The sequence below is a fragment of the Kogia breviceps genome, chromosome 12, assembly GCF_026419965.1.
Source record: "Kogia breviceps isolate mKogBre1 chromosome 12, mKogBre1 haplotype 1, whole genome shotgun sequence".
NCBI classification, from domain to species: Eukaryota; Metazoa; Chordata; class Mammalia; order Artiodactyla; family Physeteridae; genus Kogia; species Kogia breviceps.
Window position 1 is genome coordinate 39,642,962 of NC_081321.1, and position 119,681 is coordinate 39,762,642.

The 119,681-nt window shown below is 47.7% G+C and overlaps 5 protein-coding genes across 11 annotated transcripts; 4 read left to right on the forward strand and 1 right to left on the reverse strand.

The window, feature by feature from the left end:
* The first annotated feature begins 21,355 nt into the window (after nt 1–21,355).
* Nucleotides 21,356–45,473, forward strand: ASIC1 (acid sensing ion channel subunit 1). Of its 2 annotated transcripts, XM_059082783.2 has the most exons (13): nt 21,406–21,489; nt 22,289–22,666; nt 23,246–23,441; nt 37,011–37,352; nt 39,839–39,989; nt 40,622–40,749; nt 41,061–41,211; nt 41,583–41,639; nt 42,105–42,258; nt 42,660–42,751; nt 42,949–43,028; nt 43,117–43,221; nt 43,380–44,711. In XM_059082783.2, the coding sequence occupies exons 2-13, from the start codon at nt 22,305–22,307 to the stop codon at nt 43,482–43,484; spliced, it is 1,923 nt and encodes a 640-aa protein (XP_058938766.1). In that variant the 5' UTR covers nt 21,406–21,489; nt 22,289–22,304; the 3' UTR covers nt 43,485–44,711. The 2 variants fall into 2 exon arrangements, with proteins under 2 accessions (XP_058938768.1, XP_058938766.1); XM_059082785.2 differs by lacking the exon at nt 37,011–37,352 and having other exon boundaries at nt 21,356–21,489; nt 43,380–45,473.
* An 803-nt stretch (nt 45,474–46,276) lies between these two features.
* On the forward strand, nt 46,277–58,282 carry SMARCD1 (SWI/SNF related, matrix associated, actin dependent regulator of chromatin, subfamily d, member 1). Of its 2 annotated transcripts, XR_010835807.1 has the most exons (14): nt 46,373–46,596; nt 47,275–47,462; nt 47,733–47,775; nt 47,872–47,994; nt 48,478–48,600; nt 49,663–49,779; nt 51,070–51,171; nt 51,774–51,935; nt 52,016–52,113; nt 53,345–53,480; nt 55,092–55,214; nt 56,337–56,438; nt 56,570–57,190; nt 57,686–58,282. XR_010835807.1 is itself a non-coding variant. In XM_059082804.2 (13 exons), the coding sequence occupies exons 1-13, from the start codon at nt 46,420–46,422 to the stop codon at nt 56,621–56,623; spliced, it is 1,548 nt and encodes a 515-aa protein (XP_058938787.1). In that variant the 5' UTR covers nt 46,277–46,419; the 3' UTR covers nt 56,624–58,282. The 2 variants fall into 2 exon arrangements, 1 of the variants encoding a protein (XP_058938787.1); XM_059082804.2 differs by having other exon boundaries at nt 46,277–46,596; nt 56,570–58,282.
* Nucleotides 58,283–59,782: 1,500 nt separating this feature from the next.
* On the forward strand, nt 59,783–68,134 carry GPD1 (glycerol-3-phosphate dehydrogenase 1). Its single transcript, XM_059082823.2, has 9 exons — nt 59,783–60,546; nt 61,087–61,273; nt 61,803–61,980; nt 62,820–62,960; nt 63,564–63,702; nt 63,942–64,054; nt 64,745–64,978; nt 65,203–65,309; nt 66,261–68,134. The coding sequence occupies exons 2-9, from the start codon at nt 61,233–61,235 to the stop codon at nt 66,355–66,357; spliced, it is 1,050 nt and encodes a 349-aa protein (XP_058938806.1). The 5' UTR covers nt 59,783–60,546; nt 61,087–61,232; the 3' UTR covers nt 66,358–68,134.
* Nucleotides 68,135–69,027: 893 nt separating this feature from the next.
* COX14 (cytochrome c oxidase assembly factor COX14) lies at nt 69,028–72,650 on the forward strand. Of its 2 annotated transcripts, none has more exons than XM_067009264.1 (2): nt 69,028–69,110; nt 72,241–72,650. In XM_067009264.1, the coding sequence occupies exon 2, from the start codon at nt 72,249–72,251 to the stop codon at nt 72,420–72,422; it is 174 nt and encodes a 57-aa protein (XP_066865365.1). In that variant the 5' UTR covers nt 69,028–69,110; nt 72,241–72,248; the 3' UTR covers nt 72,423–72,650. The 2 variants fall into 2 exon arrangements, with proteins under 2 accessions (XP_066865365.1, XP_066865366.1); XM_067009265.1 differs by lacking the exon at nt 69,028–69,110 and adding an exon at nt 71,506–71,589 and having other exon boundaries at nt 72,241–72,518.
* Nucleotides 72,651–85,043: 12,393 nt separating this feature from the next.
* CERS5 (ceramide synthase 5) lies at nt 85,044–119,162 on the reverse strand. 4 transcript variants are annotated; one of them, XM_059082811.2, is made up of 11 exons: nt 118,773–119,138; nt 95,785–95,890; nt 95,043–95,173; nt 94,284–94,341; nt 92,133–92,183; nt 91,351–91,443; nt 89,638–89,766; nt 89,430–89,536; nt 88,472–88,628; nt 87,519–87,627; nt 85,044–85,926 (listed from the first exon to the last, which is right to left on the reverse strand). In XM_059082811.2, exons 1-11 carry the CDS (start codon nt 118,967–118,969, stop codon nt 85,919–85,921), a joined length of 1,146 nt encoding a protein of 381 aa, XP_058938794.1. In that variant the 5' UTR covers nt 118,970–119,138; the 3' UTR covers nt 85,044–85,918. The 4 variants fall into 4 exon arrangements, with proteins under 4 accessions (XP_058938794.1, XP_058938795.2, XP_066865364.1 ...); XM_059082812.2 differs by lacking the exon at nt 87,519–87,627 and having other exon boundaries at nt 118,773–119,162; XM_067009263.1 differs by lacking the exon at nt 95,043–95,173 and having other exon boundaries at nt 118,773–119,152.
* Between the last annotated feature and the right edge of the window lie 519 nt (nt 119,163–119,681).

Genomic DNA, 119,681 nt, shown 5'->3' on the forward strand with positions numbered 1-119,681 from the left:
CAAATCCACAGTGAGAAACAGATTTTACATCACAACCACGTAGTACAGAACTCTGCTTATCCTTACTCCATGAATGTATTCTGAACTATTTTTTTCCTATTCTCTTACCACCACCCCTGCCATGTTGGTTGTCCCTACCTCATTGAATTTATTAATGATTAGCTACCTGCAACTTGAAAAAAATACTGGCTAATGCATGCAAGAAGCAGTGTGGTTTAAAGGGAAGATCACAGGTTTTATAACCAGAAAACTTGACTCCACTTAAACAAATACTGTGAAGCACTTTTGTGCCTCCGCATACTACTGAACCAGCTGCATCATCACTTTTTAACCCTCTGTACTTCACTTCCTCCGACTATAAAACAGAAATAACAGTATCAACCCTATCCCACAGGCTTATTCCTAGATCAAACAGGAGAGTATGTGGAACACTATCAAAGTTTACACTTTGTAAACTGTAATAACGATTTTTCTTATTATTAGGAAAGAGATGAAGAAATATCAGCTGTACATATATTATCCCATTTAATCCTTCTCACAACCGTTCAAGGTCAGGAGCACTCATTTAGTTGATTGATTAGCCTGTGCCTCCTTACACCTATAATACAGTTAAACATATACAAGAACAGAATATGTGTAAAGTGCTTTAGAAGCACAGATGAAGAAGCAATTAATCCTATCAGAGGAGTGGGAGTGTTAGAAAAGCCTACAGAGACTTGTTATCTGAGCTTGGACTTGAAGTATGAATAGGAATTTACCTGATAGAAAGGGGAGGCAATTCCTGCCAATGTGACCTCTCAGAAATGAGTCACATGTATATATAATAAATACACAAGCAAAGGATTTGTGAAGGTTTAGTGCTGTGAAGGAATATTTACCTTAACATGCAGGTAACTTTGGGGGTTCAGTGGGTGTGACACTTCTTGTGCAGCTTGGGCCTGAGGAGGGGAAGAAGCTAGCAAAGAATGACCAGACTAGGAAAGGATGGGACTTTATCTTGTAATTGACACAATGACAAGACAATGGGGCCTGGGTTGACTCCGACTATGTTTGCATTTTACATAGGTCTTACCCCCAAATGGCATGGAGGATTGTCTGGAGACGGGAAAATCTGAAGGTAGAAAGACTCTTGCTTCGTTGTTAGGGAGAGGACCTGAGCTGAATTAGGCCAGTGGCAGCGGGGATGGAAAGGAGGGGACGGGTGGGAAAGACATTCATGAAATGAAATTAATTTATTAAATGATTGGATCTAGGGGTTGAGGGAGAGAAGGGGGTGTAAAATGACTTAGCTTTCTCCCTCTCCCTTTCACCCCTTATCCAATTACTTAGTGCAGCTCTTAAGTATCTCTTGTATGTACCCACTTTACTTCTTCCTACCTTCACAACCCTAATCCAATTCAGTGGTCCAAGCCATCAGTGAATCTGTTTACCCCTCACTTGCATTCTTTACACCCTGAATGATCTTTTTTTTAACTTTAATTTTTTAATATTTATTTGTTTGTTTGGTTGCATGGATCGTAGTTGTGGGATGTATGTGGGATCTAGTTCCCTGACCAGGGATTGAACCGGAGCCCCCTGCATTGGGAGCAAGGAGTCTTACCCACTGTGCCACCAGGGAAGTCCCCTGAATGATCTTTTAAAAATGCAATTCTAATCATGCCTCTCTTTTGTTTAAAACCATTAATGACTTCAACTTCCTCCTTAATAAAGACCAAAATCCTTAATAAGGCTCTCCTAACCTGGCCCTGGCTTGCCCCTAGAGCTGCACTTCCTGACTCTCTGGCGTTTGCAGTTCCTCTTCCCCACCCTTACAGCCTCTTTACCTGACTTAATTCTACTCAGCCTTTCGGGCAGCTGAGATGTTTTCTGCCTTGCTCAGGGAGGTCTCTGAGGCCTAGAGCCATGCTTTTGCTTCAAGCTTCCCCATCATCCTCTTCCTCCCCTGTCACACACGTCAGCTCATCTGTTTCATCTTCCTGGTTCTTCTAGTCACCAGCTATATGGCCTTTCAGAAGTCATCTGTGCCTTTGCTCACTCGTCTATAAATCATAATAATACCTATTTCATAGAGTTGTTGAGAGGAATAAGTGAGATATCCATGTAAAGCAATTGGCACACAGGACTTCCCTGGTGGTGCAGTGGTTAAGAATCTGCCTGCCAATGCAGGGGACATGGGTTCGAGCCCTGGTCCAGGAAGATCCCACATGCCACGGAGCAACTAAGCCCGTGAACCACAACTACTGAGCCTGCGCTCTAGAGGCCGCGAGCCACAACTACTAAGCCCACGCACCACAACTGTTGAAGCCCATGCGCCTTGAGCCTGTGCTCCACCACAAGAAAAGCCTGACCACAATGAGAAGCCCAAGCGCCGCAAGGAAGAGTAGCCCACACTCCCAGCAATTAGAGAAAGCCGGCGGGCGGCAACAAAGACCCAAATGCAGCCAAAAATAGGTTTAAAAAAAAAAGTTCGCACAGCTCCTGGCACAGAGTAAGTGCTCCGTAAATATTCCTGATTTTCCCTACTAGACTGTAAACTTCCAGAGAACAGAGATGGTACTCCTCTCATTTACCGCTATAATCTCTTGCTTTTGCAACTCCAATAAATAGTCCTTTGGGTGAGCGGAGGTGAGTTCAATAGGATGGTGGAAGCATTCCACTCCATCACCCAAATTCTGTCCCAAATGATGGATAAGGGTTGGTGACACTGCCCCCACCCAATTCCTCCCTCCACCCAAAGCACCACCACACCCCTCCCATTCCACTCAACCCCCTTTCCTGCTGCACCAGCCCGGTGAGAAGAAAGCACAGGAAAGGTGAGGCGGGGAGGGCGGGGGCGGGGCGGGGGTCTTAAACCTCTTTCTTCCCAAACTATAGTTGTCTGGGTAGAGAGGCATCCTGGGGCTGCACCTGTAACGGAAAAAGCATGAGAACTGATACCAGAAAGCACGGATTCGATTCCAGCTCGGCCACCTAATAGACGAAAGATGTTGGCTGGATTTTTAATCCCTCGCATTGGTAGAGCCCCACGCACCGGATGGTTCGGAGGGGCCAGCGAGATAACGATTGTAAACGGGCCTCTGTCGGCTGGAACGCGCCGTCGGAGGATGCATTAGCACCGCTGCGCCCGCCCTCGCCGCCGCACGAGGCAGAACCCTCACCCCACTCCGGCGCGCGGGAGCAGCTAATGGGATTTATGCTAATGCGAGGACACAGATGACCGGCCGAGCGCGCCGCCCCGCCGCCACCCGCGACCCACCTCTCGCCCGGCGGGCCGCCTGCCCAGAAATCGAGACCGGGGAACGGGCACCGTCGGTCGCTGGGCAGTGGGGGGCCTGACGGGGCGGGGCGAGACTGGGCCCGTGGAGGCGGGCCGTCTAGTCGCCGCCCAGTGTTTGTCTTCATCCTCTCTCCCCCTCTCGGTTTTTATATCCCAGTTCCTTCTCATTTGCTCTCCATCTCTAGAGGTCTTACTCCCTACCTCCATTCGAGAATTACTGTACCCTCCGTCAGTTACACCAGGACGTCTGGAGCACTTCCGCGTTCCAGGCAGTGCGCTCAGCACCGGCATGGGGTGGGGTACAAGAGGCGCAGAGTGCGGAGGTGGGGACTGTGTTCTGGGGGTTCGGGGGAAGCAAGCCCATTTCTGGCTGGGAATCAGGGAGGAAGAGGCGTCTGAGCCGAGCTTTGAGGAGTAGATAGGATCCCAACAGGGAGGGGAGTGGGAAGTGAAGTAGTCAGAAGGGTTAAGAGAAAAATGGAGGAGACTTCCCTGGTAGCGCCGTGGTTGGGAGTCCGCCTGCCAATGCCCAATGCAGGGGACACAGGTTCGAGCCCTGGTCCAGGAGGGTCCCACGTGTCCCGGAGCAACTAAGCCAGTGGGCCACGACTACTGGCCCTGAGCTCTGGAGCCCAGTGAGCCACAGTACTGAGTCTGCGTGCCACAGCTACCGAAGCTCGCGCGCCTGGAGCCCGTTCCCGAAGAGAGGCCCGCCTCGCTGCAGCTGGAAAGGACCTGTGGGCAGTAGCGAAGACCCAAGGCAGCCAAAAATAAATAAACAAATATTTATTTAAAATAAATAAAACAGGAAAACTGACATGAGACCCAGCAATTTCATTTAAAAAAGAAAGAAAAAAGGAAATGGAGAAGTAAATCCAGCATGGCCGAAGTGCAAGGATCTTGAAGGGGGGTGGTAAAGACTGGAGGGAATTTTGAAATCACAGTATAAGAGACCTTGAATACCAAGACGAATAAATTAAGATTAATTCTCTAGGCATTGAAGGTTTTTGAGCAAATGGCAGGCGAGTACTTCTTCCTGTTCTCTAAGAGAAGCAGCAAAGCATAGTGGTAAAACGCATGGGCTCTGGAGTTATACTGACCCTGGTTCAAGGTCTATCTCTGTCACTTATGACTTGTGTGATGGGCAACTTGACTTATCTGTGCCTCCATTTCCCTATCTATTAAATGGGGATGATAATTATAGTCTAAAGGGCTGTTGGGAAGAATAAATGAGACAGTGTTTGCAAAACTCTTAGCACAGTGCCTGGCACATAGTAAGTGCCCCATAAGTATTAGTTATTATTACTCTGTGTCTCCCTGTCTTCTCTGTTTCTTTCCTCCCTCTCATTGAAAAAACAGCAACAAACAAATAATCTTCCCAAATCCGTGGTTTCCCTGCCCCGTGCCTAGGAATCACCCTCTCACAATGAATAAAGCGTTGAATTAAATCAGACTCTAGTAGAACCAAGTCCCCTTCAGAAACACACCTGTGCCTCTCCCAAGTGCCCAGTCTCAGCAGAGCCTTGCTTGGGGGAGGAGGTGTGGTTATCAAGGTCCTGAACTCATCTCTACTAGATTCCAGGCTCCTTGAAAGTCGAGACCACAGCTCATCCACCCTTACCTCGTTCCACTTCTAACAACGCGCCTGACGTTCCCTCCTCTAGACCAGTGGTTCTCAAGCATGCATCAGAATCCCCTCAAGGGTTCTTGTTAAAACAGATTGCTGAGCCCCACTGTTAGAGTTTCTGGTCATTAGGTCTTTGGTGGGGCCCGAGAGTTTGCATCTTTAACACATTTCCAGGTGATGCTGATGTTAGTTAGTGATGTGGGTACCACACTTTGAGAACCACTGCTCTAGAATAGCTGTTGAATGGCTACCTCCAAGAAAATAAAGTAGCTTCACCACCCCTTTCCTATGTCCAGCTGGTCATGAGCATCCAAAACATGGATCCAAGGCCTAAAATCATGAAGGGTGAGACTCAGGAATTTTCTAAAAACTTCCCAAGTGGTTCTGACGTGCAAACAGGTTTGAGTTCCACCAGCCTTGTATTGCCCCCCTGCACTCTCCCCCAACTGACACTCCTGTAGTCCCCTCCTCATTGTGTCCACCTCAGCTAACCCTAACCCAGCAAGGGCTATTGCCTGCCTGCACTTTACTCAGAAGACCCTCAGCTACTCACGTTCAAGGTGGCCGGAACTGTAGGGAGGCAGGCTGCGAAGAGGAAAGTAGCTGGTTCTGAAAAAAGACCAGAGATTTATGTAAATTGTAACAAGTAGCACTTACTACTAACTCTTAACCCTAAAAGTTAAGTCAAGAACCAGTGATCGGAGTTAGGCCTGAAATCAAATCTGGGCTGTCTCCCTCTCTGCTCAACTTCTGCTGTCTCCCATGTTAAATGAGAATAACAGAACCAACTTCACAGGATCGATTTGAGGATTAAAAAGGAGATTATGGATGCAAAGTTCCCTTCCTCAGTTGTTGCTATTTATTCAGAATTTTCACACACATGTCATTAGATTCTCAACAGTCCTGTGAAGCAAGAAAGGCATTACTCCCACCGGGAGGGGAAGGTTCAACTGCTAGTTCCCTCCCATATTACAGATGAGAAAGCTGAGTCTCAGAGAAGTTAAATGACTTGCCCGGAGTCTGTGCAGTTTGGGTAAATAGGGGAAAGGCTGGAAGCAGAGCGGGCTGCTCCTCTCCACTTACTCTCTGTTTGTTCCTTTGCCATCTCCTTCCCGTGCGCCCCTTTTACAGCTCCTCTAGGTGTGTTTTACAGGAGCTGAAGGAAGGAAGTGGGGGCGGGGTTCTCTTTGCACCTCTAGGGTATGGTCCTGCTCTCCCGCCCACCACCCAGCCCTCTGCCTGGAACCTCCTCCCTATCTCGGCCCCTATAGGACTGATACTGGCAGTCTCTGGCAAATATCTACCCTGAATTCAAATTCTGGTGCAACCCCTCATGAGCTGTGTGAATTTAAACAGATCTCTTCCCCTCTCCAGGCCTGTCTTCTCATCTGTGACATGAGGAGTGGTTTAAATCCATGGTTCCCAAATTTAGAGGCCTTGGAGTGATCACAGGAGATTTAGCTCCTGGCTCGATAGACTGTGAGTAACCCATCTGTGTGTAATTAACTGACTGTGTGTAACTGTGTGATTGCTGGGGATGAATAAAATACAAATGAGCTTTAATGATGAGATCCAGAGCTCAGTCATTATGTGTTTTCTCAATCAACAGTTATCAAAAATACAACTACTGGAATTCCCTATCAGACCAGTGGTTAGGACTCAGCACTTTCACTGCCGAGGGCCTGGGTTCAGTCCCTGGTCAGGGAACTAAGATCTTGCAAGCTGCGTGGAACGGCCAAAAAAAAATAAATGCAACTACTAACATGTCAGGGCCTTGGAAATGTTTTGGAATGAAAAAGTTTGGTAATCCTTTGGAGGCCCTTGGAGCTTCCATGCTACAAAGCTACAAAAAGAGAATGGGCTTTCCGCCACCAGGGGGCGCTGCAGCCTGGTGCTATATGGAAACTGAGGGCCGCGCGTGAGAGGGTGGTTCCAAACTGCGAGGTGGTGTGGCCTTGGGTCTAGAGACCACAACTGAGACCTGTTACACATAAGGCTCTGTAAAGGAGATGTACCTCCAGAGCTGGGGGAGGTAAGGGACCCAGAGGGGACTCAGCACAGTGCATACACCTAAGTCCCATCTGGTTGGACCTTGAGCTCCAGTTCCTGGCCTGGCACATAGAAAAATTCTCACATTTCACCTCAGCTATCTTCAGGCAAGGGAAGGGACTGAGGAAAGAAAAGGTACCAAACACGGCACGGATGGCCATCCCGAGTGAGTGGTCTTGGCACCAACCTCAGACGTGTGGGGAACAGGTGGAGATCTGTGGAGGCAGGGAATGCTTTCTGAAGGTGGAGTTGGGGGCAATCAGAGAGGAGCAGGAAGGTCAGTTCAGGCAGAGATTCTGTCTAAGAAAGGAATCATTATGAGAAGACCTTTGCTGAGATGTAGGCCTGCCTCGCCTGGCAATAGGAAGCAGCAGCTCACAGCCAGAGGGGAGGACAGGAGAGGCTGGCACCCTCCTCCACTGTCACCCTCCCACCCACCCCACCCCACACCTGCTGAACCCTGGGCAGAGTTCTGACCCAGCTCAGGCTCTCCAACCAGGAATTTCTACCTGGCAAGGGCCGGAGAACCTTGAAGAGAGAAGTAGGTTCCCACACAATATACCCCTGAGGCTGAGGCCCTGTCACACTCATAAACTGTCAGGATCCAGAAAAGTTTCCAGCTCAACCTGAAGGTGCACACAGACACACAGGTGCTCACCTTGACAAACTCTACCCTGCCCTGGGACAGACACACACACACACACACACACACACACACACACACACACACACACACAAGCTCAGGAAGGACCCAGAGCCAGAGCACCGCCTCACTCCCCTCTCTTCTCCTCCCTGGCCGAGCTCCGCTCACCTGCTGTTCCCTTGTCGTGGACGCCAGTGGGCTTGGTGCAGCAGATTACTTCCCACAGTCACTCAGCCCTACCTGACCCCTTTCCCCCTCTGCCTAGGCTCTGGACACCAGCCCTGACCCCCAGGCTGAGTGTCTCTCGAGCACTACTCCTCCTGCCCTCCCACACCTCTGGCCCTCCCAGGATGCCTTTTTGAGGTTGCCAAGCTTGAGTGCCCATCTAAGTAGAGAAGACCAGAAGGAGAAGCAGCCAGAGGAGCACAGGAATTCACACTGGTGAGGCTTCTTGGGCAGCAGGGTGGACAGGGTGGACTGGCCACTCTGGAGAGGGTGGGCACACCCTGCCTTGCCTCATCTCAACAGGACCATCTCCCAACCTTAGAATTTTGGCTCCAACACACACACACACACACACACACACACACACACACACACACACACACACACCAGGCCTGACTGCTCTGCAGAAGTCTATTTCCCTGGGGCTCTAGGCCCTGTTTCTTCATTGCCCACCAAGCCCTTCCCATCTGCTTTCCCAGGGGAACCCTCAGTTATGGGTCTCCCGGCAGAGATCTCCAAATTTTCTAGTCTCTTTCAGCCTTCGGGAGATAAGGCGTATCAAATGTGCGATCACTGCAGCTGCCCCATTACAACCCAGCCCCTACACTTCCCACCTCAGTGCCTCCCTCCTGCCTCACGAAGCCTTCAAGGCTGGGAGGGAGGTCAGAATGGAGCCCATCCTGGTGAAATGAGAAAAGATTAGAGCAATACATTTACTGTCAATGGCAATAAGGCTGCCTGAACAGGGGAGGAGGAATATTTGATTTCAGGCTCTCTGGGGTCTCGATGGAGAAGCACTGGCAGCCTGCAGCCCCAGGCCTGATGGAATGGGGAGGGCTGGTCCCAGCCACAGCCAAATAGGGACCCTGGTGCCCCAGCCCTCCTGTCTCCGTATCAACCCCATCCTCCACAGTCACCTGCTGGGTTCCAGTTCCCTCCTCTCCCCTCCCATCATTTCTCCCTTTCCACTGCCAAACTTGTTTCCCTGCAGCAGTTCTTCTACCGGTGCAGGGTGATGGAGCAGAGAGAACACTGCCCTAGGGGCTGGAAAGGAGGCCTGGGCTCTAACCCCCCTACTGCGTCCAAGCGGAGAGACTTCCTGCAAGTCGCTGAGCATCTCTGAGTCTGGGAACATAGTGGGCTGGGGTCAACATGGCATTTGACATCCTGAGGTCACTCAGCCATCCATTGCTTCAGTGGTCTTGGGCAACATCACTTAACGTCTCCGAGCTCCCATTATCTATAAAGTGGGGGTGAAGCAAATAACAAGACCTAACTATTTCCGAGGGCAGCGGTGATATGAAAGCTGTAAACAATTGTGAGGGTTGCAATGTCTTGTTTACATGGAATTCGTGGTATGTTCCCTGGCTGAAGAATGGGACTGAGCTTCAACCAGAAGCTCCAGATGGTTCCTTCCAGCCCTAGGATCCTGGCTCTGGGCCCTGCCCTCCCCAGTGAGTGGAGGGTGTAATCTCTCTGGGAAGGCACATCAGGCGATTTCTCGGTCAAACAGGTCTGAGCGGAGGAGTACACTGTCCTAGACCAGTCCTGAAAGACATTCTGGAGGGGAAGATTTTAGAAGCAGCCGGTCAATAGTATCTCTTTCCTAGCTCCTCCTAGCCTTGTGTCCACATGTGAATGGCGCCCCCTGGAGTTGGGCAGTGTGGCATGTCTGCCTAGATGGGAGTGAGACAACTGCGGCCCAGCCTCCGGGTGATGGACAATGTGGGAGGCAGGGAGGCTAGGGGATGGACTTAACATTCATGTCTAGGCTGCCTGGAAACACATGCAGTGTTTTTCATTTGATACGTGGTCTACACAGTAGCCTCAGAGGCAGGTATAATTGACACGGAGGTTGTATAACTTGCCCATTGGTATCTGCTGGAAGGAACTGTGACTCATGTCTGCTGGCTCCCATCACTCCACACTGCCTCCCGCTGGAGCAGAAGACTCGCCGTGGCTGAGCTGGGAAACTGGGCAGATTTTTAAGAGAATGGCACTTCTTAACCAACTTAGCACAGAGACTGCCTTGGAAAGTGTAGAGCCTTGCTCAAGTGCGCTAGACCTCCATGTGCTTCTTTTCTGGTTCCAACCTCATTTCCCACCCCACCTCCTCTGCGTGGTCCTCCCCTCTGGCCAGATCTCTTCACTTCATTTTCCACCTGACACATCAAGCTGATTCCTCTCTCCCCCTCCCCCTCTACCCATCCAGATCTCACCAATCCTTTGAAGCCTAGATTAGGGGCCTCCTCCTCCTTGAAGCCTTTCCTACCACCAAAAGTGGCAATAAGCATAGACTTCCTCAACTTACTAGTCACTTTTTATGAATGTGTCTTGACTCCCCAAGAGAGTCCCCGACGGATTCTCCGAGGGCACAGACTATGTGTCCTACCTCTTTGTAATCTTGGGGCTTGCCTAGACTCTGGTACATATTGGGTGTTAAAAAGACTTTTGTAGCTGAAGGTGATGATTGTGGTGATGGTGCTTATGACAGAATTCACATCTGAGTTTCAAGTAGAGGTGGGGGGGACTTCCCTGGTGGCGCAGTGGTTAAGAATACGTCTGCCAGTGCAGGGGACACAAGTTCAAGCCCTGGTCCGGGAAGATCCCGCATGCTGCGGAGCAGCTAAACCCGTGCACCACAACTACTGAGTCTGCACTCCAGAGCCCTCGAGCCACAACTACTGAAGCCCACGTGCCTAGAGCCTGTGCTCCACAACAAGAGAAGCCACCGCAATGAGAAGCCGGCGCACCGCAACGAAGAGTAGACCCCGCTCGCCGCAACTAGAGAAAGCCCGCGTGCAGAAACGAAGACCCAATGCAGCCAAAAATAAATAAATAAATTTTTAAAAATAATAATAAAGTAGAGGTGGGGATAATGGTGACAGTGATAATGACTGTGATGGCAGTCATGGTGGTGAGTTTGAAAGCGTGGTGGTGTTGGTAGTGACGGTGGGGATATTGATGTGAGTTTGAAGATGATGGTAGTGATGGTGACAGTGGCTGTACTAATTATCTATCGCTGCATAGCAAATTCCTCACAAAACTTAACAGTTCAAACAACACACATTTATTATCTAATAGGTTCTGTGGATCAGGAATCCGGGCATGGCTTAGCCGGGTACCTCTGGTTCCAAGTCTCTCACAAGACTGCAACCAAGGTGTTAGCATGGGTTGCAATCTCATCTATAATCTCCACCGGCAGAGAATCTGCTTCCAAGCTCACTCATGATTGTTGGCAGGATTCAGTTCCTCTTGGGCTCTTGGATCTTGCCGGGTGTTGGCCTGAGGCCTCCCTCGGTTCCTTGCCATGTGGGCCTCTCCACAGGGCAGCTGGCTTTCCTCAGTGCAAGAGGGAAGCCACATCTTTTTGTAGCCTCATCTTGAAATAACCTTCCATCACCCCTGCTGAGTCCTATTCACTAGAAGTGAGTCATTAAATACAGCCCACACTTGAGGGGTTAGGATTACACAAGGGCATGAACCCTAGGAGGCAGGGGTCACTGGGAGTCACCTTAGAGGCTGCTTACCATGATGGCTACAGTGGTGATGATGATCGTGGAGGAGGAGAGTTGGAGAGTGGTGGTACTGATGATGCAGAACACGATTGGATCAGGATGGTAAGGTATCTGAGAGTGAAAGTATTGGTGTCCAGTCCATATCAGAGTTGAAAAGTAGTTCCTCCAAACTAGATCTGAGCAGAGGGGTCCAGCTGACTAGAGCCAGTTATACAAGACCCCTCTCCTCCACCACACTGCAGACGATTCCAGGTCGAGGTTCCATGTCCATTCCCCTAGAGTCCTCCTTCCCCATTACTTTCTTTGCCAATCACCCCACCCTAGGCTGATGTTCTTCTTTAGGCAATTAATGAGCTAAGTAATTGCCAAATGGAGAGCAATAACCGCTAGCAACCGAAGGGAGGAGGGAAAAGAGAGTGGTCAGAGTCCCAAGGGAGACAGAGAGGTGCTGCCAGTTTGGGGACTGGGCTGTGGTTCTTTCAAGTTGGATAAAGCATCCACCGCATCCTGTACTGAATCCTCACGTCCTTGGTCTCCAGTTCCACATCCCCATAGGACACAACCCACCACCACCACCACTTTATCTTCCCTCTCTCAATCCTTCACATAGGCTTTAGGCCACAGCTTCCCTGAGCCCAGGGCAGCCCATCCCCTGCCTCCATCTCCTGCCTCTAATCTTTCCCTACTTCTGACTACCTGCTGTTTCTTAAAATCCCCACAACATCACTCCTGTTCTTTAATAAGCACAGAAGGAGCTCACCTTTTTTTTTTTTTTCTTGGCCTCACCACGTGGTGAGGCTTGAGGGATCTTAGTTCCCCGACCAGGGATCAAACCTGGGGCCCTGGCAGTGAGAGCACAGAGTTCTAACCATTGGACTACCAGGGGATTCCCAGAGCTCACCTTTTCTGATGCTTCATACCTTCAACGACCACCACCAAGCCCCCTAATCCAATGCCAATGCCAGGGCTTTCAGGTCTGGCAAGGCAAAATAAACCTTACTTCTCTGGAAAAGTGTCTTTAGGCAGCCAGGTGATATTGGGTGTCATGGGGCCAAGTCCTCCTCCAGTAGGATCACCAAGTTGAGTGACAGGGATAAAATATATTAGCTTGGGAGTCAGGAGACCGGGACTCTAATCCCAGCTTCGTCACACACTAATCATGCCACTTGGGCTTTCTGGCCTCAGTGTCCTCATCTGTTTCATGGTGGTAGTTGAAGGTGAGGGGTGGATCAGATGACCTCTAAAGACCCTGTCGGTTCTAAACTTTGATTCTGATTCCCATGAGAAGGGCGGAGGGTGAATGGATGGTGACAGCTATGCTGGAAAGCCTAGGGCCACATGGCTGAAAAGTAGTTTCAGTTTGCGGAGGCTCATCAAACCTGGTCACAGTGGAGAACCTTCATCCTGTGCATTGTAGGAACCCAAGGCAACCCCAACCTTCCTTTTCTGCATCTTCCCAGACTCCCCACCCCCAAGTGTACACCCTCTGCATTGCCAGCTTCCCCTCTGGTCCCTCTTCAGTACATCCAGGTAGTAGCCATCTGCCAATCCTTTCTATAACTCACCTCTTTTGTTTCCTTTCCCCCTCCAGACACACCTGTACTCTCCCCACCCTTTTTTTTTTTTCTTTTCTTTTTGCGGTACACGGGCTTCTCACTGTTGTGGCCTCTCCCGTTGCGGAGCACAGGCTCCGGACGCGCAGGCTCAGCGGCCATGGCTCACGGGCGCAGTCGCTCCGCGGCATGTGGGACCTTCCCGGACCGGGGCACGAACCCACGTCCCCTGCATCGGCAGGCAGACTCTCAACCACTGCGCCACCAGGGAAGCTCCTTATTCAGTCCTTTGCCTCTTCTCTCCTGGACCTCCGTAAAACACCTCCCACCCCCTTGGTCTATATGACATCTCTCTCTCCTGGTTCTTCCCTTTGACCAATCTTTCTCAGTTCCCTTTGTCTTTCAGCCTCCTTTCCTGCCTCCCCTCCTCCTGTTCACCCCTTAAACTTGTGTGAATTCCCTAAGGCTTTGTCCTTAGCCATCTCATAAGGGTACCACAATAACAAAAGCAAAAACAACTAGGATTTAATGGTGCTTATACTGTTTAAAAGGGCCTTCACATGTATTTTCGTTTGATTCTCTGAGGAAAGCCATTCTCTCCCATTTAATAGGAGTCAGTTTTGCCTTCACAGAGTGTCTGAAAACTGTCCTTTCTTTGATATTCTCTTTGCCACTGCCCTAATTCAAGCCCTTAATGCCTCTTCTTACACCCTCGCTTCAGCACCTAGCTGACAATAGTGTAGGTCTCAGCAGCCGGTGAGAAGGAAAGGATGTAGTTCCAGTTAACCAATTGACCAAGGGCTTTAGACTTAACTGAACCAGACCAGGCCCCACTCAGAACACAGTGGGCTGTACTGTAAAGATAAGGCAGTCAGAACCAGAATCATTTTGGGGAAGAGATTAGGGTCACACACGAAAATTCAAAATCTATGATTGGCCCAAGCGTAAAGAGGAAAGTTCCTGATGCAACAAGCAAAGGGCTGCATAATGAAGTCTAGGAGAATGTCCCTGGAAGCCCCACCTCGCCAGGACCTTTGTGCCCGGTCCCAGATCCTCTCTAATCGACCCAATCTGTGGTCTCAGCCTGCTGGAGCAGGTAAACCTTGACTCTCTAGTTTAAGTCAGGAAAATCCTACCCCAGGAAGGGAAAAGAATAAGAATAAAGAAAACAATCTCAGAAATATTGAACAAAGAAATTTAAATGCATGATATTGTTTTTGTAATGGCTTTTTGGGGCAATTGTTGTAATACTCTTTTTTTTTTTGTCTGCTTTTAAAGATGTTTAAAGCTTTTAGGAAAACTTGATTTATGAAGAGTTTGATTTCATTTGCAATCAAGGTTTAAATATTTGGGGAAATATAATTTGCCAAACTTATAAGTTTTGGATATATTGGTTGTATAAGTAGTAGGAGAATATTTAGGGGAATGTTAATAATTGAATAAAGATTAACAAATTGGACATCAAAGTAGAAAAAATAATGAGTATTCCTCTCCATGCCCCTAAGTGCCTAAGATATTAAAGAATTTATCATCTTAAACTTCTCATCTGTGATTTCTGCTGTCTTCAATTAATTCCCATTCTACAGCAGACACCTCTGTGACCCCATTTCCTCATCTATAAAATGGGGTGGTATTATTACCTACTAAGAGAGTGGTTGTGAGGATTTAATGAGAGAATTCCTTCCATAGCACTTAGAACAACACCCAGTACACAAACTCAATAATGTTGGCTGTCTTTATCTGTCCCCAATACCACTTTGATCATGCCACCTCCTGCTCAAAACACTTTAGTTGCTCCCCAGTCACCCCAGACAAATGCAAGCTCCTCCACATGATGTCAGGAACCTCTATGTCCTTACCTCTCCCTGCTTTGCTATTCCCCCTCACCTAACAGACAGACAAAGTTTTCATCTCTCTGCTTCACCCTGGTCCCTATCATCATTTCTTCCACACTGTTCCTATTCCTGAAATGCCGTGCCTCCCTCCCATGCCATCACAGCCAATTCAGACTCCTACCCATCCTTCAAAACCCATCTCAAATGCTACATCTCTCAAGACACTTTCCTGGTCATCATCAACTCTCTCCCTGCCTGGAGCACTTTATTTATTGTTTCCTGGTAAACATCACATTGTGTCATGCATCAGAGTCAATTACCTATGTGTCCGGTCATCCCAGTTGGGCCAGAAGCTCCTTGAAAGCAAGATCCACTTCTAGTTGATCTTGGGGAACACATGGCTGCCCTGCCCAGGTCCTGGTGTGTAATAGGTGCTCAACTAACAGGTGGTGGATTCCTCTAGTTCTGGGTAGTTGTGTCAGCTAAGCAGAAGCGGCAGGGACCGGCAGGCTCCCTAGACCAGTGTCCCCACCCTCACTGGCCTGCATGGACCTTGGGGGACAGGAAAAGGAGGCAGTCAGCAGTCTTCATGGGCCAGGGCCCATGGGGCAGATGGAAAGGTGGCAGAGCCAGATTCCAGGAGCATGTGGAGCTGTGTCTGCTTAGTTCATCAGCATTTCCCCAGACATTCAGCCCCTCAGTCAGTCAACATTTTTTTTAGACTCCTCTGTGCCAGGCCCTGTGTGAGATGTGCCAGAGCCAAGACGGTTGCCACTTCCTGAAGCGGTACGCCCATGTGACCGAGCTCCTGTGTGTACACATACATGTGCCCATGTGTGCACCACACGTGGCCTGAGTCCTTGCTCCTGACCAACCCAGCGTCTGTGAGCCCAGGCTGAGGGCCGCTTTCCCCCTGTTTCCAAACAACCCCCCTTTCAGCGCCAGCGCCTACCTCCTCCCCGTGTTGGGGCTGCCGCTGATGATGAAATCTGGCTTGCAGCACCCTCTTCCCCCCCTTCCTGCAGGCCTGGGAGAGGATTAAGCCGCTGGAGTCTGAAATCGCAAAGATCCCAGCTCCTGCTCCCCAGCACCTCCACACGCCCCCTCCCCTCCCCGCCCATGCAAAACCAGAAAATTAATCTCCCCCTCTGCCTGTGATATGGCGGGCTGCATTACAAGCTGGGCGTCGAGATAAAGCGAGGAGCTGCGGGACGGCGGACCAGTGCTGGGGCCCCGGGTGGGGCCGGCCTGGGAGATAAGGGCCTCCCAGCCCCATGAATTATTCACCAGAACTGCCTCCTCTGGCTCGCAGGGTGCCCTGGGCGCTGAGATTGCGCCTTCCAGAGACGCCTGGTTAAGGTGGGAGGAGGGTAGGGGGCAAGAGGGGAGAGAGGAAGACTGTTGTCAGCTGGGGACAGCTCAGAGACACAAGCGCCCTGCAGGACCAACTGAGGCAGAGAGAGGGAGGTGTCTCCAGCCTAGGGAACCCCCAGACCCAGCCATGACCCCCAAGAGTGCTCCTCATTTATGCAACTCACTAAACACTATTGAGCAGCTGCAACGGCCAGGCTCGGGCCAGGTCCTGGCATCCCAGAGCTGGAGATGCAGTCCCTGCCCTCAAGGTGCCCAGGATCCAAAGCACCTACTGAGTGTGGACAGAGCACAGTCCATGGCCGATAGCCTGGTCCACAATCCTTCCCCTTCCCCTCTTCTGGAGGTCAAAATAGCCTCTGCCCACTATGGGGGAGCACGCTGCCTTGGGAAGATGGTGTCAGGGGAGGACAGAGGACAGACCTGCTCCCAGGGCAGCCAGAGCCCACAAAACAGAGAGTAGGCAACTGGAGCAGGAGGGAACTGGAGATCAGGGCTGGGTAAAGGACTAACCAGGGAAGTTTCCTGGAAGAAGAAAACCCCAGGTCCTCTGTGGGTCTTTTGTTTCTCCTTTGTTCACTCTTCTCAAAGGCCCAGAATTTTAAAGCAGCGAGGGATTTTAGCAGTCTCTTCCTTATTTCCAGTTCTCTATTTCTCCATCCCGTTACCTTTAATCTCTGTCTTAATCTCTCTCCTACTCCTCCTCCCTCCCCACATCTGCCCTTTTAATCTCTGCCTTGACCCCAGTTTCTCTCCCTGTTTCTTGCTCTCTGCCTTTCTCTGTCTCCTAATCTATGTTTTCTCTTTAATCATCCCTTCCTTCTGAAGCCATGACTCCCCAGATGACATGATGACACACAATTTGGGACATGTGATGGGAGAAAGGTGGCCATCTGCCGGACCCCCAGGGAGGAAGGGAGGAAAAAGAAGTATCCATCGTGGTCCTGGATGTGCAGATGAACTGCCAAGACCCTGAGAGAGAGGCAACAGTATCAGTATGGGGAGAGAGCCCCCAAAGGTGTACTTGTACAGGAAAGAGACTGGGCTACCCAGAGAACTGGGTGTGAGAGGTGCTGGGAGTGGGTGAGGATCAGAGGAGACCCCTTCCCGACTGCAGTGGCGGGACCCAGCGTAGCAGGCAACCTTGAACCCACTGATTCCTGTAGCAGATATGGCGCCCAGTGAACAAAGCACTACGTTCTGAGACCCATATTATGTTGGAGAGAGAGGGGTGATGTGGGGAGAGGGGGAAGGCGTGGAGAATGAAGAGGGGCCAGAATGAGAGGAGAACATGGAGAGGAGAAAAGGGTGAGCCCCCCAAAGATGGAGAAAGCAGTGATTTGGTGGGGGGAAGGGAGGAAAAGCTAAGTGGGGCAGGGGAGAGATTAGCAAGAGGAATGGGGAAGAAGGGAGGACAGAATAGGATAGGCCGGGGGTGGAGGGTAGGGTAAAGGCAAGGGTAGCAGAGAAATGAGGGAGGAGGTGAGTTGACCATCTGGACCAGTGTGAGAAGATGAGGGTCAAGGGGCAAAGTGGAGTCCGGAGGGGTGGGGGAGAGGTGTGTCGATGGGTCTCATCAGCCTCAGGTCCACAGTCCCTTCCCACTGTCTGCTAATTAACTCCTTAACTGTCTCTGCATTTGCTGAGCTCACAGATGAAGTGGCTGCAGACAGATGGGGATATGCGTGATTTCAAGCACGGGGAGCAGAGAAGAGCTGCCTAGGAGTCCCAGGGGACCTTGCCCCCCCCTTTGCCCTCCCCCTTCTCCCCCTGTCTCTGAGAGGCTGGAGGGTGCTTCTGCACCTAGAGCAGATGGGGCCATCTGCAAGGGAAGTGTCCATGGGGAATTTGCCCCATCAGCCTTTCAGGGATGAAAATAATACTTGCCACTATTGATGAAACACCTACTGTTTATCAGGCAGACATTTTTCATCACTGTGGGCATTAACCAGATTTTATGGTTTGTGGAGAAAGGGAGGCTCAGACAGGTTAAGGAACTTGCCCAGGATCACACAGTGCTGGTGTGACAGAGGTGGGATTTGAATCCAGGTCAGCATGATGCCAAAGCCCTGGGTTGGTCCTAGCCAGATGCCTCATGCAGTGGAGGGCGGGATATTTCCAGGCCTATTTCTCTCTCAGCCCCGGGAGAGAAAGGGTACTGAGGTCTAGGGACTGCAGTGACCAGAGAGGAGGGAAGTGTGGACAAGAAGCTGGGAGGAGGCTGAAAGAGCTAGGATCTGTCAAGGCCTGAATAAGAGGTAGGTGGGCCCAGAGAAGCAGAAAGAAGCAATGTGACACTAATCACAGCCCTTGGACCCCTCAAGTGTCATCTTACCAAAGCCAGCTTCCCCTTTTCCTCATCCCTGTGCTGCAAACCCCTGTCAGTATGACTTGCCCCTCTGCCCCTTGATGCTGTCCCATCCCTCAATTTCACTCAGTTTCTGCTAGACTAGATTCAGGTGGATGTCAGCATGTTCATCTCTCTTCTGACACTGAGAGACTTTGGCCCATGTCTCCGGGGCCAATCCTGGGGCTGGACACAGGAAAAGCCTCAGTGGAGGTTTGCCGAAATGTACAGGGCAGGGATGGGGGGATGTGTGCAGGGGTCCATCTCACCTCAAATGAAGAGGAAACAATAGCAAAAGGGACTCAAGTTGTACACAAGAAAGAACTTCTAAAGCTGGGGCCTGACACACAAGGAATCATAACTGAAGCCTTGATTGAGACCCGTGGATTCTGAAGATCAAGCTTTCTCAAGACTGACTGGTATATATTACAGGTCTTTAAAAGTTGGGAAATCTGGGCCCCACCTCTGGAGATTCTGATTTAATTGGTCTGAAGCAGGGCCACAGCAGCAGCAGCTGAAGAAGCTCCACAGGTGATTCAAATGAGCAGCCTGGGCTGAGAACCACTGTCAGATTCTGCCCTGACTTGGCTGCCCTGGTGGTTTTACCACTGGATTCAAACACGAATGCTAATAATGATAGTTATTACTTATTGAGGATTTACTAAGTACAAGCTAATGTTCTAAGCAGTTTCTATGCATTAGCTCATGTAATTATCAGAAACTCCTGTGAAATAAATATTATCCCCATCTTACAGATGAGGAAACTGAGTTCAGAGAGGTCAAGGGACCTGCCCATGCTAATGAATGGCAGGACCAGGTCTGGAATCTGAGATTGCCTGATTCACTCTTATCTTCCCCCAGACTCCTCCTGAGGCTGCTCCTTGGCCTCAATCAGTCCTTGCCTGCCTCCACCTCATCTCATCACCTTCCTTCCTCCCCCGCTGCTCCCTCAGTAACATTCCAGGTGACTGAAGCAATTTGCAGCCATTTGAAGAAGCTCCATGTGTCATTCAGCCTGCAAGGGTGGGGAGTTAGGGGAATTACAGATGCTCCAAAATGGTCCACCCCTCCTCCCGAGGACACTTGGAATTCAGGAATCAGACTCTGCCCAGTGCTTCCTCAGGTCCCTGCTTGGGGCCCTCCCAGGCTGAAATCCCACTCCCAAATGCCCCTTTTGGTTGATTCTAAGTACCTGGGAGGGTGCTGCCACCCAGTGGCTACCCAGGGACATGGCAGCCCTCCGGAAAGGCCTGGTGCTGCTGGACAGCTCCCCAATTCAAGAGGAGAACCTAAGGTCCTCCCTTCCTTTTGGTCGCGCCTTGCCCAGGTACTTAGTTAATGGATCCTACTCTCCCTCCTCTGCAGCCCTAAGCCAACTCTCCCTCGAGGGATCTCCAGTTCCCTTCCCTGGCTTCCCATGTGCCCCGTGGCCCCAACCCCTCACAACTTCTCTTCCAACTTCTTTCTACTGTTCCAGCCCCTTCTCATTACAGGTTCTCATTCTAACTTAAAACCCTGGGAACACACCTCTCACCTTCCTCTCCCTGAGCTGCACCAGCCCGCAAGTGGAGCGAAGGAGTGGTTAGAGATAGAATTCTGGTTCCCCCCAACCCCCTCCTCATCATCTGACACCGTCAGACCTCAACAGTCTGCCAAGAGCCCTTAATGAGCATCAGCAAATTAACAACTTTCCTTTGATTGCTCCTTCTCTGTTAATTGGATAGGGAGGGCCCCCCAAGACCTCTTAGAGAGGAGGAGGAGGAGGAGAGAGGTGTGAGCTAGAGGAGAAGCACCCCTACCCCCCAGGCCTGGTCTCAGTGCCTCAGAATTCAGCTCCATCCCTGAGTACAGCTCCCCCTTCCACCCCTTCCTCATCCTGACCACCTCCCCCCAACCCTACACCCTCCCACAGCCCCGCATTCCCTTCCCTTTTCTTGTTTCTTGACTTCAGTCCAATTTCCCTTGACCTCTGGCTGTTTCTCCCTCCTTCTCTCTGCTCCTTCTTTAGAGGTTTGGCAGTGAGGAGCTGCAAACCTGCCCTCCCCAAGGCAAGGCCAAGGCTACAAGGATGGGGTTTGGGTGGCCAAGGCTGCATGTTTGTTTATATATGTACATGTGTGTACAGTGTCACATGTAGGTGGGGAGCAGGGATAAGAGCAGGTGAATACTTGTAAGCTCTTGAGCTCCTGCCCTGTGGGCCAGGCTTCTGGGGTGTGTGGGTGTCTGTGGGGGATGCGTGTGGCTGTGGGTGGCGTGGTGTGGCTCTGGTCTGTATATGTGTATGTGTCTCCACACGGGCAAGTGCTTGAATCAGTCAAGTGTGACTCGGAGCTTGCCTGTGTGTGTGCGTGTGTGCGTGTGTGCGCGCGCGCGCGCACGCGCGCGTGCCACCAGAGGAAGCAGCAGCAAGAGGCAGGAGCATCGATCCAAAGGAGACAGCGCAGGGAGGGGGACGCTGGGGGCAGACACCTTCCCCCCCGCGTGCGCGCGCACACACACACACACCACACACAGTCACACACAAGCCATAGGGCCTCGCAGGCAAGGGGACGGCTCCGGAACCGGAGGGAGGCAGCGCCGCCAAGAGCGGCGGGGAGGAGGGGGCGAGGCAGCGGGGGGAGCCCTCGATCCCGTTCCCCGGTCCGGGGGCCCCGCGCGCACACCGGCCCAGAGACAGCCTCGCAGACACTCGTAGGCGCGCACGCGCACCCTCTCCCCTCCCCCTCTGCCTCCCCTCCCGCCGCCTCCCGGCCGGACGATGGATCCCTGCAGATCCCGGGGCTGAGAGCACCGCACACCGCGCACCACGCCAAGCCCGGGCCGACCGAGCCGAGGCGAGCGAGGGAGCGCGCGCGGCGGGCGTACGGAGCCGAGCCGAGCGAAGCCGGGAGGGCCGCTCCCTGCAGGGCTCTGCGCGGCGTGCCGCGGCGGCCGCCGGCTCCCGCTCCGGGCCATGAGCCCCTCCGAGGCTCGCCGCTGAGCCCGCGTCCGGCCCCGCGCCCCAGGACCCGCCGCCGGTTGCCGGGTTCCCGAAGCCCCCTCAGGTGGGTCTCCGATCCCCCCTCCTTTGGCTGCGGGACTCCCCAGCGCCCCGAAGCCGGGACTTTCCTCCCCTCTAGCTTTCCCCAGCTCCTGGGGCGGCTCAGTGGCTGGGGAGGGGGGCGGGGGCCGAGCAGGGGATCTGGCTGTATCGAGAAGCTAGAACGGGGTGGGGGGGGCGTCCGGGGCGGGGACAGCTCGCTGTCAGAGGGAACCGCGCCCCCATCTCTGTGCAGCCACCTCGGGTTGCCCTCTGCCCCCACCCCACCCCCACCCCAAACATGCACACATACAGCCAGACGCCGGGCAGGTGAGGACTCAGGTGGGCCCCTCCCCACCTCCCTGGGGGGTTTCTGGCCCAGGTCTAGCTCATGGGGGTGAAAGCCCAGTCCTGGGGACACCCTTGACTGGGAACTCTTGACCCCGGGTTCAGCCCATTTGGGGGAGTTTTCGTCTCCAGGATGGGTGGACATTGCCGTCCCAGAGTGACCCCACATCTGGAGGAAACTCCTGTGCCTGCCTGTGGGAGCACTGGGACTTCCCTCTCATCCTCGGGTGACTGCATCTGGGGTCTCCCCTGGCCTGGGAGTCTTCCCTAGGAGAGCATTCTCTTGGCCTAGGCTGACTCCCAAACCCCTGCATTTGGAGGAACCCTCTTTTGAGAGTGTGTCCCCCAGCCAGCCACTTCTGGGCCTGCACACCAGAGACAGTGACCTCTGGAGATGGGGATGGACACATCTGGAGGGATGCTGTGTGTACTCTCATCCCAGGACCATGACAGACTCCCTCACCCCCTTCCCCCAGGATCCCCTCGGCCAGGATGGAACTGAAGGCTGAGGAGGAAGAGGTGGGTGGCGTCCAGCCGGTGAGCATCCAGGCCTTCGCCAGCAGCTCCACGTTGCACGGCCTGGCCCACATCTTCTCCTACGAGCGGCTGTCTCTGAAGCGGGCGCTCTGGGCCCTCTGCTTCCTGGGCTCACTGGCTGTGCTACTGTGTGTGTGCACCGAGCGCGTGCAGTACTACTTCCACTACCACCACGTCACCAAGCTCGACGAGGTGGCTGCCTCCCAGCTCACCTTCCCTGCTGTCACACTGTGCAACCTCAACGAGTTCCGCTTTAGCCAAGTCTCCAAGAACGACCTGTACCACGCTGGGGAGCTGCTGGCTCTGCTCAACAACAGGTGGGAGGTTCCCACCCATCCCAGCCGCCAGACCCCCTGTCAGGGTGCTTCCTCTCTAAGCCACCATACAGCCCATACCACCCTGCCCTCCAGCCTCCCAAACCTGCCACTCACAGCAAAGAGATCGGGGTACTGCCAAGCACTCAATTAGGGGCACCCAATCTCTGATCTCAGCTGTGAGACATGGCCACACTCCCTGGAGTCATCTTTGCCCACCCTCCTGCCACTATGTCTCGATATTCTCCTCCCTTGGGGGATCCGGGCATACCATCTTTAAAGGGTAGAAACTATGGTATAAAAGCCATAGTTCCTGCCCTGATCTCTCTGCCCACCCATGCTTACCCATGTGCTCAGATGCCCAGCCCCTGGGCAGCCACTGCCATCCTCTGCCTTCTCAGACCCCACGGGGCAGATCCCCTAGACACGCCCAGCTCTCCTTTCATGCCTCTGTCCAGGGCTGGATGCTGCCCTCCCCACAAGCTTGGGCATGGGGCACCGGAGGCCAGATGGAGGCAGGAACTGAAGGTCCTGCCGATCCATGCACTGCTCACACCCCCACCACACCCCACCCTGCTCCAGGTATGAGATACCAGACACACAGATGGCAGACGAAAAGCAGCTGGAGATACTGCAGGACAAGGCCAACTTCCGCAGCTTCAAGCCCAAGCCCTTCAACATGCGCGAGTTCTACGACCGTGCGGGGCACGACATTCGAGACATGCTGCTCTCCTGCCACTTCCGGGGGGAGGTCTGCAGCGCTGAGGACTTCAAGGTGGTGAGTGAGCCCCCTGGCTGGTGTGGGACGTGAGTCAGCCAGCCCCCAGAGGAGGAGGAGGCTAGGAATGGGCGGGCCTCTGGGGAGGAAGTTGTGTGTCCCCAGGGTTCGCTTCTGGCAGGGGGGTACTTTGTTCAGCTCAGGGACGCATTTGCTCTTTGTGAGGGCCTCGACTTCAGCCTTGTGTCCATGATGGCAGGCAAGAGAGCCTATAGTGTGTGTGTGCGCTCACACACACACACACACACAGCCTGGCAGGTTCCCTGATCCCATCAAGCTTACCTTCTGGGTCACAGGTGTCAGAGCTGGGGGTGGTGATGGGTAAGCTGCAGCCTTGTTACTCAAAATGAGGTCCGAGGACCATCATCTGGGACCTTGAAAGAAATGTAGGATTTTGCCACCCCACTTCCCAGACCTACTGAATCAGAACCTGCAGTTTAACAAAATCCTCAAGTAGTTTGAATTAAAGTCTGAGAAGCACAATGAAACATGGTAAATAAGGGAAGTTTTCTCTTAAAAAACTGGACAGGTAATTCTCTCTATGCCACCCGTCCCCTACCCCAGCCATTTACACACACACACACACACACACACACACACACACTGTCTGATTGGGTTCCCCCCTTGCCAACCCACAGAGTCAGGGTCTGAGGAAGAAGAGATGACTTGGGGTACACAGTCATGGCTGAACTGGAGACTGCTTCTTAAAATGGAAATGGCCCACAGATACTCATACCCTCCACACACAGATGGGGCTGCCTCAAAGCCAGCACCCCAGGGAGGGTTAGGGGAACTGACCGGCATCTCATGTGCCAGGTGATCATGGGCAAGTCATACAGGTTCCTGGGGGGTTAGAAACAGGCAGGGACTGTGGAAAGGGGCCAGAGGACCTGGAGCCATGTATGCAAAAGTATACCAAATGTGAGGGTGATGCTTGGAACTCTTCCAAATGCTTTCTAGACTGTCCTTCAATCCCCTGGATGAATAGTCATATTATCTCTGTTTAACAAGCTGAGACACAGAGGTAGAATGAGTTGCCCGAGCTTACAGAGCTGGTTAGTGACAAACTCAGGATTAGAACTCATGCCTCATTCAGTCCCAACGCAGTGTGCTCTTTGCATTAATATTGCTGACCCTGGAGTCATCATGTCCACTTCCAGTTCTGGCAATTGCTCTTGAAAACCCAGGCTCCCCTAGGACTCTGTTTCTGTCCATGCCTGCCCCCAGTTCTCCACTCTCAGATCCTCCCCTTTCCTCCCACACTTGCTTGCTGCCTCCATAGCATTATGGGAGCATGAACTGCATTTGTTTGTGTAGAAAGGTTGGAACCATAGTTATGCTTGTTTTTTCCTGCTGAAGTTACACATGACTTCCCAATCTCTTTAAGCCTTTATCTGAGACCAGTTTCATGGGCCTCTGTCAATACTGCTGGACAAAGTTTACATGACCACAGTCCTTGCTGAGCCAAGCTCATAGGGAGCTTAGCATGATGCAAGAACCATTTCCTTCCCACTTTTCCTTCCTCAAAACAGGAGGGCTCCCAGGCTCACCAACTATATTCCCAAGGGTAATAGAACTGTAGTTGAAGGTGGAAGTGAAAGCCAGAGCACTCCTCCTCTGCAACATACCCCCCACACAAGCAAAAGGAACAACCATCAAGGAAGATAGAGAAAACCCATTAGACTGAATGGTTTGTAGTGTTTGGATGAGGAAGGGAATTGATTGGCTCGACCTGGGAAGGTACTAAGGAACAAAGTGGAGTTCATAGAAAGTATACGGTTGAGGCTCCATCTGTCCCTCATGTCCAGAAAGATTCCAAGTGGTGATGCTAAGATATGTTTGGTTCATGGAAATGGAGACCCTGAAATGTGATTGGTCCATGTTGTCTGAGGGGACAACCCTACACAGTCAGATGGCGATGTGATTGGTTCACAAAGTTCTGGAGCAGTGTGAGTTTCTCTTGCTGGGGGAGAAATACAGGGCTAGGATCCCACAGGCCCAACACTGGCACTTCTTGGTTCTGGGTTGTCAGGGACCAGGTTTTTGCTGTCCCTGAGCCCATGTCAAAGGCCTGACCCTGAATGTAGCTGGACCCAAACCTCTCAGACCTTCCTCTGCCCTCTCAGGTTGACCTCAACAGCCCCTTTCTCCTCTGCCCGTAAGAGATGTCCCTACACAGACGGGAGTCTCCTTGTGAGTCCATGTCTGACATCCCCCTGGTGGAGAAGAGCGCTGGCACTCTCCTCCAGCCCCCTGGCCCTAAGGGGCACAGATAGCCCTGTGGAGCCTGATGCTCCACCTTCTCCCTCCTCTCCCTAGTCCCATAGTTAACATCTGCCTCTCCATCCTTGCTGGTCTCTGCTAGGACACGAGGCGTGTGTCTAGCCCCTGGACAGATGAGGCACTGACAGAAAACATCTCTCTCTCAGGTCAGAGCTTAGGGGAGACCATCTTGGCATCTTCTGCTGCCTTGAGAGCAGAGGTTCTTAACCGGGGGTCCGAGTCCAGCTCAAAGTGTTTGCAAAATAGAGTGTGCATAGGCACATGTGGACCCTTTGGTGGGTTCCAAGCGCGACCATCATCCAACAATAGGAATCTTGCTCCTGGAGGACAGTGCAGGGGGCATAGGAAGGGCATCCTTTGGTCCCTTAGACACCTCAGCTCCATGGTGGGGCTCTGCAGCGACAAGCATTCCCCCCAGATGTGCTTCTGAATCCAGCTGAACCTCAGGGGATGAACGTGGTCCAAGAGGTGTTTGGCCAGGTCCATCCCCCAGCTGTGGCTGAGACAGCTTGGGAAAGTGGGGGGAACCTGGGCTAAATCTGGGAGAAACTGGTTTGAAAACCCTTTGGGACTGAAGAGGCAGAGGGCAATGGAAAGGGTGTCCCCCCCCACCAGCAGCCCAATTGGGTAGGCCTCAGTAGCTCTCTCCTGAGCTACCAAAAGAGCTACCAAAGACCCACCCACAGGCCCCCTCTTCCCTCCTCTTTTCCTTCTCGGTGGGGTGCTTCGTTGCCAGGGCAACAGGGTCTGAGGCTCCACTCTCCCACCCCGCTTTGAGGCCAGCCAGGCCAAGGCAGGATAGGGGTTCCATGGAGGGGGCCCGGGGGTGCAGCTGTCCGCCGAAGCCTGGGTAGGGGTGGGGCGTTGGGGGGGGTGAGCACAGTCGCAGCTGGTGCCAGCCTCCAGCTGCACCTTATCTGTCCCTGGCAGTAGGAGCTCCGATGCGGCTGGAATGCTGAACAGCACCGAGGGGAGGGGGCTGGCAGATGGTGGCCTAGTCTGCCCTATGCCACCCCCCTCTCCCAGCTGAGTCCCAGAGCCTTTGCCTGGGGGAGAGAAGTGGGAATTCATTTCTGAACCCTGGAAGAGATGGAAGGGGAGGGCAGAGAATGGAAATCCTGGGGGTGGGTAGGCAGTGGGGATAGTATTCTCTCAAGAGAGGGGGGAATTGGGGGACAAGGGATAGGAGGACAAGAGTCCAGGGGACCCTGGAGTGGGGGCAATCTCCCAGAGGAGAGGTGGGCAAAGAACTCCCCCCCAAGGTTCTGGAGGTGGACAGGAATCTTCTGGAGCACCTGGAGGAGGTGAGATGCTGATAGAAAAGAAGGGTGATCCTGAGACCCAGAAGTTGGAGGGAGAGGTCATCTTAAACAAGAAGAGCCAGGGATGGCAGGTCCCAGGGAGAGCCAGGACTATAGCAGTGGGAGCTTCCTCATCCCCAGGGCCGGCTCTGCCCCTTCAATGACACCCCTCATCACACCACCCCACAGCAGCTCAGACCTGGAGCCCCTGCGGAGGGCCCGACCTCACTACCTGGGTCTGTCCCGTCCAGCTAGGCAGGGAGTGGAGGGACTGCTGAAGGAAAGGGCTGCCCACGCTGCTACACACAGGGAAGAAAGGAGGCTTTGGGGCTACGCCACCCAGAAGCCCGGTGGTCTTGTGTGGGGTTGTGGTGGGGCGTGGACGGGGGAGCATGCAGGGAGTGCAGAGGGATAGGAGAGGCTGGAGTGGAGAGGTTAGCTTGGGAAGAGGGGCACCCTGCCCTAGCCACTCTTGGACACCTCCTCCAGCCTTGCCCTTGCCTTCTCTCCCTCCCTCAGAAGTGCCTGAGGTTGGAAGGAGGAGACTGGAGTAGAGGCAGTTGCAAGAATCCAGGGGACCCTGCATTGGGGTCTCTCTCTCTCTCTCTCTCTCACACACACACACACACACACCCCTCCCTCAGGTGACTCAGTTTCCTCTCTCACCTCCTCCCTCTCATCCCCTATCCCTCGCCATTTCTGACTCTGCCCCCCTCCCAGACTGCTATCAGCTAAGAGGCTGCTCGCAGTTAATTGATCTCCAGCTGTTGGCTAAAGTAATAGGGAGCTGATGTAAGTAAGCAGCTCTGGGGACAGAGCCGGAAGCGGAGGGGTGGGGAGAGCACTGCTTCGAAGGCTTGGGCTCTCTCCTGCGCCAGCCTGTGGAGAACTCCGTGGTAGGGCTGCCGCTGCAACCGGTGCGCATCCAGGAAGCAGAGGGGAGGCCTGCAGAGAGGTCTGAACGTTTCTGCTGTGGGTGGAGGTGCATTGGGAACATGCTTCAACTTTGTGGAAGGCAGTTTCAACTCCTGGGGGATGGTGAGGGAGACTGAAGAGTAGGCACGGGGGGCTGGGGGCGGGAGTGTCGAGCTCCACTTGATTCCTTCTGGTCACCGACAGAGGCCCTTGGAAGTGCCAAGCCTCGTGCTGGGCACCAGGGGGCGGCGGTGAACAGGAGGAGCCGGTCCCTGCCCTCAGGGAGCTTCGAGCCACGCGAGGTACTCCCGGGAGGCTCGGAGTGCAGGGTGGCACTAAGGGAAGCCGAAGGGCTTCGGAGCAGAGAATCACGTGCCAGGGATGAGAGGACCCTCCACATCTAGGTGGGGTCCTTCCAATCTCCCCAGCCCAGCTCAGCTATTCAGAAACGCCAGTTCTGGGAATTCCCTGGAGGTCCAGTGGTTAGGACTTCACGCTGTCACTGCCGAGGACCCGGGTTCAATCCTTGCTTGGGGAACTAAGATCCCGCAGGCCGTGCGGTGCAGCCTAAAAGAAAGAAAGAGAAACTTCAGTTCTACAGAATGTGTGGTGTCTCCCCCCAGCCCAGCCTCTCCCAGCTGATGACCGGTCTAGTTCTCTCCAGCAAAGGTCATGGTCTTTGGTCAGGTTCCCGAGGCACAAGCCTTCCCTTACTGTATGTCTGTACCCTGTATGTCTGTACCCTCTCACTGAGAACCTTCTGGTCAGAACTCTGGCGTGGGGATTCTGGGAGGCAAAGCAGGGAAGGAGATAGCTCGAAGGAGAATGGAGCCTGGTTTGGGTGGAGGATGCGTCTGGGACTCCTGGGTTCTATTTTGGGCATAGTTTCATCTGGCTCCATTTCTCAGCTTCTAGGCTCAATTTCCTGTGAGCAAAGGGGGCTGTAAATGGATTGTTAAATTATTCTTTGCCAAGGGGCAGCCTCTCCTTCAGCCTCTGGGCCACTCTGGCTAAGCCTCCCGCTGGCCCATGTGTAGGATGGGTGTGCAGTACCGTTTCCTGGACACATGCATCAGACATCTTCCTTGTGGAAAATATTAAAACAAACATGAAACTGCTGTGTCGTCACCTTGAGGGAAAGTTCCCTTAAGAAGCTCTCAGGACAGAGACTCTCACTCCAGGCTCTCCAAGGCCACTCCTGAGGGAGAGGGAGGGCAAGTTGTGATTTTTCTGAGCTCCTATGAATTCTTGGAAAGAAAACCCTTTCCCACTCCTCTCATCTGCACCCCCTCGATGTGGCTGGCAGTCCTGGAGGCCTGGGAGGTTGGGCTGTTTAGCTGAGTATCGAGTGTCTCTGATTGGTGTGTCGGCTCTTCGCGCCCGGCTGGGAACATCCCTCAGGGAGAGACTGCTGCAGTGGCCTTGACCATGGAGAGCAACCAACGCAGGCTTCCTCACCACACACTGCACGTGTGCCCCAGGTGTGCAAGCCCGCGTGTGCACCTCCCTGTGCATGTCTGAGAGTGGGAGAACGCGGACGTGGACTAGGGTGTGACGTGGACAGGGATGGACGTGCACAGGGGCACACGCAGCTCTCTTCATGCGTCTGCAGGAGAGAGCTCATGTGCCCACGAACCTCTGGCCCCATACAGAGCACACAGCCGCCAAATTAATCTTCTCTTTCTGGCACTCTTTGCAGTTTACAAATTCCCTTTACTTTAGCTCCTGTGATCCTCATAATTCTGGGAGGCAGGAAGATGTTAATATCTTCATTTGAAAGGCGAGGAAACTGAGGCTCGGAGGCATTACATGACTTGCCTGAGGCCACACAGCCAGTAAATGACAGAGTGGGTGCCTTGACCTCAGATCTTCTAAGCCCGGGTTCTTCGTGCGTGACCATATAGGAGCAGGGATGTGTGGTGGAGGAGGGTGCCTGGCTCCCCAGCTGTGCATGCTCTGTAAAGAGGTGGTGTGATGTGGCAGGAAGGGTAAATAAAAGGATGCAAAAGAGAAGAACCCCAGCCTCCGTTTGAGTACACCATCTTGGAACTTCTCTGCCTCTTCATTGCACCATTTAGCCAAGTCCCAACCTTAGATGGACCCACCACTGGCTTCCTCAGCCACACTGTACCAGAGGAAGTCACATGGCTTGGAATCACACTGTGTTCATGATCAACAAGCCAGTGCTGCCCTGGCAACCCCACTGTGTTTTCCCGTCAACTTGCTCTCCCCAGTGATTACTGTAAATTTTTCTATGCCTCTCAAACCACCACCCTTCCTAGCCCCCCTCTCACCCTCAGCAGATGACCTCACCTCCCACTTTACAGAGAAGATAGAAGCCTCAGACAAGATCTCCCCGCTCCTCTGGGTACCTGCCCCCAAAGGGGAACATCCATCTTCTCTAGGCTGAAATCTCAACCTATTCTTACCATCTGATCTCCTTCTATCTTTACGGGAATTTTACCTTAAAGATTCTGCCTCTCCCTCCTTTGTAGTCCGTCTTTCCCTCTCCAGTGGAACCTTCCGATTGACATTGAAACGTGCTTAAGAGTCTCCCATCTTAAAATGTATAGCTATAGGGACTTCCCTGGTGGCGCAGCAGTTAAGAACCCACCTGCCCTGCCGGCCTGGACCGACTGCGCGGAGGCACTTGGCCATGTGGAAATGCCTGATTTTGTTCCCTGCACGCAGAGGAGACACAGCTATTGAAATCTTACTGGGTAAATTCCCAGGTACTGTGAAGTTCATAGATAAGAATCAGCCCAAGTCAGCTTTAAGGGATTTACTGTGACATTGAGAAGAAAAGACTGGGCTTCTTAAAAAAAAAAAAAAAAAAAAAAGAACCCGCCTGCCAATGCAGGGGACACGGGTTCGAGCCCTGCTTCAGGAAGATCCCACATGCCACGGAGCAACTAAGCCCGCACGCCACAACTACTGAGCCTGTGCTCTAGAGCCTGCGAGCCACAACTACTGAAGCCCACGCGCCTAGAGCCCGTGCTCTGCAACAAGAGAAGCCACTGCAATGAGAAGCCTGCACGCCACAATGAAGAGTAGGCCCCTCTCGCCGCAACTAGAGGAAGCCCGCACGCAGCAAGGAAGACCCAACGCAGCCAAAGATAAATAAATAAAATAAATAAAAATTTTAAAAATGTATAGCTATAATGACAGCTAATATTTATTGAGCACTTACCATGTACCAGGCTTTAGGTTAAGATAAAACCCAATACACAAACGTCTCTCAACTCCACAGCCCCCTCCAGCTCCCACAGTATCTGTTTCTTTTCACAGACAAAATTCTTAAAATTGATGTATAGATTCCACTGTCTCCATTTTTTTCTCATCTCCATCTCACTCTCTAATCCACTCGGGCTGCCTTCCTCCCCTGGCCCCAGCACTCCACCAAAATGGTTCTTGCGACGGCTGCTAGTGACCTCCACATTTCCAAAACCCACAACCATTTTTTATCCTTGACGTCTCAAAATCATTCAAAATGGTTGACCACCACCTCTGTTTTGCACTATTCTCTTTCCTAACAACGGTACTCTCCTGATTTTCCTCCTTTGTCTAGCCACTCCTGCCTCTGTGCCAGTTCATGCTATTCCACTTGGCCATCAAATGTTGGCACTGCTCAAGTCTCAATCCCAGGCTTTCCTCTTCTCTTAAATTGTGGGGCTATGATTTAATGGAACAGCTTGATGAATTTTTCATTAGTATATTTTTACATTGGTGTTATCTTACAATGTAATATTTTACATATTACATCGGTATGTATTTACACTGGTATAAAATTGTAAAACATTTCTGGTGTCCTGGAAAGTTCCTTCAGGCCCTTTCCTAGTCAACACTACCCCACAAGAATTAACCACATTCAGGCTTCTGTCAGTAGAGATAAGTTTCACCGGTTCTTGAACTTCCTAGACTATATGTATCCTCCATGCAGTGTATACATGTCTGTGTCTGTCTTTTTTTGCTCATGACTATGTCTGTGAGATTCAGTCTCGTTTTATATAGCAGTAGTTAGTTCTTTTTCAATGCTGTGTAGTAGTGCCTTGTGTAAATAGAGCACAATTTGTTTATCCATTCTACTCTTGCTAGACACTTGGGTTGTTACTAGTTTGGGGCTATTATAAATAAATCTACTATGAACATCCCTGTTCATGTCTTTGGGTTGCCATATGCACTCATTTCTCTTGGGTATATAACTAGGAGCTGTGGTTAAGTCATAGGTTAGGATTCTGTTTAGCTTGGGTGGATACTGCCATATCAGGCCATTTTTCTTTCTATCTCTTCTAAAAAAACTTTATATTCTATTCCTGAGCAGTCTCATCTTCACTCGTGATTTCAATTACCATCTACACACCGACAACTGCCAAATGTATGTCTCAGCCCGGCTCTCTCCTCTTAGCATCAGTTCAGTGGCCAATTTCCCACTTAACATCTCCACTTGGATCTCCCCAAGGCTCTAAGAAACCAGCATGTGCCAAACCAAATTCATCATCTTAGCTCCCAAACTAGTCCTGTACTTGTGTTCCTGATCCAGTGAGCCATTCACCCACTTATGCAAACTAGAAACCATCCCTGACACTCCATCTCCCTCGCCTCCCTTACCAGGTCTGCCAGTGTTGACTCCCAAACATCTCCACTCCATCCCCCTGTTCCAGGCCACCCCACTGCTCCATGTCTCACCTAGACCGCTGCAGTGGCTTCCTAACAGGACTTCTAGAATCCCTCGGGCTCCTCCAGAGTGGTCTCTTCAAAACACTGCTCTGATCACTTGAAATCCTTCCATGGGGAATGGGACCAGAATCCTTACCAAGCCTTCAAGGCCCTAAGGGCCTGCCCTCCAGCTATATCCTCCTCTTCTCAGCTCTCTCCTCTCGGAGCCTTTGCACTGACTCTGTTCTCTGGAATACCGCCCGCCCCCCAACACATACACACACAGACCTTTACCTATCACTCCTCCCTATTCTTTAGATTGCAATTCAAACATCACTTTCTCAGAGAAACCTTCCTCAGTTTCCAGTCTGGTTCAGATCCCCCAGTCATTCACCTCCATGGAACCATATTATTTTTTTCATAGCACTTATCATAGTTTGCAATTAAATATTTATTTTTGTGATTAACAAAAACTCTCCCCCATTAGATAATAAGCTCCACAAGGGACCCAGTCCCTTATCTGTTCTCCACGTGTCCTCAGCACATGGACACTCAGGAAATATTTGATGGGTAAATGAAAGAATGGAGAAGAAGGAAGGGATTTAGAGAGGGATGACCTACTTCCAGCAAGCCTACTACTTGCTCTCCACAAGACTTGAACAGGTCATCGTGCCTCAGTTTCCTCATTTGTCAAATGGGGTGAAATTACTCAAACCTGCTTATTTTGCTGGGTTGTATAAGAATCCCCTGAGGCATCAGTTGAAAAGCAGGAGACATTCCACAGATGTGAGGGGTGACCGGAGTTCAGAAAGAGATGTGGAGAAAGTCAGAAAGCACCGGGTGGCCACACACAGCTTAAGAGATGTACTGGGTAGGGAGTGATGTGGGGAGGGGTCGCATCTCTGGATAGAGGGTTCAAAATTGAGTGTTGTTCTGCGAGCGTGTCTGCCTGGGTACTTCTCCTCTGTGTACGCTCGGGGGTCTGTGTGTGCTGCTTGATCCTTTCCTCACCTCCCCGCTACTGTGAAAAATGTGGATTTGTCTACTAGATCGAGATGAGGAGGAGAGAATGTTAGAGGATGGAGGAGGGAGGAAGAGCCAGTTGGGTGTGTGTGTGTGTGTGTGTGTGTGTGTGTGTGTGTGTGTGTCTTCGTTGCCCACAAGAGGGCTGTGTGTCTGTGTGTAGTGCTGTGTAGGTGTGCAGTGTAGGTCTTTGTGTTCGTGTGGGGGAAGAAGTGTCCAGCCACACCAGATTTGCTGTCCTCTGAAGCTGCTCCGTGTGTGTACACCCTACTCTCTGGTGAAGCACCGGGAGCTTCCCAGCCTTAGTTTCTTCCCTCTGGAAGTCCAATCTACTTCCTCTTCCAGAAAGGCTGCAGGATGGGAATGATGCCCTCTAGTGGCTGTGGGGGACGCATGCTGCAGCTTTCCCAGCCCAAGCCTCAACCTAGGCTGGCCCACCTCCAACCCGAGTCTGGAACTCACCTCTGAAACGCATCCTGGGGACGCGCAAAGCCCTCCAAGAGCTGAGGTCCCGTAGGCAGGAAGAAAATGCACACGGGACAGGAAACAGAAGAAGAAACCACGAATTCATACAGGAGAAGCCTGAGGACAGCAACTGAAGGTGGGAGGTCTCTCCTCATCTCTGCAGTGATTTATCTCTGGTTCCTGTTTCTCCACGCGGCCCCTGGGTCCTGCTCTTTCATTCTCACAGTCCCTGTCCTTAAGGAGCTACTGATCGGCCTTCCCTGGTGGCGCAGTGGTTGAGAGTCTGCCTGCCGATGCATGAGACATGGGTTCGTGCCCCGGTCCGGGAGGATCCCACATGCCACGGAGCGGCTGGGCCCGTGAGCCATGGCCGCTGAGCCTGCGCATCCGGAGCCTGTGCTGATCACTACTCATGCTGGAAGGGATTTGAGCAGAACTGGACCCTTCAGTCTGTTCCCTGAATGGGCACTAACTATGCCTTGTGGAGTCAGGGAAGCCTTCTCGGAGGAGGTAACCTGTGAGTAGGGTCTTGAAAAATGAGTAGAAATTCTCCAGGTGGAGTCCAGGGAAGGCATGGAACTGTGGATGAGCCTCCTGTGTCTGTGGAACGGGAGAAGGACATGGTGGCTGGATGCTGGACCCTGGGCTAGGTGGGGTGGAGGGGTGGAGAGGTGAGGCTGGAGGGTGACTTTCCAAGGCCGTGTAGGTCCAGGGTGGCGGGGGTTGAATTTTACCAAGAGGCACTGGGGAGTGAGAGAAGGTCTTTATGCGGAAGGGTGGTCGGAATTACATTGCACGGACTAAAGGTGGGGAGAAACTGCAGGGGGGCAGGGAGTTAGGGAGACCAGCTGAGAGGCGGTTGTTTAGGTAGAAGAGTGGGAGAGCAGTCTGAGGGCAATGGCATAAGGATGGAGAGGGACCAGATCTCAAAGGCTGCTTTCTTCCGGGGCCTCTGTGTCCCTGGCAGCAAAGCTGAGGCCAGAGGTCCCACATCAGTGAGTTCTGCTAGAACCTGGCACCCTGCCTGCCATCCCCAACACACTCCAGGCTCTCTGCATGCAAACGGAGGTGGGAAGACATGTGGGAGCAGGGAGGGGCGAGGGAAAGGGGGGCAGGAGCCTGGGGCTGTGAGATGGTTAAGGAATGGAAAGGCCCAAGTAGACTTGTCTGACCCCCAATGGTCCTCCTCTGGCTCTGTGGAGGAAGGGTTAATAGTTTCCCCCCCTCCCTCCCCTCCTCTCCTCCCCTCAGGTCACCTTCTAGGCCCTGGAGACTTGGCTGGTGGCTCAAGTTCCTCAACCAGTGGCCCTGAGTAATCAGAGCACACAGAGGGGCCAGGGGCCTGGGGGCGGGCACTGATCAACTGGGAGCAAGAGGGACCTCAGAGACTGAGGGGCTGGGGGTATCTGTGAGGCTGAGGGTTTGGGGGTACCCCAGGTCATTCCCAACACTCTCCACCTGACCCAGGACCCCGTCCCGGTTCTGAGCTCAGTTTCTTCCACCCACCAGAAGAGAATCCCTCCACCTGCTCTCCTGGACTGTTAGGGGGTGGGTAGCTGGGAGGGGGAGCGGTGATCTGCCAGGAAGCTTTTCAGCTGCAAGAGACAGGGTCCCTCCCCCCAGTGCCAGGAACTGGCCATAAGTGAGTCTGTGGTCAGTGAGAGACCTCTGCTAATGGAACCTGGGCTGCCCCCCCCAAGCCATAGAAGGGAGTGCAGCTCAGCGTGGTGGTGGTGGGGTGCTGACTGAAGTAGAGTAGGGGTGGGGTCAGGGGAGGGAGGGGAGGATCCGTGGCATCAGGGATGGCTGGAGGGAAACCGGAGGTCAAGGGAGAGAGTAGGGGCTCGGGGCAGCCAGGGGTTCAGGAAGTAACTGAAAGTAAATTGTGGTCAGCTCAGTGATCAGAAGGGAACTGAGGATCAGAGGAATAATTAGAGGGAACTGCAGTGTAAGGGTGTATGGGGAGAACCGGGGGGCTCCATAAAATAATCGGGGAGATTCCAAGTCAGGGGGAATTAGAGAAGAATTAGAGGTTAATTAGGGGTGCCGAGAGAGTGTGAGGCTCAGATAACTCAGAAGAATGACTGGACCAGGTGGGAATGAGGGCAGAGGACTCAGAATTGGGGTGGGAAGGCGAGGGCAGGTGGCCTGGAGGGTGAGAGGGAGCCTGAGGGGGTGTGTCTTGGGGGATGGGCAGAGACCCTTGCCGGCCCAGGTCATGGCAGTGAGAGCAGAGGACTCTGCTAGGTCCCATCTCCCCTGGAGCACCCGGGCTTTTCCAGCATTTCCACTCTGTCCTCGACCCTGTCTGTCCTGCTGGAGTTGGTGATGGGAAAGGAGCTGCGGCCCCGCTCCTCTCCATCGGCCTCCCTTTCCCACAGCCATCAATTATTCATCGGCTCAGACAGCCACCTCCCTGACAGGGCAGGCTGGTCCTCCTCTCCTCTCTAAGCCCCTCCCCACCTCAGCCACACTGCCACAGAGGCCCTGGCAAGGGAGGACGGCCAGCCAGGCAGCAGAGACCTGGCAAGAGGACTGCCGGACCCTGCCTAGGATCACGTCTCCTCCCCCGTCCTCCTGCCCACCTGCTGGTGCCAGGAAGCCCCTGGAGAAGATGCCCATCCAGATCTTCTGCTCTGTGTCATTCTCCTCTGGAGAGGAGGCCCCAGGGCCCTTGGGAGACGTTTGGGGTCCCCACCAGCGGCAACAGCGGGACAACTCAGAATCAGAAGAGGAGGGAGAAGAGAAAGAAAAGGAGGCAGAGAAGGGGGCCACAGAGGGGGACTTACCGACGGACTTGGTGGCCTTTGCCAGCAGCTGCACCCTTCACGGAGCCAGCCACATCTTTGTGGAAGGGGGTCCAGGGCCACGGCAGGCCCTGTGGGCGGCAGCCTTTATCCTGGCACTGGGTGCCTTCTTGTGCCAGGTCGGGGATCGAGTTGCCTATTACCTCAGCTACCCACATGTGACTCTGCTAGATGAAGTGGCCACGACGGAGCTGGCCTTCCCGGCGGTCACCCTCTGCAACACCAACACCGTGCGGCTGTCCCAGCTCAGCTACCCCGACTTGCTCTACCTGGCCCCCATGCTGGGGCTGGATGAAAGCGATGACCCCGGGGTGCCCCTCGCCCCACCGGGGCCCGAGGCTTTCTCTGGGGAGCCCTTTAACCTGCACCGCTTCTACAATCGCTCCTGCCACCGGCTGGAGGACATGCTGCTCTATTGCTCCTACTGCGGGGGCCCCTGTGGCCCTCACAACTTCTCAGTGGTGAGTGGGTGCCCAACAGTGTCTGCCATGGCTCACCGTGACCGTCACCTCCTGGGGCTGGTAACCATCCTGCCTCCCCCCACCTCACCTGGACCACCCACCCTCTGTGAGAGAGGCCTGGCCAGAGCTTGCCTGGGAGCCCCAGGGTCTGCAGCTGGGCTCTATTTCCAGGGCTGTGCCAGTACTGCCCTCCCTGTTAGACTCTTGAAACACATAGTTGGTAATTAGTTGCTTCCCTGAGGCCCCTGGTGTCTCCCTGAATATCCTCCAGCATGCCCAGCCCTTTCCCAGACCTCTCTGCGATCCAGCAGGGTCAGCACCTTAATCTATCACCGAGGTCAACCTTTGATCTGGTGGTGGGTGCCTATGCTTGGCCTTAACAATGTTGACTATCACCCCTGGACTGGAGCTGGGGCAGGTGCCCCCTGGTCTCTGGAGGTGCAAGAGAAGGGTGTGGAAGGGAGGCAGAGGGCTGTGGATATCCCCCCTCCACCCCAGCATGCTTGTCAGCAGCATCCTCACGTGGTCTTCTTGTGCTCCTCCTACAGTGTGTGTGTGTGTGTGTGTGTGTGTGTGTGTGTGTGTGTGTGTGTGTGTGTGTGTGTGGTGAGGGAGAATAACAGGACTCCTCTAAATCCTCCCCACTCCCCCTCCAGCTCTAAGTGGCCAGGGACCCTCTTCCCAGGGGAAGCCCTCGCTAGGAGACCCTAGGGCCTTCCCCTGCTGAGGGACTAAGCGGCACCCCAACCTTTCCCCAGTTCAGCTTCCAGTTCCGTCTGTCCCAACAGGTCCGCTTCTGTCCCCTACGAGTGCCAGATGCCAGGCCTTCCCATACACCCGTCTCTCAGTCCCCCACCTTTTCCCTAGTGCAGGGGAAGGTGGATGTCATCATATCAGTGCATCTTGGACTACTACAGACAGACAGGAACCTGGAGGTTTTGGCCACTGGGCCTTGGACAGGCCAGGAGGTAGAGGAGCATGGACCAAGGAAGGGGTCAACCTGGCTTTCTCGGGATCTAAGGCTAGAGCAGGCACTTCTCAGGCAGCACCACCAGGTGGCAGCACAGCTCACAGGTCAGCAGCACAGCCCTCTGAGCCAGCTCAAGGTTGCAGCTCCCAGCTGGCCTCAGCCAGCAGGAGTCCCTCATATCCCCAGGCGGGGGGGGGTGTGTAGGCAGGGGTGTGTGTCCAGCCTGGACCCTGTGGCTGAAAGCCACAAAGCCTGGTAGTGGAGCTGGGGGATTAGGAGTTCTCTCTCTACCTCTCTGGACTTCACCCACAAAATGGGGGATAGCACTGGTTTTCTTTTCCAGAGGGGGAAGGAGGAGGTTGTTCTAGGAAGGGGGAAGGGGGCAAAGACTCTATTGACTAGTAACCCTTACTGCCTCCCTGTTCCAGCCTAGCCTGACACTCTGTCCCTCTCTTTCTCTGGGCTGTGTCTGTATTCACCTCATGACTTGCTTGGTGGACTCTGTCACCATCTCTCAGGAGTAAAAGCACACTCACCCCATTTGTGGGAACCTGGAGGCATCCTGGGAAGCTGTGGGGAAAGGGCCATAAAGAATAGGTTCACTTTTCTCTCCATGGCTGTGTACTCAGGGCTGCTCTGTGGCATGGAGTCGGGGGGCTACCCCCAGAGCTGAGATGCCTTCTGCAGCCCTCACAGTACTGCACGAGCATTGACGAACATGCCAGGTCCTGGATGTTCAGGTTCTGGTGATAAGGGAACAGTGATGGACATAAGGGGCTAATGGCAGAGGAAACTATAAAGCATAGCTTGGTCTTGGGGAAGGGCAGGATTTCAGTTGCCCGGGGCGAAATCCAGGAGAAGAGAAGAAAAGTCTCAGAAGGTCCTGGGCCTGAGGAGAGGGTCCCAAGGAGGGACCAAGCAGTGAGGGGCTCCAGATGATGGAGGTGTGTATGTTAGGGTCCCAGCGGGCAAAAGGTTAACACTTGGATAGTTTAGTGGAAAAGACTAACAGAGGGACTGTTTATAGAGTTGTGGGCAGAGTTAAGGAAACCAATGAGGGGGCCTGAGGCACCTAGAAATAGTGGGAAATTGTCATATTCAAGCTAAGGGAACACCAAGAGGCAACCGAGCTATGCAGGGAGCCCTCTTGGCTGAATCTGTGGTCACGAAGGGTCTAAGCCACCTTGAGAACACTTGCAGATAAATACCCTGGTTTCTCCCTCCTTCCGTCCTCTGATCCCTTACCGATACCTCCCATTGGTCAAGCCCAACCCGAAGCCCATCCAGGTGGCAAAGGAGCACAGGCAGTGCACCCCACAGGGATCAGCCTTCCAGGGCACACAGCAGGGCAAAGAAGGACAGAATGGGTGAGAAGGAGGACAAATGGAGAGCGGGCTGCTCAGGAGGGGTCATTCCTGAAGGGTTGAAACTCCACCAGTTGGAGGGTCTGGAGACAGTGCCTGATGGGCAGAGGGTACCGGCAGGACTCTCAGGCTCTCCGCTCTGCTCCCACCAGGTCTTCACACGGTATGGAAAGTGCTACACGTTCAACTCTGGCCGAGATGGACGTCCCAGGCTGAAGACCATGAAGGGTGGGACAGGCAATGGGCTGGAGATCATGCTGGACATTCAGCAGGACGAGTACCTGCCCGTGTGGGGGGAGACCGGTATGTTGCCTCTCTCGGGGGGGGGGCCCTCCCTGTGGCTCCGGGCCTCCGCCTCCGTTGGGGGGGCTCCTGGGCTCTACTGTGGGCCTGAGGCAGGTCGTGGGCTCTCCTCACTTCCTCCCAGCACCTCACCATCTCCACCTCCACTCTACCTGACTGCCACACTCACATTCCCCTGGCTCCCCCTTCCTGGCTCACTCTCCAAGGTAACCAGCCATCCCTTTCCATCTGTGGCCACCACTCCCTCTATAAATAACTCCGTCTCTTTTTGGGCTGCCTGACGTCTGTCTGGTCTCAGGGGCCTTGGGACAGAGAGACGTGGGGGAGAAGGGAGAAAAGGAGGGGGAGAGATGGAGAGCCTCTGAGACAGTGAGAAATAATTTGAAACACCGAGATGCGTAACTGAAGCCAGGTAAGAAAAGAAGTATGTAGGATTCAGGGGTCATCAGGGAAGCATGGGGCTGGTGAACCCAGAAGGAGGCTGGGGATGGGCCAGGGGCCCTTGGACTAACTATCCTCCCCCAGTCTCAGTGTATGTTGTGGTTATCTCAGGAGAGGTAGGATGCGCCCAGCTCTGAAGGAGGTTAGGGAGTAAGAAGCCCTCCCAACACACACCCCTCTCATTCCCCTAGATGAGACGTCCTTCGAAGCGGGCATCAAAGTGCAGATCCACAGTCAGGATGAACCTCCCTTCATCGACCAGCTGGGCTTTGGTGTAGCCCCAGGGTTCCAGACCTTTGTGGCCTGTCAAGAGCAGAGGGTGAGAGGGCCACAGGAGGCCGGTCCCAGGGTGGGTGGTTGGAGGCTCATGATGGAGGTGGAGTGCTGGGCAACCAATAATGGGAGGGACGGGGGAGCTAGGGACGGGGGAGCTAGGGCCTGGGTAGCCATCTGACTAGTCAGAAGCATGAATGATCTAATGAGTGGGATGCTCCGTAAACTCGGAGACCCTCAGAGGCTGCACAGGGAGAGGGGGCAGGACACCTGAGTTCTGCATCGTGTCGGACAAGTCCATCAAGGTGACTCGGGGAGAAGTCCCCACACCCCCCAGCTCCCCGGCTCTCCCAGCAGCTCATCTACCTGCCCCCGCCCTGGGGCACCTGCAAAGCTGTTACCATGGACTTGGATTTCTTCGACTCCTACAGCATTACCGCCTGCCGCATCGACTGTGAGACCCGCTACCTGGTGGAGAACTGTAACTGCCGCATGGTGCACATGCCAGGTCAGGCCCCAGAGTTCCAAACACGGTCCTGGGCCCCTCAGCCTGCACTGCCCCTCACCATCTCCCCATGCATGTTAACCTCCTGCCAACATGCAAGCAAGACCAGCTGGCTTCTCTCCACCCGAGTTCCAGCCCCAGTCCATACCCATATGGCTCTTGCCTCTCTGACCTCAATTCCTGCCTGGACCCATGGGGATGGGTCAGAAGGGTCCAGGGGGTATGGACTTTGGGGTAGGTCACTTCCAGGACAGACTGGGGGCTGACTATTCCTACCCTCCCCCCCCCAGCTTCCAGCTTTTAGGCCTTTGGTACCACCAGTGTCACAAGACCCCTTTAATCTCCATCCTGTACCACTCTTTTCTCCTCTCCAGGGGATGCCCCATACTGCACTCCAGAGCAGTACAAGGAATGTGCAGATCCTGCCCTGGGTGAGCGCCCCCATCCCAGGGAAGTCTGCGGGAGGGAAGGAGGAGCTTCCAGCCATATGCATAGGGGTTTCAGAGCAAGCTTCCAGAAGCTTCAAATCACTCCTGGATCAGGCTTCACCTGAACTCTCCTGTGTCTGACTTTAGCTAGGCCAGGAATAGCATCTCTCGAGGCCCCTGGGCAAAATGAACAGGGGTCATCTGGGAGGGGTGGCCTTCACCTGCTCTCATCAGCACCTCAGCTGGTTGACCCTGGAGGGCCCTGAGGGAATGAGCTTTGGATTAAGAAATATCCATGGAGAGGCTGGGTAAGGATCAGCACAGGTGGGCACAGGGCCAAAGTGAAGGACAAGTCAGAAAAAGAGAAGGGGGCTCAGGCCTCCTTTGGGCAGGGCCAGGATGTGCGTGTCAGGAAGGTGCTGGCAGAAGGGCATCACTCAACTGGCACCTCTCACCTGGCTGGCACAGACTTCCTGGTGGAGAAGGACCAGGAGTACTGTGTGTGTGAAATGCCCTGCAACTTGACTCGCTATGGCAAGGAGCTGTCCATGGTCAAGATCCCCAGCAAAGCATCAGCCAAGTACCTGGCCAAGAAGTTCAACAAGTCTGAGCAGTACATAGGGTAAGGGCTCTGACTGTGAAGGGTAATGGGCGGGCTCTGATGGGGGTTGGCAGACAGGAGGAAACTGAGATAACATGGGGAAGGCAACCAAAGAGTCTGAGGTGGGCATGGAGGGAAGATCAAGCCAGAACAAGCAGGGGAAGCACCCCTTTCTCTTTCCTCCTCTCTGCATCCTCATTGCTGTAACTGGGATCACCTCACAATTGCTGGTGCGTGGAGCGTCTTTTCAGTTACACCATCACATTTAATCCTCACTCTAAAAGGCAGGTATCCACATCAGCATCTTGTTTTATAGATATTGGAGACTGAGATTCAGAGAGGATAACTTGCGAAGGTCACCCAGCTAGTAAGGGACAGAGATGTGACTTGATCCGAGGTCTCCTCTCCCAACCCCTTTGCAGGGAGAACATCCTGGTGCTGGACATTTTCTTTGAAGTCCTCAACTATGAGACCATTGAGCAGAAGAAGGCCTATGAGATTGCAGGACTCCTGGGTGAGCTGCTGATGGCACCTGTCCCCTTCCCATGCCATGGGCATGGTGTGACACGCTACCACCTGAAGCAGGCTGCTCACCTCCGTCCCACAAGGCCTCCTCCCCTGCCAGCCCCAGGGGCCTTCCCCTGTCCCAATGAGCTCTGCCGCTCCCATTGTGTCCTGACCCCACTGACCTCCCTGTGGGCACCCCTGCAGGTGACATTGGAGGCCAGATGGGTCTGTTCATCGGGGCCAGCATCCTCACTGTGCTGGAGCTCTTCGACTACGCCTACGAGGTAAGTGGGGGCGGGGCGCCTGCACGGGGCCACGGGAGGGGCGGGGTTCAAGCCCGCCTACCCGCCCACTTCCCCTCTTCCCTCCCAGGTGATAAAACACAAGCTGTGCAGACGAGGCAAGTGCCAGAAGGAGGCCAAACGGAGCAGCGCGGACAAGGGTGTGGCCCTCAGCCTGGATGACGTCAAAAGACACGTGAGGGAGCGAGAGAGGGGCGCCCTCCCGCCCCATCCCTTCCCCGACCACCCCAGGACCACCCTCCTTGCCACCTTTTCTCCTTTGCCTCCCCCATGCCCCAGCGGCACGTGTGGCCCTTACGGATAACCAGTGCCTGTCCTGTGCCGTTCCCCCAGAACCCGTGTGAGAGCCTCCGGGGCCATCCTGCCGGGATGACGTATGCTGCCAACATCCTACCTCACCATCCGGCCCGAGGCACTTTTGAGGACTTTACCTGCTGAGCCCTGCAGGCCGCTGTACCAAAGGCCTAGATGGGGAGGGCTAGGAGAGCAAAGGGGCCCCCAGCTGCCCCGCCCTCGGGACTCAGTTCCCCCTCCAATGCAGCCCCCCCACTCCTGGGCGGTCCTTTCCTCTTGTCTTCTGTGGTGAGGAAGGAGTCTTGACCGTAGAGTCCTCTCCCTGCCTCTATCCCATTCTTTTTTTTTTTTTTTTTTTTTTTTTAACAAAACTAATCTAAAACAGAAACTAAAAAGAGAGAACAGGGCGAGTGACCTCAGGCTGCCCCTCTCTGCTCCATGCTGCCTCCCACAGCTCCCAGCCTGAATTCTGTCTGTCTGGCTGGCTGTCATCTGAGTGTCCACCTACATTTTGCTGCCACCAGTCACCAAAGCCCCCTCCCAGTGGGGGGTGGAGGGGATCCTCGGGGTCTGGAATTTGGCCCCAAACCAGAGAATGTACCTTGAAAGGGGAGGGCTAGTAGGGGGGGCTTCCCCAGCCTTAAGAGACCCTCTCAGCCCAGTGACCGCCCCCAACCCCAAGTCTCCAGGCAGGAACCCGAGTCGTGTCTGTTCCCTCCCCACCAACTCACACAGTGTGAACTCTCTAGGGAGGCAGGGGTGGGGAATCCCCTGAAGTGGCACTGGGGACAAGATGTGGCCCTGGTGCTGTAGGCCACATCCTGATTCCTACAAGTTCACCCCCACCCCAGAGCTGCTGGAGAGAAATCCCAAGAGGCGGCCCTCCTCTGCCATCCCATAAAAGATCCAGCTGGTTGGCTTCCAGCTCAGGGAGAGGGGCACTGGTGCCTAACCTCACTGGTCCCTCTCCCAGGGGCCCCTGCAGAGGGCCACATCCATAAATTTTCTTATGGAACTCTCCCAAGTCCTCTCCCGAAACGTCATTTGCTTCTCTCAACAACTTCATCTGCATTTTCTATTTCTATATGATACAGACTCTATATTGCTATATCTCTGTATATACTTTCCCCTGACTCTGTCTCTACTTCATCCCCTCTTGTCTCTAAGAACCACTCTCCCACACCAAGTCCCCCTTCTGTGTTTCCACCCCCTCCCTGGTCTCTGAATGCCTTCACCTGTATAAAGAGTTGGACTCTCCCCTGGTGTCTGTACTGTGTACACACATCCCTCTAAGAAGCACAAGGAGATGACACGCGCATTGTAACCTTCGCACTGTCTCGGTGGCGACATAAAGGAAGCTGTGAATTACAAGCTCTGCCTCTTTCTGGCCTCACCCTCTCTCCCCAACCTGGGTACCCTTTGCCCTCCCTGCAGCCTTAACATTCCCACCCCTGCTTCACCCACCCCAATGTCCTTTGCCTAGCTGACTGTGGCCTCCCCATGGATGGGGGTTGCTACAGAGAGAGCCCCTACCCATGGGATTGAGATCTGCAGAGACAGAGGGAGCTGTGGGTTGATGACTTCTGCAGCTGAAGCAGCGGGGTGCTGACAGGCAGAGGCTGAGGTCTTCAGTCAGTGGCCTTTGCCTCCTTCTGGATGCCCAGGCCTCTTTGCTCACCTAATACCCAAGCCCACCACTTATATTTTCTGGTAAGGTACAGTTTGGTAGTGGGAAGAAAGAGACAGGCCTAGAGGGGAAGTTGAAAGCTCTGCCGTTCTGTCCCTCCCTTCCTACCTTAAAGAGAAACCAGCGAGGTAGAGTACCTGCCATGCCCCCTCCACCAGGCATTCCTCCCAGGCCAGAGCCCTGCCCCTTCACAGGCCTTCTCTGCCCAGCTGTCTCAGTCTCCAACCCCAGAACAAGACCTGTGGCAGGTCACCTGTGCATTGGCCTGCAGTTGGAGAGTGAGGTTTTAGGATCTTTGGGAACTCTTGGCTCCTAGGAGTTCCTTAGAGATCAGACTTCTCCAGAGGGAAGCAGGACCAAGGCCAAAGGGTGTGCTCCGGATGGAGAACAGCAGGCAGGGCTATGGGTGACGCATGCCTCTGGTCTAATAAACTGGGTTTTAACTATCTCCTCTTCAGTGTCATTCTTCTCTTATTTGAATAGTATTTAGGCTTTGCCACTAAGTGCTTAGAGCTGAGCTTGGCTTGGGGCCAAACAATCAGGGCAGGAGTAAGGAGGCGGGAGCAGGGATACTCTGGTCTTCCTGGGATGCGACAGGCTGACCATCACACCAGGAATGGTTTGAAACACTGTGCAGGGAAAGAGGAAGAGGTCAAAGGCAACAAAGATCCCAAAGAGAAGTTCTAACACAAAGGATTCTTTGGAGAGGGTCAGGGTCAAACTTCAAAATAAATTTAAAATCTAGAAGCAGGTTAGGTTAAAGGTCACGGGGAAAGTTGGGTTTAAGTTCGAACGTGAGGTAGTTATTGAGGCACTTTATCTATGGAATGAGCCCCGGACTATCAACCAGAAGATCTGGATTCTATGTTTCGACTTCTACTGCTAACTTGTTTGCTGACTTTGCCAAGTTATTTACTCTGAGTTCACCTCTCCTGTTTGTAAAATGGAGTAAACAGTGGGTACTCCTCTTCAGCGCGCTGGGCTTAGAGCAGGAAGAGAAGGAAAGGAAAAACAGCGCTTTGTAAAGTTAAACGCATTGCGCCAAGATGAAGCAGTTACTCCATCACTCTGAGCTGTAATCCCCCTTTCCAGGTCTTTGTCTTCCTCCGTCGGCCTGGGGGCGCCCGCTCGCAGGGCCTCTCTATCCCAGAGCTACTCTCTATGGTTTTCCCTCCCGGACCGTGAAGTCTGGAGGGAGTGGTCACACGCCTTTTCCGCTTGTTTCCCGCCCCCCCCCCCGTCTAGCCCACAGTCTCGCTGCCCCGAGCCTCCCGTGCCGGCGGGCCGGCCGGGCGGACGGGCGGGCGCGCGGGGGGCGCGGGGGGCGTGCGGGGGGCGGGGGGAGTTCCGGTTCCGGTTCTTTGTGCAGCTGCAGCAGCGGCTCCGGGAAAGATGGCGGCCCGGGCGGGTTTTCAGTCTGTGGCTCCGAGCGGCGGCGCCGGAGCCTCAGGAGGGGCGGGCGCGGCGGCTGCCCTGGGTCCAGGCGGGACTCCGGGGCCTCCGGTGCGAATGGGTCCGGCGCCGGGTCAAGGGCTGTACCGCTCCCCGATGCCCGGAGCGGCCTATCCGGTGAGTGCGGCAGGAGGAGGGGCGCGCGGGCCGGGGGCGGGGCCGTGCGGGGGCCTGGGAGTGACAGGGGTGGGGGGGAGGAGTAGGAGGGACTCGCTTGGGAGGGATTCGGGCCGTGAGTCGGGGTGCAGGGAGGCAGTGAGGGGAAGGGAGGGGAGGCAGTTAGCATCCTCATCTGCTCCTAGGGGCATTGTTTCCTTGGGGAGTCAGGGTGTACAACCAGGGTGGACGAAGAAGTGGGGCGAAGCATGAGCCTGTAAGAGCTTGTGTGCAAAAGGGCCTAGGCAGCTCCAGCGCCCAGAGAAACACGGATGGTGTAGCTGGCAAATTGAGGTCAGCTTCTGAGTAGACAGTAGCTGGCAGTACTCTCTGAGCAAATGTGGAATTAGAGAAGATGTCCAATGCGCCGGATACAAAATAGACTGGGGAGAATTTAAGTGTAATCTAGCTGTCTTAGCTTTGGGGCTATATTTTCCTGTGGGGTCACGACTGGAGCAGAGGAAGCTCCATTTATCTAGATTTCACAGAGATAGAGGGCTCTCCTCCCACCCCACCATTGTGCTCCACCCCACCCCTCTGCCTTGTTTCATTCAAAGAACTCAGGCCTCCCCACTTTCCCTTTCTTGGTGGGGCTTGCAGGGGAAGCGATGACATCTCTGGGTCCTCTCCCCTGTGTAGAGACCAGGTATGCTACCAGGCAGCCGAATGACACCTCAGGGACCTTCCATGGGACCCCCTGGCTATGGGGGGAACCCTTCAGTCCGACCTGGCCTGGCCCAGTCAGGGATGGACCAATCCCGCAAGAGACCTGCGCCTCAGCAGATCCAGCAGGTCCAGCAGCAGGCGGTCCAAAATCGGAACCACAAGTAAGATGACCCCAGGGCAGAGGGAGGGAGGGAGGAAGGAGGCCTGTGAGGATGCAGGTGGTGGGAGTCCCTCAACCAAGAAGTGTTGGTGCTGTGTCAGCAGACGGTGCTCATTCTTGAAAATGCTTTGCGTGTTTTGGCGATGGGGGTGTCTGACTTGAGACAGGCTTTGCAGTTCCTTCATTTCACTATAAACGGAGGTGCGGACAGCCTGTCTTCATGTTCTGGCTAGTTCCATCCCATCCTAATAAGAGTGTTTATTCCAAACAGTGCAAAGAAAAAGAAGATGGCTGACAAAATTCTACCTCAAAGGGTGAGTCCAGGCTATATAGATCTTCTTGAGGGTGTGGTGAGCTTGAGAATAGAGATGGTCAGTTCTAGATCCCAATGATATCTTTCTGCTCTTAAGATTCGTGAACTGGTACCAGAATCCCAGGCCTATATGGATCTCTTGGCTTTTGAAAGGAAACTGGACCAGACTATCATGAGGAAACGGCTAGATATCCAGGAGGCCTTGAAACGTCCCATCAAGGTAACGCAGGAGAGTGCTAGGCAGAGAGCCAAAGGAGAGGACGCGGGAACCTTCAGCAGGCTTGGGATGAGAAATCAAAGGCATAGCATAGCTCTCCTTGGCATTTAAATTACATCTCTCCCTTCCGCCTACAAACTGAGAATTACATTAGAAGCATAAGAACAGAACAGCGAAGGGGGAGGGGCCTTTGATATTTCTTGCACCAGAAATATACCCTGTTGGTGTTTTTGTTACAACTGTTCTGCCACCTTGGAAACCTGGCACCTTGCATGACTCTGTTCATCTGACATCCTGGTGAATGCACTTGCACTCAGGCCAGTGGCCTGTACTCCTCTTCTAGGTAGATTCTCCATCCACCCACCCCAAGGACTGGGTAGACAGTAAGCCAGTCTGTTAGGAGTCATTTTCAGGTTTGGGGAGACCCTTGTCTTCAACATCAAACCACTGAAGCCCCACTATCAATCCTGTTTCTGCCTTCCTCAGCAAAAACGGAAGCTGCGAATTTTCATTTCTAACACTTTCAATCCGGCTAAGTCAGATGCCGAGGATGGAGAAGGGACAGTGGCTTCCTGGGAGCTTCGGGTAGAAGGACGGCTCCTGGAGGATGTGAGTTCAAGGTCCACTGTGGTCGGCATTTCGGGTGGGAGCTGCTGGGAACAAGCAGTATTGTCTGGTTGGCGGGAAGCCTGACTGGTGCTTACAGCTCCTGTTGGGAACAACAGGGAGAGGGTCACTGTGTTCCCTGTACTAAAAGACAATGGTTCTTTGTTTCTGGCTCCCACAGCTTGGCCCCCTCTGTGGTGTCATATCAAGAACCTTATTGTCGTGGGATTTGATTTGTTTTTTACCTCCTTCCTGATGCTGCTAGCCTTTGGACTTGACAGTATCTACAGATTTTTCAGTTAGGTTTTTTTTTTTTTTAAACCAAGTGAGTTTGCACTTAGCATTTGGGCCATGCTTTCCTCTCGAGTCCTTGAGTTCCTCGATCTCCACTGTGGCATTTCCATCTTCCCAGCCTCCATTGGAGACATTTCACAGTTTACATGGGATAGATTTCTCTGACAGGCTCTTTGTTGCTTCATGGGAACATCAGCTGACAGGTGATAGCCCCCAAACTTCCCACCCCAGAAGCTCCTTGGAGAAGCTCACCTGCCATTCCTTTATACTCTCTGGCTCTCTGTTTTTAGCTGTTCACGGGTGAGCCAGTATGAATGCATTTTTCAGGTGAACCAGGGCTCAGTGTCAGAGCCTCCTTTTTCTCTATGTAGATCTGGTCCATCTACCAGTGGTGTCATGTCATCCAAATAAAGCTGTTTTTGTTCTGGCTTTTTATTACCTGTGATTCATTTCCCCTCTAGAGTCAGACTTCTCTGTTCAGACTTGCTTTATTATGTGCAGAGATTTGGCTTAACTTGCCCCATTTCCCTTGGGGAAATGAGGTGGGTAAGTCAGTCACCCTATATGTGTTATCGGCTGCTTCTTCAGGGTTCTGTTGCTACTGTGACTTGTTCAGTATCCACAGACACCTACCTTGCCATCTCCTAAGAGGTTCTCAGAAGACATTTTTGAGTTTTTTTTCCCATTGCTTTTGTGGGTTCCTTTTTTATGGGACTTTGTTTTGGGGAATTTCTTCTGGCCTTTTCTAACATGACCTCTCCTCTCCTCTAGTCAGCCTTGTCCAAATATGATGCCACCAAACAAAAGAGGAAGTTCTCTTCTTTTTTTAAGTCCTTGGTGATTGAACTGGACAAAGACCTGTATGGGCCAGATAACCATCTGGTGGAAGTGAGTAGTTCTGTCCTCTAGGCTTTGCTTTGACTTTATGACTGGAGGATGATGGACTTAGGAGCCAAACATTAATGTCTAGGGAAAGGGGAAGGTATGAATAAAGGGTTACCCCAGGTGTACAATTCCTCCAACGCAGTTTGCACGTTGACCTCCAGGTGGCACTAGCTGTTCAGTTCTGGTACTGTTTGGACCCAAGAGCTTTTGCAGTCTGACTTGTCCCACCTTTTAAGTTTTACTATCTTGGTTGCTGCCCCCACTTTCAAGGGAAATTCTGATGGAGGCCTGTTATACATGCTAAGCCGTCTCTGCATCTTGCTTATTAAAAATGTGAGATGTAGTTATCTACACACCATTCAACCTTTTTCCTGGTAACAAGTGCTGTGATTAAGGGGGTTAATTAATAGGGTTCTAGTCCTTGCCAAGGCTACTTTTACAGATCTGGGACTTGCTTTTGGTCCCTGCTCTGTTCAGATTCACATTCCAAATCATCAAAAATTCTTTATTGTAATGCCTGATTACATAGTGTTCTGAAGACTATGTTAGCAACAGTGTTCTTTGGGATATAGTCAAAACCAGAATGAGACAGTCCAGCGCTCCAAGTGAACTTAACCTGCTCCTTTCTTTGCCAGTGTAGCTGCAGCCCCTTAACCTCAACCACTAAGAGACATGGGAAGGTCTTTACCATCTAGTAAGGGAAGTAAGTCATAGAATCAATAGAAATATATAAATATATTTAACTTAACTTTATAGCAGTACGGCATAGTGGCTAAGAATGTGGACTGTAGAATCTGACACACCAGAGCTCAGGTAGCAGCTCCACCACTTATTGGCTGTTGACCTTAGGCAGCTGACTCCACTCTTCTAAACATTAGTTTTCTCATCTGTAGAATAGGTTTAATCATGCCTATCTCGTATGGATGTTGTGGGGATTAAATGTGATAATGCAAGTAAATGTCTTAGAATATTCTTGCACATAGTAAGTACCCAATAGATGATAGCTACGTTATTTTACTATACACATGTATATTATCCATTTTTGTGGATAAAATTATCACTGAAAGTTCAGGCTAATTTAAATGTGACCCTGAGCGGTCACAGTTAAAAGGTCAATCTACTTACAGACAGGAATCCCAAAGTCATATGCAGTTTTTTAAAATGTCTCATGCTGTTGCTCTTCTCCAATAGCTTCAATAATCAAAGTTGAATATTCAGTCATTACAGAAGCTCTTCCCTCCCACCCCAGCTCTTCCTCTGGGAGAGCACCCCCTGACATCTTCCTCTCTGTAGTGGCACAGGACCGCCACTACCCAGGAGACAGATGGCTTCCAGGTGAAGCGGCCAGGAGACGTGAATGTACGGTGTACTGTCCTGCTGATGCTGGATTACCAGGTATTCTGTGCTGATGTGAGGGGGTCCAGCTTTCACAGCCACATCCCATCAGCAGTCTGACATTTAAATTTTATTTATTTATTTATTTATTTATTTTGCCTGTCTTGGGTCTTCGTTTCTGTGCGAGGGCTTTCTCTAGTTGTGGCGAGCGGGGGCCACTCTTCATCATGGTGCGCGGGCCTCTCACTGTCGCGGCCTCTCTTGTTGCGGAGCACAGGCTCCGGACACGCAGGCTCAGTAGTTGTGGCTCACGGACCCAGTTGCTCCGCAGCATGTGGGATCTTCCCAGATCAGGGCTCGAACCCGCGTCCCCTGCATTGGCAGGCAGATTCTCAACCACTGCACCACCAGGGAAGCCCAGCAGTCTGACATTTAAAGGTTTAAGTCTAGTTGTGGGTAATTTGCCGCCAGACTGTTACCTCCCTAAATGTAGGGGTAGGGTCTTAGTCATTTCTGAGTTCCTGTTAGTGTTTTTCTGCCCCAGGGAAAGCACCGCATTAATGCCTGTTGAATGGCTTGAATGTATGGCCATGCCAAGCACCTCATAATGCACATAGACTCAGCTCATTAGCTTCATCTTTATACTCTTTGGTTCTCTATAGCCTCCTCAGTTTAAATTAGACCCTCGTCTGGCTCGGCTGCTGGGCATCCACACCCAGACCCGTCCAGTGATCATTCAAGCACTGTGGCAATATATTAAGACGCATAAGCTCCAGGACCCACATGAGCGGGAGTTTGTCATCTGTGACAAGTACCTCCAGCAGGTAAGAAGAGGACCCATTCTTTTGCTCAAGTCCACTGGAGCACTAATTGTGCTCTTAGCTGCTTCTCATCTTTCCCACAGATCTTTGAGTCTCAACGTATGAAGTTTTCAGAGATCCCACAACGGCTCCACGCCTTGCTTATGCCACCAGAGCCCATCATCATTAATCATGTCATCAGGTAAGCATGTGTGTGCAAGGCAGTGGTGTGCTGGAGCTGGCTTGCACCAGCTGCACAAGTCCGTTCTCAAAATTTTCAGGGATTTTGCAAGCAGGTTGTTAAACACAGTCATTATTTAAGGTTAAATTATACAAACTTGCAATTAAATACATTATATTAAAAATAAGGGTGATATATACTCAAAAATTCATCATCTCTGAATTATTATATTAGTTTCCTGGTGTTTGTGTTTTCGAAGTTACTTCTGTCTATTGTGTCTGTATGGTGGAAATACTCCCTAATGATGTGTTACTGCACATCCCTTTCCAGCTCCTTGATCAGTGATACAATGTTGGCATCTTGAAATCAGTCATGTCCAGAATATTTAAAATGCAAAAATGAGCAAATGCTACAAGTCAGGGCTTTTTGTTCTTCTTCTTCTTCTTGTCTTTTGGAGAATCAGTTGTTAGACATTTACCAGTTCATCACTGATGAGCTACTATTTTTCTTCTGGGTGGTAGGACATTGCAAGCTGAGACTCCCAACTCCATTACCTCCATCTGCTTTTCTGTTCAGAAGATGGATGAGCAAGGCATCTCTAGGCCGATATGGAGTGAAGGAAGGCACTTTCTCCTCAAAGCAGCATGTCTTCTGGCTAGATGTAGTCTTTGCCTTCTTTCCCTTATTCCATATAATTAGCCTTCTTTTCATTAGACCCTGAACCATCATCACTCAGCCAATAGTAACTCCTACAACCTGTACAATGGGTCAGTAGAAGCTAGTTTGTCCTGTATTCATGGGCTTAAAGTTAGGCCACTTTTTATTTTGCATGGTATGTGTTTTATTTGAATTAATTTTCAGGGTCAATTTTAGTTTAATAGAGGGAAAGATACAGAAGATACTGTAGCGATGGTCTCCTTGTGGGGAGGGAGAAACTTACTTTTCATTGGATATCTTTTGTAACATTTGAATTTTTACCATCGAGTTTTTTTTAAAAAATTAACTCTGTTGAGGTTTATATGCAATATATTGCACCCACTTCAAGTAAAATTTGATGATTTTTGGCAAATGTATACATCCTGTAGCTATCACCACAAGGAACGTACAGAATATTTCCATCACACCAAAGAGGTCTCTTGTGCCCTTTTGCAGTCAGCTCCTTGCCCTTCAGTCTTAGACAATCTTTTTGACCCTGCGTAATTAGGTCTTAGGGGACAAGCCCTTTACCAGGCCCCTTTGGTTTCCTCCCCAGTGTTGACCCGAATGATCAGAAAAAGACAGCTTGTTATGACATTGATGTGGAAGTGGATGATACCTTGAAGACCCAGATGAATTCTTTTCTGCTGTCTACTGCCAGCCAGCAGGAGATTGCTACTCTAGACAACAAGGTAGGGACCATGCCCTGGATAGTTGGGTGCCACCAGCCCTCTATCACAGCTTCTTGGCTTCTTTTGATTCTTGATATTCATTCAAAATGTACTGCCACCCAGTAAATGCTAGGCACTCTGTTTGGTGCTGGTTGGAGCCAGACACACATGAGTTGTGATTCTTGGCTATACCTCTTAATAGCTTTGAGCCTCAGTTTCTGATCTGCGAAATAGAGACCATAATACACATTTTTATAAGGTTGTTATGAAGATTAAATGAGACATTGTATGTAAAGACAACATTGTATCTGGCACATAAAAACAAATGGCAACTGCTGCTCCTCTTTTTATATCGATGCCATTATCAGACATAGTCCATGCAAGTAAAGCCAGAAGGGCTCTGGGAACACAGAGGAGAACAGGGAGGCCTTCTGGAAGAGCTGATGCCCCAACTAAATCTTGAAAGACGACATGGGAGTCAACGAAAGGGGAGAAAGGAGGATGATGCTTAGGGGCTTGGGCGGCAGAGGCCATTCCAGAAAGAGGGAGCAGGGTATATGAAGGCCCAAAGATGAGCAGAGAGCCTGGCATGTTCAAGAAGTACAAGCTGCTTACTGTGTTAGATAAAGCTCGGGGTGCTGGGGAAAAGAAACTGGGTAGGGAAGCAGGATCCTAGTCATGAAGCAGCTTTGCGGGGAAAACTGGCTTATACTTTGTCCTGAAAACTGGAGGGTCTGGCGCTCTTTGCATTTAGAATGATCACTGGCAGGGTGGTGGGGAGTGAATTGTAATGGGGGCAGATGTGGAGGAAGGAAGCCCAGTTAAGTGGCTGGTGCAGTGATGCATGTGAGATGTGTCGAGGGCCTAAACTTAACGGTCCTGACAGTGGGATGGAAATGAGTAGGTAGATTTGGAAGGTGTCAAGGTGAAATTGCAGGGATTTGGACACTGGATGGAGACGGTGGGGTGAGGTGTGAGGGAGAAGAGGCATTATGACGACCCTCAGGTTTTCAGCTGGGGTGTACAGTTGTAGTTATTCAGATTGGGAACAGGAGGAGAAGCAGGTATTAGGGAAAGGTAGTGAAGTTAGTTTCGGAGAATTTAAGGTGCCTTGAGATGTCAAGCAGGTGGATTGGTTGGAGTTTGGAAAATGGATTCTGGTCTGCAGACTGGGGACTCATTGCCTTGTCAGTGGTACCGGAAGACATACAAGTAGATGAAATCGCCAGGAGGAGTAGAGAGAAGGAGAAGAGGACAAAGAACGAAACCCACGGACCACAGCTTTTGAGACAGCTCTCTGTACCACTTCTTTTCTACCTGAGAGTGTTTCAGGACCCATTTGTGCTGTGGATTAAATATTTACCATATAGTGGTAAATTGTGGAGTGGACATGTCCACAGTGGACATTGTGGAGACTAAAAGGAAAACTTCCCTCACGTGGGGTGTATAGAGATACGGTGCACATCACCTGCTAAGCGAATGCCGAGCGCCAGAGCCGTAGGGCAGCAGTGCCATTTCTGGGCCGCACTCTGTTCTTAGGTTGGGAGCGACACAAGAAATCACACACTGCCTGCCATTTAACTTTGTATTTCCCCAGTGTGAAAATGTTAGGAGCTTCCTTCTTCCTTTCAGATCCATGAGACAATAGAAACTATCAATCAGCTGAAGACCCAGCGAGAGTTCATGCTGAGCTTTGCCAGAGACCCCCAGGGTTTCATCAATGACTGGCTTCAGTCCCAGTGCCGGGACCTCAAGGTAAAGAACCTGGGACAGGTGCAGAGACTTAGATCCATGAGGCATACATTTGCTCTGTTTCTGTAGCATGAGATAGAGAGCCGGGGGGGAAGTGAGGGACCAGACTTTCTTTAGTGTGTTCCAGGGCCCATTTTACAATTAAGTAGGGAAATGGAGGTGGAACCATAAAGTGTTTATCTAGTACTTACTATGTGCTGTCACTGTGTACCGTATTGTAGGCTATACAGAGTGGAAAACTTGATCTCTTTCAAAGTAGCACACATTCTGTTCGGAGAAACCATGTTACTGTGATTTTAAAAGTAGTAAATCATGTAAGACATTATTGGAACTCACCAGTACCAAAAAGGTAATACAAAGGAGAAGGGAGATTGATGAGGCTAGAATAGCTGGGGAAGGCTTCATGGAGAATTTGGGATTTGAGTTATATCCCAGAGAGGGGAGCACCATAAGCTCAGGCAGGAGGGTAGGAATGAGCACGGAATGTGTGAGATGTGTCCTCAGTTCTCACCTGTCCTGTGGTGATTGACTGCAGTTAGCCCGAGAAGAGGAGCAAGGGACAGGGGGTGCCTGAAAGGATCCCTGAACAAGCCAATGACTTGTTGACAGCAGAGGCGACTTTGGGTGTTGTTTTAGTGGTTTGCTAGGGCCGCCGTAGTAAAGTACCACAAACTGAGTGGCTTAAACAAGGGAAACCGTACTGTCTCATGGTTCTGGAGGCTAGAGTCTGAAATCATGGTGTCAGCAGGGTTTGGTTCCTTCTGAGGGCTGGGAGGGAGAGTCTGTTCCAGGCCTCTCTCCTAGCTTGTGGTAGCCTCAGGCATTCCTTTGTTTGCAGTTGGTGTTCTCCATGTATCTTCGTATCATCTTTCCTCTGTGCATGTCTGTCTCTGTGTCTAAGTTTCCCCTTTTATAAGGCCACCAATCATATTGGATTAGGCCCACGCTAACGACCTTATCTTAGCTTGATCATCTGCAGAGACCCTATTCCCAGATAAGGTCACATTCACAGGTACTGGGAGGGTTAGGATTTCAACATCTTTTAGGGGATACAATTCAATCCATAACAGATGACAGGGAAGGAAACAAGTCTCTTCTGTGTCTTCCCCCTCCCATCTCCCTCAGACCATGACTGATGTGGTGGGTAACCCAGAGGAAGAGCGTCGAGCTGAGTTCTACTTCCAGCCTTGGGCACAGGAGGCCGTGTGCCGATACTTCTACTCCAAGGTAGGCACCTGGGGTGCACAGGAGAAACTGACAGAAGGCAAGGGGTCTGCACCCTTGATGGGGGTCAGTGGTGTTAGGCACCAACTTCCGGTTTGTCTCATCTTCCACTCCCTCCACTATTTTCTCCTTAGGTGCAGCAGAGACGACAAGAATTAGAGCAAGCCCTGGGAATCCGAAATACATAGGGCTTCTCCCACAGCCCTGATTTGGCTGCACCGATTTCTTTATTTGGGCCCTGTGCTGCCTGCCTCATAGCACCTGCCTTGGTCTTGCTTGGGGCCTTCCAGGGGATGCTGTTCGTTCTAGGACAACACCAGAATGAAGAGGGTCTCACATGATACCTGTTAACCCTTTTCTCCCATCCCATCCCTTCCTACCCCCAGTTTCCCTTTGCCCCACAAAGTTCCCATGTGCCTGTACCCTCCCTGGTCTGCATAGGACCTCTAGATAGTATTAGAGAGAGAACCCGTAGTGGTAATCAGTGCATTGAATGGATTGGGCCTAAGGCCAAGTGGTCTTCAAAGGGACCAGCTACACTGATCCTGCCCTTCAGAGACCCAGGAGTTGGGAGCTTTAGCCCCTTCTCCGAGACTCAGGCCTGGGGGCACTCTATAAGCTAGTTGATCTTGGCTTTCCTGATAACAGAATCCAGTTTCCTTCCTTCCCTCCACAGGTTTGGAGCAAACTGTCCCTTCACTTGTTGCCCTCTAGCACTAAAGGAATCCTGGTTCTTGGGCTCCACTGAGCCCCAGGTCAGTCTGCAGCCCTCTGGATTGGCCTGCTGTCTTGTGCTTCTCTTACTCCCTTGTACGGGGTCCACATCAGTGTTGGAGCTTGTTCTCTTAGTATTGCTCCCTCTCACCACACTCCCTGCAGCTGCTTTTTAGGATTCCCTCCTACCTGTCCTAACCCAAGGCATTTGAGTGGGGGAATCTTGCCTTTCCTTGTCAGAGCCCCAAGGGCCCTCACCTAGGGTACTGTCATTGCCAGCAGAGGCTGTTCCTTCCTGCTGTTGCTTGGAGGTGTGACTCATTCATTCATTCCACCCTGCCTCCCCCATCCTTTCATGGAGAAACAGGCCTAAAATCAAACGGGTAGAAGCCCTGGGCCATCCCTGTCTTCCTGTTCCTTGTCTGCCCAGTTTGACACCCACGGGTGACTTCTAGGGCACTGAGGAGTGAAAGCGCCTAGGGCTGGAGAATAGCTCTGAGTTGGGTTTGTGACTCTTCCCTCTCCCTGCCTCACAGGATTGTGACTCCCCAGCCCCTGCCCTCAAAAGCTTCAGACCCCTCAGGTAGCAGCAGGACCTTGTGATCTTGGCCCCTTGCAACTGAGATGGTTTTGCATCTTTCCAGGAGAGCCTCAAATTCTTCTTCCAGGTTGTATCACCCCTGAGTTAGCATATCCCAGGCTCGCAGACTCAACACAGCAGGGTGGGAGACAGCTGGGCACAGAGGGGGAATTCCGTTCAGCATGGGCTCTAAACCCACAGAACTGACAAAGCCCCTGCTTCCCCACCCCCTCCTCAGGCTTCTGCGAGCACATCCCCCAGCCCTGTATCCCTGACTGTTCCACACTGAGGACAGAAGAACTTTCTCCCTGTCTTCCCCTTCCTGTCATTATCCCACTCCTCCCTTGAAAGGTTCTCCCCAGAGTGACACTGGACAGACAACCTCTGTCCCTGGGGCTGGAACCATGAGAAGGAAGCTCAGCACTCCTACACAGTGTCCCTGAAGATAACTGTTTTTATTAACTGAATTGTTATGTTTTTTTCATGGACCAAAATTTTTTTTGTACTGTCCCCTTATCGATGTCACCCAGTTTTAATAAAAGAATCTTCTGAAGGATGGGTCCCCCTACCTACTGATGGAGAGCTCTTCCCTGAGCTTTCTTCTTTGATACCATTAGCCATGCTCATGGTGTTTTGTTCCTTTTATTTGACAGATATTTATTGAGCACCTGCTGTGTGCCAGCTGTGGTTCTAGGCATTGGGGATATGGTGAAAAACAAGATTTCTACCCTGGGGACCTCAGGTTCTCACCTTCGAGCTTGTTCTGTCAGCCCCAGTGGTCCAAGCAGGCCAGGGGCTGGTTGGGGTTAGTGGCTTCATCACTGGATCTGAGAGTCCTGTCCTCAGTTCCCGTTAAGGAAGGCTCTAACAAGACAGTGGCACTGCCCTTCTCTCCCTTGTCCTTCTAAACTCCCCAGGGCACCTGCTGGCTCGAGTGTGCTATCCTTGGGTACCTGTGGTCCCTTACACTTGATGAACTTGAGCCTCCTCTAGAATTCTCAGGGCTCCTGTCTTCATACGGGCCAGCGCTGTATGAGGACTGAAGCTCAGTCCTCATGTGGTTTGTGTGCCTGCCATTCTCTACGGTTCCACTTTCTCCACCCTGAGTAAGATTTTAGTTCCTAAGACTGGCACGGAAGTGCTGCGCTGTCATCCTCATGCTATGGACAACCAAGCCTTCACTGGTAGAGTTGAGAAGACTTTGCTCAGGATTGGGTCCCATTAGCAGAAGCATGAAATTCTGCTGCAGTTTCCATCATATGCCTGCTTCCCACCTGGTGGCTCTTTGCATTCCTCCTTTGTGCCATTATCTAGCTTGGTTCTACTCAAGAAGGGGGTTTAGAACACAGGGTGAACGCAACTACCTTCCAAAGTTGTAGTTAAAAAATTAACTTTTGCCTCCATGCATGTGAACACTCAAGTATTGCGTATGTGCAGTCAAACCCACCAAGGATACAGCCACTATTCCCAATCTGGAATGTGGGAGTTTATCAGACTTGAGTAGGGAAAGCAGAAGAAGAGTATGTGTGGGTGATGATAACTTGGGAGTGGAAAAAATTGATGTCAAGGACATTGAAATGGCATCTGTTTTCACCCAGGCTAATTACATGTGTAATGAATGGCTGATGAACCATTATTAATTTCAAGCAAATCTGCAGTTTGCTCTTGGGAAAAGAGCTCTAGTGGTACAGATAATTGGCCTGTGACAGGCCAATTCTGAACCTCTGCACACTCTTTATTCCTATATAAATGAACAAATTCTTTGTCTCCATACCACTTAAAATGATCATAGGGACAAAAAGATGGAAGCATTTAGGCAAAAACAAGAGGTTATTTTATGCATAAACATCCATTCTTTGGGGTTCTCATCCCGTGTGCCAGGGACAGAAGCATTCTTTCTCTTCCATCACCCGTAATCAGTGCTCTCAGCTGGCAGCCTGGCACTGGTGCCTTTGTCGCAGTGCCAGTGCAATAACAGTGATCTGTGGGAGGCTGGCTCTGTAGTAGGCATCATTTTGTTCCTAAGAGAAACAATCAACTGCAGATTTCACGTATGTCCCCCTAAGGGAACTCCCTGGCCATGGGAGTAGAGTATGGTGGGCTTTTTCCCAGGCGGTCCCTAGAACTTAGGAAACCATTTCTCCCCAGTCTTGACCTCAGGGCCACTTACCCTTACCCAGTGATTGCACACAGATTCCCCTCTGGCCCAGTGCTTATCACTGTTTGCAGCCAGCAGCAGCCCAGGGGGATGGAAACACCCACTCAGCAGTCGGCCAGGCCAGGAAGTCAGCACGTGAGCACACAGTGCTGTCTGCTTTCTAGGCCAAGGTGCACAGACAGCTGGAGTGTAGGGGTTCTTTGCCCCACTTCCCACATCAGCCTAGAAACTAGAGTTCCCCCTCATAGTTAAACAGGTTGCTGTGGGCTGGGCGATGTAGAGCCTTGAACTAGGCCCTGTGTCCCTTCCATCCTCCCTCCCCACAGAAGCACACACCTCACTTGCTCTTGATTACAGCATGTGAGACCACAAAGCTCTACAGAGGTCACAACTGCCCCAGGTCCTGCCTCCCTTCCCCTTTCTAGCTTCTGCAGGCTAGCCACTAACCTGAAGGAGCCCCTAGTGTGGGGTTAGCCTGGAAACCCAAGAAAGAAGTGAAGGAAGCTCAATACCTCTCAGGAACAGTGAACACTTGGGCTTCCTTCTTTTCTCTCCTATCCTCCTCCTCGAGCCCAGAGTCTGCACAAGACTTGTGGGCCACTTGGCATCAGAGCCTACAACTTTGGCCTTTCCTACGCGCCTTCCTGGGAAACATTCAGGTGAGGAGAGGCCCACTGGTGTGCTTTGTTTCTTGGGCCCATGGGGTCTTCTTATCCTTGGGCTGGGTTGCCCCCAAAGCAGGCCCTTACCTCTTATGTGCTCTTACTTAAAGGGGCCACACCCACCCACCTCGCTCACTCACAGCCCTGCAGTGGGGCGACACGTGACCCGTCACCGCCAGAGGATGAACCCATAGAGCAGCTTTCCGGGTCTCGGGGGGACAAGTGGGGCGATTCCTACCTTGGAAAAGAAGGCATGCCTTTATCTGCTGCTGGGACTGAATACAATTTATTCCAATGCTAGGGGACGGGAGTGGGGGGGACGGGGCACTCACTCCTTATCTGGGCTTGGTCTTGGCAGACCTTAAAATGAGACCATTGCGGGGAGGGAGGGGGTGAGGACCTGGGCTGGGGCCGAGGGAAGCAGCGTGCCAGCTCCGTCAGCGGGCAAACCTAAGAGGAAAAGCGGGCCTGGTCTCGGCCCCATTCCTGTTCTCCACCTGTCTCTACCCTTTTCTTCCCTTTCCCTGACCCTGCCAGACTCTGTCTCCCTGGGTGCCCGCCTCCCCTCCCCTGGAAGGCGGGGCTTGGCTGCACCCACGTGTGTTGGAGTTATATGCTCCCAGCCGGCAGAGGAGCTGGGGAGAGTGGCACCCAGCTGGTGGCTCAGGCAGCGAAGCGGCACCATGGCCGGCAAGAAAGTCTGCATTGTAGGCTCTGGTAACTGGTAAGCGGCTCTGTCAAGGAGTATTGGGGTGGGGGAAGGGGAGGCTCCCTCAAGTATACAGGAGGTTAGGGAGGGAGGTTTGGTGGGCAGGAGGCAGCCAGTGGGTGGGAAATGCGTCCAGCTCCTGGCCCACCCCTGTTGCTGTCTTCTGTGCCTACCCCGACAGGACAGACAATGCCCAGACCGCTCCTGGCCCTTGCCTCTCGGGCAGCAGCACCTGTTCGCCACGGGAAGGGAGCCTCCAGAGTGCTCCCTGCCTGAAAGGCTGCCTGGGTTAGGGGGTGGGGGGAGACCAGAAGGCTGGCCCCCTTCTCCAGCAGCAAAGTGTGAGGGAAAGGAAACTGAGTCTCCTTTCTACTGCTAGGTCAGGAGAGACGCAGCGTCACGGGGAGGGGGTGACAAGGAAGGTGGCCAGTAAATAACCCAGTGGTTTCTGTGACATCCTGAGGCGGAGCATTGTGCCCTCCCCTGCCACCGTTCCTCTCTCACGCCCCTGCTCCTCCACTTTCTGTGCTCCCCCTCCTGCCAGGGGCTCAGCCATCGCCAAGATTGTGGGTGGCAATGCAGCCCAGCTGGCACGCTTTGACCCACGGGTGACCATGTGGGTGTTTGAGGAAGACGTCGGGGGCAGAAAGCTGACAGAGGTCATCAACACGCAGCATGAGAATGTCAAATACCTGCCGGGGCATAAGCTGCCCCCCAATGTGGTGAGCCCCAACACCCCGTAGGAAGGGAGAGGGAAGTGGAGGGGGTGCTTCCTGCTGGGAGGGGGCCACTTCACGTGCCACCTCTACGTGGGAAGCATCTCAGGAGGGCTACTCCAGGCACAGGGCGTCCCTGGGCACAGCCCCCAAACTGCTCCCCTGAGCACTTCCTGGGACTGAGGAGAACCTGAATGCATCCCCCTGCATCTCCACCCCACCCCACGGGCTCCCAGGCAGGAAAGGGACGGGGAGAGGATGAGGAAGGTGGTCTCTGTGGCAACCAAAGACAGGTTCTCTGGCCCCCAGACTTGGAGTCTGGGTAGTGCCTGCCTCAGGCTCTAACCCTGTTACTCATTCACTGGGTTATTACTAGATGTGGAGACTGCTCCTTGGACTTAAGGTCTTTGGTCAGATCCATGTGGCTTACTCCCCACCTGGAGAGGGGGGGCAGGAAAGACAGCAGGAAGACTGGGGCTCTCCCTTCCCAGTTGGGAGCCCTAAGGAGCATGGTGATGAAATCTTACTTGGCCTCTTCCTCCTGCCAAGCCCAGACCTCCTTTGGCCTCCCTCACTGTCCCACAGCCAAGGGCTAGGAGAGTGCTGAGAGGAGGTTTCCAGGAGTCCTCAAGAGCCCAGGACAGCTGGAACCTAGAGGGAATGATGGCTAGGCGGAAGGAATAGAAGTGTCTTGTTCCTCCAGGTTCAGCCCTTCCAGATTCAACCCCCAAATTGCCCTTCCCTCTTCCCCACCAGCCTCACCCTGTCTCCTAGATCTCCTGCATGGGGCTCCACAGGGGCTAGAAGAAGTCTGTCAGGCCCATGAACACTGGTCACCCCCACAGGTGGCTGTCCCAGATGTGGTCCAGGCTGCAGCGGATGCTGACATCCTGATCTTCGTGGTACCCCATCAGTTCATCGGCAAGATCTGTGATCAGCTCAAGGGCCACCTGAAGGCAGACGCCATTGGCATATCTCTTATTAAGGTGCCAGGGACACCCTCCCGTGGATGGGGGTGCAGCTAACTGCTTTGGGGCTTAGGGTGGGTGAAGTGCGACAAACAGGAAACAGCAGAAGTAGGCCAGGAGTTTTCTGAAGAGAGGAGCTGGCTTTGAGGAGGCTTGAGAAACAGATGCGGTGGGGGGGCGGGGCACTGGGAAAGGGAGGTTGGTTGGGGAGTAGATAAGAGATCGGTTTGGAGGCAGATGTCTTGGGGAGTTTAGGAGGTGTACAAGGGATGCCTAGGGCATGCAAGAAGTGGGCTGGTTTGAGGAGTTGAGAAGGGAAGCTGGTTTGGAGCAGTGGCTGGGATGGAAGTTGGTTGGGGGTACTCAGGAGTGGGCTATTTAGGGATGTGGAGGGGATACATTACCTTGGAGAAGTAGGTTGTGGAAGGAGAGTTTTCAGATGGATTTGTTTTCACATGTTATCTGCTCTCCTCACAGCTAGCTTTGGCTGCACTGGAATAGGGGAGGACCTTTGGGGAGGGACACTGATGAACAGTGAATTTGGAATGGGCAGGATTTCTAGGTGGGAAGCCCTCAGGTGGGGATAAAAGGCACCTGGCCTGAGCTCCATCCTGTGCCCAGGGGGTAGACGAGGGCCCCAACGGGCTGAAGCTCATCTCTGAAGTGATTGGGGAGCGCCTTGGCATCCCCATGAGCGTGCTGATGGGGGCCAACATTGCCAGCGAGGTGGCTGATGAGAAGTTCTGTGAGACAACCATTGGTGAGACCCCACCACCCACACAGATAATGCAACTCCAGTTACATCGCCTCCCCAGGCTGTATTCCCCACCCACTTAGCCATCTTCTCCCCATAAGGCAGGTGAAGGAAGAAGATCCCAGCATCAAAGGTGAGGGGAGTTGGGGCGCCCCTATGGAAAGAGCTATAGGTCCTGCTTAGGGCAGTTGTGGGAAGAAGAGTCAAGAGACCCTTCTTAAAGCCTTATCCCCTCTGTACTTTAGGCTGCAAGGACCTGGCCCAGGGTAAGCTTCTGAAAGAGCTGATGCAGACACCCAATTTCCGCATCACGGTGGTGCAAGAGGTGGACACGGTAGAGATCTGTGGGGCCTTAAAGGTGAGAGGGCTGCAGAGGCAGCCATGGGATGGGGAGAAGGCCCTGAAAGAGGGCCTGGCTTAGCTGTACAAGGTTGCTGGGACTCCAGGCACTCACTCCCCTTCCCCACCAAGTCTCATACACATGGGAAGAATTGCAGAAGCAAGGCCAGGATCGCTCAGGTCTGCCGATTACTTACCATCAGACATTGGGCTTCCTTCTTCCTTCCCCCTATAGCCCCTTGCGGGACATCCCTGTCCCTGGCTCCAAAGGTTGGTCCAGGGGGAAGAGGAGATGCCCTGGGGGAGCACTCAGGCTAATGGGAGATAAGATGTCCAGGACACCCAGACGGATTGATGGCCAGAACTCTGGATCCTGGACAGACCTATGGATGGATATCGGGGGCATAGAACAAAATAGCCGTGGTTGGGAGGGCCAGGTAGAAGACTGGTTTTCAGGCAAAGTCCTCAAGGATGGAGTATAGGGCAGGGTTGGGGAGCCAGAAGGCACAAGCCCAGGCTAAAAGAAGGGAGTGCAGCAAGTGGGAAAACCAAGAGGTGAAAATAGGTGAGGAGCCCACCCACCTTCCTTCACTTATTCAGTGGGCGTGTGTGTCATGGCTGATGGAAGGAGCATGAGGCAGGTGCTGAAGGCTCCAAGTGGGGCCTGCGGGAGGGGATCGTTTCTCACCCGTGACTTCACTCTTCAAAGAATATAGTGGCCGTGGGGGCTGGCTTCTGTGATGGGCTGGGCTTTGGCGACAACACCAAGGCGGCCGTGATCCGACTGGGGCTCATGGAGATGATCGCCTTCACCAAGTTCTTCTGCAGTGGCCCTGTGTCCTCTGCCACCTTCTTGGAGAGCTGCGGTGTTGCTGATCTCATCACTACCTGCTACGGAGGGCGGAACCGCAAGGTGGCCGAGGCCTTCGTCCGCACAGGAAAGGTGGGCCCTGGGGAGAATGAAGAACGGAGGGTGGGCCCCATAGGTGTTAAGGCAGAGGAATGTGGCTTGAGGCATCTCTTGAACACAGACATTAAGGTTGTTGGGAACATTCCCAGCCCTTCTTTCCTCTCAAGACCCACCTCCTCCCAGGGTCCCAGCCTCTCTGTCTCACACTGACAACCCTCCTCTCCCATTTCCATCTGCCTGTCCTGCTTTCTTCACAGTCCATTGAGCAGCTGGAGAAAGAAATGCTGAATGGGCAGAAGCTGCAGGGGCCCCAGACAGCCCGGGAGCTACACAGCATCCTCCAGCACAAGGGCCTGCTGGACAAGTAAGTGTCTGCCCCAGCCCCACTGATGGAGGGAACCACCGTCAGAAAGTGCTCTCCCCATTCATCATCTTCCTGAACCCTCCTCAGTCTGTGAAGTGGGCAGAGAGGGAAATGTTATCTTATGTTTACAGACAGAGCCTAGAGCTTGGCGAGGGTCTGGTATGCCCGCTGTCCCCCAGCTCGTTCATTGTCTTTGAATTCTTTCCAGTCTAGTGCTCTTTATAGCACATTGCTTGGACCCCTCTGCGTGGCCTCTCTCTGTCCTTTCCTCCTCGTCCTCTGCTATGGGGGGTGGACAGGAATAAGCTCCTCTTGACTGTTCTGCCTCTTTGTCCATCACCCTCAGTCTAAGCTGCTCCCCCAAGGCCAACCCTTTTGTTCTGTGAATCCTGTCCTGGGTGCTGAGGTGTGAGGAAAAGGAAAGTCTCTGCTTCTAGGTGCTCCTTTTCAGGGAGCACAAGACAGCGGGGGTGATGGGCTGATCAGAGCAGAACTCTGTTGATCTGAGAAAGAATCCTAGAGCAAGAGAGTATGAAACAGGCTCAGAAGATCAGCTCACGGCTGGTCAGGGTAAAGCCTCCTGGTAAAGGGAGCAGCCTGGACAACAGGTTGGAAAGAAGGAAACTGGCATTTATTGAGCACCTTCACATAATTCATAATCACTTCTTCACTACTTTGTTATATTGACCCCATTTTACAGCTCATGATACTGAGGCTTGCCTAATTGGAACAAAACGTTCATGCCAGGGAATCACGTAGGCACAAGTTCAGTATGATAGGGAGGAGGGCAATAAAAACCTGACCCTAAAACCCAGGGCTAGGAAATACAAATTCTCAGCGATTGGAAATTGAGAGCCAGAGTCTGCCTGAGCTCGAAGGCGGGAGAGTAGGGAGTGGAGGGTAAGGGGGTTTGCCTGGAGGCCAAGCTGGTTCTGTCCTTCCCCATTCTAGGTTCCCTCTGTTCATGGCTGTGTACAAGGTATGCTACGAGAACCAGCCAGTAGGTGAATTCATCCGCTGCCTGCAGAATCATCCAGAACATATGTGAGCAGGGCTGGGGCCCAGGCCAGGCAGCCTCTTTACCCCAGCAGAGACAGGCAGAAGCTTGCGGTGCCTGGCCACCACGATCTCTGGGACTCCCCACACAGCAGTGTCTTCTCAGCTTTTCACTGGAGGACAGACAGGTGCCTGTGGGCCCGGCCACCTGCCTGGAGATCCTGAAGCACAAGCAGCCCACAGTCTCCTGCCACCTCATCGCACCAGAAATGGAGTTGCCTAGTCCCTCTCCATATGTGGGGCTTTCTCCCTGTCCTCTGGGAGGGGTAGAATCAGCCCCAGTGCTGCCTGCTTTGGGTATATGGGGGGGAGGAAGGGAGGGGAGGGAGGCAAGGCAAGGGCTTCTTACTGCTGCCTCACACAGACCAGGACTCCTGTCCCCAAGCCCAGTTAATGGCTAAAGAAGTACCTCAGCTGCAAGAGGGATGAGGCAAGGGCTGCAGGGAGGGGTCTGGTCTTTTGGGCTGACATAGACCTCTGCCAGGCCCCACATGGCATCAATGGATCTCTGTTTGTTCGCAAAATACGACCCCCTTCTAGCTTCTCCTAACAACATCTGCATCCTCAGAAACCTCTGGTCATCCCCTTTCCCCCTCCCCCAGGCTGCCTGGCACCAGAGTTGGTACCACACTGGCATCTCTGGCCATGGGGCTTGTCATTCTCTCTTGGGACTTCCCAGTTCCTAGTTCTTTGCCAGCTCCTCCCCACCATGTGTGACCTTTCCAAGCCTCTCTCACCCTCCCTGCCAGCACCGTCTCTGGGGAGCAGAACTTAATCTGCTGACAGAGCTACACCTCTTCATAGCAGGCTCAGATCACTCTACTCCCTGTGACCTTTGTAACTGCCCTGCCTCCCTTCTCAGGAGCTCTAGTGGGGGGAGGTGTCAGCTGGGTCCCTCCTGCTGCTATCTCCCCAGGACATCTTGGATCCACCCCTTACCTCCTAAACCCTGTCCCTAATTCTCAGCTACCCCCAGAGCAGCCAGGGCAGCTAACCAGTTCCTGTATCTGGAGACCAGGGGGCCAGAGAGTGGGTAAGGGAGGATGAGCAGGTCCCCATCTCTGTGGTCTGAATTCCAAGGCCGGCTCTCCTTTGTCACCTGAAGGCCTTCTCATGAGGTATTTACTACTTCAGCACCTCAGGACCTGGGAAACTCCGTGGAGGAGGAAAAAAATTCAAGCCTCCCTACCCGCTGAGATGAGGGAAGAACAGGAAGGGGAGGAGGGAGAGGAGTGTGCCTTGCAGTGGCCTTGCTCCAGGATGGAATGGCAGCTGGAGAATGTCACAGGTCAGCAGCTTGGACCCCTGGCTATAAATAGAGGCCGAGGGCTCCTGTCACATCCAGCAGAGGGTCTCAGTTTCCTGTGTGGCAGCATCTGGCACGCTGTGGCTCTGGCCAGCATTATGTTTAGCCTCCCTTACTCCTGGACAAACCAGGGAGGCAGGCTCCTCTCAGCCCCTAGCCCTTGAGAAGTCAGTCTTACCGGTGAAGGGCAGAGCTGCCTGGATCAGGCAGCGAGAGTGAGGGGCACAGTCACCCCATATCTGGCTGGGCCCAGGTCTGGGTGCTGACTGGATCCAGAGCTGCTTCCCCAGGAGGTCAAAGTCGGGGTAGAAAGACAGCTCCCTTCCCTAGGCTGCAGCTGCGACCCTCTTAGATAGTCAAAAACCTTTGCCTGCTTTTGCTTACTCCACAATTAACTGAATCTGAGGCTTTCGAACCAGGCCTACTTGTCTACCCAATAAAGCGTGGTTTTTGCAGAAACAAATTAGGGAAGGGCGCTTAAGTGCATGTGGTAGGGCGCATGCACTGAGTGGGGTGTATCACTGCATGTATATGTTTGCACTCATGCCGGAGGAAAAACGAAAAAAGGAAAAGAAATCTTTCCTCGATCATCCCTGCCACTCCCAGCCCCTTGCAGGGGTGCCCACGCAGTCCCCCTTCCCCCAAATGGCACCGCCTCCCAACCCCTTCCCGGCGCTTCTTTGGGGCTTTATCAAGCCGCCTGCAAGCGGGGAGGTCACATAAGGGACAGAAACATTACGGAGATTCGACCCTCGCGCCCACTCCGTGCCATGGCCAAACCTGCCGCAATCCTCGGCGGTCCAGGCCTCGCAGTGCGGGTCGGGTTCCTGAGCTCGGCTGAAGGCCGGCCCGTGCTAAGAGGGCAGCTCCAGGTTGTAGGGGGCGCGCAGCCCCCTCCAGTGGGCGGATTCTGAGAGAACCTACCCAGCTACCGGAGACGTCACCGCGCCGCAGGCTGGGGATTGGCCGGTTCTCTTCTGTGGCGACTGAGTAAACTATAAGTTCCGGTTCCAGAGTTTGGGTCGCCAAAGACACTTTCTCAACGGAGAATGACTACAACCCCCAGAAGCCAACGGGCCTCTCCGAGAGGAAGGCTCGTCTGAGGATGCGTATTAAGGGTGGCTGACCCGGAAGCCGGATGTTCAAAGGCAGCAACCAGTCGGAGCTGCAGCCGGCGCGGGCTCTCGCCTCGGTGGGCGGGGTTATGCTGCGTCTGGCGCGTGGGGCCGTACCTCGCGTCGGGAGCGGAATCCTAGAGCTTTAGCGGAGTGTGGGGGTAGGAGAAAGGGTGGCGTTTCGCACCAATAGCGCCTCAGCGTTCAGGGTTGTCCCTGGGCGGTTACCTCACTCGTCTGGACCCAGGTGCTTGCTTCCGGCTGCGCTAGGAGGTCGCGCAGGCAGAAGGCCTCGGTCAGAAGGGAGGGAGCGGCAGCATCCAGGTACGCCGTCTGCCAGGCCCGAGCCAGGGCCTCCTGTCCGCAGAGGCGCGCCCGCTCGGCCCGGCGTTTGCTTTCCGCATCCTCCCACGCCCAGTCTTCGGGCTTCGGCGCCCTTGAGGTTACCGCGTACCCTGTGCCGCGATCTGCGCCGCTTCCAGCCCAGCAAGCTCCTTGCGGCCGTAGGTTCCTGTCACACCTTGACTGCCACCGCGCGTCTTGGCCCTCCACGCTCTGACTCCAGTAGCTCTGACCCTTCCGATCCGCTCCTCTGCTGCTTTCAATTCCTGGAATACTCTCCTCCTCCCTTTTTTCTACCGGTGTAAATCCTGCCCACCCTTCTAAAACGACAGCTGCCCCCCCCTTCCCCACCTTTATGCTAACTTTCCTTGAACCTCTACCTTGTCTCTGAACTCTCAAAACGCCTCTTCTCTTCTGGTCACCGGCGTCTTCCACTTCGTCTAACAGAATTTGGGGTGCATAGCTTATCCCCATCAGACCATAAGCTCCTTTGAGACAGAAGCCATATTCTCTGCAGCCTTTATAGCACGAGTAAAAGGTAGACAGATAAGTTAGTAAATCTAAGCTGAGATGGATGGATTCATTTGAGGAAATGAGTTTTCCAGAGGAGAGACCTGAGCCTTGAGGTCCTCCCATGTTTAGGGGGTAGAAAAAGAGAAAAGAGCCACAATCTGAAAAGGTTTTTGCAGATTGCATCCCTATGTCATTTCCATTATGGTTCTTGTTTTCTTTTTCCTGTTTTTTTGAAACCTTCAGTCTGACCCCATAAAAGACCTAGCCTTGAGCTTTATTGAGAAAATGGATGTCCCTCAGATGAGAATGTTCTGCTAACCTCAAAAGTTTTCTTCATTTCCAAGGTTAATCCTTCTACCTGGGCTTCTAATTTCATCTTTTCCTGGGCCATCCTAGATTTTGTTCCATCCCATCCACCTCACTTTTATCCTCAGTTTAGCCTTTTAAACATATTCAAATCTCCTTATCAATAAGCAAAACAAAACTAGAATTTACTTGACCATGTTACCTTTTCGGGCTGCTGCCCTATCACTCCCGTTCCCTTAACCAGCAAATCACAAGAATATCAGTTTTTATCTTTGGGGTGAGAGGGGGTTATGATCCTTCTAATAATCTGTTTTTATGCGTCCTAGAAAAAATGCGTAGACACATGAACCTCGCGGGACTGGGTTCATGGGACCTGCTGGGGCTCTGGCTAAGAATCGATGCTTTTTACTTAATGCCTGTTCCAATTTATTGCATTAAATTGACTTCTGTCCTAGGTTTACTTGTGACCTGGTCACCTGTTCCCATCCAGTGATCCCATCTGACCAGTTTTCATGGCACTTAACTTTACAGTAGTGTTTCCCAAATTTTATTCTGGCCCAGTACACCCAGAGATACAGCATACCTCTGTCAGTGGTAGTGACTTGATAAAGCAGTGATTTTCAACCACTGTTGTAGTTAAATGAAAATGCATCCCAGATGTTTCTGGAATTTCCTACCTGTTTTCTTTCCGAAATTGTTTTCTTTATTCAAACTGGCGTTCCCTTGGCCTCTTTCTCTTGGGTCTTATCTCTGTTTCGGTGACACTTGTTATTTCCATATGTATCCATATGTAGCCTAGCCTCTCTCGTAGGCTTTGTTCCACATTTGCATATCCATGTGCCTGACAGACATCATCACATGAATATTATATTGAGCATCTTTTCTTTCCTGTTTTTTTTTTTTTTTGGGGGGGGGGTGCTGCGTTGGGTCTTCGTTGCTGCACCCGGGCTTTCTCTAATTGCCGTGAGCAGGGGCTACTCTTCGTTGCGGTGCGTGGGCTTCTTGTTGTGGAGCACGGGCTCTAGGCACGTGGGCTCTAGAGCGCAGGCTCAGTAGTTGTGGCGCATGGGCTTAGTTGCTCCGCGGTTCGTGTGTGTTTTCTTACTGTCTCACAGCTTGGGGTCCTTTCAAGCCCCAGATAACCTGAATACAACCCTTCCTCATCTTGTCCCTGTGCCATTTGGTTTTCTTCCTCTGACCTTATTTAATGTCACTCTCAATAGTCACTTGGAATTATGATTCAAGGAAGCTGTGCCTCAGTTCAGTGTGGGATCTTCCCTCGGGGACTGGCTCAAAGGCAGTGTTCATCCCATGGGACTTACTCTGAGAAGCACTTAGATGTCACACCCTACCCCTGACCCCCTCAACCAGTTAACCTGAACTTTTCTCCTTTCATATTTTTGACTTTTAAGAAAACTATTCTAACTTCAGTCAGTCTTTTAATTTTAATTCCCTCAACAGAGAGGAGGCTGAGAATATACATTCATAGTCCCAAACTGAGGAAAGTTTTGTTCAAGATGAGAGATTCCCATTCTAAACTTTCTCTTGTTCCCTGGCTCAGAATGTCCAGGGAAATGTCCAGGGAACAGTTAAACTGGAAGTAATTTATCTCATGCAAATGAGTTAATTTGCTGGGGACACAGTAAGTTTCGTTTTAGCCCTTGGGATAAGTTCTTGGTTTTATGTTTGGAATTCAAGATTAATGCTGTAGAAGGTTATGTCTAATTGAAATAACATAAACATACTGTTGGCACTATTTCAAGTATATTATGGCTTAAACAGATGCTTGAAGGCTAACCTGGGAACCTAAGCACCATAAATAAGATGGTTTTATGGGAAAACAAATTGGATATTGCCCAGAAGGCTCCCATTCGATCCTCCTAGAGAGAATAATTCACGGCTAATGTTTAATCTCTGGCTACTTCAATAAATTCCCTACTAGCCAGAAGAACTGATGTGTGCCTAAAGTAATATACCAATTAAGAACATTTCTGGGTGGTCCATACCAGTCACATCTTTCCATAAACATGGAGGGTCATGTGTTAGCTGTAATGTCATTCAGATACACCTGGTTTCAGCTGTGTTTCTGTATCTTGTATGCAGACTTTATTTGCCCTTTTGAATCTTAAGAGTTCCCAAACAATATCTTCCAGTATAAGACTCTGCATATGTCTAGGGGCCACTCAGAATAGAGTGCAGACAAACTAAGAAGTTACAGAATGGCCTTAAACAGGTAAGCGGGCTGGGCAGATGAGGCCTTATCCTTGGGTTTAAATCTAGTCTGTCTTTGTAGGGGACAACATGCCAACTGCCAAGCAACTAGCAGACATTGGCTACAAGACCTTCTCCACCTCCATGATGCTCCTCACTGTTTACGGGGGCTACCTCTGCAGTGTCCGAGTCTACCACTATTTCCAGCGGCGCAGCTCCCAGCGCCAGGCTGCAGAAGAACAGAAGACCTCGGGAGTTCCATAGAGCTGGGGGGCTTTTTTCCTTGAGCAGAGAGACCTGAGGCACGTTGTGGAAAGACCTCACCTGCAATCATTTCTGAGTTAAGAGGATCAGGGCCTTAATGGTTTTTGAACTCTGCTGGGAAAAAGTGCCCATGTTTTCTCTGGTACAGTCAGTTTGGAGAGGCTGTTGAATCATAACAGGAATGGGAGGGTGAGGCACACCTACAGACATTAAATATTTTGCCATGTCTGTGTCTTGGTGTTTTTGTTTGCTTGAACAGGGTATGGACTACAGAGGTGGGGTCTTGACTACCAGTTTTCTAGTCACAGACTGGATTTCCATATCTTGAGCTCTTAGCACCCATGAAGTAGGGGATATACAGTTCTAGGAGTAATCTCAGCTCTCCTGATCTCAGAGAAAAGACTGTCCCAGCATCTGTATAAATCCCCTGAGAAGACTGTAAAGACCAAAGCTCTTTTGTGGTCAGTGACCATTCCTGGACCAGTTAAGCTGTGTCCAGGTAATGGAGTTCTCTGGCCAGCTTGGCCACATGTGCACTTCTGAGTCAAGGAGGCAGAGGCCCTTGTTTAACGGCTGTTAAAATTGCACAAAGTGGAGGCAGATAGTTCTTAAAATGTGAAGGGCTTTTGGGCAGCCTACACTAATGCAGTCCATCTCCTTAAGCATAGTGGGTATAGTATTAGCATCAGGGTTGATTTCTTACTGTGCCACTGCTCAAGAATATACCTGCAGGTCTGATTGCAGAGTTGTGAAGAGGATTTGAAAGAAAACAATGCATTCAAGGTAAAATCCAACTATGAAGAGAGATTCTTTTTTTTTTTTTTTTTTTTTTGCGGTGTGCAGGCCTCTCACTGTTGTGGCCTCTCCCGTTGCGGAGCACAGGCTCCGGACGCACAGGCTCAGCGGCCATGGCTCACGGGCCCAGCCGCTCCGCGGCATGTGGGATCTTCCCGGACCGGGGCACGAACCCGTGTCCCCTGCATCGGCAGGCAGACTCTCAACCACTGCGCCACCAGGGAAGCCCATGAAGAGATAGTCTTGCCATCATTTTTTTTTTGGCCACGTGGCATGTGGGACCTTAGTTCGAACCCATGCCCCCTGCAGTGGAAGCCCAGAGTCTTAACCACTAGACCGCCAGGGAAGTCCCCCCACCATTTCATTTTGAGCTTTGAGGCTTGCTTGTTCACGTCATTTTTGATCACCCAAAATATCAACCCCTTTGGACACCTGTCCTCTCTCATGTACATACTGCTCTGACCTTTGTTCCCCATTCCTAAACCTTTCACCTGAAGGCCCTCTTCCATGATTTAAAAACTCAGCATTCCTACATCCTCAACCCATTTACTCCCATCCTCTCTTGATGTGTTAACCAAGGACTGCCTTCTCTGCTTTCTCACTTGCCTGTACAGACAGTAAAGTGACCGTTCTTTCAGCTCCCCAGTGCCACTTCCAAACAGTGTAAAATCAGTCCTTTTTGAGGAGCTTTCTTATATTCTCATTTTCACTCTATTCGAGAACTTGAATACTTCAAATCTTTGGATTCCTTCCAATCTTTCATCCCCTTTTTGGTCTATAAACTGCTTCCCTGTCCAGCCTGTGCCCACAGCTGAGCCCCAGAACAGCTGCCCTGCCTCCAGCCTTACCCTTCTCAACCCCAGACCTTGCTCCATTAGTTATCTAACTCACCCTCTTCCTTCTTCTCAGTATATAAACTTGCTTAAGGGTAGTTTCTAATTTAGAAGATTGGTTTGAGATTAAATGAGACAATTCATATTAATACTCCGGTACCTGACAAGCAATAAATGTCAGCTATTAACACCTGCTGCTGACCTCCACATCTGTATCTTCCAGGTTGACCTTTTGAGCTTCAGATATACCCAGTTGCTTGCTATATCCACTCAAATCCTATAGTCCTCTCTAACTTGTCCACGACTAACAGCATTCCTTCATATCTCCAGGACCTACTTGTTTTTTTCCCGTTATTTTCACTATCATTTAAGTCAGGAATATGGGAGTCTTATTATACTATTCTCTGTACCGTACTCCCAACCAAGTAATTGTCTTATTAATTTTTTACCATTTAAACATCCATTCAGTCAGTTCTACCCTTGTCATTTCTTGCTTATACTTTTGCAGGAGCCTTTTAGGGGTCTTAGTTCCAGCCTTGACCTCATATTTGCCACATTGCTGTCAGAGACATCTATTTGGAACAGATTCGATTATGGTATTCTGCTTCAGATCCCCTCTGAAGCTCAACCATAGACAATAGGTTAAGAATCCCTGACCTGTAAGGTCCAGTCCAGACTCCTTGGTATGGTGTATGAGGTCCTTAAGACTTGACCTACCTTATGTTCCTACCTCACCCTTTGTGTTCTAGTAAAATCAAATGACCTGTGTGGTTGCACATTGTTTCTTGTCTCCATGCCTGTTTTTGCTCTCTCTCTAAATGGAACATCCTTTCTATCCTCTTTTTCCTAAAAGGTTTCTCTGACCCTTCACCCTCCCATGCTGGGCCAAGTATCTATAGAAGACACCACTTTTTCTCTAAAAAAATCTTTAAAAGCACAGGTATCTAAGACAGTTGTTTTGAAAAGAAACAAAGAAGATGGGTTGGAGTTACCAGATATCAAGACATAGTAGAAAGCTAATAGTAATCTAAATGTTGTGGTACTAGTGCAGGAGCAGACAAATAGATCAATGGCACAGAATAATAAACTCAGACACAGATCAGTGTATCTGTGAGAAATTGAATATGATAGAGGATACATCACAAACCCATGGGGAAATTCATATTCTATGTTATGGATACATATGTGATTATAAAAGTACAAAAAATAGATTGAAAGGACAATAGTAGTCATTACATTGGGGATGAAGTGAGGTGGAACAGGGCAGAGGTTAAAGGGGGTCTTAAATGGAAACCGTTGCCTCTACTCACAACACTTCTACCACCAAATATGTTTTTCCCACACCAAACAATTCTCCAGCTCTCCAGACGCCAACTATGTCCTGCAGTTCAATTCTGCCACTAAGCTACGTGGAGTTAGCGCAGACACCACAGGTTAAGGGCTCAGCCATTCACAAGTAGTGGTGTCCCCAGGTTACCCACACTTTGCCTGACAGCTACAGATCCGTTCCCACGACCTCCTCCTCAGGTTTGCTGTGATGGCTCACATGAGTGAACTCAGAGAAACTATTATTACTAGTTTATTATAAAGGAAACCACTCAGGAACAGCCAAATGGAAGAGATGCATAGGGCCCATCCCTGTATCAGCATCTCTGTGTTCCACCATAAGCTCTCTGAACCTCATTGTTTAGAGTTTTAATGGAGGTTCCATTATATAATCATGATTAAATCATCAGCCATTCAATGATTAACCCAATCCCCAGCACCTCTCCCCTCCCAGGAGATCGGGAATGGGGGGCTGAAAGTTCCAGCCCTCTAATCTTCCTTTGTCTTGTTCCTTTGGCAACCAGCGCCCAACCTGAAACTATCTAGGGGCCCACCCAGAGTAACCTCATTAGCAAATAAAAAGATATATCACTCTGGAGATTCCCAAGGGTCTTAGAAGCTCTGTGCCAAGAACCTGGGACTAAGACCAATTATATATTTATTATATCACAATGTCACAGGTCTCTAATTTTTTATTTCTTTTAAAAATAAGATTTGAAGTAAGACAAACTGTTAGAGGCATTAATTTGGGGTATTGGAAATATGAGCGCATACAGCATTCTTAATGTTTTTCTCTTTTTTTTCCAATTTCTCAAAAAGTTGAGAGGAGAAAAAATACTTTTGATAGCTTCCTATTATTTACTACAGTGGTTCTCAGCAGAAGTGGCACCCCACCACACACACAACAGAGGTTAAAGTGTTTTGATTGTCACAATGATTGAGAAGCATCTCTGGCATCTGGTAGGTGGAGGCCAAGGATGCCAGAATTCTCACAGTGTCTGGGATAGTCTTACACAACAACATACTGTCCCAAGTCCTGCACAACTATCAAATGTCCCCATGAAAAAATTTATAATTAGCTGAGCCTATAACCTCACTTTTTTACCTATAAATATGAAGTATTTTTTGTATAGTTTTTAGTGTACTCTGAATCCTCTAGGCATGCAACTACTGAATAAATGGAGGGGAGATTGTAGTGTAGTTTATTTAGAACTTTTGTTCACCATTTCAAAAAACCATGCCATCGATGGCAGAGCCTGTTCCTGGCGTTTGAATCTCTCACACAACACGATAGTATCAGTCTGCATTTGTAGCCACTGTATTCATGGTGAATGTACAGAAGTGCAAGCATCTGAGTGCTAGTATAACTATGCCCAATATCTATATGTGGAAATAATTTTATTATAAATTCTTTTTAAAAACATATCCTTTATATTACTATTAGAACATTATGGTGATTTTTAAAAATTATGTGTACAGTAGATAAGTTAAATATTAATTGCATTTAAGAATAGTAAAGGGAGTGTTACAAATATTTGTAACCACCTGGTTTAGAAATAATCCATTCATATTTGGTCAACTTTTGCTATGGTGTTGAGGTGATGGTTAATGTTGTTTCAACTTGGCTAGGCTATGGTGCCCAGTTGTTTTGTCAAACATCAGTGCATGTTGCTTTGAAGGTATTTTTTAGGTGTAATTAATGTATCAGCCAACTTGGAGTAAAGCACATTGTCCTCCATAATATGGATGGGCCTCACCCAATCAGCTGAGGCCTTAAAAGCAAAGACAGAGTTCCCAAAGAAGGAATTCGGCATTAAGACTGTAACATAGAACCCAACCCCCACCTGAGTTTCCAGCCTGTGGATCTTGGACTGCAACAACTCTTACCTGCATTTTCAGCCTGCCGGCCTGCTCTAAATTTCAGACCTTCCAGTCCCTCCAACTGTGTTAGCCAATTCCTTGAAATAAATCAGTCCTTCTTGCCCTCACTCTTATTTTCTCTCTAATGTATTGGTTCCGATTCTCTGGAGAACTCTAATAGAGTAGATAATATGTAATATGCCAGTCTTACTCCCTGCCTAGGTTCAGTCCTTTCCTACCTCATTTTCACTTGGAGCACCTACTGTCATTTCAGAGAAGCTTGTCAAAACCTAAACTCAAGCAATTGTTTAGTATTTACTGAGCATGAACTATATTTAATAAAGAAGAACAGACTTATTTGCTGTCAAATTAAGATGAAGGAATATAATTAAGTTCATCGGTTATTACACTAAATATCAATAGACTGAATTCTCCCATTAAAAGACAAAATCTAATAGACTGGGCTAAAAAAGCAAATCCAAATTATATATAGTTTCTAATAAACATACTAATAAAGAGAAGTTGAAAATTGATGGGTAAGACATACCAGAAATGCAAACGAATGTAAAGCAAGAATGGTAATATTAAGAAAGGTTAACAAACACTAAATGGAATAAAGAGATAATCTGGTAATATAAAAAGACAAATTATGAAGAAAGGGTGGTTATCATAAATTTGTAACAAACAAAGCAACTAAAAAAACTAAAGCAAAAATTCTTAGGTATAACATTGGGTAAGTTCATTGTGTACCACACTATCATTTTATATATATATGGATTACTGATGAAATTTATGGACAGCCTCTCCAGAAAATTGCACACATGTGCAAAATTTTGCATATTGTCTGAGTTTTGAAGAAATTAATAAAACATTTAGGCTTGTTAAAAAAAATTCTTAGGAATACAGAACAGGTTAAAAATACAATTATGGTGAGAGTCTATCATACTTTGTTCAGACTGAACAGCACTAGAAGAATAAAGTAAGGACTGAGAAGAAATGAATAATACAACAAACCTTATACACACATGTGTATATATAATAAGTATAGAATAGATCATCTGTGAATATCTATAGTTCACTTATAAACACTGATTGACTATTCAAAACAATTTTTTAACAAATTTAAAAGTAGGAATTTTACAGATTGCAGGAATTTTACAGACTGTATTCTCTGATCACATCCAATAAAATTATAAATAATGATAATCTCAACTATGTGGAAATGAAATATTCCTGGGCAACCCTCAAATCAAAGAGAAAGACCAAAACTGAAATTTCTTACCTTCTTTAAAGCAATAAAACAAAATATTTCATATAAAACTGCAGGACACAGCCCAAGATCATGTCAGGAAATGTATGCCCTTAAATGCCTTTGCAAGAGAAAAAAAAAATGGTATTGGGCTTTTTATAGAGATGAGAACCACTGGCTACTGGGTCAAGGTCAAATTCCCTATCATGATATTTAAGACCTCTTTTGTACTCCATAGCAACCACCCCTTTCACAGCACTTTTAATACTTAAATAATACAGGGCAATCTCTAGTTAATGGCCATACAAGTTTGTATAGTCTTTTTCTATCAAAAATTTAAAGCGCCTATACCCTCTTACCTAGTTATTTCACTGCTAGGACTCCTGCCCTTATAAATAGTCACACAACTGTACAATATATTCGTACAAGGTTATTATTTGCAGTATTATGTTAATAGTAAAGAACCTTAAATAAGCTTATGAATTAGTTAATGAATAATGGTATATCCATAAAATGGAATGTTATCAGTCAAAACCAGCAGAATATGTATAGTATAATCTCATTTTTGTTTTAAAAGAAACACATTTGTATACATTTAGTTATCTGACAAGTGGTTCTAGAAGGCTATATACCAAACTTAATAGTGATTAGGGTGAAAGGAGATGTCATGTACTTAACATTTTTTTACCATGAGCATATATAGCTTTTATAACAAAAATATTTTTTGAGTTACAAACATATACAAAAGCTGAGGGAATTTAGAAATAAAACCCATACACTTATTCCTCAGTTTTAATTGTTTTGAACATATTGCCCCACTTGCTTCAACAGGTTTTTTGCTTTTTGTTTAAGAAAAAAAAAATTGTGTTCATTTGTATCATATCTACTAGTTTGTAACTTCTTAAGGTTAGGACTCAATACATGAATATATTTTCAATGGAAAATATTTTATTTTATTTATTTATTTATTTTTGTGTGTGTGTTACGCGGGCCTGCAGTTGCTGTATGCTTCTGTATGTTTACTACAGAAGCACCCTAAATATATTTTTCGGTTTAAAAAGTAATGTTAATTGCATCAAAGCGGACATATTCTTTTGCCACTTGCCTTTTTCATTCACAGTTATGTTTCTGATATTTATCCTTCCCACTGGTTGATTTTATGCGTCTACTTGGCCACTGAAGGCCCAGATGGAAGGTTAAATAATATTCCTGGTACATCTGAGAGGGTGTTTCTGGATGAGATTAATGTTTGAATCTGTAGACTGAGTAAAGCAGATTGCCTTCCCCAATGGAGTTGGGCCTTATCCAATCCATTAACAGCCTGAATAGAACAAAAACGTGGAGTAAGCTCATACAACTCAATGTAAAAAAAAACAACCCGATGGACAGAAGACCCGAATAGACATTTTTCCAAAGAAGACACACAGATGGCCAACAGGCACATGATGCTCAACAGTGCTAATCATTAGGGAAATGCAAATCAAACCCACAATGAGATATCATCTCACACCTGTCAGAATGGCTATCATCAAAAAGTGCACAAATAACAAATGTTGGCAAGGATGTGGAGAAAAGAGAACCCTAGTACACTGTTGGTGGGAATGTAAATTGGTGCAGCCATTATGGAAAACAGTATGGAGGTTCCTCAAAAAACTAAAAATGGAAATAACATATGATCCAACAATTCCACTCCTGGGTATATACCTGAAGAAAATGAAAACACTAATTCGAAAAGATATATGTACCCCAATATTCATAGCATTATTTAAAGTAGCCAAGATATGGAAGCAATTAATGTGTCCATCAACAGATGAATGGATAAAGAAAATGTGTGTGTGTGTGTATACACACACACACACACATACACACACAATGGAATATTACTCAGCGGTAAAGAATGAAAATTTGCCATTTGCAACAACACAGATGGACTTGGAGGGTATTATGCTAAGTGAAATAAGGTAGAGAAAGACAAATACTCTATGTTGTCACTTATATGTGGAATTTAAAAAATATATACCTGAAGCTGATATAATATAAATCAATAATACTTTAATTTTTAAAAAAAGATGGAGTAAGAGGGCAGTCTTTCTGTCTACTTGACTGTCTTTGAGCTGGACACTGGTCTTCTGCCTACAGAGTTGGACTGTGACTTACACCACCAGCTTTCCTGGTTGTCAGGCTTTTGGACTCAGACTGGAACTATACCATCAGCCTTCCTGGATCTCCAGCTTGCTGACTGCAGATCCTGAGATTTCTCAGCCTCCAAAACCATATGAACCAATTCCCTATAATACATTTTTTAAAAATTTATACATAAATATATATATGTACTACTGGTTCAGACTAATAGATCCATATTAATAGGAAAACTTAGCTCTTCATTTTAATTGCTATATAATATTCGAATTACATGAGTAAATCCATTTATCCCATTCCTCTAGTGAAAGATCAGAGTCTCTTCCACGTTTTCCCTCTTATAAACAGCAATGCAATGAGTATCCTTGTACTAGTTTCTATAAAAGACCAATTACTAATATTTAGCTTTACTAGTTGCTTTTCCAAAGCAGTTATGTCAATGTCACTCTCACCAGCAACATTTCCTCATTCTGTTGGTGTCAAGGGGTTTCTATTCATTTTAATTTACATATCATGGATTTCCAGTAAGGATGATCACCTTTTTATTGATTATCCATTGGCATATTCACCCTCTAGGAATTACCTGTTCATATCCTTTGCTCCCTCCCCCTCTCCTTTTCTTGCTATTGGGTTGTCTTTGTCATTTTTAAAATTATTCATACTCTGGATACTTGTATTTAGTTAGTTATATATGCTGCAGGTTTGAGGAAATCCTTTGGAACTCTTTTATTTGGTGGGAGGTGGTGGTGGTAGTATAAGAATCCTACATTGTCTGCATCATCATGTACAGGTCTTTCCAGAGCAGTCCCATAGATAATTGATCTGAAATCAATTTTCCTGCAAGTTCTTACGTGGGGATGGGGTTGGAGGTTGTGATGTTTCCCAGACCACACAGGAAGTATACATTCAGGTTCTCAGATTCACATGAAGTGTGGGCCCAGAACTTGAGAAAATTCTCAAGAGCATCCTGACCCCACAAGCCCAAGCATTCAAATTTCTTTGCTTTCTCCTTTTGCCAACTGTGTGAATTTTTGATAGTTTCCTCCTTTTGATGTTGCTCTTTCCGGGTCCCAGCTTTTTTTTTTTTTTTTTGTGGTACGCAGGCCTCTCACTGTTGTGGCCTCTCCCGTTGAGGAGCACAGGCTCAGCGGCCATGGCTCACGGGCCCAGCTGCTCTGCGGCACGCGGGATCCTCCCGGACCGGGGCACGAGCCCGCGTCCCTTGCGTCGGCAGGCAGACTCCCAACCACTGTGCCACCAGGAAAGCCCCCGGGTCCCAGCTTGAACTGGAGGTCTCAGTTCCAGCTTCCTGCATGGGCCCACAATCTTGTCTCTTGTCAGCATTAAAACCCAAGTCCTTAGGTTATATTCTCCTCTTGCTTCAGTAACTGCATCAGCTGTTTTGCCTTCTGCTCTAGTTTTCCATACCTTTGCATCTTTTGTGTCCCTTTCTTGGAAGCTCAGCTGTGCATTAAAGAAAACAAAAAAAACCACCACAACTTTATCCACCATTCCTGGATGTTTGTCTCAGGTTAGTCTACATTAAGACAGAACTGTTAGCTTTCATATACTCCCATCTCTTCCAAACATAACACCTTCCTATTCCTGTTTTCCTGGCAAAGCTCTACTCATCTTTAATGGCCCAGCTCCACTTTCAAGTTTTCTCCCACCTTGCCAAGAATAATTTAGAACAGTTGTTATCACATTGTATCATTTTTTTTTCCTTTCCTAACTGCAGTCTGAGAAATTTGAAGTAGAAACCAGATCTTGTTCATCTTTGTGTCTCCAGCTTCTCTGCCACAGTGCCTATCATAAAGTAGGCACTAAATAAATATTTTATTGAACTGAAAATATCTTCCTGCAGGCATACTGGACCTAAAGTCTGAAGAACTTGGTTTAAAATCAGCATACTATCACCCACTAACCAAACTCATATGATTATTTTTAGGATTGTGATAATGTGAAAGCTCATGATACATGACAGGCAATCTAAGATGTTTGTGTTTTTTGAACAACTTCTGAGACTCAGTTTTCTCACTGTGGCAGACTGAATTTTTCAAAGGTGAATACAACCATACCTCCCATTCCCCATGCTCTTCTGCAGTGACCTCCCCACTGCTTCAGGAGGTAGAATCTATCTCACCACCCCCTCGTATCTAGGTGGTCCCTGTGACTACTTTGATCAGTAGGATATAGTGGAAGTAATGTGTGCCAGTTCCAGTCAACATTCTCTTTTTTTTTTTTTTTCTGGCCACACCGCTCAGCTTGCAGGATCTTAGCTCCCCTACCAGGTATTGAACCTGGGCCGCAGGGAACCTTTCCCCACCAGGGAAAGCACTGGCAGCCCTAACCACTGCACCACCAGGGAATTCCTCCAGTCAACATTCTTAATTGGCCTAGTGACTTCTGCTCCCTGCATCATGGAATGCAACCACCTGAGCAAAAGCCCAATGCATGGAGACGTCACATTTAGGGACGTTAGTAGATAGCCCCGAAAGAGTTCCTAGGGAACAGCCAGCATTAACTTCTAGCCAGACTAATCATCTTTGACATCCAGCTCAGTTGAATCTTTAAACTACTCCATTCCCAGCTGCCATATGACAGCAACCACATGAGATATTTCCAACTGGGCTCATTCAACCAACCAAACCATGAGAAATAATAAATTGTTCTTTCAAGCCACTATGTTTTCAGGTGGTTAGTTACATAGTAATGACAATCAGAACATTCATTTATGGAATGGGGATAATCCTACTTTTACAGAAGTGTTCTGAAGTTCACTTTTTGATGTTGTGAAATCATCTTCAAAACAGTTAAGCAATATACAAACATGTTATCTTTTCAATAATTAATAAAGTTAAAACTCTTTTACATTCAACAGAGGAGAGGTAATGCCTTGCTTTGCTTCTCTTACAAATATTCCTAGTTCTCGGGTAGGGATGATGGGTCTGCATCTAACCTGCTCTACACTGATTTGAGCCCTTCCTCTCAGGCATAAAACCTTCCTAGGCCATCTATAAAACTGGCCTCATGACAGTCTTGCTGCCCCCCGTTAACACTATTATCTTTCGGCTCTGTATTCAAACTCCCTAGCAACCTCTCTCTCATCTCCCACTCGAACTATAAGCATATAGTTCCTCTTCAGAACAAGACCCTGTTCCGATAACTGACCCTAATCTCAATTCACTCATCCAAGGCTAACTCTAATCAGTCTGTGCCTCTGGCTAAACGCTTCTTCAACAACTATTCTTCCTCATATGAAGTCTTGGGAAGTGTTACAGTATAGTGGTTAAGAACAGACTCTTAGTTTGATTCTTCACTAGCTGTTTGAATTTAGGCAAGTTAACCTATTTTGCTGTATTTTAATCATACGTAAAGTGCTTACTACAGTACCTGGCATGTAATAAAGAGCTATGTGTTAGCAATTATTACTTTAATTATTATACCACTTGGTTGCATCTTTTGTCAGATTAGCTGGGCCAACTAATAGATTGTATTTACAAAGCAATTGTTCAAATTTCAAAAGGCAATATATATACCTTGTCTGACTTTCAAAAGCATTTTCATTCATATTTCATAATTACTAATTTATTCAACAATACAGCAAATTGAGGAACTAAATGTAAGACCCTAGTCTTTTAGTCTTCCTAACTAGCTCTGACCAAATAACTATGTAAGACTTTTTAGAGCTTAATTTTTCCATGCCCTGTAGTAAGTCTTTTTTTTTTTTGTAGTAAGTCTTTTTAAAATCAGCCACTCAGTAAGTTTAGTAGAGTCAATATCCCAATGTCAATGAACATCAAATGAGTATCTGATTCTTAGAACAATAACCTACTTCTTTCAATTTTTATCCATCTCCCTAACAATGAAGCACACCATATATCTTAATGTACACAAGAGCATCTGGAAATATTTTGGTAATCTGAATATTCACTAAATGGAAAGCTATTCTAAGAGATGAATACTACTCTTGGTAATTTTGCCTTGACCTCAACTAGAGAAAAATCTAAATTAGGAAGACTGTTTCTTCATAGGCTAAAAGAGAAAACAGAACTAAAAGAGAAAACATCTGCTTAGACTCACTTATCGCAATCTTAAGATGTTAACTGGCAGTCTCTGTATTCTAAAATATGGGAAATACAGGAAATACTCAAGGTGTCTTAGCTCTTCAACCACAGCCTTTGTTGCTTTAGTAATATACATGCTTTCATCTGCTCAGTATTTTTTCTTATGGTCACTACACATGTTTATTTTTTCTTAAAATATAAAGCCCTAAAATGCAGGCACTCTCTTTCCAGCATGCACAGAAAGGAAAACCTTGGTGTCCAATGGCCTCTAGAATCAGACCTGAAAAAGTTCTTAATTACATTATGGGTAAGGGATTGGGGACAGAGTCACTAAAGAGGTTGAGACAGCAGATGAGGGTTGAAGCACTTTTAATCACAGAAGAGTAAACAATAGTATAAACCGTTAACAGCTCACCCAGTGGCTGTTGTCCTCCAGCCCTCAGCTCACCTGCTCCTCCCACTCCCCCACTCCCTGCGTACCACTGAATAAAGAGCAGGGTATCTATCAGCAGCTGTCCATCACTACCAGGTGGCAGGAAGGGGACCTAGCTAGGGGCCGCAGCAATCCTGGCCATCCATTCATGGTTGTCTGTTTCTATATAACGTCATGTGAGATATACCATCTCCAAAGGAAGAACACTGCAGAAACCTGGAGCTGAACTTAGCCGCTCCGTTCAGATGGCCAGAGCTTCAAGAGCCATGGGCAACAAGGGAGGGGACTCTCTGGAGCCAGCACAATTCAAGATGCAGCCAAATCTGGGATTGAGGTGGGTTCAAAGGGGACCAGGCTTGTGCCCCAACCTAGACAACGAAACTCACCCATATGCACAAATGCATATGCACATGTGCGCACATATGCACACAAGCACGCGCACACACAGAGCAAATAACATTACTGAAAGAACCTGGAGGCTATTAAATACAAAATGGCAGAGTTTTTTTAAAAAAGTGAAAATATTTGCTTGATTCTCCTCAGTGCCCTGCACACCCCTTAGTCACAAGAGTGCAGATGCGGGGAGGCCCAGAGGAGTAGGTTGCCAGCAGCCCTACAAGTCCATCTATGCTGAAGTCCCCATACCAACCACCTTACTCTTCAGCCAGTAGCTGCCTCCCATGTGACCATTCACCCGACCGGCACCATTGCTGGAGCTGCGGCCACAGGGGCCTTTTGTGCTACTGGTCATATCTTCTTCTTCTGAGCTGCTCTCCACATCACTGCGATCATCCTTAGATACCTGGGTGGGATGGCGCCAAAGGTAGAAAAGGTAAGGACAGATCTTTTCTAGAATCATAAGACAGACAAAGCCCACAGAGCCCATGTTTGGGCATTGCTCCCAATCTGGCCTACTTTCTGGTGGCACCTGACTCAAAATACTATCTGGACCACAGAGACTGTTGTGAATATCCTTTGCCTGCTTTCTGGGTTTCTCTCTCATCATCTCTAATTCCGTTCTCAATGGAATAAGTAGCCATCTTGGTAGAGGAGTTTATCTTTCTGGACCAGCCTAAAAGAGCTGAAATCATTCACCCAGTCATGGTTTAGGTTTGAAGGAAACTTCACAGACACCCTTTCTCCTCTTGTACCTCAAAAAAAGAAAAGGTGGGCTTCCCTGGTGGCGCGGTGGTTGGGAGTCCGCCTGCCAATGCCACAGACAATGGTGAGAGGCCCACGTACCGCAAAAAAAAAAAAAAGAAAAGAAAAGGCCAACACAAACAATACATATGGCTATCATCATTGCTTCTATCTTCTGATGGTGTGGCCACTGCAGTTTTGGTTATCTAGAGTTTTGCTTTATCCCTAAAGCTGATCCACAACTGGGCTCTTCCTGGGCTCAACTATCAACACCCTATGACTAGTGTCATAGGGTGTTGTTACTTCTCCCAATCATGCTACTCTCTATGAATCTTTACCTTTCAACCTCAGCTTTTTGTTCTATATTTTTAAACGAAGGATTTGGATTAGAGCAGTGTTTTTCAATCTAAACTATCCTGCATACCAAGCAAAGTATTTCAGATTCTTTGCCGTGGACCATAAAAGTAAAGGAGAGAAACCCAGTGAAACCTATGTCAGACTTTTGCCCTCGCGAACTGAAGGATAATAAATGTGTGCTTTTGTTTTTGTTTTTAAAGTAACTAAGAGAAGGGGGTGAGAAGGAAACAAAACTACAATTGCTGTTGCCAAGGGGTGGGGTAATTGCTTTGGTTAGCGCTAAGATTCTATGGTTTATTATAGCTATCAACCTCTGAACCCAGATAATGAATTGATTATCTGATGTTTAGGAAATCTCCACCAGAGGGCAGTGTGTCTAGATTTGAGGGAAAGGGAGGCTCAAAAAGGAGGGGGGTGGTGGGTGGGTGGGAAGGAAAGGAAAAACAGAAAGGGAAAAAAAAATGAGTAGACTCTAATCTTGCCTCAATTTAGGAAAAAGAATCTGGCAACTTGAGCTCCATTCAACAATGGCCCAACCTGAGCTCCATATAAAATGGCAAGAGTTTTTTAAAGAAGTGAAAATATTTGCTTCTTTGATTCTCCTCAGTGCCCTGCACACCCCTTAGTCACAGGAGTGCAGATGCGGGGAGGCCCAGAGGAGTAGGCTGCCAGCAGCCCTACAAGTCCATCTATGCTGAAGTCCCCATACCAACCACCTTACTCTTTAGCCAGTAGCTGCCTCCCATGTAACCATTCACCCGACCGGCACCATTGCTGGACTCAGGAGAGATACATGCTCTGATACAACCCAGGGAAACAGAAAGGAAAGCAGGAAGGAAGAGAAACACATTCAGACAGACATGCTTCACTGAACACTAGAAGCACAGATACACTTACATGCAAGAGATGAAACTGTCCAGCTCCCACCAGGCATAGAAAAAAGGAAGGAGGTGAGAAAAGAGTGGAGAGTACAGAGTCTGGGTCTAATCCTTCCTGCATAGGTCACCTGGTCAGGAAAGAGCAGGGGAGAAGAGAGATGTCCAGTAGCTACAGCAAGATGCACAGGCACACTGAGCAAGTTCTGAAACCAATTGCAGCCATAAAGAATATATGATCCCTTGCAGCCACAAGGGATCATATATTCCTGGGGAACATTCCATCCCTTTGTTCTAGAGTCAGTGTATCCTCTACCAGAGCCCCTCCCCTTGGGATTGTGTATTACCGAAGGCTGAATCCCCAGCCTGCAGGCTAATCACCGTCTGACTCTTTCAGAATTTGCAAAATTCAGTTATGAATTTTATCACTGAATGATCTTTCTTTGTGCTTTTGGGCTCTTGACATAACATGGGTATTTGAAACCCTAAAGACCTATCTCACTTGAGACCCCTGCCTCATACAACAGTAAGGTGAGATTGGTACTTAGTCCCTTACATAAACCATATCTTAAATATCACAGTGTGGCCATCTTGGGGTGGCCTGCGACTTACCAGACTACTCCTAGGCAATCTAACATCTCTGTTTTTATACAGTTTATATCTTGGAGCTCTGCATATGATTTCCTTTGAAAAAAGGCTCCCATGCTAAAAACAAAAATATGAAATCCACGAAGTAGGTAGGTAAGGGGTAGGAAATGGTTGAGGTCATCTCCAAACCTAATCCTGTTTATTATTTTACAGTGGTCATTCCTAAGGGACAGGAAGAAGGCAGATCCTTCCTCTGACATCTAAGTCATGTCTTAGATGGCTAAACATTCATACTTAAAGAAAAGATGAAAGAGCCCTAGGCTCTTTGCTGGGTAATACCTATTTTCCCACCCAGCCCCAAAGAAAGAAGCCATCTTTCATCCTCACCTTTCCTCGGATCAAGGCTTTGAAAGCAATTCGTGCAATTAGATAGGACCAGATGATATGCAGAACCTGTAGGATCAGGAGAAGGCCATTGAAGAGCCACCAGGAGGGATAGGGCCCGATCATCTCCCAACTCTCAAAGAGGGTCGTGTTCAGAATCCTGTAAGAGTAAGGCCAATGGTCAGATTCCAGAGTCAAAGCCAGACAGATAGGGATGAAGCTGAATTCCCTGGAAAGCAGAACCTTGTGTTTTCTCCCCATACCTTCTATCAGTTGAAGTTCCAGAGATATTCATCCACAGTGAGAAAAGAATAAAGAAAGGGGCCCATGGAGTTTTCTATCTTTAGGGGTAAGGAAAGATAGAAATCTTAGCAACTGATAGAATAAGTCATATTATTAATCACTTCAAATATACAAAGTTTCACAAATTTGGGACACCAATTTTAATCATAATCCTAGGAATTACTCAGATCCTCAGGCACATATAGGACAGTTGGTAGCTGATTCCCTCAGACTAAGGAGAATCTCCAACCCAGAGTCAATGACTTTGTATCATAAAGCAGTGAGTGTAGAAGTGAGAGTGGTGTATGTGTGTGTTGGTCAGGGTGGGAGACAGGGTATAGAGCAGGAAAACAAGCAAGAGCCTGAGAATTTTGTAATCAGTACAAAAGAAGGCAAAGGAATTACTTAGGCATAAAATGAAGACTGCTCCTCAGAGATGAGTCAGGAGAGCCACAGCTAAGTGAGTTGGATGCTCTCAGTCTAGATCACACCTCACTAGAAATGTTGTGCAAGGGAAATGAGGTCCTTTTAGAGTCCATAAAGGGTCAGGTTAGGTCAAGGAAGAAGCAGAGCAATATTTAGGGTTAGGGAACCTTGGTGGTTTGTTCCCTAAACTGGTGAAAGGTATCTCCAGTTTATGGCTACGTATCTACCATAGCTCCACAGCCCTAACACTTACCAGAATGGATAGATTCCTAGACGAGTCACCACAAAAATAGCACTGAAGATCACAAAAAGGGTGTCACAGAGACGCTGATACTTGGCATAGTTGGCCAGCTTGGCTGCCTGGAGAAAGGAAGACAAGAATTGAGCTGGGGAGAAAGCCAGTTCTCAGGAAGAAAAGTAAAGAAAGAGGAATAGTGAGGAAATGGGGGTTGGGGTCTTACCTCCAGCAAGAAGTCTGAGGCATCATGTAGACACATGACCAGAGTTCCCACTCGAACCATGTTGTTGATGTAGGAGAAGGTAATGAGCCCAATGGTGGCCAAGTGATGCACAAACATGATCAGGAAGTCCTAGGAAGGAATGGAAATAAAACAGGCAGGTAAAGGCAAGGCCACAGAGCTGCCGACCAACTCAATGTCCTGCATTGTTCTGAGGGTCTTATCCCACCCCTTAGAAGTTCCATTTCGTTTAAATTCTCCCTCAGGGAGCTGCCTAACATTTGACCCAAAACTCTCTACGTCAATGACTGACCCATAATCTACATTAATATAGTTCAAAACACAGAAAAGAACAATTTTCTTTGGTAGTTGCAGAACATGTAGAGCTTGGATGCTGAGCTGACACTTGGAAATAATTTCCCAGGTGGCAGTCAGGCATACAAGGCTTAGATATTTCAGATATCCTTGAAAGTCTAAGACTCTTCTGCTTTGATGAAGGAAATTTCAACCAAAGGGACCTAACAGAAAGGGGAGGTTTGTGAAGGGGGCATAGCTAAACTATTCCAAAACATTTCAGAGACATGCTAAACAATCCATCTTACTACAAGCACTTCCTGCTTTCAGATTTAAAGCTCAAACTTCCTGTTGGGTTCAAATGCCAAGGTTAGCCCTGGAGAAATCTCTAAATACCTGAGTTATTAGAAATATCTAATAAATACTTCCCAGCCCAGTGAGGGAGAGAGGGTGGGAGAGGGCAGGTAAATTTGCATCAGAGAAGCAAGGATATAAAGTCTGTGCTCTCCACTCCAAATACACACTCTAGAATGTTTTAAAACCAACATATGTATTACAAACCTTTTTATATGTGTCATGTATTAAAATAAAATTTTAGTAAGGAGACCTGTGTCTCCTAATCATAGGAGGGTGAAAGGCATCTGAATTGTGTATCAAGCTTCTAGGTTACACAACAACTAATAACCCAGATCAATTTCAATCCATTCCCACAAAGGCTAACCCTGATTTTCCTTACCAAAGATAACCACAAGTTAGTGACAGATTAGGGTTAGAGCTGCTGGAACTGCATTATGTCAGGTGGACACCAATAAAAGGTGAAGATTCTGCCCTTTCTGTCTGCTTATAAAAAACTTAAGTCATTTCCAACTTTGCCACTCTGTGGGCAAGTCAACTCACTTCTCTGAAATCTTCGTTTCCTAAACAGTAAGAAAAGGGTAAACTAAATAATCTAAAACCCCTTCCAATTGACATTCTTTAAGTAAGTGGGGTCACCAAGAAGCGAGAACAGAGAGGGAACAAGGGTCCCTAATGCCAAACAAAAGCCAGATCTAGCTTTTCTGGAATCAAGGCTTTTCCTGGATCAGCCCTTACTATCCCTACGTTCTGAGCTTAGGGACTAAGCTCAGACTAAATTTCCTGAGCTTTGTATATTGTAAGAACCTTGGAGAAAATGAGGAAAAGGGTATGCTTCTTAGACGGTTAACTGTTTTCATCCTGAGCTGCCCTGAATGCCTCAAATATACTTCATCATTAGTCAGTTTTCACTTCGAGAACATTACAAAGAGCTAAAAGTCCCATTAAACCTACTTTCTCCCTCTTTTGTGGTCCCAATCAGGGCAGAGAATCTATCACAATGACAATGATAGCCTCTGGAAAGGAGGATGCAATAAGTCAGTGGGTTGAGGGAGCCAATGTCCTTACCTTTCTTTTAATGTCTGTAAACTGAGAAAACATAAGAGACCAATAGAAAGCCAATTCCATGATATAATAGTAATAAAGCCCATTTGTGAGAGGCTGGAAGAGAGAAAGTAGTAGTTAGAATACCGGCTAGTCAAAGACTCATTCCATCTCCCCAAATTTCTCCGTCTCAGAGGACCCATACCCCAAATTATTAAACAACCTTCCTCTCCATCATCTTCCAAGATCTGCAATAGCTAACAGACTTTGGATTGGTGTGGAGACTTAAACCTCTTCCCTTCCCCATACACATCTTCAGTTCTCATCTTTCAGAGATCAGATAAGGTTAACACATACTATAGCACAATCAAATCAGTGTGTCTAGAATTCTGGGCAATTAGTGTTTTCAAGGGATTAAATACACTGAGGCCTTTCTTTCTTCTACTCTGTTAGCAGCCCCCTGACATTTTTCTACTATGGAGTAGAACCATAGTAGAAAATCTTGAGGGATTCAAAAGGGACACGTGAACCAGAAAGCACCTCACTAAGTGCCAGGAAGCTGTTTTTCTTTCCAGCCCAATTAGGGTGAATATAGGAACCTGGAACAAACAGATCACTGGATTTCCCTGCTTATGGGGACCCCAAAAATAGATACCTGAATATATGACTCAAAGAGACTCAGTCCCTAATCCCTCAAGAATCCCAAGGAAATGTGCCATCTTCCCTTGGGACTGGCAATGTACTCTCCCCAACCCCATCTTACACACACACATAAGACCCCTGTCTTGAAAGGGCTCAGATCCTACCTGATAAGGGTAACTGTGCCAGCATTGTCGGGTGTCCCAGAACCAAGGCGACTAAGAGAAAACAGAAAATCCAAGTCAGCCTTTAGAATTCTCCCCTGGCTCATCTATATAATCCCTTTCTCTCTATGCTTGGGGCAAAAGAGTTAGGAAAGAAAAAGGAGTCCCTCTTGCCAGAATTTAGGGTAACTAAATGGCTAGACTTTTCTTCTAGAACAAGAAAGTGTTATTACAAAGAGAGAAACCATGCTTTGAGGTACGTAAGAGCAACGAGAGCTCTAGGATAGTTTCTGGAAACATCACAACCTGGAATATATAGGAAACTGGGAGGCAGGAAGACAATGATTTCATTTAATAACTGAGAGAGAGATCTCCATGCCAGATTCACAAGTCAAAAGTAATAATCTCGGGCTTCCCTGGTGGCGCAGTGGTTGAGAATCCGCCTGCCGATGCAGGAGACACGGGTTCGTGCCCTGGTCCGGGAAGATCCCACATGCCGCGGAGCAACTAAACCCGTGAGCCATGGCCGCTAGGCCTGCGCGTCCGGAGCCTGTGCTCGCAACGGGAGAGGCCACAACAGTGAGAGGCCCGCATACCGCAAAAAAAAAAAAAAAAAAAAGTAATAATCTCTAATGGAGTTTTAATTAAGTATTTCATCTAAGTTGTTGAATTTATTACTATTAAATTGTTCATAATATTGTCTTATTATTCTTTCAATGTCTACAGGATATATAGTGATAGCTTCTTCTTCTTTTTTTTTAAATTTTTGGCCACACCCCACATCCCACATGTGGGACCTTAGTTCCCCAACCAGGGATCGAACCTGCACCCCCTGCATTGGAAGGCGGAGTCTTAACATTGGACAACCAGGGAAATCCCCATGATAGCCTCTTTTTCTCCCTGATACTGATAATTTGTTTTCTTGTTTTTTTCTAAGGGTTTATCAATTTTAATTAAACCTTTCAAAGAACAAACTTTTGGCTTTATTAATTTTCTCCATTATTTATTTGTCTAATGCCTATTTCATCAATTTTTGCTTTTTTTTTCTTTTTCCTTTCCTTTAACTTACTTTGGGTTTACTTTGCTCTTCTTTTTCTGGATCTTCAAGTGAAAACTTAGATGATTGATTTTAAAGCTTTCTTCTTTTCTAATATAAACATTTAAAGTTATAAATTTCCTCTTAAGTATGCTTTAGCTGCATGCCACACATTTTGGTATGTTGTATTTTCAGCATCATTCAATTCACAATGTTTTCTAATTTCCCTATGATTTCTTATTTGATCTTCAGGTTATTTAGAAGAGTTGTTTAACTTCCAAATATTTCTCTAGATAGCTTTTTATTATTAATTTGATTTCTATTTTAATTCCATTATGGTCAGAGAACACATTTTGTAAGATTTCGATATTTTAAAATTTGCTAAGACTAATTTTATGGCCTAACATATGGTTTATCTTAGTTGGTATTCCATGTGCACTTGAAAATACATTTTCTTCAGCTGTTGGTGTAGTGTCCTATAAATGTCAATTAGGCCAAATTGGTTGATTGTGTTGTTTAAATCTTCTACATCTCAGTGATTTTTGTCTAGTGATTTCGTCAATTATGAAGAGTATTAAAATCTCCAAATATGACTATATATTTGTCTATTCTCTTCCTTTTCCCTTCCTTCTGCCTCTTTATGTTTCATGTATTTTGAAGCCTCAAGTATTGCATTTAGAGGAAAATAGCGTGATACAGTGAAAAAAAAGGACTCGAATCAAAAAGCCTGAAATTCTTTGACTTTGACAATTAACTGAAAAGTGGGAATAATACCTGTTTTACCCACTTTAATGAGTTACTGACTTCATTTCTGTAATGTCTCCTCCTTGAAAGAACAGGACTTTTGTCAAGTGCTTTGTAAACCATCACGTACTATGCTGATTTAATTAATTTTTTTATTATTAGCATTATTTATGGGAGAAACAGTAGAGTCACGAGGTTACTGATGTCAGGCCCCAGACAGAAGACAATCAATTTAGCTTATCACAAGAAAAAAAAAAAATCACAAGAAAAAAAAAAGGGAGTGAGGGACAAAATCTAAAGGTATTTAACTCTTACCTCCAGGGATGTAGGCATGATTAGAACCCAACAGAGAACCAGAGAAAGTTCAGACTCACCGACCAGAGAAATCTAACTCCATAGCAGAATATACATAAATAAAAAGTGAATCTCCACCTGGATGGGCAAGAAGTAGAAGTTAGATAAATATTCACTCAAAAGAAAGTCTGTGAAGTAAAGAATAGAGCAGATTTGGGGATAAGACAGTTACTGGTAAGAAATTAAGTTCCCATAATAGGGACAAATACTGTTACTGAAAAAGCCAAAGAGATAAAAATCTTCCAGCCTCTGTTTAAAATAGATTTCCACAAGTGTATACTGGTTTTATTAAAGTTTTCTTCCATATTAGACTCTCTGATGATAGTGCCTATTATTTTTTTTTTGCATGACAATGAGAAATACAGTGCTCGGTGTCCAGAGGATAATCAGCAAAAACCCAGTGAAATGGATTATAGTATGTCCAGAAAAGGGATGTTTCCCACTAAAATGTCAATTTAGATCAAGCTGGTACTATCTCTACCAAGGTATGCATACAAGGGTATGCATATCTACCTATATAAGTGCCGGTATAGGAATTCATTCCCAATTTATTTGGGAAAGGGGAACAAAATGGAACTACATCTAGCTTAGGGGCAAGCATGTCCAAGAAACTAAGGGTGATCAGGCTTCCAGTTCTCTTCTTCCCAGACTATAATAGAGTTAGCCCTCCATATCTATTGACTGTTATCGTAACAAGAAAAGTGATTTCCAAAAAGAAAACCTTAGTCCAGTCATACTCCACCCTTCTCCTCACTCCCCACCTCCTTCTGCACACCTACATGCTTTCACAGAATTTAGTGAGCGTTGGGGGCTTGTCCTGATTCCTCCGATGGCGAAACCAGCACTGGATTTTTCGGACATCCCAGTCCAGTTGCTTTGACAGGCCCTCCAGCCTTTTCTCATCAGGATACTGCAGATTTATGACCAGAGTCAGAACATCCTTTTTTCTTCAAACCTCTCATTAAATCCCTTTGACTAGCTGAGTGGCAAAGTGGCAATAACTATAGTGACTTAAGTAATGTTTTTCTTTCCAGGTTTCATCCCCAAAGTCATTTTTAGTATGAATTACTATTTTACACATCAAGGACCTTTACCATTCATCTATACACATCCTTGTTTGGTCTTCTCCCTCCAGCCCAAGCTAAGTAAAAAGAGATGTTAAAACTCAACTGCAAAGGCTATTAGTACCATCTCCATTTGATTATGCAACTAGGTAATGACAAGAGCTGGAGCAGGGAAAAACAAAATCAAACTATGATGTGTGTCTGGGGGAGAAGGAGGGGTGGTGGTGGCTGCTAGGCCTAAAACTCAAATGTATGTAAACCTGAGTTATTTAAGGGATCCTGGCCCAAAGGTATTTCCCTGAGTGGATAAAGTTTTCTTAATAGCTCTATGGACTACCCAAATGTGAAAGACCATCCCATCCTATCCCTACCCTTGGAAATACTTGCTCTTTTATCCTCCCCTGCCCTATGGGATAAACCCCCATGCGAATCTTCCTCTGTTTCTTTGCCCACTTACCTTGGTAACAGATATGAACACCTTTTCAAGGATGGCATTAGGTTGGGCCTGATAAGGACCACTGTCCTGGATGCCAACATGGAGTGCACAGGGTTTGGCAATAAACCTGTAATGGAGAAAACCCAAAAGCCAATTCTAAAAATGGTTTGCTAAGCATAAAGCAAAGATCCTGATTAGGGGATTGATAAGAGGAAAAAGGGGAAACACTTGGCTGGGAGCCAGGACTTTTTGATTTAGTTCTGGATTCTGCCATTGACTCACTTGAGAAGTGACCTGTTTAAGCAATATTGGAACATAAGCTCTCTTTCCATTTTTCCCTGGCTTCCCTTATTACATCTTGAGCTTTAGAGTCAGAGAGATCTAGATCAAATCACTAGTCTACCATTTACTGCCTGTATGAACTTGGGCAACTTATTTAATCTTGCTAAAGCTCAGTTTTTTCATCTATAAGATTAAGATTCTTGCTACTCAACATAAGGCCAACAGATAAACAGCATTACTGGTTTTTCCTAGAAGCTTTTTAGAAATACAGAATCTTGAACCCCATCTCAGACCAGCAAAATCAGAATCTGCACTAACAAGATTCCCAGGGGATTTATATTCCCATTAAAATGTTAGAAGCAGGTCTACTTTACATGAATCTTGCAGGTACAATGATATTACATATATGAAGACCGTGACACAAGGAAAGTGCTTAATAAACGGTAATTTCCCTTATATCAGATGATCAAGAAGATCTTAATTGGAGGGAAAAGTAGAACTGAGACTGAGCTCTTCCTAAACACAAATATCCCGGGTCATGGTCACCTTCCTGCCTAATCAAAAGACTATACGGAAATACTTTGAACTTTCAGAAGCTCTGAAGAAAGAAACTGGGAGACTACCAAGAGTGGTAAGAAGGAAATTACCTATAAGTACTCAATTCTAGTTGCAGATCTACCACTAATAAGTCACATAAACTTGGTCAAGTCACTTAATTCTTGGGTTTTGGTTTTGTCATCTAAAAGAAGGGGTTATATGAGATGACGTATAAGATTTTTTTTCTTGGGCTTCCCTGGTGCCGTAGTGGTTAAGAATCCACCTGCCAACGCAGGGGACACGGGTTCGATCCCTGGTCTGGGAAGATCCCACATGCTGCGGAGCAACTAAGCCCATGCGCCACAACTACTGAGCCTGAGCTCTAGAGCCTGTGAGCCACAACTACTGAGCCCACGTGCCACAACTACTGAAGCCCACGTGCCTAGAGCCCATGCTCCGCAACAGGAGAAGCCCACACACCACAATGAAGAGTGGCCCCTGCTCGCCACAACTAGAGAAAGCCCACATGCAGCAACGAAGACCCAACACAGCCAAAAAAAAAATAAAATAAATAAATTTTTTTTAAAAAGATTTTTTTCTAAGATTCCATGGTGATATCATTGATTATAACTAACTTATAACTTTTACATCTTTGAAAACTGAGGAATTATTCCTTGGTTCTGCAAGAAAGATCTGTTCTCCACAACCATAGATTTTTATGAGCCTCAGCTGTAGGAAAAGCTTTATGTAGTCACTTTCAGAATAAGTCAAAACCAGTTCTAGCTCTCTTAGCATCTTAGGGAGTCTCATGATGAAATTATAACTGGGAGGTGTAAGATGGAATGCTCTTGACCTATTTTCTTGACCTGCATTCGAATCCAGAATTTATCTCTAAGGGAGGGACTGAAAACAAGAAACTTTATTGTCTTCCTCTATGAAAACTTCTTTTACCTTTATCACCAAAGTTCCTGAGCCATGGGGAAGCATTGATTCAGATAAAGTAAGCCACATCTACAACCCATTCTTTTCTCTCTTTTGCACCGTTGGTATAAAAGGTTCATTCAAATGCCAGTGCTAACAGATACTTTAATTTATACTTCCTGGTATATAATTCTGTATACAAATATTTTAAACCCCCAATCATGTTTAAACTCCTTGTGAACACAGATAATACTGTTTTTGTATTTATCAAGGTTCTGTACTCAGTAGTTGCTCAGCAATTGACAAGGAACAGGTCTAGTGAATTCCACCCTTGTTCTGTTGGAGCTCAGTTTGGACCCAGCATTGATCAGCATCCAGAAGAGTAATTAAGGCAGCCATTCTTGGGACTTCCCTGGTAGTCCAGTGGTTAGGACTCCGCGCTTCCACTACAGGGGGACGCAGGTTCGACCCCTGGTCCAGGAACTATGATCCCACATGCCATGCCACAGCATGGCCAGAAAAAAAAAAAAAAAAAAAAAAAAAGGCAGCCATTCTTTGCTGTTGAGTTGGTGCCATATCAGAGATAAAAGCACTGAATCCTCTCTCCCTGTCTCCTCCACCTATGTTAATTGAATGAAGAGGTAGATCCAAGAACAAAAAATTGCCTTTCCAATTCCTACTCTTACTCCCTGATCCAGGCCTCTTCCTCAGTGCAGTCAGGTGATTAAAGGCCCTGGGGTTAGACAGATTTTACCAGCTAAGAGACTTTGTGAAAGCTACTCACCTACAGAATAAGGATAATAATATCTGCTTCACAGGTTTATTTTAAAGATGAGATGACACGATGCATGCCTAACCCAGTACCTGACACTTTGTAAACATTCATTAAAAGGCAGCTATTATTATTTTTATTAGGAACAGACAGTTCAGTGTGGGTACTCCCTGATGGTACCTCCAGCAAAGTGAGAAGAGCAAGAAACCCTCTTTCACACAACAGGGATGGATTTGTACCCTGATCACTTGGGTGAAGCCAAGATTGCTTTATTATCTAGACCTTGAAGCAGACTTAATATCCTAGAGTTGCATAAGCTCACATCCTGCCCTCATTAGTTCAGAGTTCAATGAAATACAAAGCTACTGGCATCAAGTCAGTGAGAGCTGTAAGACTCTAAGAAAATGTGTTTATTTGACAAATATTTATTGGGCACTGATTTTGTGCTATAGCATGAAGCACAAAACCAAAAATAAGGACTTAACGATTGGAAAAGAATTTTTAAAAAAATATTTATTTATTTAATCATTTATTTGGCTGCACCAGGTCTTAGCTGCAGCACGAAGGATCTTCATTGTGGCATGTTTAGTTGCAGCGCACCGGCTTCTTAGTTGTGGCATGTGAACTCGTGGTTGCCACATGCCTGTGGGATTGAACCTGGGCCCTCTGCATTGGGAGTGCAGATTCCTACCCACTGGACCACCAGGGAAGTCCGAACAATTTTTTCTGTGATAAAAAAATTCAAATCAGGGGACTTCTCTGGCGGTCCAGTGGTTAAGCCTCCATGCTTCCACTGCAGGGGGCACAGGTTGGATCCCTGGTTGGGGAACTAAGATCCCACATGCCATACGGCGCAACCAAAAAAACAAAATTCAAATCAGAACTTTGAGACAGTTCACACCCAGTCATGTGTTCATTCTACATTATTCACCTGGCATTTAGTATAACTTATAAAATAGGTTGGTCAAACTCCAAAGAGCCTAGCATTAGCATTCATCCTTTCTGTTAAATCAGCTCTTCTCAAAGTGTGCTTGGAGACCTCTGAGACCCTTTTCAGGAGCTCTGCAAGGTCAAAATTATTCTCATAATTCTATAGTTTCATAATAATTCTTTTCTCTCTCATTCTCTCATGAGTGTACAGTGGAATTTTCCACAACTTACATGACATACAGCCAACAGATGGAATGCAGAACTGATATGACACTACAGCTACCAGATATTAAAGAGACTAACAAAAATGTAAAATAATGCTATCCTCACATTATTTTTGTTTTGGAAAAGTAATTTTTCATAAAACGTTAGTTATATTACCAATACAATCAATGTATTGTTATGTAGAAGTGAATTAATAAATACAATTTAAAATTTTTTCTATTTTAATTTCTAAAACAGTACATATTGGTAGATATTGTCCATATAAGCAAAAACTCTCTGGGGTCCTTGATAACTTTTAATAGTGTAAAAGATTCCTGACATCATAGTTTGAAAACTGTTGTGCTGGAAGACATTGTCAAACTTATCTTGTGATTTTCTGTCCTCTCCAGTATCAATGTTACCCAAGTTTTAAAATAATTTGTAAGACCAGACTACCCTTTGCCTGCATATCTGAATAAGTAGGCATCTAGTGGTCTATAATGGTAAACTACTCCTTTCCACTTGCCACTCCAGGAACATAAGTCTAGTGACCCAACCTGATTGTACTGTATCTGTCCTGCCCTAGAGAGACCATTTCATTCTGCCCCTTTCCTGTCCTCCAGATACATGGCAGCAGCTGACCTAAGCAGGGGTTAATTACTCACTGCTTTGTTTTTTCATACCAAAGACAAGAGCTATATCAACAATTCTATCTTTGTGACCCACTGTAACATCATTGATGTATATGAACTATACACAAATATATTCAAAAGTCTAGATTGAGCTTCTCAACTACTGTGTCATGGAAAGTAACACAGATGGGCTATATTTATGTTGAGACACTGCTCTTAGCTCTCAGGGTGGTCCATGGGGTGGGTGGTAGCCAGACACCTCACATACCCCACTGTGCATGCACATATTATTTTCTATGTGTGCAGCAACATGATTGGGTTGGGAAGCACTGGCTTAGATCAATTTCTGGAAAAACACAAAAATGTCAAAATTGATATATAAAAAAGAAAAATAACCATCAAAGAAACTGAAATAGAAAACAAGATGAAGAAGGGAAAAATACAATAAAAAGAGAAGGTCTTATCCAGACTGATGAAGATGGTAATCATTAGGTGAAGAGTATTGAGTAACTAAATATTTTGAACCTGAATACTCCCTCCACCACCCTCCACACAGAGAGACAGACAGACAGACACACACACACACACACACACACACACACACACACACACGGAGAGAAGATAGCTGAGATATTTAGAGGCAAATGCAGAATCCCATAGAAAACATTCAGAAAGTCCTTTCCCTATACAATTGAATTTTTTTTTTGGCCGTCCACTCGGCTTGCAGGATCTTAGTTCCCCAACCAGGGACTGAATCCGATTCCCTAGTCAGTGAAAGCGCAGACTCGTAACCACTGGACTGCCAGGGAACTCCCTACAACTGAATTCTTAATAAACCAATCACATTAAAAAATGTAAGTAACTTCTAAAGAGTTGAAAGAGAAGGAGAAAGTAGAAAGGACACTCGGGGGCGGAGTCAAGATGGCGAACTAGGAGGATGCAGAATTCCCCTCTCCTCACAACTAGGGCACCTATCAGGCACCAGAAGGGGACCACAGACACCTAAAGGGACGGGAGGAACCCCCAGTGACCCGGTAGTGTGTGGAGGGAGTGAAGGGGGAGGAGAAGTGGAGGCCGGACGTGACTGGCGCCCCTGAAGGGTGGCTGGGGGAGGGGAAAACGGGGAAATTGGGGGACCATTGGGAGGGCAGGGGATCAAAAGGGAGTGTGGCCAGGTGTCCCCTGCCCACCTGCTGAGATCCCAGGTCCGATCCTCTGCCCACCTAGGCCGCCTCCAGCCCCGCAGGTCCTGAGGAAGTGGGAGGGAGGGAAGGGGGAGCAAAAGTAAAGGCCAAACCTCCAGGACCAGCACCCCGAGGTGTGGCTGGGGGAGGGGAGGAGTTCCTAGACCCAGCGGGACCCACCCATGGTTAGGGGTCCAGTGGCAATCGGGGAGACCCTGTGTGAGACGGTGGGGGAGCAGCATGAAGGAAGGGAGCCAGCGCTTACCCTGTCCACTTAGGCACCAGGAAGCCTATTGGGCTCCTGGGCCTAATCTTCTGCCCTCCGAGCCTCCCTCCTGCTGTGCAGAGCCCAAGCCCCGCCCCTACACCCCCACCCAGGGCCCCAACTCTATACTCGGAGACCCCCTCCAACGAGCTGGGCCTAAACCCCACCCACACACCCTCACTCAGCACCCTACCTCCAAACAACGGAACTCCACACTCCTGAGGCCCTCCTTTGGACATGCTGTCTCTCCTCTTCCCCACAGGTCCTAAGCAGAGGCCATACCCCACACTTAAACGTCACCCATCTAGGCCCCACCCTATGCTCAAACGTCACCCTCCACCGGCCTAGGCCTCACCCCACCATAAACATCACCCCTGCCTAAATGCCACCCCAGCCTAAACTCTGCCCCCATGGCCAAGGCTTTTTTCTTTTCTTTTTTCCTCTTTTAGATTGGGGTTCTGTTTTACATTGTTGATTCATTGTTGTTGATTCTTTCATATTTTTATTTTTCCTAATAAATCTTTTACTTTTCTAATTTTATTTTATTCTTTATACTTTGTTATTGTTCTCTCCTTTTGGCTTGCCCCCTCCCATCCTTTCTTTTTTTCTTTTTTCTGTTGTGGTTTTATTTTACCTTGTTGCAGTTGTTTCAATTATAGTTTTATTTTTCCTAACATAATTTTTATCTTTCTAATTCTATTTTGTTTTTTCTCTGTCATATTGTACTGCTCCTTTTTTTCTTTCTTTCTTTCTTCCTTTTTTTTTTTAACCGTGCCACAAAGCTTGCGGGATCTTGGTTCCCAGGCCAGAGGTTGGGCCCAAGCTCTTGTGGTGGGAGCTCCAAGTCCAAACCACTGGACTAACAGCGAACCTCAGACCCCAGGGAATATCAGTTGGAGTGAGGCCTCCCAGAGGTCCTCATCTCAGCACCAAGACCCAGCTCTATCCAACTGCCTGCAAATTCCAGTACTGGACGTCTCAGGCCAAACAACCAGTAAGACAGGAATACAGCACCACCCAACAACAACAACAACAAAAAGTTACAGACGAAGGAGCAAGGTAAAAACCTACAAGACCAAATAAACGAAGACGAAATGGGCAACCTACCTGAAAAAGAATTCAGAGTAATGATAGTAAAGATGATCCAAAATCTTGGAAACAGAAGGGAGAAAATACAAGAAACATTCAACAAGGATCTAGAAGAATTAAAGAGCTAACAAACAATGGTGAACAACACAATAAATGAAATTAAAAATACTCTAGAAGGAATCAATAACCGAATAACTGAGGCAGAAGAACAGATAAGTGAACTGGAAGATAAAATGGTGGAAATAACTGCCAGGGAGCAGAATAAAGAAAAAAGAATAAAAAGAATTGAGGACAGTCTCAGAGACCTCTGGGACAACATTAAACACAACAACATTAGAATTATAGGAGTCCCAGAAGAAGAGAAAAAGAAAGGATCTGAGAAAATATTTTAAGAGATTATAGTCAAAAACTTCCCTAACATGGAAAGGAAATAGTCAACCAAGTCCAGGAAGCACAGAGAGTACCATACAGGATAAATCCAAAGAGAAACATGCTGAGAAACATATTAATCAAACTATCAAAAATTAAATACAAGAAAAAATATTAAAAGCAGCAAGGGAAAAGCAACAAATAACATACAAGTGAATCCCCATAAGGTTAACTAACAGCTGATCTTTCGGCAGAAACTCTGCAAGCCAGAAGGGAGTGGCAGGAAATATTTAAAGTGATGAAGGAGAAAAACCTACAACCAGGAATACTCTACCCAGCAAGGATCTCATTCAGATTCGATGGAGAAATTAAAACCTTTACAGATAAGCAAAAGTTAGGAGAAATCAGCACCACCAAACCAGATTTACAACAAATGCTGAAGAAACTTCTCTAGGCAGGAAACGCAAGAGGAGGAAAAGACCTAAAAAAACAAACACAAAACAATTAAGAAAATGTAATAGGAACATACATATCGATAATTACCTTAAATGTAAATGAATTAAATGCTCCAACCAAGACACAGACTGACTGAATGGATACAAAAACAAGACCCATACATATGCTGTCTACAAGAGACCCACTTCAGACCTAGGGACACATACAGACTGAAAGTGAGGGGATGGAAAAAGATATTTCATGCAAATGGAAATCAAAAGAAAGCTGGAGTACCAATTCTCCTATCAGATAAAATAGACTTTACAATAAAGACTATTACAAGAGACAAAGAAGGACACTACATAGTGATCAAGGGATCAATCCAAGAAGAAGATATAACAATTGTAAATATTTATGCACCCAATCTAGGAGCACCTCAGTGCATAAGGCAAATGCTAACAGCCATAAAAGGGGAAATCGACAGTAACACAATTATAGTAGGGGACTTTAACAACCCACTTTCACCAATGGACAGATCATCCAAAATGAAAATAAATAAGGAAACACAAGCTTTAAATGACACATTAAATAAGATAGACTTAATTGATATTTATAGGACATTCCATCCAAAAACAACACAATACACATTTTTCTCAAGTGCTCATGGAACATTCTCCAGGATAGATCATATATTGGGTCACAAATCTAGCCTTGGTAAATTTAAGAAAATTGAAATCGTATCAAGTATCTTTTCCGACCACAGTGCTATGAGACTATATATCAATTACAGGAAAAAAAACTGTAAAAAATACCAACATATGGAGGCTAAACAATACGCTACTAAATAAACAAGAGATCACTGAAGAAATCAAAGAGGAAATATAAAAATACAAATGACACAAATGACAATGAAAGCACAACGATCCAAAAGCTATGGGATGCAGCAAAAGCATTTCTAAGAGGGTAGTTTATAGCAATACAATCCTACCTCAAGAAACAAGAAAAACCTCAAATAAACAACCTAACCTTACACCTAAATCAATTAGAGAAAGAAGAACTAAAAACCACAAAGTTAACAGAAGGAAAGAAATCATAAAGATCAGATCAGAAATAAATGAAACAGAAATGAAGGAAACAATAGCAAAGATCAGTAAAACTAAAAGCTGGTTCTTTGAGAAGATAAACAAAATTGATAAACCATTAGCCAGACTCATCAAGTAAAAAAAGGGAGAACACTCAAATCAACAGAATTAGAAATGAAAAAGTAACAACTGACAGTGCAGAAATACAAAGGATCAGGAGAGATTACAACAAGCAAATATATGCCAATAAAATGGACAACCTGGAAGAAATGGACAAATTCTTAGAAAAACACAGCCTTCTGAGACTGAACCAGGAAGAAATAGAAAATATAAACAGACCAATCACAAGCACTGAAATTGAGACTGTGATTAAAAATCTTCCAACAAATGAAAGCCCAGGACCAGATAGATTCACAGGTAAATTCTATCAAACATTTAGAGAAGAGCTAACACCTATCCTTCTCAAACTCTTCCAAAATATAGCAGAGGAAGGAACACTCCCTAACTCATTCTACAAGGCCACCATCACCCTGACACCAAAACCAGACAAAGATGTCACAAAAAAAGAAAACTACTACAGGCCAATATCACTGATGAACATAGATGCAAAAATCCTCAACAAAATACTAGCAAACAGAATCCAACAGCACATTAAAAGGATCATACACCATGATCAAGTGGGCTTTATCCCAGGAATGCCAAGGATTCTTCAATATATGCAAATCAATCAATGTGATACACCTTATTAACAAATTGAAGGATAAAAACCATATGATCATCTCAATAGATGCAGAAAAAGCTTTTGACAAAATTCAACACCCATTTATGATAAAAACTCTCCAGAAAGTGGGCATAGAGGGTACCTACCTCAACATAGTAAAGGCCATATATTGACAAACCCACAGCCAACATCATTCTCAATGGTGAAAAACTGAAACCATTTCCTCTACGATCAGGTACAAGACAAGGTTGCCCACTCTCACCACTATTATTCAACATAGCTTTGGAAGTTTTAGCCACAGCAATCAGAGAAGAAAAGGAAATAAAAGGAATCCAAATTGGAAAAGAAGAAGTAAAACTGTCACTGTTTGCATATGACATGATACTATACATAGCATCCTAAAGATGCTACCAGAAAACTACTAGAGCTAATCAATGAAATTGGTAGAGTAGCAGGATACAAAATTAATGCACGGAAATCTCTTGCATTCCTATACACTAATGATGAAAAATCTGAAAGAGAAATTAAAGAAACACCCCCATTTACCACTGCAACAAAAAGAATAAAATACCGAGGAATAAACCAACCTAGGAGACAAAAGACCTGTATGCAGAAAACTATAAGACACTGATGGAAGAAATTAAAGATGATACAAACAGGTGGAGAGATATACCATGTTCTTGGATTGGAAGAATCAACATTGTGAAAATGACTATGCTACCCAAAGCAATCTACGGATTCAGTGCAATCCCTATCAAAAGACCAATGGCATTTTCCACAGAACTAGAACAAAAGATTTCACAATTTGTATGGAAACACAAAAGACCCTGAAGAGCCAAAGCAATCTTGAGAAAGAAAAACAGAGCTGGAGGAATCAGGCTCCCTGACTTCAGACTATACTACAAAGCTACAGTAATCAAGACAGTATAGTACTGGCACAAAAACAGAAATATGGATCAATGCAACAGGATAGAAAGCCCAGAGATGAACCCACTTGACCCACCTCCTAGAGAAATGGAAATAAAAACAAAAATAAACAAATGGGACCTAATGAAACTTAAAAGCTTTTGCACAGCAAAGAAAACCATAAAAAAGATGAAAAGACAACCCTCAGGATGGGAGAAAATATTTGGAAATGAAGCAACTGACAAAGGATTAATCTCCAAAATATACAAGCAGCTCATGCAGCTCAATATCAAAAAACAAACAACCCAATCCAAAAATGGGCAGAAGACCTAAATAGATATTTCTCTAAAGAACAAACAACCCAATCCAAAAACGGACAGAAGACCTAAACAGACATTTCTCCAAAGAAGATATACAGTTTGGCAACAAACACATGAAAAGATGCTCAAAATCACTAATCATTAGAGAACTGCAAATCAAAACTACAGTGAGGTATCACCTCACACCAGTCAGAATGGCCATCATCAAAAAATCTACAAACAATAAATGCTGGAGAGGGTGTGGAGAAAAGGGAATCCTCTTGCACTGTTGGTGGGAATGTAAATTGATACAGCCACTATGGAGAACAGTGTGGAGGTTCCTTAAACAACTAAAAATAGAACTACCATATGACCCAGCAATGGGTTTATACCCTGAGAAAACCGTAATTCAAAAAGAGTCATGTATCACAATGTTCACTGCAGCACTATTTACAATAGCCAGGACATGGAAGCAACCTAAGTGTCCATCGACAGATGAATGGACAAAGAAGATGGGGCATATATATACAATGGAATATTACTCAGCCATAAAAAGAGATGAAACTGAGTTATTTGTAGTGAGGTGGATGGACCTAGAGTCTGTCATACAGAGTGAAGTAAGTCAGAAACAGAAAAACAAATACTGTATGCTAACACATATATATGGAATGTAAAAAAAAAAAAAGGTTCTGATGAACCTAAGGGCAGGACAGGAATAAAGACATGGACATAGAAAATGGACTTGAGGACACGGGGAGGGGGAAGCTTAAGTTGGCACGAAGTGAGAGAGTAGCATTGACATATATACACAACCAAATGTAAAACAGATAGCTAGTGGGAAGCAGCTGCATAGCACAGGGAGATCGGTTCGGTGCTCTGTGACCACCTAGAGTGGTGGGATAAGGAGGGTGGGAGGGAGACGCAAGAGGGAGGGGATATAGGGATATACGTATGTATATAGCTGATTCACTCTGTTATACAGCAGAAACTAACAGAACACTGTAAAGCAGTTATACTCCAATAAAGACGTTAAAAAATAAATAAGTTTTTAAAAGTTAAAAAAAATTAAAAAAATAAAAAGCACACTCAGGCAGAGGGAACAGCATGTACTAAAGCAAAGAGATAAGAAAGGGCTTACAGAAGTATGCAATGTACAAATCGGGAATGGAGGTGGTGACAATGACAGGGGAAAAAACTATACAAGTAGTTAGAGGCCAGGTCATAGGTACCTTGCATGTTAGGCTAAGCTTGAACTTTATCCTGTAATTAATGGAGAGTCACTGAAAGGCTTTAGGCTATTGTAAAAAATCCATGCTATAAGTAATAAAGCACTGAACTAAGGCTATAGAAATGGAAAGGCAAGGTTAGATTCAATTGATGGTGAGAAAGTGAAACCGATAGAACTTGGTGACTGGACAGATGTAGGAGGCAAAAGAAAAGGAAAAATCAAGGGTGCCTTCTATGTTTCCAGACTGGGAAACTAAGTTGATTATAGAGCCTCAACCAAGTAGAGAATAAGATAAGAAAAGCAAATTTGGGAGTGAAAGATGAGTTGTATGTATGCTGAATTTGAAGTACCCATGGAACATTGAAATGCAACAGTCTAGTAGGCAAATAAGCTTGGAAAAAGGGCTTAAGATACATACACACAGACACAGACACAAAGATATGAGAAAGAAAAAAGAGGAAAAAAGAGAGAGAGAGGATGAGAATATAGGTGGTAGCTAAAATTGTGAGGGTGGATGTGACTACATAAGAAAGGAATATAAACTAAAAAGAGAACCAAGGTCAGAATACTGGGAAACACCAACATAAAAGGTGAATTTAGGGTACAGGAATGTCAGAGGTGGAGTTGTATCAAATGAGGTAGAGATCAAGTAAGACAAGGATTTCAGTATCCAATGGATTTGGCAATTTGGAGACCGGTGGTAACATTCACCAAAGAAATTCCAATAAAATGGAGACTCTAATAAAAGATAGTAATGAGTTATAGCAGCAAAAGATATAAAGAGGAGGAAGAAAGAAGTAGAAATAGCTAAGACTCTCAAGAATCTCCGCTGAGAAGGGAATGCCTTCACTTCCTGCATCAGAACCACTTTATCTAAAACTAATATCCCTGTGCTTTATATCCATTCTCTTCCTGATTAGAAATTTTATTCTATTTATTCCTATTTTTTTCTATTATCTTTGGCTTCATTCTCCACTTGTTTCTTCTCATCCGACCTTGAACATGCTCAAGTTTTCCCATCTTAAAACAGCACTTCCTGTCCTTCACACCCTCTGCTCTCACCCACCTCACAACTAAAGTTCTTGAAAAAGTTCTCTCATGACTTCTCTTCTAACTCCCACTCAATCCTCAACCTTCCTATCTCTCTCATCTGGCTTCTGTCCCTATATTTCACTGAAGCTGCTCTTGCCAAAGTCATCAATGATCTCCTTATTGTGAAATCAAATGGATGCTTTTCAGGCCTGCATCTTACCCGACCACTTAGTGCCATTTGACATTACTGAGCATGTTCTCCCCCTTGAAATGCTCTTTCCTCTTAGCTTCCTTTCTGTCACACTCTCCCTAGTTTTCTCCCTCTATCTTTCTGGCAGTAGAACTAGACTTCCTGGTGTGCACTGCTAGTTGGGTCACCTTGGACAAGTTACTTAATTTTCTCCTTGTTCCAGTTTTCTCATCTGTAAAATGAGGATAACCACAGTATCTACCTACTTCATAAAGTTACCGTGAAGATTCAATGTTTAGTACTTAGAACAGTGCCTGGGACAAAGTAAGTACTTATTAAATGCTAACTACTGATATTATCAAATACTCTATGGCTGTCATACCTCTTATCTTCTTTGGGTTTCTTTTTCCTCTGCCTTTTCCTAAAACACAGTGTTTTCTCAGGGTTCTATGCAGATTCTTACCTTACTCTACACACTCAACCCTGGGTGATCTCATTCAGTAACAGCAGAGGGTCTGTATGGTCCACAGACCCCAGAGCATCCCTGAGATACTCTCTGGGGGCTCATAAAGTCAAAACTATTTTCGTAATGATATTAAGACATTTGCCTTTGTTATGGTGTTGATATTTACAATGAGGATGCAAAAAAAAGCAATGGTGGGTTAACTTATGGAAGCTGAGCACAAATCAGGGCAATGGCACCAAACTGCAGTAGTAGTTATTATATTCTTTCTTGCTATAGCCTCTTAACAACAACAACAAAGCCAGTTTCACTAAAGAATGTCCTTGATGAAGCAATACAAATGATTAATTTTATTAAATGCCAACCCGTGAGTACATTTTTAAAAAGTATTCTGTGATAAAATGGGCAGTACACAGAAAGCACTTTTATTGCATACCAAAGGATACGGTTGTCTCAAAGAAATGCACTTGTTTGACTGATTGAGTTGTATGCTGAACTAAAATCACTTTTTACAAAAAACACCATTTTTACCCAAAAGAATGACTGACAGACAAACTATGGTTATTCAGGAACTGGGTATTTCAGAGATATTTTCTTAAAAATGAATGAAATAAGCCTGTCACTTCAAAAAACAAACACTCTTGCCATTGATAAAATTCAAGCTTTCAAGTGAAAATTAGAAGTTTAGAGACCATATATCTCCCTTCAAGCTTGACAATGTCCCAATACTTCAAGGTTTTTCTGATGAGACTGTTACAGTGAGATTACTATATGATTTTTTAATACTGTATAATGAAATGTATTGACATTTAGGATATCTGTATAACTTAGTGAACCAGTATTTTCAAGTGACCAATACATAATGTCCATTCAAAGTGTAAGACACCAGTGGATTTTAACATGAATGGAAAGCTTACTGATATGGTTTCAGATTCTAACCAACCTTTAAGAAACTACTCCTTGTGTTTTGGTGTAGTATCAAAGATAAAATACTTCCCCCTTCCAATAACATACTTGTGTAAAGCCAGCTTTTACTTATATACTTCAACCAAAACAACATATCAGAAGGGATTGAATGTAGAAGCCGGCGAGGAGAATTCAGCTATCTTCTACTAAGCCAGACATTAAAGAGATGTGCAAAAATATAAAATCAATGTTTTTCTCTAAATATTTTTTTGTTTAGAAAATTATCTTTCAAAAATATGTTAACGTTAACATGTAATAGGCTTTTTTTTTTTTTTTTTTTTAATTTATTTTTGGCTGCTTGGGTCTTTGTTGCTGTGCGTGGGCTTTCTCTAGTTGCAGCGAGTGGCGGCTACTCTTCTTTGCAGTGCCCGGGCTTCTCAATGCAGTGGCTTTTCTTGTTGCAGAGCACCGGCTCTAGGCACGTGGGCTTCAGTAGTTGTGGCACACGGGCTTAGTTGCTCCGCAGCATGTGGGATCTTCCTGGACCAGGGATCAAACCTGTGTCTCCTGCATTGGCAGGCAGTTTCTTAACCACTGCGCCACCAGGGAAGTCCTATTTTTGTTATTTTTAATGAAATAATAAATATATTTCTTAAATGTCTCGATTTCAATTTCAAATATGAAAAAATTGAGAGGTATATGTAACCTACATCTACAAAAGCTCCTTGGGATCCTCAATAACTTTTAAGAGTAAAAAAAAGAAAAATGCTGAGAACAAAAGATTTAAGAATTACTAAGCTATACTATTTATTCACTTATGTGCTGTTGACTCCCAATCATATATTATTTTGTATATTCCATATACATATGCATGCACATCAGTGTATTTTTTCTGAGTAAATTCTTAAGAGGACAGGATTTGCTATATACAAGCAAATGTGTTATACACATTTGTTGTACACATATGTACTTGTTGTGTACGAGGTACTACACTTCTCAAGGACACCTATACCACCAAATCCAACATTTCTTGCATGGTCGGTGTGCAAGTAATCTTTGCAGGTTTTTTTAAGGACTATTTTTTTTTTAATTGGCCAATTTGCTCTTAAAACAAAGCAGAAACAAACTAAAAAGAAGAGAATATTTATGAACCTTTATGCTATCCTAAGCCATGGCCAGGCATACACTGTGGATTTATACCAGACTATTCTTCACTCCTTCTCCCATTTCCATCAAAGCTATCTTCACTTAGACCTAGAAGAGGGCCTTAAAGAATTAAGATGACTAATAACTATGCAATCTGATGAACCTACTTGGTACTGTGATGAGAGAGAAGGATCAGCATTCTTATTATGAGAGAAGTAAGTTGTGAGATAATAAGAATTACTTAGAGTATATAAGTATATTAAAATGCTTCACAGACACAAGCTAATTTAAGACTAAGTTGTAGTTTTATTATACAGTAGCTAATGAATATTTTACTTGCTATAGAGCAGCAAGTAGCAGCAGTTCTCAAAGTATGGCTGGAGAACAGTTGGAGGTCCCTAAGACTCTCGTTGTTTAAGAACTCCTCCAACTACCTACAACATTTCTTTCATTAAACATATTTATTTATTTAATTTATTTTTTTAAAAAAAATATTTATTTTTTAAATGGGTGAGTAATTATACTACTTAATGCATTTGCTTAAAGTAGGAACACAAATGCATGCATGTTGAATAAGAGGTGGATTAGAGAAAACGGTTAACAAAAAGCCCCTTCTTAAGAAGTTTTTACCATCCTTCATAATTCAAGAAACAAGTGTTTGTTAGTGGGACATTAAGCCTGTATTTCAGTTAATAACTGTTAAAAGGAACCGAATCCACCTCTTCCAAATTCCTATGACTTATCCTTGTGCATACATTCATTACACTCTATTTTAACCACTGGTTTTCTTGCTCTCTGCCTGCAGGTAGACACCATGACTTACTTTTTTACTCTTGGCACTTAGTTTGATACCTGGCATACACTAAGCTCCCAATAAATAATTGTTTATGAATGAACAGATGAACAAATGGGTAAAAACTTAATTCTCAACTAAAAGGTAAAGCGTTTCAAGGAAATGTGGCCACCTGTCCTCCTAGGTCATCAGATGTACCAGCTACATGTAGAAGGTCAATGATTTCTGGAGAATCAGTATAAATTCAAGTTAACTAATTTCAGTCTATAACTGGAGATTTCCCCAAGAAGTATTAAAACACAGCCACAACAATCTGATTTAGTTTGAGACCCTTTGTGCCTATAATTGAGACTTCTTACAAATGCTGACACTACCCCGGAACTGAAGACTACAAGATACATACCCTTTTTTAAGAAACTCCATAATTTTGAGAATAATACAATAGTTTGATTATTCTCATTGCCTCATCAGGGCTGTGTAGCACCTCATGTACAATGAACTACTTGACAAACTTATTTGTTACACATCATTAACTACTCGACTGAGGAAATATATGCAGAAGAAAAAAACTCCAGAGCAATATTTGGCTAGTAGGCACTGTTAATCAACAGTTACTCAAAATAGACTATAACTAGTCATTTAAATCATTCAGAAAATGATTTACATTTAAAAAATCCCATTATTACTATAATTTTTTAGAAAGCCCCACTGTTTAAAACCTGGTCCAATATACTCAGGACTAATCACCTTCTGGTGCTTAAAAACAAGATCAGGGACTTCCCTGGTGCTCCAGTGGTAAAGAAACCACCTTCCAATGCAGGGGACGTGGGTTCGATCCTGGTCGGGAACTAAGATCCCACATGCTACGGGGCAACTAAGCCAGCGCGCCACAACTACTGAGCCTGCGTGCTTCAACTAGAGAGCTGGCATGCCACAAACTACAGAGCCCATGTGCTCTGGAGCCCGCGTGCTACAACTAGAGAGAAAACCCACACACTACAACTAGAGAGAAGCCCCTGCACCGCAACGAAAGATCCTGCAGGCCGCAACTAAGACTGATGCAGCCAAAAAAATATTTTTTAAAAACATAAATAAAAAATAAATCAAATATGAATCTACATTACAATTCTCTTCTTGGTTATTAATACTTATTTGAATCACTATCATCAGCACTGCTCAATAGAAATAATGTGAGCCACATATGTAATTTTAAATTTTCTGATAGGCACTTTAAAAAAAGTAAAAGGGGGCTTCCCTGGTGGCTCAGTGGTTGAGAATCCGCCTGCCGATGCAGGAGACACGGGTTCGTGCCCCGGTCCGGGAAGATCCCACGTGCCGCGGAGCGGCTGGGCCCGTGAGCCATGGCCGCTGGGCCTGCGCGTCCGGAGCCTGTGCTCCGCAACGGGAGAGGCCACAACAGTGAGAGGCCCGCATACCGCAAAATAAATAAATAAATAAATAAATAAATTTAAAAAAGTAAAAAAGAAACAGGTGAAATTAATTTTGATAATATACTTTGTTTAACCTGATATATCCAAAATACTATCATGTCAATATGTAATCAATGTTAAAAATTGAGATAGTTTAATTTTTTTTTCCTGCATTAAGTCTTCAAAATCCGGTGTGTATTTTACACTTAGAACACATTCAGTGCTGACCAGTCACAGCTGAAATTCCCAAAAGCTAGTAGCTACTGTACTAGCTAGTGGCTCCTATACTGGAAACCACAGTACTAGATAATTCAGAGAGAATTCTTCATATCTAGGAAAACTGCCTTTGCATCTAGGAAAACGAGTTTCCGATTTTTTTTTTTTAGTTAGAAGTGACTATGGTTAACTCCTTTTGCAGCAACACCTCAATTAACTTGCCCAAAGATAAAGTAGGAGTGGATTCAACCACAAAGAGCCCAAAACTCAGTGAATTCTTTAGAAAGCAGCTTTATCTGCCTAAAAGTACCTCTGGTGAGGAAGCCAAAATAGGTACATCTCCCCCTCCCACTTTATAAGGAAGGTACAGAGTTCACTTGATGCCTCCTCTTCTCCCCATTAATCTCTTCTTTACCCAACTAGGAGACCCTAGTTTTCTGAATCAAGAAGTGGCTAAAGCAAAAATATCTGACATGTTTCTTTTCTGTGACTAATATATTGTCTCCAGGGGTAAGCCAGGAACCTGACCTCAGTCATGACAGTATTCAGGGTTGTCTGCAGAGCATCAACACCCACTGCACAGAAAGGGCTGGGGAAATTTTTCCAGGAGAGAGGAGGGCACACATAAGGCTTCTGATCATCTGGAGCTTAGTAAGAGGTGGGCTCTTAGATAAGGGCAGAGCCATGTGACCATCTTTTTTAATCTCACTCTGCTGGATCTGAAAACCTGACTTAATTCTGTGATTTACAATTCAATGAGGCCCAACAGAATACCTTTAGGGATGTAGTGGAATGGGCAATCTCCCTTACAACCTAGTCAGCAGCTATGTCCATTCCTCCCAATACCTCTCTCCAGTCTGGAGGACCTACTAATACTGGGTCACAATGTTGTGACATGACATGGACCTAGAAGGAAGGCAGCAGGTCTGTCAGGAAGAGGAAAAAGGTTCTTCTTCCTCCACTTGGCAGAAGTGGGGAAGAACAGGAAAAAAAAAAAAAAAGGCAGCATGTAGCAGAGGTAGCAAGGTTTACAAGAGGAAGATGAAATGAGTGGTTAAGCAATGTGCATAAAAAAGTGAGTCACTGCTCTTGTTTCTAGTTACAAGATAGGCCAGTAAGTGAGTCTGTTAGTCCCCTGTGCCAGAGAATGGTATTGAGAAAGTTCCTTAGAGATGCCAGTAAGGTTGCCTTGGAAGTAACAGGAGAGAAGAGGGGACTGGAATAATGAATGAGCAGCAAGGAGAGCTCTAATCTATCTCCTGTATAATTCACAAAACAATTTTCTCCTGGCAACATAAAGCTCCTATTGCCATACCATATTCAAAATAAATGAGCCTATGTAGCTCTGATGATATCAATATTAAGTCTCAAGCTCATACTTGATCCCAAGGAATAAGTGCTCAGGGACTAGATATTAAATTTCAAACAATTTTATCTTTAAGATCCAATTTAAGTAAGACACAGCAGACCTAGCTTGGACTATTCATTCCCTCAGGTCTCAATCATCAATGTAATATTAAAAGAAGTTTTAAAGAACAGGTGGAAGAGTTTCTTACCTCTCTTTTGATAGGGTATAGAGTAGCATGAGTGTGTGCATGGCGGGTGAGGAAAAAGAAAGAAACTGCAGAAAGGTGCACAACATGCAAATATAGTATGGTGAAATTTAACAGAAACAAAGGAATTATAGTTTTGTCTCTCTCAGTGAAGCCAAACATCTATTTTATGTTGAAAATCTAGATTCCAGTTACTCCTCTGGGCATCTGAGTAGACGAGGGTGGACCCTTCTCAAACATTCAATCAGAATTTACTGACCACATGCCACATCTAAGGTATTTTGCAAGGTGCAGGCCACCATAATGCAACCACTTAGCAGAGGCCCACAAAGGCAAAAGCCTCTATGCTTGGGTAGGTAATAATCTCCTATCTGCAGTTCTTTAGCGAAATAGCTAGATACATTAACATATGGTCAGGTGGCTTTTCAAATTGTCCCTATGAGATGAGGCTACAGCTCTTCAGGGAATGTGGGAACTTAAAGAATAAAATGGGGACTTCCCTCGTGGCGCAGTGGTTAAGAATCCTCCTGTCAATGCAGGGGACATGGGTTTGAGCCCTGGCCCAGGAAGCTCCCACATGCCTTGGAGCAACTAAGCCTGTGTGCCACAACTACTGAGTCTGCACTCTAGAGCCCTCGAGCCACGACTACTGAGCCCATGTGCCACAACTACCGAAGCCCGCACACCTAGAGCCCGTGCTCCACAACGAGAAGCCACCGCATTGAGAAGTCTGCGCACCCCAACCAAGAGTAGCTCCCACTCGCCACAACTAGAGGAAGCCTGCACACAACTAGAGGAAGCCTGCACGCAACAAGGAAGACCCAACGCAGCCATAAATAAATAAATAAATAAAATTATAAAATAATAATAAAATAAACAAATGCTTGGTGTGGTTGATGAGAAGAAAGAAAAAGTAAGGATAAACTGTAAACTCTGTATTTTTTCTTTGGGATATTCTTAAAACAACACAGAGATAATTTATCAAAGGGCATAGTATAAGACATTAATATATGCAGAACAATTTGAAGCAAAAAATGCAAATTTCAGGTCAAACACATTATATTAAATAACCAAGAATAAGATGTACATGGATTTGTTCTCCAAATCCTAGAATAGTAGGAATGGCAGGTTAAATCTTAACTCTTGAAAGGGGGTTTTGAGGAATATGAAAAGTGGCCACATCATACAGTGGAAAGAGAAAGGGGCTGGGGAAAACATTCTGGATCTTTGTTCTACCTCCTCCCCCAGGTGAGTATGCAGCCTCTTGAAAAGCTGCAAAATGTTTCTAAGCCTTAGTTTACTATTTATATAAATGGAGGTTGGAGTTCTAGCTCTTACAGTTTATGATTATTACATGAATCACTTTTAGAAACTAAGTAGTTAGGATTTGAGAAAGGAGAAAATGTAGGAAAGAGAATAAATGAACCAATATTTCTGATATATCTTTTTCTATACTCTAAAAGTGGCTTCTATTACCTTTATGGAAGTCCAGCACAATAAGAGAAGAACTGGTAAACCAGCTGTAATTTCTATTGCTAACTTAAGTGGTAGGTCTTAAAGAGAAACAAAGTAGCAAGACTGCTTCTAGGCTTAAACTTTCCTAAGGTCAAACATGACATGAACAAGGTACCTGTCCTTACTAGCCAAGGAATATCATGCTAGAATGCTTTCACATCAGTATTGCCATCCACCCCTTCTCCCCTGACACTGGAGCACCACAGAAACATTCAGATAGAATTCCCACAGGTAAAAAGGATCCTTTCCAGTGGCTGTGCCAGGGGATATGTACGTCTTCACAGTCACCTGGGGGCACTCCTGAGAAATCTGAAGATATATGCAAGCTTATATAAAATGAGTGTTTAGAAGCAACAAGCTATTTCCTCTTACCAATAACGTGGAGAAATTTCCATATTAACATATATTTATATGAAAAGCAGAGAATCTTTTCCTAGGACAATGAACATTTTTTTTCTCTCCTGAATTGTGTATTTTCCTTTTCAGTCATTATACTGTCTTTCTCTATTTTTTTTTGCTCTCATATACAGATGCGAAGGTGGAGAGTACCTGGACCTAGGTTACTCCTAAGAGGGACAAGCGGTTTGTGCCTCTACCCCAGGAATACTTAATACAATGCCTATACTTAAACTTCTGGCACAGCACTTTGACGACAACACATAAACGCTGTTAAATAATGGATGAATGGTGGGAAACATATAACATATATTTTTGAAAGATTTTTGTGTCAGAAATAGTAGGCAAATCAAAGAAGTAATCCAAAGCAGATAATATTAGATTTTCAGACAGTAACAGAGTAGTCTATCTGCAATATAGTCCCATCCTCGAAAGGGCATTCCTGCTCTATAGGCCAAAGGAACAAAAGATGTCAAAGTGCCATCCTCATTACCTGAGACCTATGCAGAAAGAAGTCACCTTTCCCGGAGTATGAGTAGACTCGATCAAAATCACTCACAGCTATCAGTCCACATTGTAAAATCACCACAAGTCCTCAATGGATATCTTTATCTTAGACAGAAGACAGGAGCCGCTCACTCAATGAAAAGTGAAAACACTTTTTGTCAAGAACACATGGTCACTTAGAAGCTGGCTCAATACAGCTGTTGTCTCAATACAGCTGTTGTCTCATACGCCCTAAGGCTCTCCATCCTTTCAACATGACCACTCCTCCTTCCATTTCAGGCCTCCAAAGCCTGTTTCTGCAACTAATTTGACACCTTTCCATACTCTGGAAGCCTCAGGCTCCACCACACCCTATCCCTACCAGATTTCTACTCTCTTATGGGCTCTGGCAGTATTTTATTGAAACACACACACACACACACACACACACACACACACACACACACGTGTCCATGCGGTGTGAAGAACCAAGGCTTAGGGCCTAACTAATTCTGTGCCCCTCAACTCTCTGGAACTAAAGTGGCCTCACAAATCTTATCTTCCCAGGAACCCATTCCTTCGGCTTGGAACGTCTGGCTCTTGCGCCGACCCTTCAGCTTCCATGCCCCCAACTAGTTCTGGTTCTGGCAGGCCTTTCTTGTTTCCCGCCTCGGGTTCTCGGTCGCAGCTCACACTCAACCTGTTTCTTGGGCTGCAGAATCCTTGGAGGTTGGGGAGAGGCCTATGAGACACCCATCCCGGGTTCTCAAATTGAACGGGTCCAGTGCCCCCTTCAACTCTCACTCTTTCAATGTCCAAGCCCCAAATTCCCTGTCTTTAGCTAGGCTCCACGACCACCTAGGCCACCCTCGGAGCATCCCGCGCGCGGCCCAGGCTCTCCCAGACTCCTGCTTCCGGGCTTTCCCTGCAGTTCGTCTTCCGGTCCTCGACCTCCGCCTCTCCCCCCGGACCGGCTTCACCAGCCCGCGCCCACAGCCCTCCGCGCCGCTCGCCCGCGGGCTCTCACCGCTCGAAGAGCTGCCTCACGGAGAACACGCCCGCCGCCAGCGGGAACACCGAGAGGATGTGCCGGGCCCGCGGGTAGCCGTAGCCGTCGCCTGGCCCCTCGAGGTCGGCCCAGCTCACGTTTTGGGGCAACCAGAAGCGCTCGCTCCACAGCCAGCCCCACAGCAGGCCCAGGGCTCCCGCCGCCGCTGTCGCCATATTACGCCCACCCCGCGGCCACCGCCGCCACAGCTTCAGCTGCCGCCACGGCCGACAGAACCCGCGGGGAGGCGACCCCGGGGCGGGGCCGGACCGGCGGCCACCCCCTTCCGGCCCCTTCTCGTCCCCGTTACGTCTCAGCCCGCCTCCTTTGCGGGGCCGGGCTTCTTCACCGCCCATCCCACCTCCCCGCCCACCTCCCCGCCCACCTCCCCGCCCACCTCCCTCACCGGCCGCCTCTCCTCGGGACTCCGCCTCCCGATCCCAGCCACGCCCCTCCTTTTCCCGCCCCGCCTCCACCCAGCCATGGTCCCACCCCGCACAGGCCCGTGCCGCCCCTTTTTGCTACCGGTTTCGGCCAAGATTTTCCTCCTCCCTCAGTCTCCCGTCCAGCTACGGCTACATCCCTTATTTCAGGCATAGCTCCCTTATGGGGACATTCTTCTCAGTCCAGCCAGCTTAAGCTGTTCCTGCTCCCTGGAAGGCCATACCTCTCTCTCGCTCTCTCTCTCCCCACTCCCTCACAGCCCCCATCTCTCACTAGGGTTTATCGCCATCTCAGCTGGTCCCGCCTACTAGCAGCGTTCTTTTTGCTCCCCACCCTTTTTCTCTCTTCGTGCCCCTCCATGATGTCAACCCCCTATCCTTGTATATCCCTCAAAATTGACTTTTAAAAATCCTTTTATTCTTCTCATGGGGAAAAGGAAATGGA

Bases quoted from the DNA above. Each gene is read 5' to 3' on its own strand.
- ASIC1 (XM_059082783.2), top strand. From the start codon at position 22,305: ATGGAACTGAAGGCTGAGGAGGAAGAGGTGGGTGGCGTCCAGCCGGTG. The intron at 40,750-41,060 runs GTGAGAGGGCCA...CTCTCCCAGCAG, and splicing joins TGGCCTGTCAAGAGCAGAGG to CTCATCTACCTGCCCCCGCC. The intron at 41,640-42,104 runs GTGAGCGCCCCC...TGGCTGGCACAG, and splicing joins ATGTGCAGATCCTGCCCTGG to ACTTCCTGGTGGAGAAGGAC.
- COX14 (XM_067009264.1), top strand. From the start codon at position 72,249: ATGCCAACTGCCAAGCAACTAGCAGACATTGGCTACAAGACCTTCTCC.
- GPD1 (XM_059082823.2), top strand. From the start codon at position 61,233: ATGGCCGGCAAGAAAGTCTGCATTGTAGGCTCTGGTAACTG. The intron at 61,981-62,819 runs GTGAGCCCCAAC...TCACCCCCACAG, and splicing joins ATAAGCTGCCCCCCAATGTG to GTGGCTGTCCCAGATGTGGT. The intron at 64,055-64,744 runs GTGAGAGGGCTG...CACTCTTCAAAG, and splicing joins AGATCTGTGGGGCCTTAAAG to AATATAGTGGCCGTGGGGGC.
- CERS5 (XM_059082812.2), bottom strand. From the start codon at position 119,149: ATGGGCGGTGAAGAAGCCCGGCCCCGCAAAGGAGGCGGGCTGAGACGT. The intron at 95,891-118,772 runs GTGAGAGCCCGC...TCTCCATTACAG, and splicing joins GTGAGGCAGCTCTTCGAGCG to GTTTATTGCCAAACCCTGTG. The intron at 89,767-91,350 runs GTAAGGACATTG...ATTCCTTCCTAG, and splicing joins TTACAGACATTAAAAGAAAG to GACTTCCTGATCATGTTTGT.
- SMARCD1 (XM_059082804.2), top strand. From the start codon at position 46,420: ATGGCGGCCCGGGCGGGTTTTCAGTCTGTGGCTCCGAGCGGCGGCGCC. The intron at 51,936-52,015 runs GTAAGAAGAGGA...TCTTTCCCACAG, and splicing joins GTGACAAGTACCTCCAGCAG to ATCTTTGAGTCTCAACGTAT. The intron at 55,215-56,336 runs GTAAAGAACCTG...CATCTCCCTCAG, and splicing joins CCCAGTGCCGGGACCTCAAG to ACCATGACTGATGTGGTGGG.